This window comes from Mustela putorius, unplaced genomic scaffold (genome assembly GCF_011764305.1).
Source record: "Mustela putorius furo isolate JIRA1106 unplaced genomic scaffold, ASM1176430v1.1 tig00003853_pilon_pilon_pilon, whole genome shotgun sequence".
Classification (NCBI taxonomy): Eukaryota; Metazoa; Chordata; class Mammalia; order Carnivora; family Mustelidae; genus Mustela; species Mustela putorius.
In genome coordinates, this window is record NW_025422005.1 from 75,521,638 (window position 1) to 75,665,816 (window position 144,179).

The window sequence follows — 144,179 nt, forward strand, 5'->3', positions numbered from 1 at the left end:
AGTCAACAAATAAGTTTTGAACCTCAACTATGTGGGAAACGAAAAAAATATAAAGTGTCAAAAAAGAGAATATATAATTAACTGTTGAATATTAATAAAAATTGACACATTGCATATTTAGGATCAGGCGCACATATTAAATCACCTCAACCTCTCAACACACTATAAACTACTGTAATTATCCCCATTTACCTATGGAGACACTGAGGCTCAGAGAAGCTAAGCAACTTATCTAAGTTTTCACAGCTGTGGAAGCTAAAAAATGATTAATTACTGTAAGAGTTTTCAGAAAATAAAGTGTTAGAAACACTTCACGGAGCAAGGATTTGGATAGAGCATTTAAAGACCAATACAGTTGGGAGGGGAAGAGAAAGAGGAGAGAAGAAAAGTGAGAGAAATTAGAAGGGGGATGAAGATACTTACAAAATCAAGGAGGTGGTGAAGAGCTGTGAAGCCACTGAAGGCACATGCAAATTTGATGGCGGGGTTCCCTCAGAGTAACCCAACTGTAACATTTGGGAATTTTTTTGCCAAAAAAAAATTGGGTTTGTAAGAATTCAGTTCTATGGTATTTTTGTTTGTTTGTTTGTTTGTTTGTTGTTGTTGTTGTTTTTAATTTAAGCAATGCTAGTTAAAATCAAGATAAATCCAAATCCTTTTAGTTAAGGAATTACAATACTTCTGTGCAGCTGCTTGAGGTCCCAGAAAGATTGGAAGATGGACTCATCTGTGCTTCTCTTGAACCTCTAGCTTCACTCTATTTATCAGAAGCAGACAGGCAGGAATCTCCACTCAACTCTTGGCTTTTCAAAACCTTGACAGGAAGAGGGAAAAATCTCCACAAAAGTTGTTTTGCGAAGACCATGCTGACTCCCTCATTTTCCTCTGAAAATGTTGGCAGGGTGCACAGAAGTGCATCTCCCTCTCACATTTGAAATTTGTACCATGCCATTTGTCTTCAGAATGCTGAACAGATCTAATCATGCAGAAAGTTCTGCCTAACTTTGCTATCTCTAGTTTTCAGAAATATTTTGGAATTTCAGAGACTGGGCAGCAATCTATAAAGGCTGTCCTCACCATTCTAAGAAGCGGTCCTCCAAGATTTTGAAAATTCTGTTCCCCTTCAAGCATGCCAAAGTCCCCTAGTCTTCCCACCTCCATGCTCCTTGGGAGATTGGAGGGGATAAGGGACCAGTCTGATTTGAGGAAAAGCAAGCATTGTGATGCTATTGCTGGTCTAGACAGAGTCACAATGTGTCCATCTGGGGACTGTGGCAGTTGTGGTTGATCTGGTATTACTTACTACTCCTGATCATGAAAGATTAAAGCTTGCCCAAATAAAGAACTAATAACTTTTAATATATTGTTGCTTTTTTTTTCTCTCAATACAGACTTAAAGAGAAAACTCTCTTTTAGATTATTAAATTTATAGTCTTTCAGATTGTTAAAAGATTTTTCATGTTAGGAATTAAAGATAAATCAAAATCTTACACGGAAGATTTCAAGGTGGCTTAACTGGAGTGTCTCCCCACTCAAGTGGGCTACATAGTATCTCCTTTCTCTGTCCACATGGGCTGATGACAGACATAATTCACCCTTAGTGGTCCTGAGGTGTATTCCTCATAGAAAAATGAAGCATTATATCTGAGAAGATAATAATCTAGAGATAAAAATCAGAAAAAGTAAAAATCAATGTCGATTTCTTTTAAGCATTCTAAGGGGGAAAAATCACTTTTCCAGCAGTTTAAAATATTGTGATGTTATAAAGTAAAAAGGGAGTCATAAGAGTATAGGCTTTGGAGTCAGGTTGCCTGGATTCTGTTTTTGGCTCTGCCACTTACTAGCCGCTTGACCTTAGGCAAATGACATTACCCATCAGTGCCCCATCCTTTCCATCTGTGAAATGGGGACAGTGACAGTACCTATTTTATGGTATTGTTACATGGGTTGAGTGAAATAATACATGTGAAATGCTTAAATGGTGCCTGGCACTATAGAGTATTAAACAAAGCTTACTTTACACCCTATCTGTGGCATTCAGATCACTGCAGCACGTTATCAGACTACCACTTATGATTTCCAGACTGGGTTTCCAAACCAATTTCTAAAGTCCCTGCAAACATATTCTGATTGTTTCAAAGCAGCTGATCGGAAGCGTTGTTATAGAAAGCACAATTTTGACTTCTGGTTTAGCCAATGAACTCAACAGCTAATGTGAAATGACATCAGATCAGACTGTTCAAGAAAATCTGGACGTTTTCAGTCTCCTAAATAAGGCTATGGTTGTTTTTATGTTGTGGTAAAATGATCCTTCCTTTGGTAACGTGAAGCAATTTATCTTATCTGAACTCAAGTCTTTTTCTACATTGTTTTTGGAAGCAATCAGTGCAATTAACTTGGACGTTTCCCTGGCACCCCCTACCCCCACCCCGCCCTGTGCGCGCGCGCGCACACACGTCCATTCTTTACTATAAGATGGTACTTCCTTTTCATTGAGGATTAATTTTTCAATTTCTTTTGAAAAACGAGATCACATTTAAATAATTTCTAATCATTTTAATGAAATGTTATCATGCTGAGCAGAATTCCTGTGTCTTTCTTTGAAATTCCATGATCAGAGCACATCACTTCTAATAGCCCTCTACTGAAAGAACCTCAGAAACAAGGAGAGACAACCATAAATGCTACAACAGGCCTAGAGAGGCAGTCAGAGAAGAGAATAGTCACAAGACTGGGGATGATTTGGGGAGGGAGAACACCTGAGGATATAAACTTATTTTACCAATGTCCAATTCATAGGGGGAGGGAAAAGCCAGTTATTGTCAGAACTGTGGAGAATCTGAGACTTTATCCCTTGCAAGCTAAAAAAAAAGGCGGTGGGGGGGCACCACAGTTTCTTGGATGGTGATAGAAGACAGGAAACTCCTGGATCAGATGAAAGTTCATTACTCAGCAAAAGCAGAAGCCAGAGTATTAGCATTTTTGTGTCGGTTACTGGAGTCCCAATACAGTAATAGGTTGTGCTATAGGAGTATTAGTATTTTTGTGTTGGTTACTTGGGCCCCAACACAGTAATAGTTTGTGCTCTAGGAAAGGAACTATAAGCTTAGGGAATGTGAATGTTTTATAACAAGTGTGAGTATGCTTGCCTCTTCCTCTGAAGAGAAACATTATTATACTGGACAGTAGGTTTGATTGCCTTTTGTTCCAGAGGGAGACATTTTCTTTATCTTCTAAGACTATTCACTCTGTAAGTATCCCTGAATTTTACAGTCTGGAAGAAAGGGCCTTGCTTACAAGACGGGCAGTGCCTTTTTAATAAGATGTGTGAAAATACTAGAAACCAATGGAGAACTGTCTTCCAAGACATTAATAGATAAACTATTCCACGCCATGTTATTTGTTATGCTCCACAAATAAGCGAAACCATATGATAATTGACTCTCTCTGCTTGACTTATTTCACTCAGCATAATCTCTTCCAGTCCTGTCCATGTTGCTACAAAAGTTGGGTATTCATCCTTTCTGATGGAGGCATAACACTCCATAGTGTATGGAGGACATGGGGAGATGGAGAGAACGGAGTTGAGGGAAATTGGAAGGGGAGGTGAACCATGAGAGACTATGGACTCTGAAAAACAATCTGAGGGCTTTGAAGGGGGTGAGGGGGTGGGGGGGTGGGAGGTTGGTGGAGCCAGGTGGTGGGTATTAAGGGGGGCATGTATTGCATGGAGCACTGGGTGTGGTGCAAAAACAATGAATACTGTTACGCTGAAAAGAAATTAAAAAAAAAAAAAAAAACTAGGTAAAACTAAAAAAAAAACAACTATTCCAAGCCAGCCCTTTAAGTACTAAGAATGTTTGTGTTTGTCTTATACCAGTTTCAGGTTTCTAAAAGGTGTCAAAGAACCCAGGGACTAATAAGAATATCTAAAGGCAAGGAAATATTCCTCAATGTAAAGGAGGAAGGCCACACTTACTGGTGAGAATGGGTGCTCTTTGTCCTATTAGAGATGAAAGGCACTCTATTTAGGGCTATTCGGAAGGAAAGTAGCTATAGAAAACATCTACCAGAGGGTAAGCATTCATTAAATGAATTAATATTGGTAAGCATTCATTAAATGAATTAATAGGGCTGATAATTTCCTGTGCTTTCCAAAGAAAAAAGGTCACACAAAGGTTCTGCAATCTTCAACTCTGGAATAACAGTTCAAATGTCCTATTCTGAGAGATTTTGTTCTTCCTGGAATGTTGGTAGTTGTGACAAAGGAAACAGCTCCATTACCAAATAAAGCTAGAGAAATGCTAGGGTCAGCAAAATTAAACTAGTATTTTTAATTCAGGACTACTCAAGAGTGCTAAGTGTGTTAACACACATTGTGAATCTCCAAAAGGGAGATAGTGTCTTCCAAGGGAATTTGACCATGGACCCCCTATTTCTCCAGAAGCTCAAAGGAGAGAGTTCTAAGGAGAACCGCTTGGAAATGCCTCAGCAGAGGAATGGCCCTAGCTCACTGGCCATGGATGGTGAGTGACAACAGTGCTTTGGGAAGATGTTGCCTGATGGCTCTGCCATGCTCCAGGCAGATTTCCTATGGATTAGAACAATGGGGGGCCTTCCCCTTTCCTTGATCAAATGTTGGTGATTATATCCATTACTGACCGAAATCTAGGGAGGATAAATATGTATCATCTTAAGATAGATCTGAAAAGTTTTGGCATTGAATAAGCCCTAAGAAATTACCTATTCCAACCTCTTCAGTGCAAATAAAAACACCAAGGATGCAAAGACATTAAGAGACCTGTCCCAAGTCCCAGAGTTAGTTAATGGCAGAACCATAGCTGGAATCTAGGTCTCATTAATCCCGATTTACGTTCTCTTCACTAATAGTGATAAAAATGACCATTAATGACCACTACCATTGACACTGAGAAGGAAAACCAGGCTTACTTAGTTTCTTTGTTTTGATTTTGTTTTCTTTTTTTCCCAGAGAGGTAAACAACATGGGTAAATTCAGGAAATTATTAAACAAACTCGGGAAAATGCATCATATATCAGTATGGGTGATGGCTTTAAAAAGAGATCATCTGGGTGTGGTTTTTAAGATTTTCTAAATATACAAAGCACCTTTCATATCGTTGTCCTTTTTTTTTTTAAGATTTTATTTATTTATTTATTTATTTATTTATTTATTTATTTTAGAGAGCGAAAGGGAGGGAGAGCCCATAAGTGCGGGGAGGAGCAAAGGGAGAGGGAGGGAGAGAATTTCAAGCAGACTCCAAAGTCAGCACAGAGCCCGACACAGCTTGATCTCACAACCCTGAGATCATGACCTGAGCCAAAATCAAGAGTGGAGTGATTAACTGAGTCACCCTGGGTGTCCCATGATAATTTTCCAAAGAGAGTCATGTTTATGTGAGTAACAAGAGCATCTTTAATTTCACTACCCTGGTAAGGTTTCTTGAGCCATCGATAGCCATGCCTCAGAGAGCAAGCAGCTTCTTAGTGAAAGGGAAGAAGCAATTCCTTAGGCTTGAAATTTGGTGCTTTGTCAGGGCTGATGTCACTGAAATTTGAAGCAAGTCAGTGTTAAACTGTGATCTGAGATGTTCTATGGTACATTCTATATGCATAATAAGATATGGAGGTAAAAGACTAGAAATGTGGAGTTCTGGGAAAATTGAGTTACCTCCCTTAGGAGGTATAGCTTAGTGTTTTGTTCGGTTTTAATAAATAAGGATGTTCCAAACCCCTTAAGGATGCTTCATTACCTTCAGAATAATTCACTGCATGGCTACAGATAGTCATTTCAGATTTAATTAATGAGTTCAGACATGTAAAGTTCTTTGAGCAGTGGCTGCACATGCTTCATAAATAGTAGCAGGAAGGTATTATTTAATTTAGAATTATAACAGTGAGATTCAGGTGTAAAAAATAAAAGCCACCATTGAGAATGTCAAACTCATTTTTTACTGTAAGCTTTTATCATATATGTATTACATGAAAGTTACTTACTTATCACTGGCCCATATTGATGAGGGAGCAGGAGGCTGACTGAGGACAGATCCTTCTCTCTCTCTCAGTGATTGGTTAAGTTCCTGGTTTGGAGGAAGGCTATGGCCAAATCTCCTTTTCGGGCTTCTCATTCTTATTGCCTTGTTAACTTTAATATGTTGCTTTGTTCCATGTTTCTCTACTTGGTGCCGAGACTCCATCGCTGCAATGACTTCACCACGACAGACGATCCTTATCACGCACGAGGATGTCTCTTCACTGTCAGCGCTGGATTCAGCTGCCTCCACCTTTCGTAACTCCCTTATACGTTCCTACACAGATCATTATTGACCCAAGCAGGTGGGGACAGCTCTACACCCCTATTCAGCAGGAAGAAGTTACAGAAGATGAGACCTTCCACCTTCAACCACCTTAAAGATTTAAGGGCCAAAATTGTTCAGGGGGTAATGATGATGGAGCAGGAGGCTGACTGAGGACAGAGCAAAAGCTGGCGCCTTGCACTCCCTCTCCACCTGCTCCCCTCCGTAATATGTGTAGCTTTCCTCAGGCACCCCTGACTGCCATAAAATGATAAATAGTCAACTTGCAGAGATCACAATCCTGCAGAACAGGAATCTCCCTTGCTCTACAGATGTTCTAGAGATCTACAAACAGGGAGGTTACTTTATCAATAGCACAAATTTCCAGAGGCAAATAACTCTCAGTTCCTGAAGCCCTAATGTCTCCCTCCCACCATAAACTGGAGGAGGCTGAGGTAGAAGGGAATGTAAATGATAGCAGGATCATAACACCCCACCAAGAATCTCCCTTCCCTTTACACTCCCCCAACGGCAAGGTATATAACCTGCCATCCCTCAAAACCCAGGGCAGCTGCATCTCCGCCTGCCCACGGCTTCTGTCTCCGTGCTCTAATAAACCACCTTTTTGCACCAGAGACGTCTTAAGAATTCTTTCTTTAGCCGTGGGCTCCGAACTTCACCCCACCAAACCTGACCTAGGTTCTGGGACTTCATCAATATGAATAATAATTGTAAGAATGAGTTTCTCTACCTGGTATATTTCATATTGCCTAAACTCAAAGTCATAGATGCTTTATGATCTTTCATTAAGAAGTTTATTTTCAGTCATGAAATGCTTTTCAGTTAGAGTAAGCTGAAAAAATCTCAAGAAGATACATTTGGGATGTGAGTAGGCTATTGGGAAAAGCACAAACTAATGCCGTTTCAAAAACTCCTTGAAAAGTACCTTATCAAATATACTTGATGTACTCAATTTTAAAATACTCATTTTCCATCTGATTGAGCAGTGGTTAAGCAGAACTCTGAAATTAGACTTGCCTGGGCCCAAATCCCAATTCTTCTACTCAGTGGTCATCTGACCTCTGATTAGTGACTTGCTTATAATGTGCCTCAGTTTCCCTCTCTGTCAGTAGGAGGAAATAACACTGCTTGGATAGCAAGGGTAAATAAATCAGAAAATACATATAAAGATAGTACCTAGCACACAGCATGTACCTATCAAGTGTTTATTATTATTATTTCCAAACTATATCACAGATTAGTGGGACTGACCTCTTCAATCTTCTGTGTCTGCGTGTGTTGGCCATGGGTAGGGGCTGGGGGAGTGATGGTAAATAAAACAAGACTGATTTTAGAAGAATTTGGCCCATAATTTTGTAGTATTTTATTTTTAAATCCTCAGCACCAACAGCCTCTCCTCTGGCACACATTCAACTGCCATTTTAGGGTCAAGACCACATTTGACCACATTACCTCTTGGGCAACTTCCTGCTCACACGACATTTTCTAGGGGATGTTTTATTCTCCTGGTCTTCGCATTTTTAATGGCACATAGTCAAGGATTTCAAAATTGTTGCTAAAGGTGGATTTTAACTGGCAACCATTAATTCAGAAACTGCTAATTGTTGCAACAGTGCTACAAGAGCTGAAACTTAAAACAATGATGCTTTCTGTTAGCTCAGGACTTCTCCACAGAAGCTCAGAACTGCTGGGAACAGATGTGCATAGAGTGGGTAGAGAATGCTGGGTTAAACCCTGCTGGTGGTTTTGGTTTAGAATTTAGATTTTACTTTCATTATTACTAGGCAGGATCAACTGACATCAAATATAAAACAAAACAAGCATAGCAGGTTGGTCTTCAAGAACAGGCCCAGCACTGAAAAAGCAAGGTTTAAGCACATGCATATACATAATACGTAATGTTAGTATAAATTCTATGAGCTAGAGGATTTCGCATTCTAGATCCTGATGTTTAATACAAATTACTGTATACTAAAAGTCAGAACCAGTAAAAAATTTCTGAAAATTTAAAAAATGCATTCTTTCAACATTTAATTCCAAGCTCTGTGCTAGGTGTTGACATAGAGATTGGGGGGGGAAAAAAGTACAGTAGTGAAACAAAAATGCAAAGAGATAAATAGTACCACATCATGGTAAGTGCTAGGGGAACACAAAGAACGGAGAATTACACTCGCCTGGAGCCTATAGAAGCTTCACAGACAAAGCAACTTTTGAAATATGCCTTCATGGAATGCTATAACCCAGCCTGCATTTTACTGTAGCTAAAAGCAAAACAATATAATTACCACTTCCGTACTCTTTCTAAGTCTCACCAGAACCTTAAAAAAAAAAGTAGGTACTGATGTTCGAATAGACAGATGGAGAAACTGGGGTTCAAAGATTAAGAAGGTTAGGGCCACATAGTAAGAGTGGACTGAGGACTTGAGCCCAGATCCATATTACCCCAAATCTGTTATCACTCCCCCACACTGCCCAGAAAGATCCACTTCAGCTCCCTACTGCCAACCAGTGCACGGTGAACTTGTAGCTGTGTGGAGTTTTGGTGTGGGAACTCACTTTTTTTTTTTTTTAATTTCTTTTCAGCGTAACAGAATTTATTGTTTTTGCACCACACCCAGTGCTCCATGCAATGCCTACCCTTCATAATACCCACCACCTGGCTCCCCCAACCTTCCACCCCCCACCCCTTCAAAACCCTCAGGTTGTTTTTCAGAGTCCATAGTCTCTCATGGTTCATCTCCCCCTCCAATTTCCCTCAACTCCCTTCTCCTCTCCATCTCCCCATGTCCTCCGTGTTATCTGTTATACTCTGCAAATAAGTGAAAGCATATGGTAATTGATTCTCTCTGCTTGACTTATTTCACTCAACATAATCTCTTCCAGTCCCGTCCATGTTGCTACAAAAGTTGGGTATTCATCCTTTCTGATGGAGGCATAATACTCCATAGTGTACATGGACCACATCTTCCTTTTTCTTTCTTTTTTTTTTTTAAGATTTTATTTATTTAATTGACAGAGATCACAAGTAGGCAGAGAGGCAGGCAGAGAGAGAGAAGGGGAAGCAGGCTCCCTGCTGAGCAGAGAGCCTGATGTGGGGCTCGACCCCAGGATACTGGGATCATGACCTGAGCTGAAGGCAGAGGCTTTAACCCACTGAGCCACCCAGGCACCCCTGGACCACATCTTTCTTATCCATTTGTCCGTTGAAGGACATCTTGGTTCTTTTCACAGTTTGGCGACCATGACCACTGCTGCTATAAACATTGGGGTACAGATGGCCCTCTTTTCACTACATCTGTATCTTTGGGGTAAATACCCAGTAGTGCAATGGCAGGGTCATAGGGAAGCTCTATTTTTGATTTCTTAAGGAATCTCCACACTGTTCTCCAAAGTGGCTGCACCAACTTGCATTCCCACCAACAGTGTAAGAGGGTTCCCCTTTCTCCACATCCTCTCCAACATTCGTTGTTTCCTGTCTTGCTAATTTTGGCCATTCTAACTGGTGTAAGGTGGTATCTCAATGTGGGAACTCACTCTTGAAAGCCCATTGAGAATGTCAAATTTTGATCTAAAAAATTGGGTGAGTGAAAGGGAAAGGTGGTGGGTCTATATACATAGTTCACCAAGGTATAGTGCCCTCTCCTTACTCTGAAAAGCAATCACATTTAGTTCGAAACTGTTTACTCTGACTCATGGGCTGCCAGATTCTGTCTCTCAAGCTCTGTGAATACCCTGAAGTCAGGGAATAAGCCTCATGCAGCAGTCCCCCCTTATCTGAAGTTTTTTCCCATGGTTTCAGATGCCCAGTCAACTGTGGTCCAGAAGGAGATGATCATTCCTCTGACAAAGTGTCAGAAGGCTAACATTACATCATAACGCTTATGTCACTCACATCATTTTATCTCATCACACAGGTATTTTATCGCCTCACATCATCACAAGAGGAAGAAGGGGGAGTACAATACAATATATTTTGAGAGAAAGGCCATATTTACAGAACTTTATTAAAGTATATTGTTATAATTGTTTTTATTTTATTACTGTTGACTTCTTACTATGTCTAATTAATAAATAAAACTTTATTATAGGTAGGTATGTACAGGCAAAAAAACAGCATCTATAAGGTTTGGTACTATCTGCAGATTCAGCCATCCACTGGTGTACTGGGTGCTTTTTTCCCACAGATCAGGGCCTCTGTGGTGCTTCTTTGAGACCCTCAGAGGTCAGCACTCACAGGAGTCAGCTGTGGATTCACCTGATGGTTTTCCAAGGGCTTGATATTGATTTAAGTTAGATTGACATGGGTGTACATGCTCTAAAATAAGAAGACATGATCTAAGCAGTATAACTGGTTTTCAGACTAATGCCTCTCAGACTTCAGAGTGCATGTGAATCTCATGATTACATGTAGCCCTACCCAATACACCCTATTTAAAAAGAAAGGAAGGAAGGAACGAAGGAAGGAAGAAAGGTCATGCCCAGACAAAAGTATTGCAATTAAACACGAGACGGAGGCAGGAGACTCAATTTTCAGGGTTCATATCCCATTTCCAAACCTTGTTGCCATTCCTCGTCCTTTTGCTTTCAGGTCTATGAAGAGTAGATTACGTCCATAACAGCTACCATTTATTGTTTACTTACAAAGCGCTTGGCATTGTCCTTGCTGCTTTAAGCATGTTATCTAATTCACATAGCATCCTAGAGTACTATCTTTATATTGCTGATGATGGGGGGAAAATAAAATTAGCAGTAACTCCCTTACAATTTACACAGGAAGAGTAAGGATTTATTCCTGATTCACCTGAGTCCAAAGTCTAGTCTAATAGTTGCTTGCCACTGGGTAATGAGGAAGCATTTCAGGGATGTGTAAACTTGAAGTCAGGATGGGATGGTACAGAAGGATGGAGATGCTCGGAAAGCGCTTGCAGAACAAAGCCCCTGACAGGAGGTTTGTGCCCTTAGTATTTGCCTCATTAGAGCGTTTAAATCCACGGGGGATGCGGTGGGGAGGGGGGCTACTTAAGAGCGGGAGCTACCTCAGATAGTATCTGGTAGCTTGCAAGGTGCTTGCAATTTTAGCACATTGCTGAAGCCAACCTCTCCCTTTCCCCAGGAACTCTCCACGAATTTTTCCTCCTGCTATCTAGGAGGAAAGCTCCACCCTAGATTTTCGGGAGGATCTACGGAAATTAGGGCTGGTGGTGTTAGAGTCGGAGGATTTAAGGTTGACTTCCACAACATACTGGATTGGAAAAAAGTGTGGTAGTTTGCCCAGCGAGCAGGGGGAGAAAAAAATCCAACAAAATAGAAAAGCAGTTGAAAGCTTAAGAGAACAATGTCTAGACAAATTGTTTTTTTCATTTTGACTTGGAACTAGAACTGGGGTTAAAGGAGGTGCCTGCTTTGTTAAGGCTTGCTTGTAAGCACCAGTCAACTAGTGAAAGACGATTAGGAATATCAGCCTTTTCCTGACTGCCAGGACAGAGCAGTAGGTTCATTTTCAGTACTCTTCGAATAACTAACATTGAGAAGCATCCCAGGAGACTTTATATAACCTAGTAATGTTGTCTGCACATTTTTCACTGGGAAGATTTTCCATAGGAATAGCTGTCAGCTTTCAGGAATATAGCTTGCTTTTTCATCCTGAAATTGGGTAGGAGACTGTGGAGAAGAAAATCATGCTTCAGCTCAATCAATAGGGAGAACCCCTCCCCCATACTCTTAATAACAGGTGGTTTTGATGAGGACGGTCAGCTCCTTTATGCACAGTTCACAATTGTAGGCGGAGCGTTCAATTTCAGCGCCTCTGAACCTGTTGCTGAGAGACGAGGGAGCCCGGCTCTTAGTGTCCGGGAACATGAGGTTTCCTGCTGGAGAGGAGATGGAGTGTCCGGAGAGATTGGTTTTAACCCTTCTCCTCCGTCTCCCTCAATGCCTTACCACCCCACCCCCGCCCCGCCTCATTTTTGTTTTCTTCTGGGGTCCTTCTGTTCTCCTGAGGAGCGGGAGATGAGGAGGAGGGATGATCTCCATCCGGACCCCAGTCCTGCAGGGGAGTTGCCAGAAGGGCTATTTTTAGTGGTAGCTGCTCCCCTCTAACACCCAGGGGAGGAGCTGCGGCAGTGGAGCGGCCGCAGAGCGCAGAGAAGGCTCGGTTTTCCGTGTCCTGTTAGGGATGGGGGAGGTATTAGGCGCAGCCGGTTCCCCAGGCAGAGGCAGCCAGGTGGCCGCCTCAGAGGCCCGGGCGGCCCCGCCGGGAAGCGCGGGAGGGTTCGTTTTCCACATCCAGGGGAAAGCGTCCGGCGGCCAGCGGCAGCCTCGCCGGCCAGTCCGGGCGCGGGGTGGTCTCCGCAGAGGAGGAAGTTCCCGGGCACGGCGGCCTGCGTCACAGCGGGGCTGGGACCGCGGGGCGGGCGGGCGGCGGCGGCGGCGGCGACCCCGGGGCCGGGCGCTGGGCGGCGCTGGCTGCCGCTGGCCCGGCTGCACGCGGGGCGGCGCTGGAGGCGGCTCCGTCCGCGGCCGGGGAGGCGGAGGGGAGGAGGGCTGCGGGGCTGGGGCGGTAGCTGCGTCCCGGCTCGGAGCCCGCGAAGAGGACGAGGAGGAAGGCGCCGCCGTGGCCGCGGCCGCAGTGCTCCGGGAGCCACACGCCATGAGCAGCGGCCCCGCCGACGACCCCGCTGTCGCTGGCCGCCGCTGAGCCGGACCGGGAGACAGCTCGCCGCTCCCCAGCACCCTCCCCGTAGGCACCCTCGCGCCCAGAGGTAAGGGCGGGGACGGCCGAGGGATGGAGAGGGGTGGCCCGCCGAGGACCGCTGGGCTGGGTCCGCTAGGTGCGCGGGAGCCACTGCTCTCCCCGCCTCGCTCGCGCCCTGCCTGCTCCCGCTCTCGGGCGGGCGGAAGGTGGTCGCCTGCCGGGTGTTTGGTCCTGGCAGCCACCCGCTATTGGGGCTTTGGGACCCGCCAGCCCCTACCCCACCCATCCCAAGCCAGCCCCAGCGTCGGGGCCGGGGACCCCAGCCTGGGGCGGAGCACGGCGCGGCAGCCGCAGGTTCTGCGGACTTGGTGGGGGTTGGGGGGGGGAACTGGGGGGTGGAGGACGAGGAGAAAAGGCGGCCACCGCCGGGGCGCTGGTCCTTCTTCCCTACCTGATAACCCGGTGAGACCCCACGGCCTCTCCCTCCTGGTCTGCTCTCCCTTTGTACCCCCGAACCCCTGAAGTTAGCACTTTCGGGGGGAGAGGAATTTGATGGTCTCCGACGGGAACCAGAGCGCCGTGCCTGCCCCTTTGCAGGACCCGAGGGGAGAGAGGGTTTAGCCGGGTCGGGATGGGCCCCAGAAGCCAGGTGTCTAGGCCGGCGGTTGAGACCAGGACTGCCGCCTTCAACCCAAAGCCAGGGTCGCTGGTCTTTCCCTTTCCAGCTGGTTCCAAGCAGCGAGGTGGCTGGGGATGGAGTTAGCAACTCCGGAACCTTGGGATGTGCTCCTGTAGACGCTAATTCCATTCTTTTCTCCCCAGCCAGTTCTTCCCTCCCCCACCCCACGCCTGCCGGTGTACATCAGATTACAGTTCCTTCAAAAGCTCGCACGGTACCTAGCTCTGAAAAACCACAGACACTTAGCCCACATCCCAGGACGGGTATTTCAGAGTGTGAAGATCAAACTTCACTTGGTTTCAAATTCTTTTTAAACATTTGAAACTCAGCAAACCCGTTAGGTAAACATTTGCAAGTCCCCATCCTCCTTAAAGTAAAAAATAAGAACCAGTCATATTTGTGGGAGTGCTGGCGTTGGGCAAAGGGAGGGTTGAGTGGTCCTATTTATTGTAGCTTTATGGGGGAGGAATAGATAAAAGAAATGGCAGTCTTATTTTATTCACATACTTCTTATAATGTAAGAAACGGAGGTTCGACCCATGGGCACATTTACAGAGAGGTATGGAGTGCTTACCTGAGGCATCTGTGAAGCTTCTTCATGGACAAGTCAATAAGATGCCATCTAGATGGGAAAGGAGGCAAAGTGATGGTAACCCCCTTGCTTGGGCCAACACTGCAAAATCGCTAGAACCAAGGAACTTTATATGTGTGTACGTTTTTAAATTTTTTAACGATTTGTGTAAACCCAAAATGTAGATTTAACTTCCCCAAATTTGCTCAGATTCATAAACCGTGTGTTGGGCGTGTGGATATAGATAACCCATTAGGTGTATACAGCTCTAATCTATGATATTTGTATTTCTTCTGAATTGCTTAATTAGGAAAGACCAGGGGTGTAATCCTGACTTACTTTACTTTGGAGTGATTAATTTAAATACAGTGTTGAGATCAGTTTGTTTGTTTGCTTTTGAGGGGCAGTTGGGGACCAGTTTTGCAAGGATGGCTCCTTTTCATGGTTCACATAATGGATTGACCACAGATGGTTCCTACCACTTCAACAGTGCTATCAGAGACAGCAAGCATGTTTAACAATTTTCTTAGTAATAAAATTATCAAAGTCTTTGTTAATGGTACTAATCTTTTATTTCTCAGATTGACTAAGCACTTTGTTTAATGGAATGCTTTTAGAAGAAAATGCTTTTAGTGAAAAAAAATATGAGGGAGTATAAAAGAATGAATAATTTTCCATTTATGTAAATTTTAACTTTTAAAAACAATACAAGGTTAGCAATTTTTAAAATGCCTGAGGTGTCTAATTTTTACCAAATTGCTGTTACGATTTTCCAATAGTCTGTAGTATTTTTAAGTTATAGTCACCAGGAACATTATAATAGAGCCCAAGTGTAAAACAAATGGGGTGGAAAGTTATACAAATTTTGCCAAGCATTGTGTTAATGATTTAATATGGTGGGTACATTGTTATTATATAGTCGAGCACTGTAGGTACCTAACATACATTACACTTAGATTCATAAAACAAATTCTTTTTTTTTTTTAAGATTTTATTTATTTATTTGACAGAGAGATCACAACTAGGCAGAGAGTGAGAGGGAAACAGGCTCCCTGCTGAGCAGAATGCCGATTCGAGGCTCCCATCCCAGGACCCTGGGATCATGACCTGAGCTGAAGGCAGAGGCTTTAACCCACTGAGCCACCCAGGTGCCCCCATAAAAAAAATCCTTAAAGTAGATGGTGCCATCAACTTTTTACAGAAGAAAGAGGGTCAAAGTTTGTGACTTACTCAAGACAAGATAGCTAGCTTAATGCCTGAATGAAGCCAAGCCTCTTTAGCCTTATTGATGTATTTTTTGTTTTCCAAAGCTGCCTATCTTTTTTTCTACAAAAATGTATTGTTAGCTTGCTGTAATGACTCTGTGAAGAAGCCGAGATTGAAGAAGTAGAATCACCTGTCCAGAGTTTTCCATGGAACTAGTATATAGCAGAATTCACATCTGGAATCAGGACCATCTATTTCCTAAACCCCTGTTATTGCCACTGATCTCCGTTAAATGACAGATTAAGAACTTAACCTAATGGACATTTCACTTTTTTTCATCAGCTGTTCTCAATCCACATGATAGCGACGGTCCATAGGCTCCAATACACTCGCAAGGTTTTATACTCATTCCCTGGAGTGCTGGCTGTATCTCCAGCCCGAGATCACTGATGAAAGCATATTTGCAACCAATGAGGGTGACATGACTATAAAGGTATCTTTGAATGGACTTCATTTCTCTTAAAATAAAAATCAGGCTGTGTTGGCATGGGGGAAAGAGCATGGTCTCAAGATGGGAAAAGTTGGTATCAGATTTTGGCTTTACTGTCCAGTAGGAGTGTAAACTAATTTCTGCCATGGAATTTTCCTGAGCCCATTTCCTGACATATAATGGAGTTAATAACACCTACTTAGTTGGAGTATTATCCGGACTAAATGTAACAATCCATATAAAGGACAGCTCCTGTCACCTACTAGGTGTTCTGTAAATGGTAGGGATTAGCACCCCTGTATCCCAGTACTGAAGGAAATTGCTGCTGGATTTTGCTCCATCTATATTTTACTTGCATATAGTGATTAGTCATTGTTATCAGTGATTCATTCTTCATATGGCTAGACAAAGGTCTAATCTGGTCTCTAGCATCTTTAACTTTTGAATCACATCCTTTTTTTGTAGTCCTGACTTACAAACATTTACTCACCTTACATAGTTTTTCATTTGCTCCACTCTACATTTTTTTTTTTTTAGAACTTTATTAGCCATACTTCAGTGAGTTGGAATTTGTAATTTTTGGCAAACACACTTTCCTGTTTTCTGTGTCTTCTGATTTCACAGCCTTGCTTATCACCACAGGCACCATGACAATCCCACTGTCTTCCCACCACATACCTCACCCCTGACCCCCCTGACCAGATCACTGCTAGCTAAAACTCTGCATGTCCTTCAAGGACCAGCCTAAATGCTACCTCCTTCCTGAGTGCACATACCTTCTATTTTAAATCCTTTCTCAGTTCACTTATAATTCAGATACCATATACTCCTAATAATTAAAAAATATATATATGTATATATTTTACTTTTTTAGTTATTTGACTGGATAATATTCTATGAAAGTCTGTACACTCTTTGAGGGCAAGGGCATTTTTCTGTTTCTTTATATTTCTTGCATAGTATAAAATACAAATAGTTTCTAATTTCTGAATGAAAGATGAGTCAGATATACTGAGGGAGAGCCTTATAGTAATTAGGAAAGGGGCCTAAATTATTTGTCGCTGTCACAAGATTATTAGTGACACCTTCCCCTTTGAGACTTGTTTGTTCCACCCTTTTCCACCAGTTTAATTGGTATTACGTTTACTGAAAGGCCCTTTTTTCTTTTTATTTTTCTTTAGTTCTTTCATTTTTTGTAAAGAGAAGGTGGGTGGGGCACAGAGAGAGAGGGAAGAGAGAATCCCAAGCAGGCTGTATGCCCAGTGCAGAGCCTGACCTCGGACTCAGTCTCACAACCCTGAGATCATGACCTGAGCTGAAATCAAGAGTCTGTGCTTAACTGACTGAGCAACTCAGACATCCCTGGAAGGCCATACTTCTTAAAGCCTTGGCCATTTGGGACCAGATAAGAGAGCTATGTTTCATTAATAAATGGCTCCTGTGGTAGTGTAGAAAACTCATTAACTTTGCAAGTACTGAGCCCATCAATAGTATTTGAGTAGTTTGGTATTTCCAGTGGTCCAGATGGATTTCTTTAATTTGGAATAGGATTTACCTGAGGGAAAGGAATACCTACCTTGAGAGAAGGTTGAGGTAATGAGCAAGGAGGATTTCAAACCCTTTTGGTTGGTAATAGGACTAACCATGGCACAGTGCAAAGACTGCAACCAGAAGTGACCTTCATGAGAGAATCAGCACAGGGAGAAGACGCAGACCATTTCCCACAAATATGAGAGGTGGGAAAAATGGAAGTGGTAACAGAAATGAAGCTTAACTACAACAGTAGATGACTGAGGCCTGCTAGATAAATGGTATTCCTGGAGTGTAGAAATAGGAAAGACACTGTGAGGCAAGATAGGCAGGAGAGGAGAGGAACTAGGGTGGCCTCAAACGCCCAGTACCTTAATATATTCTCATTTGCTGCCTGGGCTGGCCCAGAAAGACAAAAGGATAATCTCAGAGGTTTGCTTACAGTAGATAGTTTGGCAGAAACTTCTTGAAAGTTTCCTAATTATAAGGAATAGAGAATGACTGAACTCTTCAATAGAGAATCTGGGCTATCTGCTTAGAAGTGTAACACACTCACAAATTCTAGGAGTGAATTTAGGATGACTATGGTATTGGATGGGTATTCCTCTAAAATATGGTTCTATAGGGGCTCCTGGGTGGCTCAGTTGATTAGGCATCTGCCTTTGGCTCAGGTCATGATCCCAGGGTCCTGCATCAGGCTCTCTGCTCAGTGGGGAGTCTGCTTCTCCCTCTTCCTCTGCTCTTGTGCTCCTACTCATGCGCTTTTTCTCTCTCTCTCAAATGAATAAAAATTAAAAAATCTTTTAAAAAAATCAAATAAATAGAATAAAATAAAATATGGTTCTATAGTCTGTGATATATCAAATTGTGAATGGCAGCTGGTAGAAAAATGGTAATGTGGATTCAGAAAACGAATAGGATTTAGAAAAGGGGCAAGTGGCAAAATTCAGAAATCATTTTTAAGAAAGATGTCTCAAAGCTTAGGAAAGTAACTGAAGATGTTTCAGATGACAGAAGTATTTTGAGTCAAAGGAATCCAGAAATATATGTGGTTTGAAGAACTCTTCTAAGAACTGGGAAGAACCAGAGCTATTCTGTTGGAGAAGGGCCGGAAGGTAGAGCAAAGAGGAGCTATTTTGGCTAAGCCATAAAACTGCCTGAATGCTTGAAACACTAGGGAAAACATAATGGAGCTTGTAGAAAAGTGTTTCCAACGTTTTTTTTTTTTTTTTTTTTTCATTATTATTCTCCCTCCACGAGTTTTTTTTTTTTTTTTTAGATAAATTGTTCTATTGCAGATACGCTGTATATCTGTTCATAAACTGTGACCTTTTGGCAGGCTACAAACAATTATTTAAGATTTCTTTTTTTTAACCCCGCCTTTCAAAACTGATTTTTGACAGCAACTAGATTGCCCCCCAGTTGAGAACACATGGAGTGGCATGGTTCTATATTATGCCCGAAAATCATAAAAGGGCCAGAACTAAAGACATAAAGAAAAGTCAATATATGTATTTGTATGAATGTGTATGGTACCTTAATTCACAAATTCTGTGTATTAGATTGTTCTTTTCTTTTTTTGCCTTTATAAAGAGAAGCATACTCTATCAGCTCTTAAGCTGAAATATACTTGTAAAAAAATATAAGACTTCTAGTTGTCCCAGTTCTCCCTTGGCAAAATTATTAAATTTATAAAGTTATCTTCCAAAGCCCCCTCTACCTGCACTCTTTTCTTTCCTGGATAGGAAGCCCTTCCCAGACTTTAAATGCTCAATACCCTTTATTTACTTATGTTATGCTGGGAAGGCTCTGCTATTAACTATTCATTCTCGTAACTGGTCTATTATACATGAGCATAAATTAGTTTGTCTCTAATAGAGCATTTGTATTTTAAGTCATTTATTTATACTTACGAAATACTGCGTTCCCTCCCAAAGAGATTTCAGTTCGTATCAAGTAGATATTTGCAGGGGAGTGGGGCTGTGATGTCATTCTTTGCTTTTTCATGTTCTGTTCCTTACTCCAGTTCCCTAGGGCACATAAGGCTGCGCTTCTGGTGTCCGGTCTCAGAAACTGCAAGCCTTAGAAGAGCTTGGTTTTTTTGTATATTGACTTCTTTCAGCATTTGGAGCCCATCAGCCCTGGCACAGTCCCTTTCCTGCAAATAGCTCATCCTCGTCTCCTCCAGCTTTTGTTTTTACTGTATTGCTCTTTTTCCTTTCCTTCACTGTCAAATCTCCAGTAATTGTTTTTCAACATCTTTTCTTTATCACCTTTGGAGCTGCACTGAAACCTCCCTGAGGGCAGAGACTGTATCTGTCTTGTTCAGTTCTGTTCCCACAGCACCACCACGAGTCTGGACATAGCTGCTCAAGACAGTTGTGGGATAAATATTTACTGGTAGATGTTACAGTAACATTTCTAAGCTACCAGTTCCGAGTGTATCCTTCTCCCTTTCTGTTATTTTAAATTCTGATTAGGAAATTTGATAGTGTAACTAGAAGTTATCCTTCTTAATAGGGTCATGAAATATGTACAGGGAAATATTTCTATATGTGATTGGAAATTAGAGGCTAGCATTACATAAAATATATCTGAGACAAAAGTCACTAAATAAGCTAAATGACTAAAAACTCAGGAGTCCTGTGATTTCATTCTGTGTATTTGAAGAACTTATCAAACCAACAAAAATTATTAAACACTCTTTCTCAAATATTGTTGAGGTTTATGAAAATTAGGAAAAGGTTCAGGGGGTGCTCTCAGGGTCCTGGGATTGAGCACCGCATCAGGCTCCCTGCTTGGTAAGGAAACTGCTTCTCCTTCTCCCTCTGCTTTGTTCCCTACTCATGCTCTCTCTCTCTCTCTCAATCTCTCTCTGAAATAAATAAATAGTTGTGTTTTTTTTTAAAGGTTCAACTGCCTTTTTTTTTTTAAATGGGAAATATAACCAATAAATCCAACTTCCAGAAAAGTATTATAGAAGATTCTTAAGCTAATAACACCTTGATTTTTCTAAATAACTATGAAAATAGCTTCATTAGAAAAACACTCCCAGGCTAATTTGTATTATCTCCCTTGACATTAGCTCTAGGATAATGTTCTTATCAGCAAAGTTGGGAAATACTGTCCAGCACACACAACTTTCTAGTTTGTTTGAATATGTTCATTTCTGTATCACTAGTATTTAGAATAGTGCCTCACATGTAGCAAAGGATCAATAAATATTTGTTGAATGAGTAAATAATGAAATCCAAGATGGAGAAAGACTAACCATATGCCATGAGGGCAAAAGCAAATTTATTCCTAAGGAAATGGTACCGGATGACTAGTAGACTGAATAGACTGTTAGAAAAACTTTCTAGACAAATCATTTATTTATGAGCATACGTTAAAGTTCTATTCCAGTCTGACATATAAGAGAAAAGTTTTCTGGTAAGACAGTTTGAAAATTCATTCTTACTAAGGACATCTTATAAAAGTAATGGATGGTTAGACATCCTTATGAGACTAGATAAAGAATGTGGGTTGAAGGTTATTAGACTATGGAGTAACAGTTGGCAGTTAACTGGGTGGCTTGGTAGCTGGTTTCCAAGGACAAGCCTAGTCCCCATTTCACATTGTACAGAAGGCTAGCCTGTGCAGTAAGGATGAAAAAATTAAGACCTAAAGATGAGAAAGGGTAAAGTAAAAGTGTCTCTCCTTATAAACTTTGTGATTAGAAATTAGGATTTCAGGGGCACCTGGGTGGCTCAGTGGGTTAAAGCCTCTGCCTTCGGCTCAGGTCATGATCCCAGGGTCCTGGGATCAAGCCCCACATCAGGCTCTCCACTCCTTGGGGAGCCTGCTTTTTCCTCTCTCTGCCTGCCTCTCTGTCTACTTGTGGTCTCTGTCTGTCAAATAAATAAATAAAATCTTAAAAAAAAAAGAAAAGAAATTAGGATTTCATATACTAAGAAATCTACAAAGCAGCAGTTAATAATAATTGCCTCACTAATCTCTAACTGACCTGCAAGTATTTAAAATTTACCCCAAAATTTTAGAAGTAAATATGTTGACAGTCATTATTTCAGTCAATCCCTGTACATAAACATGCAGAAGATTTTACTTGTCCCAAGAGTGTATCCTAAAAATGTAATCACATTAATAACATTTTGTCTATTAGCTTTTTCCCCCCACATGAAAGCTTTCCCCATAATGTGATTACAATAAACAGAGCAGCCTACTATTGACCTAATTAAGGAATTAAGGAGCAAATCAATTAAAACTAATGATCTCCAGCATCTCTTTTACTTATGCATGCCATGTTCTGGATTGTAGGAGAGGGAGGAAACCTTTGATGCTACCTAGAGACTGTCTAGTGTATATCAGATATATTCTGAGTATAAAAAAATCTCCTGTCTTTATTGCTCCAAATTTGGAACATAATCTTAAGACAACATTGTAAAATGTTGTCAGAGAAAAATATAGATGTCCAATGATGAGATAAGGCCATTTTGTTGGTTGTTGCATTAACTACTAACAACTTAAATTACTAACCACTTAAATAAACCACTTAAACTACTAACCAATTAAATAAGTCTATTTTAAAAAGTCAGAATTCTAATTTCTCTAGAGGTCAGTAATCTCTAATTATTCTACTTGTTGACTTTCATATATTTACAATTTCGATTCCGAAAAACAGTATAAAAGCAAAAAAGCTGGGGCATCTGGGTGGCTCAGTCGGTTACACATCTGCCTTTGGCTCAGGTCGTCCTGGGATGTAGCCCCACATGAGGCTCCCTGCTCAGTGGGGAGCCTGCTCCTCCCTGCCCTCTGTTGTTCCCCCTGCTTGTGCTCTCTTGCTTTCTCTCTCTCTCAAATAAATAAAATTTATTTTAAAAAGCATGAAACCCAATTGCCTCTTTTGAAAGAATACATTGGGTTGGGTAAAGACAAAAATAACTTTTGCTACCTGGGTAGGATATGTAAGTAAATAATTTTACAGCCTCATATTGATAAAAGTCCATCTCAGAAGTTATTTTGAGTTATTTATTCTATTAAGTTATTTATTTTATTAGTTATTTATTTTATTAAGATACTTTAAAAAGTAATTTTGTCTCAGTATGTGTTATTTTTTGGATAAATCACATAAGCTAAGCTAAGCCATGGTGGATGACAGTATTTAAAATGTTAGACTTTACTTTTTAAGATCAAATTAATTTTATAGAGCATGTTATAAAATGATTATGACCTTCTTTGAGTGTTATAAAGAACAAATAATGTTTGTATTTATGATATGTAAATTTAAACTATCCCTTGATAGTATTTTGTCAAAGATTATTCATTCATTATCTAATTTTAATGTTAGTCCCAAGCTTTAAAATTAATTATCCTGAATTACAATTTACACTGCCATTTAAAAATAGTATAAGGGTATCTGGGTGGCTCAGTCAGTTAAGCATCCAATTCTTGATTTCAGCTCAGGTCATGATCTTGGGGTTGTGAGATCAAGCCCTAAGTGGGGCTCCATTCTCCGCCCAGAGTCTACTTGAGATTCTCTCTCTCTCTCCCTTTGCCCATCCCCCCATGTGTGTATAGGCTCTCTCTCTTTAAATAAAGAGATAGGGGTGCCTGGGTGGTGCCTGGGTGGCTCGGTGGGTGAAAGCCTCTGCCCTCAACTCAGGTCATAATCTCAGGGTCCTGGGATCAAGCCCCACATCGGGCTCTCTGCTTAGCAGGAAGCCTGCTTCCCTTCCTCTCTCTCTCTGCCTCTCTGCCTACTTGTGATCTCTGTCTGTCAAATAAATAGATAAAATCTTTAAAAATAAATAAATGATAGAGAAAATCTTTAAGAATAGTATGATTCCTATTCAGATTAAAAATCTATCAAATAACTATGACATTCCACAGTTTCACTTTACTGCAGCATTGCCTAAAATTTATAACCACCATTAAAAAAACATACTAGCTGTAATTCAATTTTGTTGAACATATCTACAAACACTTAAATTTTTAGTGTAAATAATGATCTGACCTATGATATAAATACAAGAAATTTAGTAACTTCCAATTAAATATGCATCTTATCAGAGAACAGATTAGTTATGCATAAGCTAAAATACATTTTAACCGCTTTACTGAGATATAATTTGCATACTATAACACTTAGTTTAAAGGATACAATTCATTGTCTGTTAGTATAATTATAGAATTCCTCACCATAATCTAATTTTACATTTTTGTCACCCCAAAAAGAAACCTGTACCCATTAGTTCTCTCTTCCCACCATGCCCCCCCACTCTCCCTCCACCCAAGCTCTAGGCAGCCACCAGTCTGTTTTCTGTATCTATAGATTTGCCTATTCCAGACATTTCATGTGAATGGTATCCTACAGTACATGGCCTTTTGTGACTGACTTCTTTCACTTGGCATACATTTGAGGTTTATCCATGTTGTGGTATGTATCAGTACTCCATGACTTTTTTTTGCCAAGTAATATTTTATTGTATGGATATACCATATTTTCTTTATCCATTTATCAGTTGATGAATGTTTAGGTTGTTATAATGAATAATGGTCTCATGAATGTTTGAATACAAGTTTTTGGGTGGACATATGTTTTCATTTCTCTGTTGGATAGAGTTACATAGAAACAGAATTGCTGGGTCAGGTATAACTTTGTGTTTCAAATTTTGAGGTGAGTTTGATGAAATGAGGTATAATTTTTGCATCATGTCCCAAACTAGAATAAAATCAGGGCTGAGATATTAAACTCATTAATTTTCATTAAAAAATAGTTTAACTTGTCCAAGTATTCATCTTTAGGAATATCCATTGAACTTTGAATTTTAGTATACTTCAACCACAGTTTGCAAAGTACTATTAAAGCACCGCTAAATCTCTTTAAATTTTGGATTAAAAATTCTGGTTAAGAACTATAGAAAAGGAGGCACCTATGTGGCTCAGCTGGTTGAGCATCCAGCTCTTGATTCCGGCTCAGATCATAGTCTCGTGGTCCTGGGATCAAGCCCCACATTGGGCTCGGTGCTCAGAAGAGAGTCTGCTTGGGATTCTCTCTCCCCTTCCCCCTGCTCATGTTCTCCATCTTTCTCTAAAATAAATAAAATCTTAGGAAATAAAAAAGAAATATAGAAAGCACTACTGAGGGCTAACTCTATAGCTATTTTTATATTTTTGGATCCCTGATCCTTAGGAACTGAGCACCTCCAGTTAATGCCAAACTTCTGTGCATTTTCCTCCTTTTTGTTGTACAGTGGAGGAGGGATATTTTTCATACCCCTTACTCTAGAAATAAGTGTTTATTTGCTTCTGCCTAGAAAATGTGAACCCCATTCATTTGAAAGTCTACTGTCTTGTTAGTTTCCCTCTGGAAAGGGGTAAAGTCACCTATAAAATTAAAATATCTCTTATTGGTTAACATTTTTTTCAGGTACTGCTCTTTTGCGTGGGATGGTGATAGAGGCTGTCTTGAAAGTTGGATCTGTTTCAGTCTATTTCACACTATTCTTTGAATTCACTGTCAGACCAAGACCTGGCAGAAATTTCCCTCAACCCTTTCTCCCCACACGCTTGTAAAATCACCTAGACAGATTTCCCTTTTCCCTTCTTTTCAAAGTGAATCTGTTTGTTTAAGGAAGTATTCTCCTAACACACAAGAGACAAACTCCTGCAACCACTTAACCTTCATTCTTAGAGGTGTCCTAAGCAAGTGGGAAGCTAAAGGTCTAGTAGGGGCCCAAGGGACTCACTCACCATAAAAACAGAAGACTATAAATAACCGCTTCCAAACACAGGCGAATGAACAGAAAACCTCTGAAAAAAATTCCTATGTACAATTTTCACTGTTAGACAGTTGCAAATATATACACATTCTGACTGCAAGCAAAACACAGAAAACTTAAGATTTCTATGAATGTTGTCAAAGGATAATTTTCAAAAAGTTGAATGTGACTCTTAATGTAGAATGAACATGATAAGGATTTATTCAAGCTCTTAATAAAGAATCCAGCTGGTTCAAAGAGCATTCAAGGAACTATCTGAAAAAAGAATGTTAGAATAACATTGCTAGGTGAGATAGAAGAACTAGGTAATGTCCTTCAGGGCCATGAAAAATAAACAATATTTGGGATTTTCTTTTATACTGGAAAAAAAAATCTACAAGTCTGGAATTTAGTCAGCAATATTTAGCAAGTCCAAGAAAGTTATATTTCTCTAAATCTTTGGGTGAGGCTGTCAAACAGATCTTTAGTGTTACATCAAAATGGTGTACTGCCTTCCCTTTGCCTCATTTCCAAGTTTTGGATACTTTTTTCTTAATAATGCATACTTTTGCTCACCCTAAATTTTCTTTTTAAGGGCTTTGACTGTTTCTTAGTAAAGTAACAGACATTTAGCCATGGAATGTGTCAAATACAAACACTGGCCATGGAAATCCTTAAAACATGGGACAGAAACTTTGGGTTCTACACTTGACTCCTTGGAAGTCCTTTATGTCTCTCAGATGTCAGTGTGCCTCTTTAACCTCGTTCTGGGAAGGAGTTCTATTTGAACTTCAACCCCATGTTCAACCACTTCGTAGGGCCTAGACTGCTCTCCAAGCTCTCAACTTGGATGGCAAGTCATCTAAGCCCAGTAGAATGAAAATCCATTCAGACGGCCAGTAGACTTGGGCATTTAAGTGCTCAAATTGCCATAAACCAGCAAAAACTCCAAGGCCCAGGAAGAGAAACACAAAGCATGTCAATAGCATGCATGTCATGAAGTCTCTTAATCCAGAGGCTACTCGCAGCTCTGCCTCTTCTGAGCTGAGTGAGTCTCCATTGAACCTTCAAGAACCATTACACTAGGCACTGGCAAACTGAGACCCATGTAGTTTGGGTCTGCAACCTGTTTTTTATCTGGCCCACTTGCTGAAATTGGTTTTTACATTTGTGAAGGGTTGTTTAAAAAAAATTTTTTTAAAGAATATGCAACATAGACTATATGTGACCTGTAAATCCTAAATATTTACTATCTCTCCCTTTTTAGAACAAGATACTTACCCCTGCACTTTAAAAAAAAAAATGACAACTTTGTTGTTAGTATGTATCAAAGTTCTATAACCAACTTCCTGTAAAAGAAAAGCTTTCTCATTGGCTAATTTAAAGACTTGCTCTTGATAGGGACATTTTGTGGGAAAACAGAATGGTTAGAAAAGCATTAGATTTGACATCAAAAGAAAATAATATTTGTTAAAGGGCATTAAACTTGGTTGACAGTTGGTCAACTGTGTGGGTGGTAACTAACTTCCCAGAACAAGTCTTAATGTCATTAAAGTTCATGAGAATCAGTTACTTGAGGTTGTATTGAGAGCACATTTCTTTCTGGGAAGAGGGTGCAACTTATATCATAGAAACAGATTACAAACAGTTTTTCTTTTACAAGGCAATGTATTGTGTATTTTAAAAGCATACACTGGGATGCAGTAAAAGAAAAGTAGACTCTAGGAACCTTTGATACCACACTAACTCTCACAGTTTAATTTAGGACTACACAAATAAATAGGAAGATGAAAAATTTGGGAGTCAGAAGACCATCACAAAGAGGATTAAAGCATTGAAAAACTGAATCTATGTGGAAAAAATGAAAGGAATTGGATGTTCCAGCTAAGATGAGGATGACAAGGAGAAATCTTACAATTACTTCCATGGGTATAAAGGGGACTCCAACTGAATATGAAGAGCAATTATACATCTCTTCCCAAAGGGGTTAAAAATTTAGGGCACGTGGGTGGCACAGTCAGTTAAGCATCTGTCTCTTGGTTTCAGCTTGAGTTATGATATCAGGTTGTGAGATTGAGCCCTACATTGAGCTCCGTGCTGAGCATGGAGTCTACTGGAGATTCTCTCTCCCATTCCTTCTGCATGTCTCACTCATGCTCTCTCTTTCTAAAACAAATAAATCTTAAAATAAAAAAAGAAAAGAGGTAAAAAAAAATTAACTTGCAGCATGAAGATGACATCAAGACATCATCCTTTATACAAATTTTCATAGAGCCTGGGTCTTTAAGACACTTTAAAATAGAGTAGAAGGGGCGCCTGGGTGGCTCAATGGGTTAAAGCCTCTGCCTTCCGCTCAGGTCATGGTCCCAGGGTCCTGGAATCGAGCCCCGCATGGGGCTCTCTGCTTGGCAGGGAGCCTGCTTCCCTTCCTCTCTCTCTCTCTCTCTGCCTGCCTCTCTGCCTACTTGTGATGTCTGTCTGTCAAGTGAATAAATAATAAAAAATCTTAAAAAAAAAAATAGAGTAGAGTTGGGGCTCTCTGCCATGGGTCAAATATGGTCTTGCCTGAAGGCTTAGTCAGATAACCCCTTGAATTCATGTATTTTTCATTTAAGACCATACTGGATACAAGTCATCAAGTCTGCTATCCTTTGAGGAGATTAAAACCAGCATTGTTCCTGAGGACTTACTCTGTGCTGGAGAGGGTAAGGTAAACAAATATATGAGTGGCAAAGGTAAGGGGTAGCACTACCACAGGGGACAAGGAAATATTTGCAAGTATTTTAAATATCTGGAAAGGGAACCAATGAAAAATATGGCTTAGAAGGCAAAGACCTGAATTCAGGGAGAGAGCCATCCTTGTCAGAAGAAAGAGCAATCCAGGCAGAGGGAATAGTGAATCTAAAGGTGGATCCTTGGCATGATGAGGAATAGTAAGAGGGTCAGGGTGAGGGAAGGGCACTGAGGGGGAGAATAGCTGTAATTGAGAGAGGATATTGTAAAAAGAAAAAAGAGAGAGAGAGGATATTGTAGGCTCATGGAGTGTCTTGCCCACTTTTTTTTTTTTTAAGAGTTTATTTTTAGGTAATCTCAACACTCATTGTGAGCCTCAAATTCACAACCCAGAGATCAAAAGTCAAATGCTCTACTGATTGAGGCAGCCAGGTACCCCCCTACCTTTTTTTTTTTTTTTAAGATTTTATGTATTTATTTGACACAGAGAGAGAGAGAGATCACAAGTAGGCAGAGAGAGAGGAAGGGAACCAGGCTCCCCGCCTAGCAGAGAGCCCGATGTGGGGCTCGATCCCAGGACCCCAGGATCATGACCCGAGCCGAAGGCAGAGGCCTTAACCCACTGAGCCACCCAGGTGCCCCACCCCCCTACCCTTTTTAAAAAATTTTATTTTTGTCCACTTCCAGTCTGAGTGAACTGAGGAGCTGTTAGAGGATTGCGAACAAATGAGGGGGAAAATCGAACTTAACTTTTCAAAAGATCATTCTGGCTGCAGTGTAGAGAAGCCCTTAGCCAATTTATTTTGGTCTTGGGGCCCTTCACTCTTAGAAAATTACTGAAGACCCCAAAAGAGCTTTGTGTGTCTTATATCTGTAGATATTTTACCATATTAGGAATTTAAAACTAAGTATTTATTTTAAAATGACAATAATGAAGCCACCACAAGTTAACACAGATAATGTATTTTAATGAAAATAACTGTATCTTCTTCCAAAAAAGAGATAACAACATCGTTTACATTTTTATAGTTTCATCAGGGTCTGTTCAGCCTGTTCACTGTCAGATGTCATGTAGCTTCTAGAAAACTCCACTGTATACTCAGGAGAAAATGAGAATAAAAAGGCAAATAATGTGTAGTATTCACCTTACTGGTCCCCTGAGAAGGCACCCTTTGAGAAAAAGAGGCAGAGAAGGGACCATACTACAAGAGGCAAGTATGGAAGCGGAGACTAGTTAGAAAGCTGTTGCAATAAACCACGAGAGATCCACTGGTGGCTTGGGTTGTAGCAGTCAATGTGGTGAGAAATAGTCCTGTTCTGGAGATAATGTAAAGGTTGACCCCCATAGGCTTTGTGGACAGAATGGACCTGGTTGTGAGAAAATAAAGTCAAAATTCCAGGTTTCAAACCAGAAGAACTGAAATGTGGAAGATTGTGGGAAGAGCAGATTTGGGGGTGAAATGAACTCTGATTTGGACTTAATAATTTTGAAGTACCTGTTAAAATCCAATTATAAATATCAAGTCTGCAGCTGGATATTTAAAGCTGGGATTTAGAAGGATTTTTTAAAATTGCCTTTAGATCCCTCAGTACTTTTTATTTATTTTTATTTATCTATCTATCTATTTATTTATTTATTTTTATTAACATATAATTTATTATTTGCCTCAGGGGTATCATCAGGCTTACACAGCACTCACCATAGCACATACCCTTCACAATGTCTATAACACAACCACCCTCTCCATATCCCCCTCCCACAGCAACCCTCAGTTCGTTTTGTGAGATTAAGAGTCTCTTCTGGTTTCTCTCCCTCCCGATCCCATCTTGTTTCATTTTTTCCTTCCCTACTCCCTAAACTCCCCATGTTGCCTCTCAAATTCCTCATATCAGGGAGATCTTAAGATAATTGTCTTTCTCTGATTGACTTATTTCGCTCAACATAATACCCTCTAGTTCCATCCACATTGTTGCAAATGGCAAGATGTTCTTTCTTTTGACGGCTACATAGTATTCCATTGTATATATACATCATCTCTTCTTTATCCATTCATCTGTTGATGGACATTTAGGTTCTTCCCATAGTGTGGCTATTGTGGACATTGCTGCTATAACCATTCAGGTGCACATGCCCCTTTGAATCCCTACATTTGTATCTTTAGGGTAAATACCCAGTAGTGCAATAGCTGGGTCATAGGGTAGCTTGCTTTTCAGCTTTTTGAGGAACCTCCATGCTGTTTTCCAGATTGGTTGCACCAACTTGCATTTCCACCAACAGTGGGTTTCCCTTTCTCTGCATCCTCGCCAGCATCTGTCATTTCCTAATTACCATTCTGACTGGCGTGAGGTGGTATCTCATTGTGGTTTTGATTTGTATTTCTTTGTTGCCGAGTGATTTGGAGCACTTTTTCATGTGTCTGTTGGCCATCTGGATGTTATCTTTGCAGAAATGTCTGTTCATGTCCTCTGCCCATTTCTTGATTGGATTATTTGTTCTTTGGGTGTTGAGTTTGATAAGGTCTTTATAGATTTTTGGATACTAGTGCTTTATCTGATATGTCATTTGCAAATATCTTCTCTCATTCTGTCAGTTGTCTTTTGGTTTTGTTGACTCTTCCCTTTGCTGTGCAAAAGCTTTTGATCTTGATGAAGTCCCAATAGTTCATTTTTGCCCTTGCTTCCCTTGCCTTTGGTGATGTTTCTAGGAAGAAGTTGCTGTGGATGAGGTCAAAGAGGTTGCTGGCTGTGTTCTCCTCAAGGATTATGATGGGTTCCTTTCTCACATTGAGGTCCTTCATCCATTTTGAGTCTATTTTTGTGTGTCATGTAAGGAAATGGTCCAGTTTCATTTTTCTGCATGTGCCTCTCTGATTTTCCCAACATCATTTGTTGAAGACTGTCTTTTTTCCATTGGACATTCTTTCCTGCATTGTCAAAGATTAGTTGACCGTAGCACTGAGGGTCCATTTCTGGGTTCTCTATTCTATTCCATTGATCTATGTGTATGTTTTTGCCCTCAGTACCTTTTAAAGAAAGAATGCATAAAAGTAAGTTCTGAGCCTTTCAGTGTCGAAAATCTATTATTTATTCTACTCTCAGACTTGAAAGTTAGTTTGGCTGGATATTGAACTCTAAATAACAATTACTTTCACTAAGAATTCTAAAGGTTTTCTTTTTTACCATTATCTTTTGGTATGTAGTATTGTCATTGAAAAGTATCATGCTGGTCTGGGTTTTGTTTCTTTGTGTGAATCTTCTAACTTCTCTCCCACAGAGGCTTTTAGGATTCACCTCTTTATCCCTGAGTTCTGAAACCTCATGATGGCACAGGTATTTATATCCATTCATTGTGCTGGACACGTTGGTCAGCCTTTTTTAATTTGAGTCTCATATCCTGCAGTTTGGGAAAATTTTGCAATGTTTCCCTGATAGGTTATGCATTCATTTTATCTTTTTACTCTATGAACTTTCTGTCTTTTGGCTGACAGATCTGGAATCTATATATCTATTTGTTCCTCCCCTTTGCCTTTTTATTTGACTTTAAGATGAATTTCCTCAGCATTATAATCTAACCCATATATTGACTTTTTTATTATCTTATTTTTAATTTCCAAGTTTTTTCTGATGTTTGTTTTATGAACACAATATCTTCTGCTAGTACCCTGAGAATATTAGTTATTAATTTAAATAAGGTCTGTTTGTGTGGTTCTCCTGCTTTTAGTTTTTCTGTGTATTCACTCACTCTTGATTATGTGTTTATATCTGAATTTCAGGTTGGAAGCATTCCCCAAATGGCTGGTAATCTATAATAGTGTTTTCACATTTAATAATGAAGTATAGAAAGCTGTTTAGGAGTATTGTGTGAATTGCAGAATTTATCTGCTGAAGAGCTTCCCAGCGGTTGCTGAGATGGTAAGCAGCCTTTTGGGGAAGGCTTCCACTTAGACAACATTGTTCCAGGATTACAACCTAGCATCTTATTGCCTTTCAAGGTCATGTCTACATCATCTTTATCCCACACACAACCCAGTAGTGTGTGTGTGTGTGTGTGTGTGTGTGTATTGTGTATTGTCCAGTGTATATTGACTGGACACATAGGGGTGAGACTCTTTTTATTGATGCGAAAATACCAGGCCTGTAGGACTTGTCTAATATAGTGTGGTCAGAGGTGGAGTTTGGTCTCGAAACTTGAACTTCCAGCCTATTGTTCTTTCTACAACTAATACTCTTCACACTTTCCATCAGAGCCTCCCACAGGATAGAAGAGATTTTCAGAAATCAGACTTTCAGAACTTTAAGCTTGTTTCAGAAATCTAGAGTAGAGCTAGAAGCATTCTGTTGAAGGACCAATTTTCATTTACTATCTTGTATTTTAATTTTAAAAAGCACATTTAACTACACCCTTCTTGGTTCCAATATAATAATTTCTTTTAATCCAAAATCTTTGAATAATATCAGTGTGCCTATAAAATCTGCCATGTGTATCCTGTGGCTTCTCATCCTCCCCATCTGGCGTGCATACACCTCCTCCACCGTGAGCACTGGCCAATGTGACTAGAGAGTTAGGATATTATTGCAAATACTCTTATAGTCTTTGCTTTCTCCATCCCTAACAGAGAAGGACATTCTTTCTTTCTCTCTCACACCAGTGGGAACATAATCCTCTGGATATATGATGTCAAGGTTCAGCCTCCTTGTCTTGACATTCTAGCATTGGTATCATGTATCCCTCACTGGTCTGATTGAAGATGATGAATACTAAGCCTTCATCCCAACTCACAAGTGGGGAGGAAGATACTTTGAGGGTATACTCCTTGCCTTGAAGGGCACAACTCAGAGTTGATTATATTTTTTTCTCTTTCTATTTCACTGGCCAGGACTAAGTCACATGGTCACCCCTGGAGGGCTGGCACATGTACTTACCTATTATCATGTAAAAAGGAGAGACTGGATGTTGGGAGACAATAAGTGATCTTCTCTCCCACCCTGATATGGCTGTCTTATAGCTGAAGGCACAAAAAGCATAGGCGCACACATTGTTGACCATCCCATAGGCCCCAGAAAGACAGCTATGTTGGTAGATGGCAGCAGTCAGAGGAACAGCCTTTCTGAAGTTGTGTGTTCTTCACAGAAGCAGGTCTACCCACCTGATGGTGTGCAGTAGGAAAGGATTTGTCCTTAGATCAACTGCTTGGTTAACCTTACCATCACTTTATCATTATCTTTAAGATTTCCTTCTACTCAAGAGTTTCCTAAAACTCCAGGTCATATTCTAGACATGCTTGGTGCTGAGTGAGTAAGCTCCAGGAGCCAATAAGCTGTGGCGGACCTGGCAGATTTGCACATCTGAGGCCTCTGGGTTTGCAGACACCTGGTTCAAGAATTGAGGCAGGGTGGCGTTTTCATGGGGTTTGTTTCAATATACCCATGCAACAAGGACAGGTAACACTTGGAATTGGGATGGTTGATTGGAGGAAACTGGCCCATCTTGAAAAAAATTCACAAACATTTTAAGAAGGACACCACAATTTTGGGGTACTTTTTGGATCCTCTCCATATGCAGTAAATATAGAGAAACATACAGTAAATAGGATTGTTGAGGACCCAAAATCTTCCCAAGAGAGAAGCCTAGCTCGTATTTTCTTAATTAAATAATGAGGTTGATAATTGTCATATTTACTGCCAGGCACTTTTCAAACTGTGCATAATTTAAAGATGTTGACACAGAGCTAAATTTTAAACCCAGGTCTTCTGGCTGTAAAATTTGCGTTGTAACCACTACATTAGGTTGAACAAAATGGTGAGTGGGGATGACTTTTTATTTTTGTAGATGAATGTGGCTGTTCATGACTAAACTTCGTGTTCTGGGAATGTCGATGTTCAGTGATGTAATATATACATACAAGGTAATAACAGGGGTGTTATTTATTAGTTTTATTGTGGGCATATAGTTGTTTGGGACTAAGGACTTTAGATCACCCTACACATAACAGCTGTAATCACTTCACAGAGAAGGAAATTTGCACAAACTACCTTTACATTTTATATTAAGATGCTCTGAAATTCATGCCAGTGTTCTAAGTAGGAGCACATCCTTTCTTTGTAGGTTCACCTAAGGATGGTCGTGGGCTCAGTAAGCAGTGGCCCCGGGGTTAGAAGAAGGATGCTGAATTTGATGAGAATGTGCCTCTGCAGAAATTTTCAGGGGATTTGTTCTGCCATAGAAGAGAAAAAAAAAATTAGACCCAAACTGGAGCCACACACAAAGGACCGTGTCACGTTAGAATATTTTATATACATACCCAAAAATGGTGTAAGGGAGGCGAGGTGTGTTCTCAGTGTCAAGCAGCAAACATATTTATAGAGAACCTCAGAATGTGAGTGTGTGACCTCGAGCATCTTTACACTGACTCAGCTGTATTGAGATTTTTTTTGTAATCGAAATACACCACTGTGCTTTTCAAAGCCCCCCTGTGCCGCATCCAAATACAAGCAGAATAGGTCCCTTATATGAAGAAACCACAAATCTTGAAAACAGTGGTGTTCCTTGATGTGCTTTGGCCACACTACTGTTTGGCTTAACTAACATTTCTGGTAATGGAATTGCTTAAGTCTCAAAATTAGTTTGCTTAGAATTTTTATGTTTCTGCCAGACCTCTTCCTGTTGATATATACAAACTGAATCAAAATTATTTGCATGACATCATAAGTAGTATAAGTATAGCATCTGAAAACAGCCTAAGGCTTTGATAGATTAATTAATCTATTTGGGTGTGTTTGCTTGGAAACCTGGAGCAAAGCCTGTTGTAAAAATATATTTGTTTTTAGAATATAATCTGAAAAAGAGAAAGTTTGTAACCTCCATAACATTTTAAAATAGTCATTCCTGGGAGCCTGGGTAGCTCAGTCAGTTAAGCAGCTGCCGTTGGCTCAGGTCATGATCCCTGGGGTCCTGGGATGGAGCCCCGGCATTGGGTTCCCTTCTCAGTGGGAAGTCTGCTTCTCCCTCTTCCTCTGCCCTGCTGCCTGCTTGTGCTCGCTCTCTCTTTTGCAAATAAATAAATAAAATCTTTTAAAAAATTAAAATAAAATAATCCTTCCCCATCTCTCAACATCTTGTACTCCAACTAAGACATTTATTTTTGTGGAAGTGGGGAAGGTAGAGAAACACAATATTTTAAAAATAGACCACTATGTCCTCACTTTAAAAAAGATTTTACCTAAGCACATCACTGTTTTTATATTAGAATCACCTCTGAACAGGATTGAAGAAATCTTCCTTGCCTTTTTTTAAAGATGTTATTTATTTATTTACTTACTTAGAGAGAACATGAGTGGGGTGAGGAGCAGGGGCAGAGGCAGAGGAAAGAGAGAATCTCAAGTAGACTCCACACTGAGTGTGGATCCTGAGGCAGGGCTCCATCTCAGGACTTTGAGACCATGACCTGAGCTGAAATCAAGAGTCAAATGCTTAACCAACTGAGCCACGCAGGCACCCCTTCATTGTCTTTCTAAAACTAAGCAATTGGTATAAAAACTGAACCTGTATCTTATTCTTCATTATCAAGTGATAAACTATGTTTATTAATAATATGGATGCTCAGTATGCTGAAAATGGACAGTTTTCTCACAGGAAAGTGGACTCTTCATACTCTTACTTAGCTATTGGATGAAGTAGATTCTACCCTTTAAATTCTTTACAGTTATTAAGTGTTTGACCAAGAGACTAAAGAGCTAAGAGATTTAATGCCAGAGCATTAGGAGCCACTGCCAATGGAAAAGCAAACAGAAATTTAAAAGAAAACATACATTAGTGTAATACACACACACAGAGTAGGTATTATTCCGTGAGTATAATACAAATTTAAAAGAAAGCATCTCCAATATGATAATGTAAACTAATAGGAAATTTTAAGTAGCACCACTCCCGTTTTTAAAGAAATTCTGTAGAGAAAACACCCTTTCTTGTTAACTGTTTCCTAAATTAAATCTCAAAGGAATTCAGTCTTCAATTCTATTGTTTCTATTATCTGTGGAATGTTAGGTTTAGTGACTGAGAACAGCTGCTATAAAAACAGATTCCCTCGCTGTAGTCAGGCTTCTCTGCTTACCATTGTGTACCTCTGGGCAGGACATTTAAACCTTCCACAGACTTGATCTCTTCTGTAAGCATGGGCTCACGGTAACTGGAGCCTGGGGATGTTTGGGGATGAAGTAATATGTTACATGCCAAGGTCCAGACCCTAACCAGGTACATAGCCAACCTTAGCTCACGTTGTGTTGAAAATGTGTTTTCCTTTATACGTGAAGAGATCTTTGCTAGGTAAGCTCAATACTCACTGTCATTCTAAAATAAAATGACTGTAAAATTAAAATGGATTGCAGTTCTAACATTGACAAGCATCGTCTGCATTTTGACAGTGTTCTGGAAGGGTAAATCATTGCTACCCGCATGGAGCTTCTTGTCTATGTCCGACCGTGACTGCTCAAACTAGGGCAGAGGCTCAGAGTGCCAATGTGAGCAATGCTCTGCCCTTGCAGAGCGTTTGGGGATGAAGTCCTATGTTACATGCCAAGGTCCAGACCCTGACTAGGTACACAGCCAACCACACGGAGTTCCCGTGTGGGAGGAGGGGCAATAGATGGTGTGTAAATAACCCAGGGAGGGGAGTGAAGGATGCACAGAGCAGGTAGGGGAAAGTGTTGATCCTGGGCTGCATATGAAAAGACTCAGCCACAGGCTTCCGAAATAGGACTCTGCCCTTATGGTTGAAGACCCTCCCAGACGTCCTCCAGCCGCATGCATTTCACATGGGAAGGGGGCCCGCAGGGAGAGCCTGTCTTGAAGTGCTGTTCTGGGGAAAGAGAGGGTGGGAGGTACACAGGAACTGAAGGCATGATTAACCTATTCCTTATAGCTATAAAATATACATGTATAGAGTGCTGCAGTCCTTCTAAATAAGTGAGTTCTGTTTTGATAGGCCCAGATGAAGCTCTGGTTTTTCCTTCAGATTTCATCTAATGTTTTATCACAGGAAGAGGAATTAAGGTGTTTGTAGGGAAATAGGTCTCAACCTCAGCTGCGTGCTAGAATCACCTGAGAAACCTCCTGCCCAGGGGCCACCCCAGCTCTTCTGACTTACTGGACCCAAGCATCAGTATTTTTAGAGCTTTCTAGCTCATCCCAGTGTGCAGCCAACAGTGAGGGCCACCCTGGGTAGCTCTACCGACCCTGGGTTTTGTTTTCCCCAAGATGTTCTAATAAGCTTGAGAAGACTGGCTCAGCCCAGATTCTGTCAACAGGTTTTCCAGTTGACAGTTCGTAATTTCCTATCAGGTCACGTGTTTTCCCTTTGGAAACACATGCCACTTTCTGCCATTTCGTAAGTGACGCTGGCTCCCAGGGAAAGATTTATCTTAGGCTCTGAGTGGAGCGGCAGGGGGCTTTTCTCAGCTGGCATTCTGCCTCCAAAGAGAGAGTCTTGCCTATTTTTTTCACATTTCCAAGGCATGACCAACTGACAGGTTTTGTTCTAGAGCCTTCTATTCAGTCATTTAATAACGGGTTCTTCCTGTCTACCTTAAACTTCTTACCTAGTGGTTTGAAGTCTGGTTTTGTACCCAAAGTTGAAGGATTTTGTATCTGGTACCTTAGTCTGTCCATGCACTTGAAGGTTCTTGACTCACCTGCTATATGTCTATATTCCTTTGTTTATCTCAGTGTACGTGACATTCCTGTATGGGTTCTGTTTCTACTGCCTTTTCTTTTAGCAAATATCTATTGAGTGACAAATAGAGCCAGACCCTCTCCTAAATGTTACAGACAAAAGAATGTCCAAAGCAGGCAAAAATTCCTGCCCTTGTGGGACTTACATTCAAGTGAGAGGGAACAGAAGAGGAATATATAGGTAAAATATGTGGTATGTTCAAGGTGCTAAATACTATAAAGAAAAATAAAGCAGGGCAGGAGGCACAGAGTGCTGGGGCTCGGGGTGGTCTGTGGTATGAAATTGGCTTTGCCATGTTATCCAAGCAAGAGCTGGTGAAGTCTTGGACCAGAGCATTGGTGACAGAGATGGTGAAAACTGGTTCGAATCTGTATATGTTTCAGTGAGGCCTTCAGAAAGCAAGGGATTGCAGCAGACAGATATCATGAAAGGGAGAATTCCAGGCCGAAGGTACTGCAAATGTCCTGAGGCAAGAGTGAACCTGGAATGTTTAAGAACCTGCAAGAAGGACCAGTGCCCTGGTACAAAGTGAGAGTGAAGGACAGGGCTAGGATACTGATATTGGAGGGGGGAGTGGTGTAGACTGCATGGGGTCCTATAGAATTTTGGGAAAGCTTATGGCTTTTTTTCTCTAAGTGAGATGAGCAGAGGAGATGTCTAGGAGAGTGTCTGGCCCAATATTTTAATACAATCATCTGGCTGCTCTGTTGAGACTTAATCTGCATGGGTCAGTGGTGGAAGCAGGGAGATCTGTTCTAATAGCAATAATCTAGTTGAGAGATAATGATGGCTTGAACCAGCATAACAGCAACAGAGATGAGTCAGAAACAGTTGGATCTGGATAGAATTTGTAGAATTTGTTGCTCTTAAGTAAGTGTCTGATGTTTTTCCACATTCCTCTTAAAAGAGTCTCAAACTCTAGTAACAGACCCAAATCATTGCAGTTATAGGAAAAGATTAACTTTCTGGCTCTTGAATACCCCCAATTCCGTATCCTGTTGTTTTTTTAAAGAGCAGCAGTATTGCTGATTTGTTCTACTTCCGATCCACATTCACTTCTCCGCTTCTTCTGCTCTCGGGCATTACTGCTCTGTTGCCGGCAGACTATATTGACATAAATAATCAGTGATCACTGTTGCATTGCTGTTGCCTAATAAACACCTGTTCTTCCTTTCTTGTGGCCTTTACCTGATTCCGTGGTAGGACCCTGGAAGGTGGCTTAGGCAGGCCATGGGAATAGAGGAAAGAACATAATCCTACTAATATTTTTATAAAGGAACCTCGGGTTCAGAATAAACCAGGCTGAGAACACCTCTCTTTCCACTCTCATCTGCCTTCTCCCCACTCCTTGAACAAGACCAAAAAAAAAAAAAAAAAAAAAAAAGTCTCCTTTTCAGCCTCTTCATAAATCTCTCCGGGGGCTTTGGATGCATTCTTTGCATCCCCTTTGCCTCTATGTGGAGTGCAGTTTGCATGAGAAATGCAGTGTGTTGTAAGCCATCTGGTGGTTCTCCTCCCCAAAACTAAGCGCACTTAATTCTAAATCCTGGTATTCCCAGAAATATATCTGTTACACATTTTTAACCACTGGGAGAATTTCATAATAAGTATATGTTTGTCTTTCATTCCACAACTATTTATTGAGTACTTTCTATGTGCCAGGCACTGTTTTGCACACTGAGCGATAGGAATAAACAAAATAAAGTTCCTGTTTCTTATACAACTGAGCTTATAACTCAGGAGACAGACAACACAAGTAAACAAGGGAGTGCATATGTAGGGCATCTGTCAAAGATAATGCTGTTGAGAGAAGTCACTTAGAATGAAAAAGGGAATGCTGGACTGGTGCGCTCCTAGTCCTAGCAAGTTAGTATTCATATTTTAAATAGGGTGACCAGAGAGGCACCTGGGTGGCTCAGCTGGTTAAGCGCATATCTCTTGATTTCAGCTCAGGTCATGATCTCAGGGTCATGGAATCGAGCCCCACATGCAGCTCTGTGTTCAGCAGGGAGTCTGCTTGAGATTCTCTCTCTGCCCATCCCACTTGCACTCACTTGTGCTCTCTGTCTCTCTTTCACTCTCTCAAATAAATCTTAAAATAAAATAAAATAGCATGACCAGAGAAGGCATCAGATAATACGACATTTGCACAGAAACCTAAGGAAATGAGAGTGACTCAGTCCCGCATCTGGTGGGAAAATGCTCCTTGCTACAGGAAGTCCTTAGACAGCTTTCCTCTCACTATGCACTTCCTAAGTGACTTCATCCTGCCCCATAGCTTTACCTACTTCCTGTAGGATGATGACTCCCACATTTGTATCTCCTGCCCAGATCTTCCTAGCTCCAGCCTACTGTATCCAGTTGTGAGTGGAGCCCCTGATAGGTGGCTCATACTTAACAGGTCTCTAACCAAGCTTATCACTCTGTCCCCAAACCCGCTCTTGCTGAGGCATCCCTCTCCTCTTAGCAGATGGCAATCCTATCCTTTCTCTTTTGCAAGTCAAAAATCTTGGTGTCATCTCCCTCTCTGAAACCCCACATCTCTTACATCAGGTTGATCAGAATTACTTATATTGGGGAAAACTGGAAAAGGTGGAAACTTGGAGAGCTGGGACAAAGCAAGTGAGATAAAGCAGAAAGCTTAGCAGTAATGGAAGGATCTGCAGGGCACTATTTGATGGTGTGAAGAAAACTGAAGCTAAGGGAATGTGCGCCCTGGAACTCAGTTGATGTGAAGCTATGTCATAAGCCAGATGTGTCCCTAAAAGAGCTACAACTTCAGAGTGGTCCACTATATTTGGATATATCTTAACATCAAAAATTAGCTGGCACAACTAAGGCTATAGCCCCAGGGATTGGAAGGAGACTTTAGGTACCCATGAGAGTATTCACATGAAATTCACCTTAAGTATTTTTTTTTTTTTTTTTTTTTTTTTTTTTTTTTTTTAAAGATTTTATTTATTTATTTGACAGAGATCACAAGTAGGCAGAGAGGCAGGCAGAGAGAGAGGGAGAAGCAGGCTTCCCACTGAGCAGAAAGCCTGATGCGGGGCTGGATCCCAGGACTCTGGGATCATGACCTGAGCCGAAGGCAGAGGCTCAACCTACTGAGCCACCCAGGTGCCCCACCTTAAGTATTTTTGTAAAGTTTATTTATTTGAGAGAGAGCCAGGGAGGGGAGATGTGGAAGGGGGGGTGAGAGAGACAGAGTCTTAAGCCAGCTCCACACTGAGTGGGGAACCCTACACTGGGCTCGATCTCATGACCCTGAGATCACGACCCTAAGCCCAAACCAAGAGTTGGACTTTCAACCGACTGCACCACCCAGTCACCCCCAACTGAAATATATTTCTATTCCCTGCCTCTGGAAACTTTGTGGACCTGTATGGGGAAGCCCAAAATGCAGAGTCATAATTTTAAAAAGACGGTGAACATTAGAACCATTTTGTAGAAAAACCAGTGCCCTTTGTGGGCATATCTGTACTAAAGCAAAACACTTTGCTGGGGCATCAGGGAAGGGAAATTCTGGTAATTTTCTAGGGGCAAGAGATGGTTAATAGTTAAGTGTGTTGGCCAAATTAATTTGAAAAAGAACAATGAAAAGGAAGTAAGTAGTCGCTGTCCTTCTATTTTAATTTGGTATACATTTCCCAGTATTCAAGTTTTCAGTACAGCAGGTTCTTGCTGTTTTGCTACTCTGAGTTCCTGGAAATCACATGGGGAATCCCCCAAAAAGATATTGGAACAGTATAAAATTTGAGCATGGCCTTCTCCAACCAAGGGTTTAGTATCAAATGAAAAATAGGTATAACCCAAAGTATAATATTAAGGACTCTCTGTTCCTCTGGTAAAATTCTGTTTTTCTAGCTATTTATGATAGAATAATAAGTCTCATACCAGTTCCTCCTTTCCAGAGAGAAGCTGAGCCCTTTATAACCTTTAAGAAGATCTTCCCTCAGATTGGGTTTATTTCTCAGTGCCAGAATTTAGACTAGAGTGAGCAAATTGCAAATATGATTGCCCTGAATTCAGTCCTCAGATAGCTAACTCCTCAAATAGGTGTTGTTGCCCATGGATGACAAGGCTGAATTTCCCGTAAAGGAAGTTGTTAGAGACTGAAATAATTTCTCTAATGAACTGCAATGAGCTTGGACATTGGAATTTGACAGACCCAAGTGGGAAGCTTTGCTATGCCATTAGCAGTCTTTGAAACTTTGGAGAAATTATTTAATCTCTCTTTGCACACTTCCTCTTCTGTAGAGCAAAGATAATACTACCTCATGGGTTTAATGTGGAAGCCCCACAGAAAGCGTGCTTAACGCCTGGCAGTTAGGAGACACAATAATATTAAATAGTCATTACTATTTTGCTTTTCCTTTTCCATCTAACAACAATGATTCAAAGTTTGTTTCTTCTGTTTTTTAAAGAATTGCTCTGGAGTGTGATACCCCAGGTTAGAACTGAAGGCTCCAAACACCAAGGAGCTCTTATTCTTGCTAGTAAACACCCTATCACACTTACCAAATTTGATTGCCAGCTTTATCGATAGTATTAGTAGCTGTCATATGTTGAGTGCTATAGTATTGCAATTAGTGTTTGCTACAGATCTCCCAGTAGTGAAGAAAGATTCTATCCTTTTCTCCATTTTAAAGAAGAAACAGATTAAGTAAAACCTGCTCATGGTCACCCATCTCACAAGCAGGCAGAACCAAGATTCACACTCAGGTGCTTTGACTTGCGTGCTGTGCCCCCCATCACTGTAATTCTAGAGGGATATGTTAAAACCCTTGTGCTACGTTAATAGTGACTGTCTATTCTTGCCTTCATCACTAGGGACATATCACCTCCCAAAATGCAGAGCTTGGGTTTGGAAAATGTAACCTATTCCTTATGTTTGTTTCTTTCTTTTGTCTTTTCCTAAAGCCAGCACCCTAGAAGGTGTGGAGGTGCCATGCCATTCGGGGAAAAAGGAGTGGGTTGGAAATAATACATAAAGCTGAACTTCTAAAGTCATTTAAGATCACACATTACTGAAGAAAGTCTCATCTGATCCCTGTAGACCCTTTGCCTTCCCCCCGTTTAATTCAGGGAGTTAAAAGAAAGGTACGGAATGTTTATTAGATTAGCTTAGTCCTTATTACTATGGTGCTACTCCCTTGGATATTCTCTTTCTTTAATCTGTTTACATGTTTTTTGCCTGTTGCCATGGTAAAGCTCATTCCATGAGTGAGAAACCTTAGTGCTAAAGAAGGTTTTCTTAATGTTAAATCTTGCATTTTCACTTCCACATTTTATCTTGGTGTTACTAGGGCAACCCAAATAATTTCATTTTCTCTTTGAAGTTGATGCCTTTAAAGCTGTTATCCCCTCATGCTGACTCATTCATGTTCTTACTTCTTTTCTAGCTTAATTCCCACTGCTACTTTCTTTACACAGATGTTTTCTGCTTTTCTGTAGCCACAATGGCTGAGGTAGTGTTGGTATAGGAGTTAAGTATATGGGGGAATTACAAATCCTACTGAGGATTTGAAAAGGGCTATGGATCTTCTCAGCAGAGGAAAAAATAAATGCCAGATTAAGAAATAATGGGTGAATAGACAATGGGGAAAAGATAGACTCTTCAATAAATGGTGTTGGGAAAACTGTACAGTTACCTGCAAAAGAATGAAACTGGACCACTACCTTATACCCCGCAAAAAAGTAAACTCAAAATGGATTAAAGACTTGAATGTAAGGCTAAAGCCATAAAACTCCTAGAAGAAACATAGGGGATATGTTCCTTGACATCAATCTTGGCAATGATTTTTTTTTTTATTTGACACCAAAAGTAAAAATAAACAAGTGGAGACTACGTCAAACTAAAAAACTTTTATGTGGGAAAGGAAACCATAGATGAAATGAAAAGACAACCTAGGGAATAGGAGAAAATACTTGCAAATCATATTTCTGATAAGGGGTTAATATCCAAAATATGTGAAGAACTCATATAATTCAATAGGTGGAAAAAAAAGCAGTTCTATTAAAAATGGGCAGAGGATCTGAATAGTTCTTTTTCCAAAGAAAACATACAAATGGGCAACAAGTATATGAAGAGTGCTCAACATCAGGGAAATGCATCAGGGAAATGCAAACCAAAACCACAATGAGATATCACCTCTTGTTATCTATCAACCACTTACTTGTTAGAATAGTTACATCAAAACAACAAGAAATAACAAGTGTTGGGAAGATGTAGAGAAAAGGGAACCCTTGTATACTATTGGTAGAAATGTAAATTAGTGTAGACATCAATGAAAACAGTATGAGAAAACAGTACGAAGTTCCAGAAAAAATTAAAATAGAACTACTGTATAATCCAGCAGTTCCACTTCTGGGAATTTATCTGAAAGAAACAAACAAACAAAAAAAACTAACTTGAAGAGATAGCAGTACCCCCCATGTGCATTGCAGCATTGTTTACAATAGTTAAAACATGGAAAGAACCTAAGCATCTATTGATGGGCCAGTGCATAAAGCAAATGTGGTGTGTGTATTTATGGACAGTAGAATATTATTCAGCCATAAAAAGAAGAAAATTCTGCCATTTATGAACATGCATGGACCTTGAGGGCATAATGTAATGTGAAATTAGGAAGACAGAGAAACACAAGTACTATGTGATCTCACTTAAATGAGAAATCTTAAAAAATAAAAAACAAAATTTGTAGAGACAGGTGGTTACCAGAGGCAAGGGTAGGCAAAATGGGAGAAGGGGATCAAAAGAAATGAACTTCCAGTTACAAAATAAGTAAGTCTTGAGGATGTAATGTACAGCATGGAAACTATAGTTAACAATACTGTATTATATATTTGAAACTTGCTAAAAGAATCCATCTTAAAAGTCCTCATCATAAGAGAAAAGTTTTAACTATAGGTGGCTGGTGTATATTAACTAAACTGACCTGAGTAATCATTTAACAATATATACACATATGTCAAATCATAGTGTATACCTACAGTAATACAGTATTATATGTCAATTATACCTTGATCTAAAAAAGACATGATGAGGTGTCTATGTGGCTGAGTCAGTTGAGTATCTGACTCTTGATTTCACTTGAGGTCATGATCTCGAGGCCCTGGGCTCAAGCCCTGCATCAAGGCTCCCCACTCAGCGGGGAATCTGCTTATCTCCCTCCCCCTCTACCCCTACTCTTATGCACACGTGCACGTGCTCTCTCCAAAATAAATAAATCTTTTTAAAAAGACATAAAAATATGGAACAAATATTATTTTTCATTATCCAAATTTATTTGGGTCTTGGGTTTTGAATAGCAAGTTGCAAGAGTTTGTATAGCAAGGGATTCATAAAAAAATCTGTCCCACTCTATTCTAAGTTCAAATTGTGAAACGTTAAGGCCTCTGTTCACTTCTGCTTTCGTTTTTCCTTCATACCAGGGCAATCTTCTGTTTGGCTTTATATCTCTGTCCTTCTGTGGCACACTATCCCTGCAGGAGTTAAATGGCTAGCTGGCGTGCATCTTTCCCAGTGCTGGTCTGGCTCATAAACCTTTTGAGTTTGAATTTATGCAAAAAACTGAGGAGCAAAGAGAAAAGTTTAACAGATCTGTGGCCCACTTCTTTGACTATAGCTTCTTATTTATCTTTTATCCCCAGTTCTTGACATACAGTAGTTGGATAACAAATGTTGAAAGAGGGAGAGGAGGAGGAAAGATGGAAGGGAGGGGGGAGAAAGTAAAGGAAGGAAGAGGAATATATTCAAAGGAATTAAGAAAAGGAGAAAATTTAAAAATAATAATAATAAACCACCTGTGTTCAGTCCCAGGAAGTTACTGAACAGCCCCTTCCTGGACGTGACTGATCTGCTGAGATTCCGAACAATGTTCACTGTTTGTGGTGAGCATTTTGTGAATTCAGTACCAAACGTGTCCTCCCCACCCAGAACTTTGGGGCATCTTTAGCCAATTAACAAGAGAGTGAAGGCACTATGTGGGGGATAATTCCAGAGATCCGGTGGAGGTTAGCTCATGTGTTTTAGAAGGAAGATCACCAACAAAGTACAAGCTGAAGCTGATAAGGTCTCCATACTTCTACAAAAAGGTTGCTTTGCATAAATTTTTAGAAAACTAGAAAAAGACTCTTGGTGAGTCTTGGTGCCTTTGGCATTTCCGTCTAAGAATGTGTAACTTGTTGCCCTCTTTGTCTCACAATCTGGACCAGCTTGGGCTACCCTATGTCTCCAGAGATAGAAAATATCAGATCTAACCTTATTCAAAGTACACAGAAATGAAAGAGTTATGGCAGAGTGATGGAGGGCAAAATGATACATCTTAAAGGGGAAAAAAAGAGTCATCATATTACAGACTTTTCATTTTGCCTGGAATGTTCTCCTGGTCCTGGCTTCCAGCTTTACCTAGATAACTATTCCTACCTCTGCTCCTATGCAGACATCACTTCTTGAGCCCCCAGTAGCTCAGGTATCTCATTATGTGTCAGTGTCCTAAACTTCTACTTCATCATACCTATCACAACTGTCAGTAGATGGTTGTCATTATTTACTGTCTCTCCACCATAATGTAAGGTTCATATGGACAAGCATTATGTCTGACTTACTCACTGGTATATCCACATGGGTGAGCTCAATACCTGGCAGTTTAAGCTACTCTAGGGCTTGTAGGAAGAAGGAATAAGGGGCACCTGGATGGCTCAGTCGGTTAAGTGTCCAACTCTTGATTTTGGCTCAGGTCATGATCGTGGGGTTCTGGGATCAATCCCTGCTTTGGGCTCCACTCTTAGCAGGGAGTCTATTTGAGATTCTCTCTCGCTTTCCCTCTGCCTGCTCCCCTTCCCTCTGCCCTGCACCAAAATTAAGTAAATCTTTGGGGTGGGGGGGAATGAATGAATAAAGCTGCCAGGTGCTGTGGTAGGTGCTAGGGATACAAAGCTCTTAAAGACACTGTGTCTATCCTTGAGAAACTATGCTCCTGAAGTCAGTATCTCCAAAGATAATTTATCCCTTTCTCAGCTTCCAGAGGGCAGAGAGCAAGGGTGAATCATGATGGTATGGCTTTCTCCACCTCATCTTCCCAAATCCAACTTCTTTCCCACAAGAATCCCAACATGGACTCTTTGTATCTAAGGACATGGAGTAGAAATGAACCGTCCTATCTTTCCATCAATATCTGGTTCTTTGTTAAGTGGATATTTATTTTGGTTTTGCCAGAACACTTTAAATTTATGTCTAGAGAGATATTTTTTTGGTCCTTAAAACATTAGTCTATTAACATGGGTCATCTGAAAATAGAATCAAACATTACAGAACAAATAAAAACAAATCCCCACAGTTGTTGTTCCGTAAACCTTGATTTTTCCCTTGGACCTGAGCCACTCAAAAGATCATCCACACATTCCTAAATCCCATTTTACTTCAGAACTTCCAGAGTCTCTTAGCTTTGAAACATTTGACTTTAAAAAGTTAGGGATTTGTTTGTTTGTTTCTTCCTTACTTTTTCCAACTAAATCTAAGGTTTTAGATAAATTCCTGTGACCTTTCTACACAATTTTACATTTTTCAGTATTTTGATTAATAAATAAAACCTCCCAATTTGGGATGCCTGGGTGGCTTAGTTAGTTATGCCTCTGCCTTCAGCTCAGGTCATGATCCCAGGGTCCTGGGATGGAGTCCCACAATGGGGTCCCTGCTCAATGGGTAGACTGCTTCTCCCTCTGCCTCTGCCTGCCACTCCCCTGTTTGTGCTCTCCCTCTCTCCAACAAATAAATAAAAATCTTAAAAAGAAAATCCTCCCAATTTAACAACTACTGAACTAGTTGTGCTCCTTTCAAGCCTCTCTAGCCTACTTTTTCATCCTACTGATGAAGTTGTGGATCAAAATAGCTTTAGATACCAAAAAGCACCATGCAAGTTGATAGATTACAGAGCTTCAGTATCTTGTTTTCTAGGTCTTTCAACCATTTAAAAATATATATATTTAGCAGAGTCCTCCATGTCTTTGAGATAGTTTTCTCAGGAAGGGACTCCACTGGCCCCAAGCCATCTTTCTTACTAATAATAGCAACTGCAAGTAAACAATTTCATAATATGATACAGTTTATCTATAAAGATGGCGCTACTTTGGGTCTTATTCCATGTTAACTGATGGGTTCTATGTTTTTTCCTCTATTTTCATTTTGCTGACAAAGTACTTCAATGAATAAGCCTGAGATTTCACTCTTAAATGGTCTTGTAGCTCTGTTTTAATTATTCATTTATTCGACAAATATATGTCAAGCACCTGTTACATGCCAAAAACCTGGGTAATGGGAACAGAATGGAGAGCAGCATTCATCCAAGAGCCACACAAATGAGTGGACTATGGGGTCTGTGACAGAGGGGCCACCTTGGGAGTCCAGGGTGCTGCCCAGCCTGCGGGCTGGGTTGGACCTTGCTGGGGAGATTAGGGATGTTTTGCCTGGGCAAGTGGTGGTAGAGCCAAGGTCTGCAGGCTGCATAGGAATCTGCAGAGCAAGGGGGTAGGGGGTGGGGATGGCAAGGACATTTATTTCAGTCCTAGGATGAACCACAAGGCCCTGCTACTATGGCTTCAATCTCCCTCATAGTGACTTTTCAAGAGCCACACAGATCACTTGACCTTTGCAGTCACGTCATGTGTATCACGTCCTTTCACTATTCCTTTTGGGGATGAGAGTAGTTTTTTTGTTTTTGTGGTTTTTTTAACACAAAAGAATCGATTATCTTCAGAAACAGATGTACTTTAACTAGTTGATTCATATCTTCCAAGTTTTTCTTTCATTTAGATTTTTGGCACATTCTAGGTCTGAGAGGCAAGGAGCCTTTGACCATATTCTCCTAGAACCTTCGTCCAAAGAAACTGTTAATTCCCAGCTTCTAGAACGCAAGCCTCTAGGAGTATCAGATATCATCATGTTAGAATTCATTTAGCTTTGCTGTGAGAAAATAAGAGAAGAGGGAACTCCTATAACATCTAACTCAGAGAAGATGGGCCATTAAATCAATATGTTAAATTTAGAGCCAAACCCAACAAATATTTTTCCTGTAGGCGAGAAGCCTTGCATTAAATATTTATTAGTTGGATGAACAAAAACTAATATTCTAGTTTTTAGGTGCATCCACATCCATTTTAATATTCTGACAGCCAAATATGGTGGTTGTTAATTTTCTTACAAAGAGTCCTGTCTTCCTGGGGCCTGGAGGACCTGGACTTCCTTTGATCAGGGATTTTACTGAGCACATCCAACAGGAAAGACAAACCAAGAGCTGATTTCTTGAAAACAACCTTTTTGAAAAGCTCCAAAGAGGATTATTTAGCAGTTAATGTTTTTCTGCTATTATCAAACCTTCAGTGTAGCTCCCTGTAAAGAGTTTAATAAAAAGGGCAATCAAAAGGTTATGCTATAAATCTATTAGTCTTCCAGTCTCTCACTTTAAATGCCAATCTCTGGTTTCCTGAGTAGTGTGACTTTGTTTCCTAGTTGTTATATTGAACATAGCTAGAATTTTTTAAATCTTACCAGACTTAAAAAACAAAACAAAACAAAACAAAAACAGCTTAGCGGGAAAGTTCTTAGTAATGAGTTACTTTAGCTGCCTGTCACATTTTCGGTTGACTCTGTTTTTTTAGGTATCAGTCTATCCATGGTTGTCAAAAGTATTTATAAAACATGGCAAACTGCCTACTGGAACAGATGAGACAACTACCCCCCCCCCCCAGACTCCTTAGGAATTCAACTTAAACAATGGAGTGTGGTAGGCCCTTGAGCTAACAATATGAAACCAAAGGCTTCAGACCATTTTAAACTCCAAAAATCTAAAAAATGAGTAAGAACTTTCAGTGTTGATGTTCTGAAGGACGGGGTCTCTGTGTCTCCCTACCCTCCTCTGCTGGCTGTCCTTCAGTCAGGAAGGAAGCAGACTCCCAGGTGGACTGACCTCTTGGCCAGGCTTGTTTTGTCTGCATTTTCTGGCCCACTCAGAATGCTCACCGTGCATCTGCCACTTAGGACTGCTATGTTTTCTTTGCTCAGGCAGGCAAAACTGGCGATTGTTTCTCTTTGTCCATTTTAGGAAGAGATAGTCTTCAAAGCAGTCATTACGCATCTATTCAAATGAACCCTAGACTTGGGTTTTAGAAGTCAAGACTGATAAGATGAACTGAAATCTCAATCATATTTAAATGATATCATGGGTTGGAAGGGAAACACACAATCTTTTCAAGGCTTTCGAATCCCCTTAGGGAAAGGGTGGAGGTGTGTGCATACACGGTGCCTCCTGCAAGACTGTTCCTGCTTTAAAGGAAAGAGAAACAGCAGGAAATGAAGAGGCGACCAGGAAGGCCAGTGGGATGTCTGAGAGCCAAAGCCATATTTTCTTGGAGAGAATTTCCATAAATTTCTATAATTTGCAATGACAGGGGAAGGCAGTAAGTAACATTTGATGATAATCCTTTATGATCACTTTTTAAGACTATTAGATCACAAGGTAGCCTCATTTTAGAAAAAATTTGTGAATTCACATTTACTGGACATGTACACCATAAACATTAAATAGTAACTAGTGTCATACAGATGGAACTGAAGCTCTTTGACGAAAATTCTAAAGAAAGCAAAGCTTTCTTTTAAGATCTCAGCAAGATTCAGAAGCGCATTGTTCCAAACCATTATTATCATAAACAAGACTGTTCCGTATGGATCTGTTTTCTGTCTCTTGTTTCTTAATAGAGCAATGTTCTGATAAGGGAGTTACAGAAGTTGGCCATTGGGTACACGCTGGACCTCAGAAGTCATTATTGATCCACAAATCCCCTTTAGCATTCATGACAGAACATTGTGCATTAAAATTTCAGTGATCCTTAACTTTGAAATTATAAATTATTCCTGACTCTTTTCTTCTTCTCGCTGTCTCCAGTAGTGCATGCTCTTTGAATAATCATTATTTACAGTGTGAAGCTATATGGTAATAGTCACTCTATACTTTATAACAGAGGATAATAACAGAAACAAGAGCTTGGTCCTTACTACAAAATGCTCCAATGGGTGTGCGTATCTGTGTGTGAGTGTGTGTGTATATGGAGGCCTACTTTGATTTAACAAATGTGAATCGAGGTCCATTCTAAGGCATTGTATTGTTTTCTAGAAGACACAGAGATAAACAAGATTTAAATCCTATCTTCAGCGAAATAAAAATAACCTTTTTAAATGCAACATTGGCATAGGAAACACTAATCAGTCACATTTACAAAGCAGACCAATTATAATTCCTGCTTTCATAGGAATTTCTTTAACACAGGGGTGAGGACAGGCACCTTGTCTTCTGTTTTGCTCACTTCCATTCCCCTAGCACCTACCTAGCTCAATACCTGACCTAGCTTACACTCTCCTGATTCTATAGCAAGTACATGAGCCCATGCTTGTGAGAAAAAAAGTTCAGCTGTGGATCATTATATATAAATTTTTAGTGGACTCAAAAGCTTCTGACTACAATAGAGATAACTGTGGAACCACCATGTAAAGTCAAGTCCTTGAGATGTAGGACCTGAAGAAGAATTATGAAAGGGATTTTTCTTTAAGTATGTGAAATGTATAATGAGGAAGAGGTTTATCTTTTTTTTAAGAAAGAGAACTGCTAAGTAGGAGTAATTTTTGCTTCCCACCACTACCACTCTCAGAAAAACAGGTGAAATTCAATTTGAATATTTTCCAAATGATGTGACTGGAACATTAATTTAACATATGGCATCATGAAAATATGCAAGGAGATAATAACAAGGATGTATCCATTGGCTTGCAACTTTCACTTGCCTCTCCTCACTCTGCCTTAGTCAAATTCTTGCTTTTGGGGACTGTAAGGCCAGGAGAGCTCAAGAATCATTTAAATGTACTAATAATAGCTTTTTAAAATTTCATACCATCAAATAGGGATATGAAAAGAAAAACTGAATGCAGAAGAAATTCTGCTTAAACTCTTTGTTTCTTAGGATATTTAAAACTCTTTACATTTGAATCATCTCAATGCAGTATTCACTAAGAGCTATAAAGGGTGAGATTTGGTTAGAAGTTATGGCTCACCACTGGCTGTGTTCCTTGGGCAAGTCACCTAATCTCTCCTGTCAAGTTCTTCACTCATAAAAGGAGAGTTCTTGACGAGTCATCTCTGAAGTGCCATTCGGGTTCTAAAATTTTATAACTCATTTATGGTTTTCTTTTAATGGCATATAGAACTGTAGAATTATGATCTTCTTTGGTGGATTTTTCTAGAGCTATTTTGTCATGTGTACCACAACTACAGAGTAAAACACAATCTAAAGTCATGTTCTCCCAAGAGATAAAGTTATCATTTTAAGAACTGGAAAATTTGGCATTTTATCCTGTTTTTTATCTCCATCGTTGCACTGCCAGAAGAAAAGCAGTTTGTTTTATTTTTGTAATTGATGTTTTGAGCATATCCTGATGACTTTGTTTGGATTTATGGAGCCTTTGGGTACAGCTGGAAAGAACCCCTAAATAAATCATGGTATCTCTGTGTTCTTCCTCACTTGCACTCCTTCTCCACACGAGCGTCAGGACACCAGCTGATGTTCTGGCCCTGCACTGGAATCCTCCTCCCATGACATTACTCAGAGACACGCTTTGCCTTTATAATGATCATTTCTAAAGCTAATGTCAACTGCACCCCTGTTCCTCATTAAAATGACTACATATCCACTAATTTATTCAGCAAATATTGAGTGTCTCCTGTATGTCAAGCATTATTTTCTGGGTAATTGGGATACATCAATGTACAAAATAGAATTGAAAAGTACCTACATTTCGTGAGTATAAGTTCATAAAACTTACATTCTTGCAGGAGACAGACAAAAAATTAAGGAACACAATATATTTTGGCAGATTGGATGTGTGATGTAAGAGACAAAGAACAGTCAGGGATGACCCCAAGGTTTTTAGCCTAAGCAACTGGAAAGAGAGTTCTATCAACTGAGATAAGAGAGTTACAAGAGAAACAAGACTTTTTGGAGTTCGGAGGAGGTAGGAATAAGGGGATAGAACTGGAGTGGCTTTGCATTTAATGTGTCTGGTGGATATCCACAGGGAGATGTCAAGTAGACAGTTGGGTCCATGACTCTGGATGAAGAGATAAATTTGTGTTTGGTATGGATCCTCTTTAAAGCAATGTGACTAGATGCAATCACCAGATGATGAATGACTTTGGGAAGAGAAGAGGACCAAAGACTGAGCACTGAGCACTCCAGAGTCAGAGGTCAGGAAGAAGAGGAGGAAACAGCAAAGGAGTTAAAGAATGGGCAACCAAGGAAAGAGGAGGAAAACCTAAAGGCTGTGGCATCCTGAGAGTGAAATAAAGAATGGTCAAATTATACCTTTCTGCTGATATCCTGATAGAGTGAATAGGAGAGGACTGAGAATTGGCCATTTGATTTAGTAACATAGATGAACGATGTATGTGGATTTCTTTTCTGTAGAATTCATATTCTATGTGCTTACATTCATTTTTAATACCTGTTTTCATTTGGAATTGGCTCTTGTTCCTTTGAGTGGTATATGGTTGTACTGTCTAAAGCTGATGCCACTTTCCAGCTGCCAGGAAAATGTGGAACAAAGCAAGTGCTGGCCGTACCTGCCAGTAGGCATTGAACAATGTTAGCAATCAGGCTTGAATCAAAGTAGAATAAGTTTCATATTCTTAAAGTTAAGGATTAATAGAGCAGAATTTGTTCTGTTTAATTAATTCTGGAGAAGATGATACGAAGATTCTCCTGAGAGGGAAGAAGACGGATTGTTCAGGAAGAGTCAAATAAATGAAAGATATAAGAAACTCTAGGTTTGCAACTAACCTTACCAATACTCTTTACCAAAGGATTATATGATACGATCTTTTGGAGAAGTAAATTTTGTAGAGCCATTAAAAGGACTTTTGGAAATAAATATTTTTAATAAGGAAATGCACTTGGATTTCTCCAAAGGGACATGGGGCAGATATTTAACATAATGTAAAAATTATATAATTTTAATTAAGACACCAGAATCTCATGACTGAATTGAAAGCTGTATTTCCAAAGACATTATTTAATTAGGTAAACTAAACTCTTACATAATATGTTGGAAATCCACGTTGGAAGAAATATAGAGATAATCATTTACATTTCTGAAATAGAAAAAAAATAAAAAGAAATAAAATTATGCTGATTGATGCTTAGGGGGAAAAAACCATTTAAACCCAAGCAGTTTATTTTCAGAAGTGACTCCTTCAGCTTGAAACACTAACTCTTGAAATGGTAACAAATCAATTGGAAGCTAAAATAATAATGAAAGAGAAATCAAGTGTAGTCCGGGTTACACATGTGTGTCATCAGAGATGCTGACATTCGTGAAAGAATAGAAAAAAATTTTTTTCAACCAGTGAGCATAAGGTCCATCTGTCCTGTTTTTAATTATTGGAGCTTTTTAATCAACTTCTTTTTTCCTACCCTTTTTTTGCATCAGAAATAATCCCAAGGATTATTGCTGTGCTGGATATCACCTTTGAGTGAGATTATGATATGTTAAAATTATAAAGTCTATGTGCATGTATGTATTATACATCTGTCTACATACATTCATATGTAGTATATATGTGCACACATGTATGTACATAAGCATGACCATATACATACACTTACCCAAAAGAGGTGAAGTGTGTTGGGGACTCGAACACTAAAAGGCTGTGACATTTTGACCAGCTATTTCTCTAATAACCCACCTTTTTAAAAAAATTATTTAAATTCAGTTAATTAACATACAGTATATTAGTTTCAGAGGTGAAGTCAGTGATGCACCATTTGCATATAACACCTGGTGCTTACTACATCACATGCCCTCCATAATGTCCATCACCCAGCCACCCCATCCCTCCCCCAATACCCCCCAGCAGCCCTCAGATTGTTTCCTGAGATTAAGAGTCTCTTATGGTTTGTCTCCCTCTCTGATCTCACCTTGTTTTATTTTTCCCTCCCTTACGCTATGCTCCTCTGTTTTGTTTCTTAAATTCCACATCTGAGTGAGATCCTGTGATAATTGTCTTTCTCTGATGGATTTATTTCGCTCAGCATAATACCCTCTAGTTCCATCCACGACTTTGCAAATGGCAAGATTTCTTTTTTTCTTTTTTTTTAAGATTTTATTTATTTATTTGACAGACAGAGATCACAAGTAGGCAGAGAGGCAGGCAGAGAGAGAGATAGGGAAGCAGGCTCGCCACCGGGCAGAGAGCCCAACGCAGGGCTTGATCCCAGGACCCTGGAATCATGACCCCAGCTGAAGGCAGAGGCTTTAACCCACTGAGGCATCCAGGCGCCTCTTTTTTTTTTTTTTTTTTTTTTAATTTTTGATGGCTGAGTAATATCCCGTTTTATACACACACACACACACACACACATACACACCCTGCATATTCTTTATCCATTCATCTGTTGTTGGAAGTCTGGGCTCTTTCCATAGTTTGACTATTTTGGACATTGCTGTTTATAAAAACTGGGATGCAGGTGCCCCTTCCGATCACTACATTTGTATCTTTGGGTAAACACCCAGTAGTGCAACTGCTGGGTCATAGGGTAGCTCTATTTTCAACTTTTTGAGGAACCTCCATGCTGTTTTCCAGAGTGGCTGCACCAGCTTGCATTCCCACCAACAGTGTAGGAGGGTTCCCCTTCTCTGCATCCTCACCAACACCTGTTGTTTCCTGACTTGTTAATTTTAGCCATTCTGACTAGTGTGAGGTGGAAACTCACTGTGGTTTTGATTTGTTTTTCCCTGATGCCGAGTGATGTGGAACATTTTTTCATGTGCTGTTGACCATGTGTTATATTTTCTTTCTAACGACCCATCTTAATTAGGCTGTGCCAGTATTAGGAGGCAGTGCATAATACTTAAGTTTCTTAGAATCCTTAGTTTGTCTAATCACCACTGGAAGTTTGAATTTCATTTCAGGCAGCAAATAGTATCAGTGACTTTTCTTGAAGTATTAGCCTCACTTTATTCATTTCGATAAATTATCTTCAGACATACTAAAGTCTGAAAAACCAATTATTTTATTCAAATAAAAGTGGCGTACTATGATAAAGTAGCTAATTCAGCTTTCAATTCAAATAAGGACTTTTCTTTGAGACAACCATCGTACTGTGGAATGCAGGAGAAATGCTTTATGTATTCTTCTCCATCATATAGTGCATTAATACAACATGTAGTCATGGGTTGTGAGTTATTAAAATAATTTTTATTAGGTCAATAAGGACATTAAATGAAACTGGTATTTTTTTCAAAGTTGTAAGTATATGACAATGAAGAATACAATCACCACAGTATAGTCTGAAATCTCTACCTTGATTCATGCTAAGGTGCCTTACCCACCATTGCTTTTGCACCACGAGTTAAAAGAGGCAAAAACGAAAACAAAAACAAAACTTAACATTAAATACTTTTGACTGTGTGGACTCCCTGAAGGGTTTAGGCCACTAAACCATGAACCACACTTCGAGAAGCTTTGAGGTAGAGGCTTACTGTTCTTTTCTCTATCTGCAGCCCTCATTAAAAAAGCAAACCCTGGGCACTCAAAATAAGCGAGTTTCTTTGAATCCTTGGCCAGGTTGCCTTCACAGGCGTTAGTCTCTTAATATGGAAAATAATGACAAGATAAGCCCAGGTCCCCCTAAGTATACAGGCACTTACTGTGAAGGAAACAACCAAAAAATCCGTCTGAGAACGTAGACCAGAGCACCAGTGCCGTCCTTGTTAGCGTTGCCACAGCGGCTAGATCGGCTCACCCCAGAACTGATTTGGAAGAGCACTGCTCCACGCACAAGCATCGGAATTCACGTATTCGACAATACTGGTTTAGGGCCTCCTCCTGTTTGCCAGGTACTGTGGTAAGTGATGGGAAAGAAAAATAAAATAAGACAGCAGCTTCTGAAGCAGAACTCAGAAGCTAAGATGAGTGAGAGCCTCTGTGACTGCCCCTGAAACCTTCAGGACTAGGAAACATTTGGGGCAGTGAGGTTGTAATGATTCACTGAGAAGCAAAGAGGTCATAAAGTGTCGGGATATCAAACTTTGGACTAGTCTGAAATGTCAAAGACTCGAGGAATCTGCAAAGTTCTTTATTTAGCTTGTGCGGCTTGCCGGCAACATATGTTTTGAGAACATACATGCTTGATTTATAGAATCTTCCTTCAAGAAGCTTGCAGTCTAGTGTTAGTAACAGAATGGAGTTAGGCAAGTTGGGTTTCGATAAAATGAGAAAATCCTTAAAAAAAAAAAAAAAGTCGAGGGGTGCCTGGGTGGCTCAGTGGGTTAAAGCCTCTGCCTTTAGCTCAGGTCATGATCCCAGGACCCTGGGAGCCCCACATCTGGCTCTCTGCTCAGCAGGGAGCCTGCTTCCCCCATCTCTCTCTGTCTGCCTCTCTGCCTACCTGTGATCTCTGTCTGTCAAATGAATAAATAAAATCTTAAAAAAAAAAAAAGTCAAATCAGATGCTACACAGATGTCAAGCTGGTAGGTCGTAGGTGAGAGTGGTACTGGGCAGTTGAAATTTTCAACCTTGTGTTAAGGCACAAATCCAAAAAGAAGATGTATCTCTGCTTAAGGAAGTCAGCTAAAGCAACAAGACAGAATGGGTAACATAGTTTCCAAAGATAAACCACCGATGAACTCCAAGAGGCTTGGCTTGACTTGGCTTGGGATTGTTTGCTGTATAGCTGTTAATTCAGTATTCAGGAAGGAAAGATCCAAAACACAAGCAAAGCTTGGGAAATTGGTTGCCAATGTAGCCTTGCCCTTGCCTTTAATGAGGACGGAGTAACAAGGACAGATGCAGAGAGCTAGATTATTGGTTTCAAAGGAGCCAAACAGGAGAGAAATGTTCTTTTTGTCTCTCATTGGCTACCCTTATTTGTTACCATAAGAAAAGAACATTCCTTCTCACAGTAGCAGGATGATAAACTTCGAGTCCCGGATCACGGTAAAGGCAGTGGGGCTGAGCCGTGAGAAAGTACAACACAGACTAGAAGAGGATGGGCGTCTTTCCCCTTCTCCCCCAGAGCCTCAGGTGCTCTTATTCTTTTATCTTCTGTTATTTCGCTAGAGATAGATATTTCTGGGAGCAACTGATTTCTCATAGGAGAAAATCAGGATGAATTTGAGGTTCATGGTGAAAGATGAGAATACAGAAAATAGAGAAAAGAAGTCAAAAGCACAGGGACAAAAATGGGAGGCAAGAAAAAATGAAGTCCTTTCCAAAGTATCCCCTCACCCTACAGCAACCACCACCAGGGAGATCTTCCCTCTTACATGACAAGGACCATGTGGCAAAGTGCTTAGCCTTCCCAGGGAGCAAGCGCTTTTCTTTTACAAGGAGAGATCAGTAAATAACACAAACCAGTGCTGAGATTGCACGTAAGAGTTTAATCAGCAACCCAGGATGGTAAGGTAAATAACAGAAACATTTCAAAGGTGGGGCTCTTTTCCCTCTAGCACCTTCCCTTTTTGTTTAGGGGGAGGGAGAGTCCAGGAAATAATGCTCTGCCCTGGCCATGGTCTCTCCGATCCACATGCAGCCAAAGGGAACCCACTTATGGGATAATAGTCACTAAAGGACTTGCCTTTTCCATGAGGAAACCACGCTACCGGTGGTTTGTTTGTTGGCTTAATAAAACACTCAGACGCCATCACAACTCCTGGACAGATGCAGACTGTTTCTCACGGTTGAAGTGGCATCTCCAAGGCTGTCAGTGCAGTGTGTTGCACGAAGATGAACTAACACACAACCTCTCCTTTCTCAGAACCATGATTCCGGTGACAGAGTTCCGGCAGTTCTCTGAGCAGCAGCCTGCCTTCCGGGTGCTGAAACCATGGTGGGACGTGTTTACCGACTACCTTTCGGTGGCTATGCTGATGATCGGTGTGTTCGGATGTACTCTCCAGGTAGGTGCCTAGACTTGGGTCCCAGCGGAAGCCAGAGCAAGACGCTCAGCTATCGAAACCTCTAAAAAACGCTGGCAGTGTGATTTTGAACCGTGTAAGTACTAGTTGCTCTTCTCTACCTGTGTATGGTATTTGTAGTCACAGCAGGAAGCCCAAAACACGTATTTACTGAATGTTCCTAATAAGGTAAATAGGGTACTTGTAAGATTTCACTGAGCCCAGATAGCCATTGCCTGTGGTCAAGTAATACTTGATGCCACTGACATCAAAGGGAATCCCTTATCTTTCAGCGTTGGCTTTACAGGAAAATATAGTATGTACAGCCACAGTGTCACTTATATTGCCTGAATGGAAGCTTTTTCTTTACCTCTTATACTAATTCCTGATAGGATTTTCTGAAAGAACTAGCATTTTGAGAAGATAAAATTATTTCACCTAATGTTTAATTATTTTCAAAATATGTATTTACTTACTTATTTTAGAGAGAAGAGAGAGAATGTGCACATCTGTGCATGTGTGGTCAGGGGAAGGAGAAAGGGAGAGGGAGAGAATCCCAAATAGGCTCCACGCTCAGTGCAGAGCCTGATGTGGGGCTCGATCTCATGGCCCTGAGATCATGATCTGAGCCAAAATCAAGGTAGATGCTTAACTGACTGAGCCACCCAGGCACCACCCCCCAGATTTATTTCTGAATTAAAATGTAACCCAATCAAAATTTATTCTGTGTAGATGCTGTATATTCGTATATTGAATCCAGATGCTTTTGCTTATGTTATGTGCCAGGCACTATACTTTAAGGAGATGCACACACACACATATACATGCACACACACAGTTAATGTCTCAGGTAAAACTAAATAAACCAGCAGTTCAGTGTTATACTATGGTAGAGGGATAAAAAGCAGTAAGGGATTACAGAGATGGGGCACTGGGCTTGGAGAAAAGAGAAAAGGGGATGATTATATTTAAACTTGGAAAACCAGGGAGCATGGATGGCTCAGTCAGGTAAGCATCTGCCTTCAGCTCAGGTCTTGATCCCAGAGTCCTGGGGTCGAGCCCCACATTGGGCTCGCTGCTCAGCAGGAAGTCTGCTTCTCCCTCTCTTTCCTGCTCTTTCTTGCTCACTCTCAAGTAAATGGATAAAATCTTTAAAAAAAAAAACCTTGGAGAATCAGCAGTAGTCAGGGGGAGGGAACTAGGGGTGGAAAAAGGTGCCAAGAAGGACAAAGAAAGTTCTAAGTCGTGGATGTGGGGAAGAACGTGATTTCTTTGGGAAATTGTCAGTAGGACTGACACCTGTTGGGTGTCAGGAGTGTGAGAGTTGAAGCTATCTATGCCTTGGAATCACCCAGGAGAATGTGGCAGGTGACATGATGTCAGAAGTATCAAAGCAAGAGTGAAGGAAAAAGGGGTGCCCCTGCTGGAGACTGAGAAGGGGCAGCCACACAGATACATGGAAACCAGGAGAGAGGAGGGGCTCAAAAGTCAGGAAGATCATGATGGTAGGCATACAGCTAACTCATGGACCAAGGAGAGAAAAGTGGCACATAGGTCATTCGAAATCATAGTTTGAGTGGTTGGAAAAGTGAATGGAAATTAAAGACTGTGGGGTAGATGTGACTTTCAAGTAGATTAGCTGAGAGGAAGATAAACTTGGAAGAAAGGAAAAGAACTAGAAATGGTGCAGAATAGAAATAAAGACCTTTTAAGTGTTGACTTTTAAGAGGTGTCTGGGTGGCTCAGTTGGTTAAGAAACCAACTCTTGATTTTGGCTCAGGTCATGATCTCAGGGTCATGAACTAAAGCCCTCATCAGGCTCTGTGCTAGGTGTGGAGCCTGCTTAGCATTCTTTCTCTCCCTTTCCTTCTGCCCCGCCCCCTCCTCCGCCAACCTCTTTTTTAAAAAAGTTGATTTCAATAATAGTTACCACATAGTGTTTCCCAAGTGTCAGGAGAGTTTCTGAATACTTCATACATATTTTAACTCATTTCATCCTCATGGCAACTGTAAGATGTAGGCACTATTATTATCCTCATTTCCAGTGAGATAACAAAGGCTCAGAGAGCTTAGGGAAACCTCCAAGGTAAATGGCAAAAACCCAGGCAGTTTAGCCCCAAAGTCTCTGCTTTTAATCTCTAAGCCCATGCTGCTTTTTATTTGTAGCCTGAAAACATTTTGCCCTTCCTCTGCCCCGTAAAAAGGATGTCAGTGAAAAACTAGAACTTGAGAGAAAGAACATATGTTCACTAGTAAATAAATGGTTGTTGAAAAAACCACGGTGTCCCAGGCACTGTCCTAGGTGCTCAGAATTACCAAGGCAGGAGGAAAAAGTAAAAGACAAATATCCCTGCCTTATGGAGTTTAAATTCTGTGGGAAAGCCAATAAGAAAAACCAGTTAGTGGATTATATGTTAGAATATTAGAAAATTATATTATATTATTTTATATTATATCATATCATATTATATCATATCATATTATATTATTATAATATTATATATTAGAAGGTAATAAGGACAGTGGAAAAGAAACGAGAGTATATGAGGATGGTCTTAGCAGGTGACATTAGGAGTTGCATTTCTCAAGCAGGAAGCCTTCATTGGGAAGGTGACGTCAGATAAAGGAACTGGAGGAAGTGAAGGAGGAAGCCGGGCCAATGTCCAGGGAGGAGCCTCCCCAGAAGAGGGAAGAGCAAAAACAAGAGACGCGTGGACAAAGTGTTCACAGATCCCTTCCCCTTCTCCAGGAGAATTTGACATTTGACTTTCTCAACTTTCTAGCTCTGTTTCCTTGGAGACCTGATGAAAGTAGAATGTTAGCCGTGTTACTAGGCAACGGTGCTGATGGTAGAAATGACTGCTGTTTGGTCAATTGCGGCTGGGCTGGAAGAATGACAGATGCCTGGGAGGAAGCCACACCATGGGACTTCTGTGACTTTGCGGACACCTATGACTGGGCAGGCACATCCCTTGATGCACGGAAAGGGTATCTATTGAGTTATAACAGGTTATCAGTCCCTTTGGAGCATAAGGCTTTTAAAACAGGGTAAAGGCAGACCCCCACCTCCAGCGGATCTCTTTTCCTTATGCCTGAGATGATCTGGGGAGGAGGGGCTTGCAGTGAGGTCCTGGGCAGGGTGTGAACCATACACAGATATGAAGGTTCTTCCAAAGGTAGGAAGCCTGATGTTGCTTTGCCGGCAAGCTGTGACTTTCATCCTGGATCTTGCTAGGTGATTCCACAGCCAGATGAGTGTTAGGCTCATCTTAGAGTCTGAATGTTGAGATGAACCTAGAAAGACCCCTGCTGACATTCCAGGCCTGAAGTAGGGGTGTCTGTGGAATGCTGAAGGAAGAGCCGTGAAGCCAGGGTCTAGAGCAGAGGGAGGGAGGGGCAGGGTAGAAGAATAAGGCCTGAGAGGCCCCAGCTGTGGTTCACGTAGGACCTTGTTGTCCCCTATGAAGGGTTAGGCCTTGCTCGGAGTGAGATGGGATATGTTTGGAGGTTCAAGCAGAAGGTTGTCAGATTCTGCCTTGTGTTTCAACAAGACCACTCTAGCTATTAAGAACGCAGTATAAGGGGCAAGGGTGGAAGCCAGGGGATTATTTAGAAGGCCAGAGCAGTAATTCAGGCAGGACAAGAATCTGATGGCTTGTACAAGGATTGAAGCTGTGGTTCTGGATACATTTTGAAGGATAAGCACTAAGATTTGATGGAAGATGGAATGTGATATATGAGAGAGAAAAAAAATCACGACTGTAAGGGCTGAGCCTCTGAGAAAAGTTTGTTTTTGAGCATAATGGATATCCGTCACTAGATATCCTCTAAGACCAAGGAGTTCAGCGTGGGTGAAGAAGGATAGTCCTCTTCACAAAGAAGGAGGTGATGGATTCTGGTCCAGGTGGCAGGATAGCCCTTGATTTGGGGAGAGGGGCTGTCTTCCACCCGATCTATGAGGAATGGACGGCTACAGATACGTTTTGTGGGGGGACAGTGAGAGAGAGGCTTAGGAAAATGAAAGTCTATGCCTCATGGCTTCTGTGAGGTAGAAAGTGACACATCTGCAGGGACCTGGTGAGGTCAGGGTGGTGACGGCATGTGGCAACAAGGAAGGCATGGAGTAGGGTCCTCCAGGAGAAGGGCAAATATTTCAAGTGGCCGGTTTGGGAAATTGAGAGGGAGGTGACATGGCCAGGAGGACTCCCATCTGTTTTACTTTATTACTATGTCACTGCGCCTGGCCCGGCCACAAGACCTACTTACAGAGTGCAGGAATCGTTTCTCTCATCTGTGTCCCCATGGCAGGATGAAATGCAGGAAAGAGAAATCACACAGAGGGTCTATAAAACTAGTAGTTTGGGGCACCTGGGTGGCTCAGTTGGTTAAGTGTCTGCCTTCGGTTCAGGTCATGATCCCACGGTCCTGGGATCCAGCCCCACATCGGGCCCCCTGCTCAGTGGGAAGCCTGCTTCTTTCTCTCCCACTCCCCCTGCTTGTGCTCTCTCAAAGAAATAAAATCTTAAAAAAAAAAAACTATTAGTTTACTTGGAACAACATGAAAACAAGAGCATGAACCCATGAAAATGTCTATAGTGAACATCATTTAAGAAGCGTGCCCATAGGGGCACCTGGGTGGCTTAGTTGTTAAGCATCTGCCTTCGGCTCAGGTCATGATCCCGGCATCCTGGGATCGAGCCCCACATCGGGCTCCCTGCTCGGCAGGAAGCCTGCTTCTCCCTCTCTGTGTCAAATAAATCTTCAAAAAAAAAAAAAAAAAAAAAAAAAGTGTGCCCATAGTGGGCTCAGAAGGGACAAGCGAAGAAGTTCAAGCGAGTTCAAGCATGACTTGGTCATCTCTTCCTGTGCCGCAATCACAGTCATCTCCTTGGAGCACAGCCCTGTCATGTCTCACTATTGTGCAGTGGCTCTTGGTGCTCCCTAAGGAGCACCCCACCCAGCACCACCACCACGCCTCAGAGAGTGACCTACCCTTGGCCCTTCCTTCACAGGCCTGTTTCTTCCTCGCAGCCTTCAAAAGAAAACAGACCTCAGTTAACTAGATCCAGGGAGTATAGTCTGAGATGTCAAGGCTCTAAACAATGGGAAGTGCCTCAAAGGAAGATTGCATCAGAATATGAAGGCTTCCAGGCTGCAGATTCAGACAGAGTAGACCATTCGATCCAACAAACATCCCTACATACCCACAATATGCCAAGCATGGTGTGGGGTGCTAGGCATCGGAAGAGAACTGCAGAACAGCCCCTGCCCTCAGTGCTCAGAATCTAGAGACCAGAGAATATCTATGTACTTCGGCTCTTTAGAGGGAAACTGTAGAGGTGGATTAGTCCCATTTTTCGGATGAGAATTTTCATCTGAAAGGTTAGGTAATCTGTCCCAAAGCCAAAAGGAATGCAGCGGACATTCAGATCTCCTGCTGATTCACCCCTGTGCACTTGCACAAATCACAGGGCCAAATACTACTTGTAAAACAGGATCTTCAGTATAAAAACAAGTACAAAACGACTAAAAGGGAAAATCGAAAGAAAGAATGAATTTCCCCGATTCCGTCTTAGATTTTCTAAAAGATTATTCACTGTACACCCGCCGTAAAAAAAAAAAGAATAACTTTCAATCTATAGTAAACATTGAAGAAACAAAAAAAATAAAATATGGTACAAATTACCTAAGAAAGTAAAAACATCCCATATAGCCGCATTACAAAAGAAAGTAATGTTCCTTAGGGGAAGAATTTGAGCTCTTATTTTAGTTCTCCTATAATCCTCTGAAATTGGCTTAATGACTGGTAATTTCATAAACAAAAGCTTCTCTGTGAAACTAAAATTCCTTTCCCAATTCCAAGGCAATAGTTTAAATACTTAAATAGGGGTGCTTGGGTGGCTCAGTCCTTGTCTGCTTTCTGCTCAGGTCATGATCCCGGGTTTCTGGGATCGAGCCCCGCATCAGGCTCCCTGCTCAGTGGGAAGCCTGCTAAGTGAGAATCCCTCTGCTACTCCCCCTGCTTGTTTCCTTTCTTGCTGTCTCTCTCTCTGTCAAATAAATAAATAAAATCTTAAAAAATAAATAAATACTTAAATAATCATTAAAATCATATCATAAAATAGGTTTTTATGCCTTGGGTTTCCCTTTGTAAAATGAAAATGTGATCTTTCTTTCTGATCTTATTTACAAAACAAGTTATTCCTATTGTTCAAACACATAACAAAGCTAATCTAAGGTAGGGTTACAAGAACACTCAGTGGTGATAAAACAGCAGTCTGATAGCTTTTTGACTTTTTGAAATGGCTTCTTCCAATAGCAAGTAAAACTTGATTGTTTATTCCTAAAATACTGTGTTCAGCGGTGCCTGGGTGGCTCAGTTGGTTGTGGGTCTGGCCCTTGGTTTCAGCTCAGGTCTTGATCTCAAGATCAGTCATGGGATCAAGCCGCACTCAGCTGGGAGCTCAGCATGGAATATGCTTGGGATTCTGTCTCTTCCTCTCCCAACCTGCCTCTTCCCTGTGCATGTATACTCTCTCTCTCTCATTAAAATAAATAAATAAAATCTTTTAAAAATACATTGTGTTCATAGAGGTTTAACACTTTGCATTCTGAGACTACTGGGGAAAGGAGGAAGTTGTTACCTATGAATCAGTTGTTATCAGTGTCCTTTTTTTTTTTTTTTTTTTTTTTTTTGCCCTGGTGTAAAGGGTTACAGTCAACATGCGGGTCTTACTCTTTGGACAAATATTTGTCCATTTCCAAGCAAGTAGCTATTTTCAAGACTGCCATGCAATAAGAGCACATATAAAAAGCATTCCTTAGATTACATCAGTGCACATTAGAAGCAAATGTAAACTCATTGTAAACCAGGAGACTGTACGTATCCTATTCCTGCACAGTCACACACCCTTGAGGACCAATCGTGTAAACACCCAACTTTGTGCTATAAACAACACTATTCAAGACTCAACACACTCAATAAAATGGAACAAATCCTGAAAGGTCAACACATTGCTTCCTGGAAAAATAAGATTGCTTTAGATCTCTGCTCCGTGACTCCAGGTTATCTTATTATGACCAAATCCAAAACAGCCCACAGGCAGGCTGTTACCAAATATAGAGTTAGTAGTTAGAAACCAGAAACAGGAACTGGACGAAACAAGCCCCCTGGAAGTCCAAAGGGACTGCATTGTGACTGTTACACAAGAAAGACATTTCCTGCTTTCTGAATTGGGAAAAAAAGCCAAGAGAATGATTTCAGTGACTTGAGAGCACCTACCAAAAACTCCTTGGGGATGTAATCCAATACTCGGGCTTAGTCTGGCCAGCAGGGTCACCCTGGAGAAGAGTTTGGGACATCAGAGTTTGTTGGTCAGAGTTGATCCCCACACCTTGATTTTTGGTGCTTATTGAAGGTAACTTCTGCTTCTCTGAGAGCCATCAGTGTAAGCTTCACAGCAAATGGCCTGCAGGTGAAGAGACTCACAGACGGTTCCCTGGAAAGTAGAGGTGAAAAAATGAGAGACTCCAGAACGATTCTGGAGGAGTTCATTTTGATCACATGCCCTGAATTCCAGCTTCTATCTCCTTCCCCCACCCTCTGCCCCATCCTGCCTGGATTTCTAGTAGATCTTTGTCTTTCATCAATTTTTTTTTTTAAGATTTTATTTATTTGACAGAGAGAGAGAGCACAAGTAGACAGAGAGGCAGGCCGAGAGAGCCAGGGAAGTAGGCTCCCTCCTGAGCAGAGAGCCCGACACAGGACTTGATCCCAGGACCCTGAGATCATGACCTGAGCCAAAGGCAGAGGCTTAACCCACTGAGCCACCCAGGCACCCCATGTCTTTCGTCAAATTTGAATTTAGAGATGGAGAGTCAGAAACTCCTACTTAGATTAACCTCATGTTTTAGGTGAGACTCAGAATTTTGATGAAAGAGCAGATGGCCCCAGTGGGGAGGCTGAAAATGAAGCCCTGATCTAAGATCTGTTTTATAAAGTTTCTGTGTACCCTCATATCACCATTCTACTTTAGGTCTTTGAGGGATGTAAAACAGAAATCATCTGATGATGAAAATAATTTTAAAGAGCAACCTTTCCCACCTCTCTAGGATGGTGGTAGGTGCTGTAAGGGAAACACTCTTTCAAAGTCCTTGTTGCATCTAAGTAACTAAGTTCGGACTTCCTTGTTAACGCTGGTTTATTCAAACTGATACTTTTGGTCTTCCCTAGAACTTAACTCTTGTCATCTATCACCTTGACAATTTAATGTGCAGTGAATTCCTGGCCATGAGAATAATATATGAGTGCCTTTCACCTCATCCTCTTGAGTTTAACATGGGCATGAATTTAAATGCTTTTCTTAGATCATCTGGTGCCGTCCAGTGCCAGTTAATGAATGAAGAACATTTCCTTTTATCTTACTAGTATGGATTGTTATGATCATGTTACCTATTGATGGTTTACTAATGCATCTTTTCCCTCAAATAACATAGCACTGATAGACTTTAGGGGTGTGTGTGTGTGTGTGTGTGTGCGCGCATGTGTGTGTGTTTCTATAAGAAGCAAATGAGATTTACCATATATTTAGTCTCTGTTGTTCATCCTGAGTTATAAGTCACCAAGACCTGTGTTTAAAGGCCTCTGTCAAGTAGGTTTGCTCTGATATGAAGGGCATGGTCTTGTGTTTCTAATCAGGGCACTGCACTTGGAGACCCTCTCTAGTCCTCTAATTCTATCAGCCAAATAGACCCACTAGTCCTCCTTTGTTTTCACTTGGTTTCTCTCGAAGTCCCCTCTTTCCCATTTCACTGAGGACACTGACAGCATCTGGGTCCTCTCATCCACACAGGGACTCTGAGGTAAACATTTGGCTAACACCGGGACTACATTTTAATTCTAAGGTTAGTAAATTTCTAGGTTATATCTGGAGTCTTCTGCTTAATATAAAGAGTGCTATTCTTTCTTCCTCCACTGTACTGTTTGTCTGTATAAACACTTGCATTTTTGTTATGTTTATAATTTCTGTTGTTTTGGAACACCTAGCCTTAGTATAGTTTAAAAAAAAATTAACCCAGTATTGTTTTGTGTTCATTTTTAAAAATATGTAATAAAACACTACCAACTAGAAGATACATACCAACGAGAAGATTTAACAAAAAATAGGATACCATTCAAAATAGCCACTATCACATGCAGAGGAATTAAGCTAGCCAAGAATGCACAGGAACTTCACAGAAAACTTTAAAATGTCTAGTGAATGACATATAAGACAATTCAATTTAATGGAGAAATATTATATGTCCTCAGATAGTACAGAATTGATATTGCAAAGAGTCCAGTCCCCACAAATTGTTTTATAAATTTAAAGCAATATTAATAAAATTCTAATTTGATTTTTTTTAGACACTTGATAAATTTATACCAACATTTATAAAACAAGTGCTCACTTAATAGTAGTGATGGGGAATAGAATGGCTTAAAGGAAGAAAAAGAAAGAAAGAGAGGAGGAATAGAGGAAGGAAGAGGCACTGTAGGAATGATAATTACTATGCACGGAGGAATATGGATAATTCAGCCCTCTATCCTTGAGCCTCCCCTCTCCCTGTCCCCCTCCACACACACCACCCCAACAATATGAACTAATTTATTTAATTATTCTTTATAGAGTCAAGTGCTCCATTTAAATCTTATCCTTTTTTTCAGTTATAAACTTCTAAATCTCTGTGCAAATATTTCCATTGTATTTTACAAGACTGGTGAGAGTCTTTGCACTGATACTTAAAGCTAAGGCTCTGTAGCTTTAAGTTCAAACATGTTAGCTTATGTTTTGGGATAATGATGTTAACTTTTACAATATAGGTGCTATATAGAGCACTTTACATTAACTGAAATTAAAATAAAAATTTAAAGGGGCCTGGGTGGCTAGTTGGGTGAGAGATGGCTTTTGGTTTCAGCTCAGGTCATGATTTCAGGGTCGTGGGATCAAGCCCTGCATCGGCCTCCGTGGTCAGTCAGCATGGAGTCTGCTCGGGATTCTCTCTCTTCTCTCCCTTGGCCCCTCCCCTGCTTGTGTGTGCTCTCTCAAATAAATAAATCTTTAGAAAATAAAAACTTAATTTAAAAAAAGAAGAAAATAAAATGTAGATGCTACATATTGGACTCAGAAATGCTTAATGCATGATGAGAAAATGTAGAGATACCTCCTTCTGGATCACTTTTGTGTATGACTATATTGGTTAGTCACTTAATTTTATATTTTTAGAAATTCTACACCATCAACCACAAGGCTTTTGTCTATTAAACAGACCATCAATTACATCATCATTTACCTTGTAAGAAGCCTCATGCTCACTGGAAATGCAAAACCTGAGTTGATTTTTATAATTTCCGCTACATCAAGTAAATTTAAAGAGAAAAGTAAAGTCTTTCCCCCAGATTTCAAACAGAAAATATGAACTCTCCCATAGATGGGTTTTTAGGTAAAACACATGGCTTTTCTGAACCTCGGTGTTATTAAATGAGCAGGATAGTCATTATCTTCATTTCACAATTTATTGTGAAAAAGTGGTGATAAAATAGAAATGTGTTATTTTTAGTCTCTTTAACTATATACTTCAAGTGCCTTCATCTGGTGCATTTCCTTATAGCCCAAAGTGTGATTAGCTGGGTTCTCTGCGAAGCAAATTGAGAAAGGTCTAAGATAAAGGCCAGATGCTCAATTCTTTTCTCTCCCAGAGCACCACACAGGAGCTTGGTAGACAAAGGACAGGACCAGTCAAAAGAACATTTGATGAAAGCCCAGCTCTGCCCCACCTAAAGTCACTATATCCATCTTTTGCTGAGTTAAGGCAGACCTCAGATAAGTCACAAGGCCTTCCTTTGCCTAAGCACTGAAGGCTATGTGATCTGGATGAAGAGGGGCTGAGGGGAGCTCAAAAAGCCTCAGTATCCTCTTTCCCTGCATTTAATGTCTGCCTGCCCAGAGCAAGAAAGGCAAGGAAGAGACTGAGGGGAGAAGGGAGGGTTAGGAGAGGGGAAGAGATTGCTGATTCACTGTAAAGCCAAGGGGAGAGCTTCTCTGGTCTACCTTCCCCAGGCACTCCTTGGATACGGTCTGCTTCCAAGAGAGAGGGGGCTCCAGACCCATCATATCACACCACCTTCAAGGAAGAAAAGAGACTTCAGAGTGGTGACCCCCAGGGGCACCTGGGTGGCTCAGTCATTAAGTGTCTGCCTTAGGTTCAGGTCATGGTCTCAGGGTCCTGGGATCCAGCCCTGCACCAGGTTCCCTGCTCAGCAGGAAGCCTGCTTCTCCCTCTGCCCCTGCTTGTGTTCCCTCTCTCGCCATGTTTCTCTGTCAAATAAATAAAATCTTTAAAAAAAAAAAAAAGTGGAGCACCTGGGTGGCTCAGTGGGTTAAAGCCTCTGCCTTCAGCCCAGGTCATGATCCCAGGGTCCTGGGATCGAGCCCCACATGAGGCTCTCTGCTCCACGGGGAACCTGCTTCTTCCTCTCTCTCTCTCCCCCTCTGCCTGCTTCTCTGCCTACCTGTGATTTCTCTCTCTCTGTCAAATAAATTAAATATTTTTAAACAATTTTAAAAAAATAAAAATTTAAAAAAAAGTGACTCCCAAGGGAAGCTCTAAAGAAAGAATCCAAATGAACTAATCTTAAGAGCATGCCCATCTTAAGAGCACCAAGCCTCCCTACTTTTACTTTAATGCTACTGTCACTACTAGCCCCATTTCTCCTAGAAAGTAGGGAGGAACAAAGAAGAATCTTGCATTCTTCCCAGAGGTCAACTATCTAGATAAGTCAGAAAAATATCAGTAACTGAAATTCACCCTGCAAAGTAAAAGATATATTTACCTGGAAGGTGTGGCATCTTTCTTATCCAAGTTAATGATATTTCTGGAGTCCAGATAGGTTAGCTTCCAAAAAGCATGATGATTTCCTACCATCCAACAAACCTAATGACTAAGAATTGTCATCTCTTGCTTTACCTGCTAGTCTTCCGTGACGTCATAACAAGGTATAGGAATTCTCTCATAAACGGTAACCTCTGTTCCTTCACATAAGATTGACCACAGCCTTGACATCATTCACTTGCTGAGTACTGTAGCAATTTTTCTTGGATTATTAGAGTAAATTTCTAAAATAAATGACCATTTTTTAAAAAAATCCCTCAGTATAATTTTTTTGTTTGTATGCTTGCATTGTTTAGAATTATGCATTTTTGTGCTGGTTTACAGCACTATTGTCTGGATAGCCCAGAGGATTTATGTTTCTCTTTGGACTCTTCCAATTTCTTTCATCTTAGTCCTGTTCACACATGTATCTGTGAACTACAGGGTGTCCAGGGTAAGTCAGTTGATTGCAGAACTAGGATTTCAGTTCCTGGAGATTGTTTCAAAAAGATCTTTTCCTTCATTATTTCAAGAGCATAACTATAAATATTTTAAATTCCACAGGCAACTGAAACAAACTCTATTGTGAACTATTTACTGTAGTTTCCTAATGTTTACCCATAGTTTCTTTTAAATCCTCTAAATTCTCTCATGTGGTTTTGACTTTGAAATGCTTTCCACTTAAATCTTAAATTGCCAAGAATCAAATAATTCACTAGTCCACTTGGCTTAGGGAAAAATGCCATGAAGCAAAAATGGTTTTGAATCTGATCCACTCCCTCATTTTTTAATTTTTTCCCCCTAATTCCTTTTGCATCCTGGTGCAGCCAACCTCAAATGGAGAAGAAAACACAATGTAGACACCACTAAGATACAGGAAATGAGAGCATCCTTGATGACCGGAAAGTCTCAGACTCACCAAAGGTTTAAAAAATTAATATTTGGGGCACTGGGTGGCTCAGTCGGTTAAGTGACCAACTCTGGATTTTGGCTCAGGGTCATGAGATCAAGCTCTGCGTTGGGGCTCTGCGCTGGGCACAGAGTCTGCTTAGGATTCTCGCTCTCCTTCTCCCCGTCCCCCACCACACTCACAAAATCGTACCCGTGCTCTCTCTAAAAATAGTCAATTAAAATAACACTTATAATGTGTAGTCGTCCTCACCCTTGAAAAGTCAGTGTATTTACAGTGGTAGGAGAATCCCCTTTATTAAGGGAAGTATCAAACGTAGATGTGATTCTAAGGCAGATGTGATGGTTTCTTTCTGACTGAGGAATAAATGGATGTTGCTTTCCAATTCTGGCCCCCTCTTCATGTATCTTAAATGAGTAACCACTCAGCTCCAGCTTTAGGAATCACAAGGCAGACATCATTTGGCAATTTGGAAGATGTGTGAAATGAATTGTTTCATCTCAGAGGAAGGTAGCTCGAACACATAAATTTCCAGATGTTCACTGGCATCCGATTTTATAAGTGTGCGTGCTTACCATTGTGGTTTGTTTCCCTTTGGTGGGAAAATGTGTTTGCTTATTCACCTTTTATTTATTGCATACCTAATTTGTACCAGGCAGTGTTAGTTAAAAGGATGGAGTCAATGTTTAGAGAGCTTGCTGGTCTAGGAGGTAAAATGATGAACAATCATCCTGCTTCCTTATCTGCTATGATAGGGGGCAACCAGGGCTTGAAAGACAGTTCAGGTTTTGTTTTTCTTGTTAAGATTTTATTTGAAAGAGAGCGTGGATGAACAAACTAGCAGTGGGAGGGACAGAGGGAGAGGCAGAAGCAGACTCCTGACGGAGCAGGGAGCCCGACTACTGGGGGGCTCAATCCCAGAACCCTGGGATCATGACCTGAGCTGAAGGCAGCTGCCTAACCATTTAACCAACTGAGCCACCCAGGCTCCCTCTTCCTGTTCTGTTTAACTATATGTCCTTATTCTATATGGTAATAACTCCAGAAACTTTAACTTTTTCAGTGTTTAATTCTTCTCCCAGACTAATGGCATTCAAGTCCCTCGAGCACAGAAATTTCTGATAATACAGGACTGAGAAGAAGTGCTTGATGCCTGGGTTTTAGTCAGTACAGATGAACCCTATAGCAAGTGAACTATTGCTATACCTTACTACTGAGAGAACTCATGAATTCAAAAATACACATTTTAATCAATTCCTCTCTCCATTCCCTTGAATTTGGCTTTGAGCACATTGACTCTGCACATCAGAAGTGCCAAGGTATGACTTTTTTTCCTTCTTCTCCTTTTCCCGTTGCTGTCGAGGAAATGAGCCACCAACAAAAAGACATTTTACTCAGCCTTTGTGTTTGTTAATAAACACCTTAAAATTGGGCAGTTTGCTTAAGACTGGTGTTTTCTTCTCTCTCTTCCTTGTTGCTCTCTGGCTATAGGTAGACTTCCTCCGTACAGTGTCTTATTACCTGTCCATCACATAAGATTTAAGCGCCATCCTTAAAGAGAAGGCAGATGCAATGCACACGGCACACAGTGAACCGCACACCTCGCAGTTATGTGTTCCCATTTCCCCTGGAGACAGGTGCTGGTTTGTGCTGGTGAGAGGGATGCCGGGTGTGATGCTTGGAGATGTCTGTGTCTGTGCTTCGCGGTGACTGCCCCCAAATGTACACACAAATGTACACACACCAGCCTTGGAGAGTAGGAAGACATATGAATCAGACATTTGCTGAGAATGAACCCATTTTGGTGTTCACCACCCTAAAACCACCTTTCCTACTTTTTCAGTTCCTTCTCTTTCTCACCAAGATGTGTTTGTGTCTAAAATATTTCCACCGGTTAGCCCTGAAGTGAAATCTGCATTTTCAGAGTGAATCCTGTCACTGATGGAGGCAAATATTGTCTCTTGAGAATAGGTGCTTTCTTTATCTTCTAGCACCTTGTTTCTGGGAGAGTTAAATTTGTACATTAACTGATAACTTGGAGACATGAATGTTAACTTCCTTCCCTTGTATCTCTCCCTTCTCCCGGGAGAATTGAGTCTGCCTCAGAGAGAAAGAGCCACACTCCATCTTTCCCTTCTTTTCTCTGGCTCTTCCCATGCAACTCTTTGTTCCTGCCTCTGGACCCACGAGGTTCTGACCTTAACCCTCCCATAACCTATCCAAGTCCAGTAGCTTCAAGGTCCAAGTGAAGGTGCTCCAACCCCATGAAGCCTACCCCCTCACTCCAAGCCTGAGTGCTCATTGTACTTACCATACCATTCACTTGGTGTATACATGCCTCGTTTGCACCCCTGTGTGACTTTTCATGTGACTCTATGTCTCTCCAATAGAGCCGAAGTGCTTTTAGAAGAGTAAACCTTGGTTATGCCTCCTTGATTTTGCTATGATGCTTAACATAGAGTGGATATTCAAGAAGTTCTAGCTGAGGGGCGCCCCTGGGTGGCTCAGTAGGTTAAGCCTCTACCTTCGGCTCAGGTCATGATCCCAGGGTCCTGGGGATCAAGCCCCGCATTGGGCTCTCTGCTCAGCGGGGAGCCTACTTCCTCCCCTCTCTCTCTGCCTACTTGTGATCTCTGTCAAGTAAATAAATAAAATCTTTTAAAAAAAAAAAAAGAAGAAGAAGAAGAAGTTCTAGCTGATAAAGCTGAAACTACTCTATCCTTAATATCTCTGAACAAGTCCTGGGAAAGAGGTCTTTAGGATCTGTTTCTTGCTAGGTCATTGTTGGTTTAGGAGAGGGGTTTTTGTTGTTGTTGTTGTTGTTGTTGTTTTTAATGTCAGATTGGGGGCAAATCTAGATGATTAGCTGTGGGATAGAACCCTTTGGAATCAGCTGTATTTGAATCTATGGGGTGGGAAAAGGACAGGGTTTATCACTTTCATACTGGCCCATCTGCCTTTTTGTGGCTATCATCTACCTGATTGTAACTAGACCATAACCAAATTATCTGCGTGGCTCAGTCAGTTAAGCATCTGCCTTTGGCTCTGGTCCAAGTCCCGCCTCAGGCTCCTTGCTCAGCAGGGAGCCTACTTCTCCTGCTGCCTGCTGCTCTCTTGCTCTATCTCTCACTCTGACAAGTAAATAAAATCCTAAAAAAAATAAATAAATAAACCACTACCTCTTTAAAGAATCAACCCCAATCTAAAGAATATGCCTGGATCACAACTTAGCATGTTGAAATGACACCTGCCGTTTTATCATACGCAGCAAAGAAGTTCTCACTTCTTTTAGTGGTAATATAGTCATAACTGTGACTTAAAGTCTAGATGAGGGAAATAATCTTGGGGTTCTAATGTACAGAAAAAGAGTAATGGACTTAATTGTTAAGGTTGTAGGACAATACGTACTCTCGTGCTGTTGTTGGGAGACGCATAAAGAAATTCAGCCTTTGTGTGATAGAGAGAGGGATTCGGCATGACAGGTGTACCTTGTCTGGCACTGCCCAAGTAATGCTGATTCTTCATAGTCTTGAGACTAAATTTTCATATTACAACACACACACACACACGCATGCACATACACACACACAGATTTTTCTTCTGGAAAAGATCCTAGAGCAAGTGTTGTACTTGAAAAACGCTTGCTTTGTTCAATGTAGGTAGCCACGATAAAGTGTAAGAGGAGATTTTTTTTAAATGCCTACATGGACTTGAAAACAAGAGAGCATTTCTGTGGAGCAGGAACGGACTACTGAGTGGGGCTGAGCTGAAGTGACTGCCGGGCTGTGAGCCAAGGACAGGCAGTAGCAGCCAGGGGTTGCGCTCCCGCCAGCAAGGGGAGCTAAAAATGCACGAAACAAGATAAGAGACCAGAGCCTGGTTACTGTTTGAAGCCAAAGGCCCCCACTCCCCAAAAGGAAGCTGAAAAGAATGACAAGTAACCGGGTGGTGGACTATTGCTTCTGAGGAAACCGAGCCTCCCAACCAGGAGCAGAGCCAGCCTGCCTGCTATTTCCCAACCGGATCTGTGAGACCCTGACGTGGGAGCAGAACAACCAGAACGCCATGGTGGGTTGGGGGGCTGGGGGTTGGTGCAGGAAACCACAAAAGAGCACACAGGAGATGGTGGGAGACAATCTCCACCTCAGAACCAGCCTCCCACTGAGGGCACAGGAAGAAAACTACTCTCAGAGAAGGCTCTCAGCAAAATCAGCCGTCGGTCCATTGATTTACTTGAGACCAAACTACATTTTGAACCAAATAATGAAGTTCAAGTAAATATACTTACAGTGGTCAGAGAGATAAAAATATACCATTAAAAATTTGGGGAGCTGTGATGGAAGAGCAAATGGATAGAAAACATAGAAATAAAAAAAAGTCACTGAATTTAAAAATATGAAAAATAAGACTATGAATTCGGTAAGATTCTGGTGTTTACCCAGATTAAAATTAAATTAAAAAGCACCCACACCCATAGGTGATCCCTGAGAGGCTCTAACATCCATCTAATAGGAATGATGGGGGGAAAAAATGGAAGAAATGATAGAGCAAGTGTGTAAGCAATATTTAAGGGAATTTTGGTGAAGTTTTCCAGAACTGAAGAAAGTTGAGTCCTGAGCTACAGATATTGAGCAGGATTAATCCTTGTATATTCAAAATTAAAGTGAAATTGTAGAGGATCTGGGATTAAAGGCAAGATCTTAAAAGCTACCGTAGAGAAAGCTAGATTGCCCACTAAAGAACAAACTCGATCAGACAGCAGGCTTCCCAGCAGTGAAAATAAAGGCCAGAAGAAGATGGACTAGTGTTCTAAAGTGTAGAAAGGAAACTGCTGTCAAGAGAGAATTTTTTAGAATGAAAGCAATAGACACACATTCAGATACACAGGGCATATGAACTTTCAGTCCACAGACCCTTATTAAAATAATTATTAAGGAATTTACTTAGAGAAGATGCAGGAACGAAGAAAACTGATGAGCTCATGATTTCATAAACCTACAAATAAACCTCAACCAACTATAGGTCGTTTTTTTTTTTAATGTGTGTTTCAAGAAAAAACTGAAACAAAGCCCAAGAGCACAATGGGGTAGTTCACTGGGTAGTTCAAACATGCTTGGGGACAGGGTTGCAATACTGAGAACTTAAAATATGTTTTTAAGAAATTTTAGGTAGCTTCTTCCTAGAAATGCAGTCTACACCTTACTAACCAGGTGGGGCAGGATAGGAACTAGCTAGTGGTATGATCAGTGCAGCAGAAGGCAGGAAGAAGGAAAGGGATATATAAAAATAAAAAAAAAATACAGAAATAAGTCCAAATACTAGTAAATATCCAAATATGAGTGAACAAAATAATATAATGAGTTAAATTCACTATAAAAAGGGCGATTGGTTTGGATTTTTCTTTTTTTAAGATCCATAAGAGAGACACCTAAAAAATAAAACAAAATCACAGGCAGGTGCAAAGTCTGAAAGAACAATTTTTTTTTTTAAAGCTGGTGGGGTATTGTTAATATTACATCTCATTTAACCCTGCCATCTTCAAGAATGTACTCTTTATCAAAACAAGGTCTACATCTGAGTTTTTTTTTTTTTAAAGATTTATTTATTTTGACAGAGAGAAATCACAAGTAGACAGAGAGGCAGCCAGAGAGAGAGAGAGAGGGAAGCAAGCTCCCTGCTGAGCAGAGAGCCCGATGCGGGACTCGATCCCAGGACCCTGAAATCATGACCCGAGCCGAAGGCAGCGGCTTAATCCACTGAGCCACCCAGGCGCCCCTACATCTGAGTTTTAAAACATGCATAAAAGTTGTAACCACTGCTACAAACAGGATACAGATCTCAATCGCCAAGACATTCTGGTGCCAAAACTTTGCTGAGAACCTCTGGTGACTGCCCATCGTTCTCTGGCCTGTTTTGTAGAATTCCATATAAAGTGAGACGATGTGTCATTTTTTGACATTGACATTGGTTTCAGTAGAAAAATTACCTAAATGCATCATTGAAATGTCATCTTTGAAAAGTTTTTAGTAAATTAATCCCCACACTAGGAATTCTTTGGTCCTCAAAATGAAATAGAGCCCTGTGTACCAACGCATTAGGGTCTTCAGGACATAAAAGCTCAAGGTGGAGGAACAGTTCATATAGTGAGATTCCATGCATTTATATGTCATAGATATGCAAATGCACAGATAGAGATCTGGAAGAGCGTCCACCAGACTCACCAGACTTTCTAAGGAATGGCACAAAGGTAGGAAAGGAGGAAAGAAGGACTCTACCATCTGTGTTAAAAAAAAAAAAAAAAAAAAAAGATTTATGATAGCAAATAATAAAAATATTTAGGCATAACATTAAGTGTCCTCAATCTATGTAAGGAAAGCTATAGAACACTCTTGGAAGTCTTAAAATTGAATGGGAACCAATGGAAACACACCGTGGAGAAGAGAATCAATGCCATAAAGATGTTAGTTCTTCCTAAACTAATTTATAAGTAATTTAATTCCAATAAAAATACCACCAAGGTGGTTTTTTCCCCCCTTCTGGGTCTAGGCAAGTTGATTATAAAGTTCATTGTGAAAGACGAGCAGGGGGTTGAGCAGTTATCACACTGATTGCTGATTAGTTGTCTTTCTCGCGTGCTGGACCTTGAAGACTTTATTGCTCTTGGTAACCCTAACATACTATCTGACATAGAGCGGAGAGGCCAAAATGCTTGCCTTCTCCGGAGGGCATGCGCAGAACGACTCCACTCTCCTGTTCTGCCCCTCCCATCAATGTCCTCTCTATCTCGGGAGTGTTAAGAGATTAGCTGGCACTTACTTCTGTTGCTCTGTCTTTGTTATTTCAAGCAGCTTCTCTGAAGCTAAGTGGTTTGGTTTTGTTCTGTTTTGTTTTAACCTCTGCTCTTTGGTGTCTCATTCATGCAAATGTGATACTTCTTTGTTACCGCAGGTGGGTTCTGCTTTTCACCGCACTGCGCACTGCGGTTTCTGGAAATTGTCTAAATTAAGCAGATCTTGTTTTTACATTATCATAGTGGTTGTTATAATTCTAACAAAGTACTGAGACTCAAATAACTGTCATCAAAGCTGCCTCAAACAATCTAAGATGGAGGCATGATCACTAATGTTTTAAAATAGTGACAGCTACCACCCAAAGGCTTGACCGTGTGAGGCATTTCAATAGGTGATGTAGTACGCCCATATTCCGCTTAAAAATTCATCTCTTTGCTGGTATAAATTTGATAATTATGATCTGAATATTTTATTTCTTTTCCTAGATCTGAGCAGCATTTCAAGCATGGTTTGGAAGGGCCGTTTTCCTTTTTTAAGGCAGCTTGAATTTTTGCTCTCTCTCGAAAACACATCAAGTTTCATTTTTCCCCCCTAAACGCAGCTGTTATGTTATCTCAAAATAATTTACAAATGAGAATTTATGAGTCCAAATTCTACTGAGCCTATTTCTGCAAACCCTGAAACCCTTGGGTTCCTTTTTCAGAAGCATTACCTGGATATTAGCACAGTGATGGAAGAATTTTACCTGTATATTTTTATCCCTTTCGTTGTAAGGCCTTGAAAGAGCATTTTATACATGTTTGCCACCTAGGCATTAGCTGCTCCTTATGATCTAGACCGTGATGGATCCAGCCCCCGGACCCATGACCCTCTCCAAGTTCTACAGACTCCTGGAAGGATTTGGTTCTCTTGGTCCTCCTTCCTGCTGCCATGGAAACAGTTTAGATCATAGATTTTTACCATCGCAGGCAAATTCTCCCTGTCTGTACGGATTTAACCCAAGCATGAAAGTTTGTTCCTTTTTGTTGTGATTTTTATAAAATTAACTCACAAAAGCTCTGTGTGTGTGTGCATGTGTGTGTCTGTGTCTGTGTAGCAGATTTTACCAAAGTTTTGGTCAAGACTGAAATGTATTTATAGCTCAAAATAGAAATAATGAGTATGCACTCCAGCCTCCCACCATGTTGCCTGACCCATTTTCTTTGATTCCAGCCCCTCTCTGCTCTGCTGACTCACCTCCTCCCACCTCCAAGCCTGTTCAACCCAATATAGTGTAGGGTTGGCTCTCTTTGTTGCCATGGTGCATCTGACCTTTGCTCTCAGTGACTCACCTTCTTCTGGATACCTCCCTTCCCAGTTCCCAAACCAACTCAGGTATTTTCCTCAACACAGATGATTCTTATTCAAGAATTATTCTTATATTTGCCTTTAGGATAATAACTTTCTCACCTTGCTGTATTTTTGGATTGGATTCTCTGGTTTATCCTACTTTTCCATTTTTTTTCTCTCCCCCCAACCCCATTCTCCTTGCCCCTCCATCTCCCTTCACAAACACACATTGTAGCTACTGGTCTCAAGCCCTTTTCCTCCAAAGGCATTCTGAGGGTTTCCTCTGGATGAAAATGGTGGAATTCCTCTGCCTTGTGATGTGTGTGTGTATGATCTGATGAGGAGCGAGGGGTGTGGGGGGCGTGGATTTGTCCCTGCCCACCCCCCAGATGCTCTCCCTCAGTCCTGCACCAGCAGCCTAGAACCCTGAGGATCCATGTTGCTGCCTTTCCGTAAGGTTTGTTCGGTGCTCTAATCTTTAAAGGACTGATAAATGTACAGAGAAGTGAGGTATATAGGTTTAATTAACAAATTTCTCCAAAAAGCAGAAAAGAGGAAACAAAGAATTTCAAGTTCTTGCAAGATACTCTTTTTTACAAAGATACCACAAAGCACCCTGTGCCATTTGTTGTTGGGGTTGCGGCTGCTGTTTTAGGAAGCCTGGCTGCCTTACTTTTGTCTGTCTTTCCCTCTTATACCGTGCCTTCGAAAACACAGATCCTTCACCCAGTTCTCAATGCTACCATGTTCAGAAATACTGTGTCTCTTCAACATGGAGGAGGCAACTTCCTTCCACCATCCCGTGGCCATTTTACTGTTTAAATCCTCACGCTGAACCCGCGTTGTTCCTTCTTGTAGTCCTGGATTAGGCAACCTACTGTCACATTTTGGGGGAGTTCTACTCTGAGCTGCGTCTCTGCTGGAGGCTTCCGATGAGATGTTCTCTCAACTGCAGGAGCAGCTCTTGTCCTGAATTCCAGCATTTTTTTCTACCCTGTGCTCACTTCAGAACAGTTAGCAGCTGCTGGAAAGCAGATCACTGTCCTTCCCCTCCTGCAATTGAAGAAGGCACATTTTAAAAATTGTCTTCATAAAGACTGAAAAAGAAATCTGGCATCAGAAGACTGAGAGGAACTTGGGGAGGTCAGCTCGGTCTCCCTCCCCTGCTCTGGGCTGTTCTCTGTGAAGCCCTCGCAGCAGAAGCTCGGTGAGATGAGAAGACGTGTGGAGGCGTCGAAGAACACTAGGCTGTAAACAGAAGACGGGTTTAAATTCCTGCTATGTGAACTTGGACAACTTACTGACATTCTCTGAACCTTAGCTGGTTTTTTCTTCTGTAGAATGGTGAGAATATGACCTGCCTCCCTCCTTAGCATGGCAGATGCTAGCCAATCGGGTGCCTTTATGCAGAATAGTAAAAAGTAGCCCCACCGTGTAACCATAGATAGCCCCAAGAGGATGGGGCTTCCATCCCACTGAGGGGAGCCCAGCAGGAGCCCAGCCCACCCTTGTCTGTCCCATTTGCTTAGCTCCCTGGTGCAATGCCTATCCTGAAACCCTGTGCAAGCAATCTCCACAGGTCTATCATCTTCCTCCATTAGGAATAGCCTGGGGAAGTGCTGGGCAAGGGGCCAGGAACGGGGTCTGCCTGGCTGCTTGGCAGGGAGTTAGCACTTTAAGAAGGTGCCTGCCTTTTTACCTTCTGATCTCGCTTCCACAAACCAAGTCTTCCGTGTTTTTCTCACAACTAACAAGGCCATATGAATACAGTAGCTCGAAGGTGTCACTCTTGGGGAAAGTGCTCAGGGAAACACTCCCTTTCCCTGCTCATCTCTCACCGTTACCTTCTGCTTACTACACAGACTGTAGGAGCATTAAATGAGACCAGGAGCAGGAATGCATTCAGAACATGACCCCAAAGGCCGAATTGCTTGTCTCTCTTCTACAGTCCTTAAGGGTAGTCTGCCATTTGTCTAGACGTCCTCCTGCTATTTTCTGTTCCAGGGGTTTCCAAGGTAGAGTACTTCAGCCCCCAGAAATGCAAAGGGTGTGCATTGAGATGTGAGATAAAAATGGAAACTCTATTCAGGCACACCTCATTTTATCACACTTCGCAGATACTGTGTTTTTCACAAATGGAAGAGTTGTGGCAACCCTGTGTCGAGCAGGTCTGTTGGCCCCATTTTTCCAACAGCATTTACTCGCTTCCTGTCTCAGTGTCACATTTTGGTAATTCTTCCAATGTTTTAAACTTCTTCATTATTCTATTTGCTCTGATGATCCATGACCAGTGATTATAAATTGCTGAAAGCTCAGATGGTGGTGGACATTTTTTTTTTAAAGATTTTATTTATTTATTTGACAGAGAGAGATCACAAGTAGGCAGAGAGGCAGGCAGAGAGAGAGGAGGAAGCAGGCTTCCTGCTGAGCAGAGAGCCCGATGTGGGACTCGATCCCAGGACCCTGAGATCATGACCTGAGCCGAAGGCAGCGGCTTAACCCACTGAGCCACCCAGGCACCCCGGACATTTTTTTAACATGACACCTCTTTGCCCTCTTAAGAGACTATAGTAGGGGTGCCTGGGTGGCTTAGCAGGTTAAAGGCTCTGCCTCCAGCTTGGGTCATGATCCCAGGGTTCTGGGATCGAGCCCCGCATCAAGCTCTCTGCTCAGCATGGAGCCTGCTTCCCCTCCCTTCTCTCTCTGCCTGCTTCTCTGCCTACTTGTGATCTCTGTTTGTCAAATAAATAAATAAAATCTTTTAAAAAAAATAGACTATAGTATAGTGTAAATGTAATTCTTTCATGCCCTGGAAAACCAAAAAATTCATTTGACTCACTGTGTTGCAGTATTTGCTTTATTGTGGTAGTCTGGAACTGAACCTGCAGGATCTTCAAGGTATACCTGTATTTATTTTAAGCTTCAAAGGATTAAGGTTTTGTAATATTTCACATATGGCTCAACAGTGCTTTGTGGATATAATTATGAATAGACATACATATACTGAGTGGGCACGCACAATTTTTTCTCTGACAAGTGATAAAAATGCTTGAAGACCGGGGCACCTGGGTGGCTCAGTGGTTAATCCTCTGCCTTTGGCTCAGGTCATGGTCTCAGGGTCCTGGGATGGAGCCCCAAGTTGGGCTCTCTGCTCAGCAGGGAGCCTGCTTCCCCCTCTCTCTCTGCCTGCCTCTCTGCCTACTTGTGATCTCTCTATTAAATTTTTTTTTTTTTTTTTTTTTTTTTTTTTTTTTACAAAAATGCTTGAAGACCACTGTTCAGTTTGCATACCTCTGTGGCCACCAGATTCTAGAAATGCAGTCACATGTGTGATTTCTTCCTTACATCTCCTGACTGACATAGTAAATAATTGCTTCCCACTTTATCTTCTTGGACAAAGCTTTTGTAACTCTTGTAGTGAGACTTCTTCTCTTCCCCTTAACCTCATTCTTTCATTTTTATTTGCATAAGATCTTGAAGAAGTAAGCTCTTTTCCTGTAACATAATTTGCACATGCTGATTTATTATAAAGGCAAATTGGCATCTTTTTGGGTTAAATTTAGAAATGTGGTACAATAAAATAAAAATGTGGGCTCTGGGTCCAGGTGGCCTGAGTACGACGACAGTTGCAAGTGACTTAACTTCTCTGTGCCTTGGTCTCCTCAGTGGTGAGACTGTTCCTCCCAGTTGATTCAAACAGTATTTTGCCTCCTGCTCCCTCATCTGCAAGAAGATGCCCTCTCTCTTACCCAAATCACAATGGTAGGAGACTCCTGGACATTCTCAGGGCTTACTGGTTTTGTTTTGTTCCCCCCCCCCCCAAAATTATGATATTGGTAGTCAGATTAAAGTTTTCAATGTAATGTCTTGTGTGAAAAGCCAGCAAGTTTAAACCTAATTGTTTTACTATGGAGTGCTTCTTATTCTTTCATACCTCTCTTCAGAGAGATGAAATGGTCTTTATAAAAGCTTAGTGAATTATGAAGACCATTTGCATCCATCTATGCATGCAATCCAGGATATGGGTAGAAAGTAAAGGGGAGAGGATCAAGACAGGAATTTCTTCCACATTTCCTCCTGCCAATCCTGTTAATTCCAATACACAACCCCATCTAATCCGGGGAGCCATCCAGTCTGATAAGGGGATATAATTCCCACACCAATGACTGATTCTCCCAGGCTCCAGGAAGAGAAGAAATGCAAAATTTTTAAACACACAAATGTTCTCTAAATACTTTGTTGTAAGTTCTTCTGTGGCCTAAGAAAACCACTGTGTTGTATGTCATAACTTAGACTTGACGAGCAAAGTCAAATAATTCATTTTCCCGGCACGTGGGCAGGGAATGAAATCCTGGTGCCGGAATCGAACATTGTATTCTCCAGGCAAAGGAAATGGACGTTTATTGGATGTTATTGCTGCTGTCTTCACACTAATGACATTATCAGAGCTCTTTGAATAATATAATTTGAAAATATTACTTGTGTGTTTCAGGTCATGCAAGACAAGATCATCTGCCTTCCGAAAAGGGTCCAGCCTTCTCAGGATCACTCTTCCGTGTCTAATGTCTCTCAGGCAGTTGCCAGCACCACCCCGCTGCCTCCCCCTAAGCCGTCGCCTACCAGCCCCGCCACCGTGGAGATGAAAGGACTCAAGACAGACCTGGACCTCCAGCAGTACAGTTTTATAAACCAGATGTGTTACGAGCGAGCCCTCCACTGGTATGCCAAGTATTTTCCTTACCTAGTCCTCATCCATACCCTGGTCTTCATGCTCTGCAGCAACTTTTGGTTCAAGTTCCCCGGCTCCAGCTCCAAAATAGAGCATTTCATCTCTATCCTGGGGAAGTGTTTTGACTCCCCTTGGACCACGCGGGCTTTATCAGAAGTGTCTGGGGAGGATTCAGAGGAAAAGGACAACAGGAAGAACAACATGAGCAGGTCCAACACCATCCAGTCTGGTCCGGAAGGCAGCTTGGTCAACTCTCAGTCATTAAAGTCCATCCCTGAGAAGTTCGTGGTTGACAAGTCCACAGCGGGGGCCCTGGATAAGAAGGAAGGTGAGCAAGCGAAGGCCTTGTTTGAGAAGGTGAAGAAGTTCAGGCTGCATGTCGAAGAAGGCGATATACTCTATGCCATGTATGTTCGCCAGACAGTGCTGAAGGTCATAAAATTCCTCATCATCATCGCGTACAACAGCGCCCTGGTTTCCAAAGTTCAGTTTACCGTGGACTGCAATGTTGACATTCAGGACATGACCGGATATAAAAATTTTTCTTGTAATCACACCATGGCCCACTTGTTCTCAAAATTGTCCTTTTGCTACTTGTGTTTTGTAAGCATCTACGGACTGACGTGCCTTTACACCTTATACTGGCTGTTCTACCGTTCTCTACGGGAATACTCTTTCGAGTATGTCCGCCAGGAGACCGGCATTGACGACATTCCAGATGTGAAAAATGACTTTGCTTTCATGCTTCATATGATAGACCAGTATGACCCGCTGTATTCCAAGAGATTTGCCGTGTTCCTGTCTGAAGTGAGCGAGAACAAATTAAAGCAGCTGAACCTAAATAACGAGTGGACTCCCGATAAATTGAGGCAGAAGCTGCAGATGAATGCCCATAACCGGCTGGAACTCCCTCTCATCATGCTCTCTGGCCTTCCGGACACTGTCTTTGAGATCACAGAGCTGCAGTCTCTAAAACTTGAAATCATCAAGAATGTGATGATCCCAGCCACCATCGCGCAGCTCGACAATCTCCAGGAGCTCTCACTCCACCAGTGCTCAGTCAAAATCCACAGTGCAGCACTCTCCTTCCTGAAGGAGAACCTCAAGGTCCTGAGCGTCAAGTTTGATGACATGAGGGAGTTGCCCCCCTGGATGTACGGGCTCCGGAATCTGGAAGAGCTCTATCTGGTCGGCTCTCTAAGTCATGATATCTCCAAAAACGTCACCCTTGAGTCTCTGCGGGATCTCAAAAGCCTTAAAATTCTCTCTATCAAAAGCAACGTTTCCAAGATCCCGCAGGCCGTGGTGGACGTGGCCAGCCATCTCCAGAAGATGTGCATCCATAACGACGGCAGCAAGCTGGTGATGCTCAACAACTTGAAGAAGATGACCAACCTGACGGAGCTGGAGCTGGTCCACTGTGACCTGGAGCGCATTCCCCATGCCGTGTTCAGTCTGCTCAGCCTCCAGGAACTGGACCTCAAAGAGAATAATCTGAAGTCCATAGAGGAAATCGTTAGCTTCCAGCACTTGAGAAAGCTGACGGTGCTCAAACTGTGGCACAACAGCATCACGTACATCCCGGAGCACATCAAGAAGCTCACCAGCCTGGAGCGCCTGGCCTTCAGTCACAACAAAATAGAGGTGCTGCCTTCCCACCTCTTCCTGTGTAACAAAATCCGGTATTTGGACTTGTCCTACAATGACATCCGGTTCATCCCGCCCGAAATCGGAGTTCTGCAGAGTTTACAGTACTTCTCCATCACGTGTAACAAAGTAGAGAGCCTTCCCGATGAACTCTACTTCTGCAAGAAACTGAAAACCCTGAAGATAGGGAAAAACAGCCTCTCGGTACTTTCACCGAAAATCGGGAATTTGTTATTTCTTTCCTACTTAGACGTTAAAGGCAATCACTTTGAAATCCTCCCTCCAGAACTGGGAGACTGCCGAGCCCTGAAGAGAGCTGGGTTGGTTGTGGAAGACGCTCTGTTTGAAACTCTGCCTTCGGACGTCCGGGAGCAAATGAAAGCGGAATAACTTCTTTTTCTTTAAAGCTTCACTGAACCGTGCTTCTACCAAATACAGTATAAATAATTAGGTAGTCTTAATGCCTTTCCTATTTTATTTTTTTTTTCTTTTTCACACAACACAAAATGTACACAGAGATTGAGTAAGGAGTCTGTATTTTTTAATAAAAATTTAATTGTATTTTTTCAATATTAATATTTTAAAGTTTTATTTGTCCTGGAACCTAATGTATCTATTATTGTTTTCTACTGACAGAAACAGGTGGTTCCATCTGGGGGTTTTTTTTGTGTGTTTCATTTCATTCTCGTGAAAGGGAGGGAATTTTAAGTTGCATGCTTTTTGGTCTTTTTTAAAAACATATTTTGCCAAGGTGATTATTTTGCTTGTTTACACCTGTCCAGGGTCCTTATATTTGTTTTCCTTGTGTGTGTACCAAGGAGTCTGTACTAGTCATCATCCTACTGACTGCATTCTGCACTGGCCAAGTCCTCCGTCCTACAGAAGACTCTCCTCTGGAGGGTAAATTCACAGAAGTGCATTGCCACAGACCATTGTTTTCAAAATTTCTCCTCATCTCCAGCAGAACCCCACTTGTGCTATTTCCTCTACTTGACGATCCATGTGATCGTTAGGCTGGGATTTTGTTACGTGAGTGAAGACAGTAATCTCTTCCATGCTGAGCTGATCTGAATTGGTCATTTCCCATCTTATAACTGATTTGCGTTCTCACCAACATTTTAAAAATATCGTTTAAAAACAAAGTACAGGGGCTCTCCTCCCCCCATCTCACCCCCGCCCTCCATCTGAATATTGCTATGTAGTACTGGTGAACCACCTTAGAGAAGCTAAATTTATTTTAATTAAAATAGGTAATTAAATTTAAAAATCAGAATCAGAAGCCTGGTTTTTTAGTAATGTAATAATCTTTGATATCTTGATATGTGGGTACATCAGATGGAAAAAATATTCCCGGCTGAAGCACTCTTTGATAGAGCTGGGGCCCTGTAGCCAGGTGTGCTGGTGGCCCCAGGTGGCCCCAGGTGGCCGGCCACCGCTTCCCATTCTGCCTGCTCCACCGAATAACCCACATCCCCATAAACTGAGCTCCCGTAACCCTGCCCATGCTGTGGATGCGAGTGTTGCAGACACAGGAACTCCTTCTGCTTTTTGGCTTAAAATAAGCATCTCATCTAAAATGGTCCTGTTACTTTTTTTTTTTTTTTTAAGGGTAAACAAATTGCTAAGTGGATGTCACCTAGAAAATAATTTTTGCTTGATGGTCAGCAGGGCTTTTCCTTATCTTTGTATTTAATCCAACCTAGTAGATGCATCTTGGGCAAAATCTGTTCCTGATTCTTCTGCTGTGTATAACAGGAAAATGAAAACACTTTTTGTGCCCTCAATCCAAGACTGGTATTGCTGATTGTGGGAATTTTGTTTTATGTAATAAATTCACACTTGACTGTTTTCAGAACTCTAGTCTCACCTAGGAGAGTTTTGTGACTTAACAATGAAAGGAACTAGGAAGATGATTTGGGGTTTCAAACTAACTGCTTTTAAATTTTACGCCTTGATCCCAGTGACTTCACACAGTGCTGCTCCGAGTCACGTATAGAACACAACTTCTAGGAACTACACAGCAGACACACGTACCTCAGTCGTGTTTGAGATGCAAAGAGTTGTTATGGAGGGAAGATTTGGGAAAGAGATGCTTTTCATTTGTTTAATAATGAAATCAAGAAGTCTAGGATGCTTTATGACTTCTGCTCTTGTCCAAGTATCAGAACAGTGATTTTGTATAACTTATTTCCCACCTAGAATTGAAATGATATGTTTAAAAGAGTACATGGCTGTATTTCTTATGGGAGAGAATATTTGATTCCAGAACATAGTTAGGATCCTGATTAGGAACAATGTGTTGTATTTACAAACACAGACCTCTTTGTTTTAAGCAAACAAACTAAAAAGACTTGGAAGATTCTCCATGACTGAGTATGACAAAACCACCCTCTTGAAAGGTAAGCTTAAATAACTACTGGTAAAACACTGGGTGCACTACTTTTCTGGATAAAATTTATAGTTGTTTTCTATATCACCCTTCAAAGGGGATCTATTCAGGTTAAAAATCAATCGTGCTGACGTCTTTATCTAGTGTTAATTCATAATCTCACATGGGCTTCACAACTGAAGTAAGGGACTAGTAAGTAGTTTTATCACTTGTAATAATTTGCTCCCAATTCTAAAAGACTCTGATTTGCTTGCTTAATGATGTCACAGGCTGACCCCTAACCTAAATTCTAAATAACAGTCCATAAATCAGTATTGTTCTGTGACTTTATGCTTTAATGAAGAAGGAAAATTCATAGATGTTTCTATTGGATTTTATAAAAACTCCAAAGTCTCAAACTTCATCTGGAGTCTCAGTTTTCTGACTCTGGCCCTTTTTAATGTCATGAGTTTTGGTTCACATTTATAAGCAAAAAGTATTCAATTGCATTTAGCCTTTAAATGGGAAACTCAGGTAAATGAACTGCTGACTTTTTTAAAGTCCTTTAATGCATCAACTCAGTGTAAAAGGGGTATTTACTAAATCCCTTTCTGTATTTTACAAGTGCTCTTGCTAAAAAGGAACAACTAGCTCTATTTCTCCAACCTCTATAGGATTCATGAGAAACTGCTTCTGTCAGTGGAAAAGCACCATAGGTGCTCACCACGCCTATGGCTGCTGGAAGCCCATGATGGACACGCTTTCTGGTCGGTTTTTATGGTTAAGCGCAGAACAGGTATCTGTCTGGTGAGGGTCTGCTTGAAGCAGAGCATAGAAGTATATCCCAGTGGAACTCCCCTAAGAAGATCACACCTCAGAAAACTAGTTATGTGATAGGTTCTTGTTTCGTTGTTTTTTGTTCTTTTAACACTCTTAACATAAGTGTTCTTGATACAGTGAAACAATTGTAGATTTTTCTTGTTCACCCAACAAGAAAAATGCCATTACATTTCCCCCGAAGCTGCTGTAAAAAGTTCCAACAACTTACATGGCATCCCGTTTGGCAGGAAGGCCTGGAAAGTCGCCTTCTAGGAGTATTTCATCCATTCAGAGGTGCCCCCCTATCTGCCTCTCAAGCCATCTTCTTAGAGAGGGTCTGAAACAAGCTAGCATCTTTCTCAGGCTACATGGGATGAGGAAGGTCCAAGTTCTTGCAATATGCTGTTTTATGATTTCTGATATTAAGAAAAAGAAGAGAGAGTCTTTATTTCTCGTCTTACTATCTCCCCCAAGAGGATTTTTGCTGTTGTTTATTTTTCCAAGTCTATCATTAAAAAAAAAAAAAAGTCCATTTTTAAGTAGTTTATTCTACTCTCTAATTTCCTACCAAATACCTGATCAATAGTAATGCTATACTTCAACAGTGGACATCCATGATCCATCGTGATGAAAATGGTCAGCAATACTTAGTAATGACTAGATAAGATAAATTTTCATATAATTATGATTTGTGTTCTCCCGTTAATTCTGAATGTGATAATGCTCGTCAATGCAGTTGACATTTTTGGTAGGATCTCAGTAACTCACAGTAAGGCCCCACGGTAACCTTAAGTTAGTAAAACAAGTAAACGAAACAGCACAGTTATGAGTGAGGGAATGCCTCAAGGGTCTGTAAGAGATTCTCATCCTTTCTTGTCAAATCAGACACATTGTAAGAAAACTTGGACAGTCTCGACCAGACCTGCCGTTGATTTTTCAGATTTTGGCCTCAGTGACATGCTTTGGATACAATTTCACGGCAGCCTTTCAAACGAGGTGTTCCCGCTCATTGCGTCTTCCCAGAGCCATGCAGGACAAAGGTAACATCCTGAGGTTCATTCTGGGGAGAGGGAAGAATATCCTGCCACCCCAGGGAATTTTTTCTTTATCAGAAGACTGTGAAAAGGGGTTCTTTGAACAACTTGTTGGCCATGTGAAGTAACAGTTCCTATGCATGGTTTTTAATGTAGTTGCCCTCTCCTGAATACAAGTCCCTCTCCAACCTGATTCTGCCTCTTGAATGAATATTTTTACTGGGTTGAAACGCAATGCCTTATGTGCTCCCCTCGTCAGTCTTCTGCCACTTGTTTTCTCCCACTGTGTTCAGACTGTGTCAAATGCTCTTAAAACCTCTAAGACTGTCCAGAAAATGCTTGAAAGTTGATTCATTGTAGTGCAAATTCCCAATAAAATGTCTTCATGTTATTTGGTTATGTAGTAGTCCACAGGAACAGAAAATAACTTAAATAAAGTCATTTTTGTAATTTAAAGTTGAGATTCGTCCCTTCTTGGATTACAGAAGTCATGTTTATCCTTTGCATTTCTCCCAGACGTTTGCATCTGCCCTTGCGAAGGCTCTCTGGGCTGCGCAGGAAACTAACCCACGTGCCTTCTTTCACTTCATGTCGAGCTAGTTTCTGCAACCGTGACTAATTATTTCCTCCCTTAATTCCGTGAACTGCCACATCTACCTCAGGTGCCCCTGGAGTTCCGTTTGAGTAATTAGCGCTCGAATATGTAGTCTGGAGGGCAATGGTGCTGCCTTTGCCAGATCCGATTATGCGATTGCTGACCCACGTGGCTTTCACCAAACACCGTTACCGTAATGACTGTGGTTACTTAAAGGAATCAGAATGGTTCTGCTCAGCTAGGAATCGTTTATGACACACACACTGGACTTACAGATGCCCTTTTTAAGAAAATCCCACATACTACTTATGCATAAGAAAATTGTGATTGGTGACTTCTGAAGCTAAATTGTCACTTACCGTATTTTTCTGTAGTCCTTTGTGACCCCACCGTTTTTACTGATTATCAACTGATAGCCCTTGGGAGAAAGTCTACAAGAGACAAGGAAGGATTCTAAGAGGGGCAAGAGGCCCTGCAAATGTGTGCATGAGAAACACACAGGTGGGCCCCTGGGTGACTCAGCGGGTAACGAGTCTGGCTTTGGCTCAGGTCCCGTGGGCTCCTTGCTCAGTGGGGAGCCTGCTTCTCCCTCTGCCTGCTGCTTCCCCTGCTGTGAGTGCTCTCTCTCTCTCTCTGACAAATAAAATCTTTTTTTTTTTTAAGTTTTTTTTTTTTTTTTAAAGAAGCGCAGGATTGTGTGGCAGCTGGAGAAATTTTGGAGACGTTAGCTGAGAGATGCAATAGAATGGAGACAGCTGATGATTTGTTGCAATTGCGATATGGAGAAGACTGTCTCCTGGTACCTTCCAATGTCCCATCTTCCAGCCCTTTCATTTATATACAATATTGAGATAAACACTGATGTTGAATGAATCAAGTCCATTGTTCAGGCTAGTGAGCTAGCAGCATTTCTGTTTGGGTCCAGAAGTACACAGGAGGGAAGTCACTAAAGACAATTTTAGACTCAGTGGGGGTACTCACATGGCCCCAGGCCTGCATATTTCAGAATGTAAGTTTGAATGTTATCCTCAGTACCCAGTAGGAAAAAAGTGAGAGGCTGTACTATTTTTGTATGTAAATCTTTGAATACAAGCTATATACTTAAGATTTCACATTTGAGCAAAGCAAGGTACAGACATTTATATGATACCATAGATTTTCCTAGTTTAAAGATTTTTCATAAAAGACACAGCATTAGGCAAAGACGTTATTACCAAATATAACTGGCCATTCTGATTATTTTGATTTAGGGAATCCTGTTAGAAAGTTTGCAAACAAGTAGAAAATGGGCTTTATTTTTTTTTACCTTTCAAGGAATTTATTTCAATTCAAGTTACATTTAGATATCACCATTTTAAAAAGTTTATTCACTTTTTAGTAATAGTTTCAACTAATATAGTTCTTGGGAACAGTGACACAAAAAAGGCAACATGTAACTCTTGTGTTTTATATCTCCTTTATAGTCAAAGAAAAAATAATAAACTTCCAGCAGTGATTTTAATATAAAAAGTTGTATTTCTTCTATATTAATTGCAAAGGTTCTTGGGATTCCTTTATGATTTCATATAGTCTTTGTGGAGTAATTGTGTTAAAAATCATACTCTAACATTTGGACAGCCTAACTCTATTAACTCATAGCCCTGGGGCTATGAGGGCCATCATCCCTGCTTCTGGGAAGCATTGTTGTCCTAGGGCTGCGGTAACTGCCATACGCCCGGTGGCTTCCACAAACAAATGTATTGTCTCACAGTGCTAGCTCAAGGTGTCCACAGGGCTGGTGGCATCCAAGGGCTGTAAGAAAAAAATCTGCTCCATGCCCCTCCTGTCTTTTGGTGGTTTGTCGGCAATCTCTGGGAATCCTTGACTGAAAGATGCGTCGTCACACAATCTCTGCCTTCATCTTCATTTGGCATCCTCCGTGTGTGTCCTCTGTGTTCAAACTACCCCCCCCACCCCAACTGTATTTATTTCTTTGTGAGAGAGAGCACGAGCAGAGGAGGAGGGGCTGATGGACAGGGAGAAACACTCCCCACTGAGCAGGGAGCCCCATGCTTGATCCCAGGACCCCAAAATCATGACCTGAGTCAAAGGCAGACACTTAACCAAAAACGAGCCACCCAGATGCCTTGAAAGTTCCCCCTTTTTATAAAAACTCCGTCATGTTGGATTAGGGCCCACCCTAATAATTTCCTCTTAATTTGATAATCTGCAGAGACCCTTTTTTCAAATAAGGCCACATTCACAGGTCCTGGGGGTTTAGGACTTAATCATTTTGAGAGTGTTGGAGAGCAAGAATTTGTGTCTTCTTCAAGATCCCTCTAGGTGGACTAAGAATCAAATTGATATGAGACAGATTAAGAGGAGAAAATTTTAAGAGCATACCTAGGGGAAATCCACACAGACTGGAAATTCTAAAAACATGAAAAAGGAGGTCTATATATCATCCTGAACTAAGGAGAAGGGGGTTGAGGTCTGGGACTTTGAAGGGAAGGAATGCAATTACAAAGTAATAAGAGAAAGATCACAGGAGCTCAGTGGGTTAAGCCTTTGCCTTCTGCTGGGGTCCTATCTCAGGGTCCTGGGATTGAGCCCTGCATCAGGCTCTTTGCATAGCAGGGAGCCTGCTTCCTCCTCTCTCTCTCTGCCTGCCTCTCTGCCTACTTATGTTCTCTGTCTGTCAAATAAATAAATAAAATCTTTAAAAAAATAAGAAGAAGAAGATCGGATATTTGGTAATTAGATGTTTGCCCAGCCATAGAGATAGGTCAGATAAAATTTATCTCTGCTAAAAACACTCATTCTGGGAGAGACCCCAATTTAGATTTTTCTATGTAGTTAAGTCCCATCTTGGGACAGCCTGTCTTTGACCACTGCAGGAGACACAATTCAATCCGTAACACTAGGCAAGAAGCTTCTCTTAATAAAACTATTACATTCCAGGTTTATTAGAAACAGGATTTGGGGCCCTTAAAGATTGGTTCATTCAGAGTTTTCAAATAGTGCTCCAAGAAGTTCTAATGCTCCAACAAAGTATCTCAGGAGGACTCAGAGACCAGATAGTGCTCCCGGTTTCATATCTATCCCAATTACTGTTGCCATGTAACAAACGACCCCAAAACTTTGTAGGTAAAAACGACTTACTTTCTCACACTCCCAGATTCTGTGAATATGGACTTTGGGGGCCATAGCAAAAACAACTTCTTTCTGCTCCACAGCGTCTGGGACCTCATCTGGGAAGACTCAATGGCTGGGAGCTAGAATCATCTGCAGAGCTAGAATCACTCCTACCTCTGGCTTTTGATTCTGGCTGTCGACCTGAACCTCAGCTGAGCTTCTCAATTCAGCCTGAGCTTCCACACAGCATGTCAGCTTCTCGGAAATCAGAGTTCTTATGTAAACCATTATGGCTCCTAAGAGACTATCCTAAAAAGCACAAAGGATGCCGTATCAACTTTTATGACCTCACTTTTGTGACCTCACTTCTACCATATTCTATCGTTTGAAACAGTTGTAAATCTGACCCCAGTTAGGGGCAGGGGAGAGGGGATACAGACCTCACCTTTCAGTGGGAGAGTGTCAATGTCACCTTGGAAGAATAGGGGGAACAAGAGATCCTGTGGTGGCCTCTGTGAAAATGACAGTGCCCCATCATCCACACCCGTCTCTTCAGTCAGAGGCAGCACCTCTCTCTGATGAATGTCCACTAGCAACTGTAGCTAGTAAATACAGGACCCACGGAAGCCACTAACACTAAGACATTTGACACAAATCCTTCAGCAAATCCAGTGACTATTCTAGAAAACCAGAAAATTGAGCCGACAAATATTCTCTTCACCACTTTCCTTTGTTTCTAATTTCTTTGGGCCAGATAGTAGAGCCTGGCAGAATTTGTTACGGAATAACTGTAAGAGAGGGATCATTTTGTTGTGTTGGATCGTATCTTCAAAATCATCAACTTTGGGGGCACCCGGCTGGCACAGTCGGCAGAACATGCAACTCTTGATCTGGGGGTCCTGAGTTGGCGCCCTGTTTGGGGATAGAGTTTACTAAAATAATGTACAGCTTGGAAAAAACAAATTTTTTTAAATCTTTAACCTTTTGACAGGGTTTAAGTGAGAGGTTCTTTCACAAATTTTATTTGACTGTCTTGTGTTTCTCCAGGGACAGCCAGAGTTTCCTGCAGGGCTCGGAGACCTATGTGGATACAGGGCGTGCACAGGCTGGGTCTATGACTTAGAGTAACTGGAGGAAAAGTCTCATCAGTGTCTGTACTGAAAGGTGGGGACAGCTGGAGCGGCCCATCAGCCGGCTCCCTCAGCTCAGGCTCTTCTCCAAGCCCCAGAGGTGGTCCAGTGCCCAGCTCCCTGCCCTCCCCCACCTCCCACAGGAGCAGGGCTCCGCAGTCACCCACCCCCTGCTTCTCTACAGCCTTCTCTATTAGATCCCGCCCTTTCAGCTCAGAAGGAAGATTTGGGGTTAGGAAAAGTTTTCTAGGAAACAATTACTCACAAGCAAAGAGACCAGAAAAGTCCCAGAGATGTTCTCCAGCAGACAGTTTAAACTAATGACTCGCAGCTGGGCAGTGTGCCCCGTGGGGGCCCATGGGAACCCAGTGTGTGTCATGCTGCCTCAGGATCGGTGTCCTCTCTCCGGCCTACTCATCTTCAAACCATTCACTGCGGGCTCCCCTCGCTCATGCTCACCCTTGCAAAATCCACCAGCATACTTAGTTCATTTGGACAAAACAAGTATTCAATGGCATGTCTTCCCTCATAAGGTCGCACCGCCGAGGTCAGCTGGAGTCTGAATGTTTCTTAAGATTTAGATGACATTGGCTATACCCCCATCCCAAGCCCTTTGGAAGTCCTGAGCGCTCCCCAAACCTTCACAAATTTTGGTGTGTGTATGGTTTCAGGCCACTGACTCTGAACCTCTGTTTCTATGGGATGTCTTCTATGCATCCCCTCACGGTTCCGTACGTTGGATCCCTCTTCGAGACTTGGAAGAGGGGTCTGCCCTGTTCCTTGATTTTCCCCCAACACACACGCATGCACGCACACCAAGCTTTGGTGCATCAGGGAGACTCTAGTGAAGGTTCGGGGAGAGAGCAGAGCATTCACAAGAGCCATGCAAGCCACTCTCCAGCCCATTTATTAGAGCCTTCACCGTGTCCATGACTCATTCCTCTGCCTCCCCACCCTCCCTCCCCACCCCTCCTCCATGCCTCCCCCCCCTTTCCCCAGCCCCTTTCTGGTCCTCTCACACTCAGCCCCAGCTCCAATGCCTCAGGCTTCTGTGGGCTTCTGTGGCCTTCTGCCACGGACCTCTTCACTCACCCCTTCCACCCCGGCCACTTATCAAAGAGTCTCTCAGCCCAATTCCGTAAGAGGAATGCTGGCGTCTGCCATTAGATTATGTTCTCAGCCTGTTTGCTACAAGCCCTTGCTCCAGGCTGTGCCCCTCGGATGGCTCCTCCCATCTTCTTCAAAATCCTCTGCCTCTCTCCCTCCCTCTGAATATCCCAACGCTCCAAGTTTCCCCCTCAGCCCTTTGTCCCCCTTGGTCCTCACAGGAGACGTTAGCGACCTCATGACTTCCAAGTTACGTCTGCTGCCTTTCCATAGCAACTCCCAGAGCTGCGCCCCTGGTCACCACAGCGCCCCGCCGCTCCCCTCCAGCTGCCTGCTGAGCATTTCCTCCTGTTCTGTTGTCTCAGGCTTGACGTGTCTGAGAGCAAACCTCATTTAAGCACGACTGTTGGCAACAGCCCCCTAGATGGCCTCCCCCACGAACTGCTCTTCCCTCCAGCCTCGCATTCTCCTCTTCTCTATTGCTTGACTGGTTTTCCAAAGTGTAATTCCGAACTCACTGTTCCTCTTCTCAAAACCTTCTCACTGTTTTGTTTTTTTTTTTTAATTTTATTTATTTATTTGACAGAGAGAGATCACAAGTAGGCAGAGAGGCAGAGAGAGAGGAGGAAGCAGGCTCCCTGCTGAGCAGAGAGCCCGATGTGGGGCTCGATTCCAGGACCCCGGGATCATGACCCGAGCCGAAGGCAGAGGCTTTAACCCACTGAGCCACCCAGGGGCCCCCTCACTGTGTTCTTAATAGAGTCGTAGACCTTAGCCTGTGTTTCAAGGCCCACCACAATTGAGGTCTGAACTGCATTTCCAACACAGGCCCTGGAATCCAAAGTTAATTCAGATCCTCACTATCCATTTACCTGATATATAACCTTGAGACCATTAATGTAAACTCTCTGGTCTCTGTTTATATGAAAGGCATCCCTATACTGCCCCTCCCAGGAAGGACGAAAATGTTATGTATCCCCATGCTGGGATTACCTCCAAGTCTGTCCCAACTAAACTACAGATCTATTTTCATAGTGGATCACCAGTCCTGGTTCCAATCAAGGTAGAGACAATCTGTGCTCTGGAAATTCTACCTGTATCCTGTATCCTCAGCCATAAGTCATAGCTGTTTTCAGGGTCTCTACAGTGTGACCCATGGATTGAGAGCAAGAGAGTGAAATGAAGTGACAATGTAATCACATATATAGTCTGCTCTGTCCCACAGCTGTTACTGGGCTGTGAGGAGACATGGGTGGAGTTAGGGAGGGATGACTTGTTCCCTTTTCTCCAGAAGTTCAAATGCTCACAGGTAGTTGGACATTCCAGGAGTAAAGACTACAGCCAAGAGCCTAGCTGCCTCATAACCTCTGAATTCAAACCAGAGTTGGCCTCTCATCTCTGTCACTGTCCAGATGCGTGTATTGGAGCAAATCCCTTAGCTCCTCGAGTCACGGTCTCCTCATCTGTAAAAGGGACAGCAGGAAGGAGACCCCCGCCTTAAGGGCTGTTGTGGTGGTTCCAAGTGTGATGCATACGATGTGTCTAGCTCAGTGCTTGCACTCAGGAGATTTGCAAGCATCACGGGGACTGTGAACAGAGCTCTGGGTAATGTAGGAAGTAGCCTATGGTATTGTCCATTTTCCTAAAGACAACATGTATTTAACGCCTAGATGTGCTGGACATTGTCTTAAAGGCAGTGAGCTTGTAGGTGTGCCCTCAAGGAGCTGGAGCATGGCAGGAGAGTCACAGGGAGGCAGTACCCGTGGGCAGGGTGATGAGTGGGGTAGCCAGTATGGAACCGCAGTACTCGGGAAACATGGGCTCCTTCTCCACCAAATGCGTTTTCACTGTTTTTGAGATGCTGAAGGATCAAAAATGAATATGATCCCTGTTTTTAAGCAGTTCTTGATATGATAAGAAAAGACAGCCAAGCATTCAGTAGCTAGAACCAATGATAAGAGCTCACATGACACAGGAGGTCAAGGGAGGGTGTGGCAGATTCCCCTGGAGACAGGAAGGGTTTCTGGAGGCAAACCTGAGCTGAGTCTGGATGCATGTGACCCCCCTCCCTGGCAGAAGTGAGAGCACTGTGGGGGAACTTTCTGTGTGGGTACAGAAGCCTGCAAGACCACAGAGTGTCAGGGAAGGATCGTGAGCCATTGCAGACATGGAAGGTGCGGATGGGAAGACGTGGAAGAACGGCTCACCGGCATCCTGTAGGAGCCACCCACGCCAGAGAGCGGCTGAGCTCATCCTTCGGGCAGTGGGAAATGGGAAAGAATTTAAGCCCATCCACAGTGACATCCAAAGCCTGGATAATCTTACAAAGTCTGCCTGAGAGCTTCCTCTCTGTTTTCCAAGCCTTGCAAAAAGAAAAAAAATCACCATCTGGTCCTGCAGAAAACCAAAAGCTGTGAGGGGAAGCCAAGCGTCGTCGGCAGACTGACAATGCCCAGAGCAAACTTGGCCGTGCATAATGAGACTCACAAACAAAGTGTTGCTTGAACTTGTCCTTGGCATTAGGACACATCAGGGAAACCACCCAGCAGACTCATTCTCCTCTGCCCTTGCCTCTTCCTCTTCTTTCACACCCTAGTTTCTTCCTTTGCTTTGCTGCCACTTTTTTTTTTTTTTTTTTTTTTTTAATAGCCCAGCTAATGGCGGGAAATTTGCCCTGTTTCGAGTCTGGAAAGTCATAAAGGAAACCACTCCATTCAACTGAACTCTAAGTGTACGTCTCAGGACCTAACTCTCCTCCTTCCTCTGCCCTGCCCCTCAAGGTACCAGGATGCTCGTGTGGAGGTGCCGTTGATCTTGGGGCACACAAGGATGTACACACTTTGTATCTCCCCAGGCCCTCTGAAGCCTGCTCCTGGGTGAGCCCAGGATGCCTGCTTGTCCTGCGGGCTTGATAGTCCAGCCCAGGAGAAGTGGAGGAAGGTGTGGCTCGGCTCAGCCAAGCGTCCCCATTTGACCTCTTGCTCTTTTTCTGACCCCAGAGGAAAGGTGGAGTTTTCCTGCCCACAGAACTTCATTTCCTTTTCCCGTCTTTACAACACTGCATTCCTGTCCTACCTCCTGGGGAGGCTGGGACTTGGTGTTTCGTGTGGAGAGGCCTCCACAGAATCCCTTTTTTCTCAAAACCAAGGGTTTTGATGGGCCACCAAGGAAAAGTACAAGTGGAAAAGCGACAGATGGCCCCCCTCCTCTGCTGGTACCATTTCTCAGTGTGTCTCTCACTCCCTTGCCTCCCCCAAGGTAAGGCTCAGTTCCTGGCAGGACCCCAGGGAACCTGCCATACCTCCCACTGCCACAGTGGGAGCATCTCTGTGACTTGCGTTCTCCCTGCCCAGACCCAGGGAGCGCCTCCCTCTTCCAACCATTTTCAGAGACCAAGGAAGCACGGCACTATTGAGTGTCAAGCTGCTCTGGCCATGGCTGTCCAGAGGGACCGGGTGGCACAACCCGGAAGTGGGGCAAATCATGCCCAGTGGGATTTACCTGAACCAAAGACAGGAGACCACAGATATACCGCAAATATACTCTTCCTCCTCCAACCAAACATCCCCAAATTCAGCTGTTGGGTATACCCTGCTAGAGCTGTCCCCAGTCAGCAAGAACCTGGCTGTGTTTTACCATGACCAACTCATGAACCACTATTTAGTTTCCCCCTTCTCTGCCTTGATTGTCTTTTCTCCTCATTTTTGTAAGCTTCCCACTGCACCTCCCAAAGAAGCATTAGCAGCTAAGTTTTGCCCCAGACTGTTTTCTAAGGAATCTACTACCAGCAACCCACTGACCTTAGAAAAAATGCTCTGGACCCATAAATTTGTTGCTTTGTTCCTGGGTTGGCCAGGCTGGTTTATATCCACCTCTGTCCAACATACTCTAAAACCCCAAAAGAAGGGCATTGCTTGTTTCTTCCTTGGAAAAGTTCAGATCTATAGATCTCTGGAAAACATTTAATCAGAAGGAGAGCCATCCAACCCAGCACTGTTATCAAGAGCGGGGGCAAGAGGGAGATGGAAATAATCTAAACTTCCAAAAAACAGAGAGTGATTTTTTTAAATGGGACATTTTTACAATGAAACACTGGATGGACATCGAAAATTATGTTACAAGCATATTTGTTGACATAAAAACTTACTCATGATGTCTCAATTGTAAAAATTCAAAGTACAGCATGATCTCGTGTTTGCAAGAAACAAAAGTACACATATCTATGATTTTTTTTTAAGTTGGGGGGGTTATTTGCCAAATGCAAACAGAAGTTGTCATTTGGTGGTAAGATTAAGAGTGGGTTATCCATTAGTCTTTAAATGTAACAGTATTTTTTATTTTTTTCCTCTAAGAAATATGTATTAATTGTGATTTTTTTTAATTTAAAAGGAAAAACGTATCTTGGGCCTATTGCTCAAAAATGCATATTCTGCCAGTAATATGCTATAACTTAGAAGAAAAATAAGATGAAGATCCTGGAGAGATTCCAGAAGACTAATGATAACAGATAAGTTTCCATAGTCTTTTATTTTTGGTGAAAATTATTAAGAGGATACGGTTTGTAGTTGTTCCAATGATACACATGTTTGAAGTATGAAGATATTATGTCTATATCTCTCACAAGAGAAAGGGTATAGTAGTGCCATTGTAACTATATTCTGTGAGACAGCTCGTAAAGTATACCCATGTATTTTATTACTTTATTATAGTTAATCATTATATTATTCTTTAAAATATGTGTTGCTCCTTGAACACCAATTTTGTATACTACTTGGTATCCTGCTTGGTATACATTTTACTTCTTGAGAATTTTATTAAAGGTTTATTTTTTTTATTTAGAAGTGAGAGAGCACACGCACCCAGTGGAAGGGCAGAGAGAAACTCAAGCAGACTCCTCGCTAAGGGAGCCCAACATGGGGCTTGATCCAGAATCCTAAGATCACACCCAGAGCTGAAACCAGGAGTTGAAGGCTTAACCACTGTGCCACCCAGGCGCTCCTAGCTCTTGAGAATTTTTTAAAAATAGGCCACTGCATTTGCACAAGGTGGGGCAAATGGTGGGCAGTCCATAATGTACACCAAGTTTTGTCCATTTTTCAGGAACTATGCTTGGTCCCGTGGAATCCAAAGTTGAAGATATGTACTCTTCCCTCACTGAGTTGGTAGGGGGCAAGAACCAGTGAAATGACATCCGTGGTTGGCCACAGAAGCCATGCTGTGGCCAGAGCTTTCTGTGCCACAGAAGAGCCTGCCATCCAGACCAGGGACATGCCTGGTCAGCAGACACTTTCCCAGATTAGGTGGCTTCTGAACTGTATGTTGAAGCATGTGTGGAAATCAGTCAAAGAAAAGGAGAAAGGCATTTCAAGCATAAGCTAGGAGAAGTAGAAGAGAGCAGACCCAGAGACTAGAAAATGAAATCTGGAGATCAGTGCTGTCCAGAACTATCTGCAGTGATGAAAAAGTTCTATATCTGTGCTGTCCAAAATGATAGCTACCAGCTACATGTGGTGATCAAGCTAGTGAAGAACTGAACTTTCCATTTTATTTCTTTTTTTAAATTTAAGTATAAATAGCCACATGCAACTACGGGCTACTGGTTTTTCTTTTTTTTCTTTTTTTTTTTTAACACCACTTTATTGAAGTACGATTTGAGGTGCTTTGATGTGGGATCTGGGAGTGATGGTCAAAAAAGGATTCTTGGGGCATTTTCGGTGCAAAAAATGTGGTTTCATTAAAGCATGGGAACATGGCCATGGGCAGAAAGACCCGCACTAGGGTTTTAAGGAGCTTTTGGTTTTATACTTTTAAGTTGGGGGTGTGGTAAGACACAAAGAAGTTTCCAAAAATGATTTCCATATGTTAAAGAAGACTTAGAGGATGCTGGAGGTCTGACTATTATCCAGCCAAGGTTGCTTTTTGCCTTTAGCAAAGTATTAACACTAAGACAGTTGGGAATTCCTGGAGAAATGTCATACGCAGTCTGTCTCAGGTATTTGTCAATGGGCTGCAAGTTGTAAGGAAATTTATTTTTGTCTACATCTCCTTTTGCCTTTATTCTCCATGTCATGACTGACATACAAAAAAACTGTGAAGAATCCACGTATTCAACTTGATGAGTTTGGAGATAAGTAGACACCTAGGAAATCATCACCTCCAAAGGTTTGCTCTTGCCCTCTTTATTTATTATTAGTGTGTGTGTGTGTGTGTGTGTGTGTGTGATTGTTATGCTCAAGTTTTTGTGTCCGAGAGACCACCAAGAAGCCAACACCGATGTAAACACGCGAGGGTTTATTCAACAAGCTTAAGCTTGGGCCCAAGTACACCCAACAGTGGAGTAGGGACTTGGACCCCAAACCAGATTACAGTCAGAGTTTCTAAAGGCAGACTAGGAGTGGACTCAGCAGTGGGTGAGGACAAAGTGGGTGTTCAGAAGGGCTATCAAGGTAAAGAAGGGACTGTCAGGATATTGGAGGCCTGGTTACTATCAAGCCAAGGCCATTTTTCCCTTTAATGAGGCACTAACATGAAGACATTTGGGACTTTCCTGGTGGGATGTCACATTTCTCCTATCAAGCATCCTTGTTAGTGAGATTTAGCATTGGGACATTTGTAAACCGAGGGAGACTCTTGTCTTGCAGGACTGTGATTTCTGCAAGTTAACTATTTGTTCACACATACTACCGAGGGGAGGGGACCAGGTGGAGAAGGGGGTGCAAGATTCCAGCCTTTGCCTTGTCAAGATGGCTGTACTTATGTCAGGGCCAGACTCGAGGTGGGTACAGCCTTGTTTTTCTTGGCCTCCACATGATAAGAACAGTTAAGGAAAGAGCTGCTCTGGCTACTATATTGAACAGCACAGCGGCAGGTGAGGTCCGCTGCTAGATACCCTTTTTTCTGGTAAGTTTCATTTTTATTCTAAAGGTGGAAAGGAGTCACTGCAAAATTTGAAAACAGAGTAATTACATGAGTTCGCTTAGAAAAAAAAAAGATCACTTGTAAATTAGGAAGTAAAGTAATGTGGCCAGTTTTAGCATGTGTTCATTTTCCATGACCTTCTTAGAGAAGGCGACAAAGGAAGCATGTAAAACAAACATTGCCATAAATTTCAACTTTGGAAATGGTTTGTGAAAAAAACCAATGAGCTACCTGCAAACCAATCAGTAAAAGATATTCCTCACAGAAGGATATTGTGTAGACGGTGTGAATGGATGATTCCCCAGAGCCTGCACACAAATGGCCAATTAAATGCATAAAACAAGGTTCACCTCAGTAGTATTCAAAGTCATTTCAATGAAAGTGAGATTCCCATCTTCAACAACCAAATTAGTGAAAGTTTTATTTTGAAGACCATATGTTGTTGAAGATGGAGAGGCACATTCTTAAATGTCTTTAAGAGAATAAGTGTATATATCCATACATTCTGGAGGCCAGTTTGGCAGTATTTTTAGCAAAAGACTTGAAAATGTTTAATCCCTGCCAGCCAGCTATTCTGTTTCTGGGAATTTGCCATAATGAAGTGATTCAGGATTCTTTTTTTTTTTAAATTTATATATATATATATATATATATATATATATATATATATATATATATTTAACATATAAGGTATTATTTGTCCCAGGGGTACAGGTCTGTGAATCATCAGGTTTACACACTTCACAGCATTCACCATAGCACATACCGTGCCCAATGTCCACAACCCCAGCACCCTCTCCATACTCCCTTCCCCCCAGCAACCTTCAATTTGTTTTGTGAGATTAAGAGTCTCTTATGGTTTGTCTCCCTCCCGATCCCACCTTGTTTCATTTTTCCCTTCCCTACCACCCAAAACCCCCATGTTGCCTCTCAAATTCATCATAACATGGAGATTATATGATAATCCAGTCAAGAAATGGGCAGAGGACATGAACAGACATTTCTGCAAAGAAGACATCCAGATGGCTAACAGACACATGAAAAAGTGCTCCACATCACTCACATCAGAGAAATACAAATCAAAACTTCGATGAGATACCACCTCACACCAGTCAGAATGGCTAAAATTAACAAATCAGGAAATGACAGATGCTGGCGAGGATGCGGAGAAAGGGAAACCCTCCTTCACTGTTGGTAGGAATGCAAGCTGGTGCAGCCATTCTGAAAAACAGCATGGAGTTTCTTCAAAAAGTTGAAAATAGAGCTACCTTACAACTGAGCAATTGCACTACTGGGTATTTACCCTAAAGATACAAATGTAGGGATGCAAAGGGGCATGTGCACCCGAATGTTTCTGTTTCTAGCAGCAATGTCCACAATAGCCAAACTATGGAAAGAACCTAGATTTCCATCAACAAATGAATGGATAAAGAAGAGGTGATACACACACACACACACACACACACACACACACAACAGAATACTATGCAGCCATCAAATGAAATGAAATCTTGCCTTTTGCAACTACATGGATGGAACTAGAGAGTATTATGCTGAGTGAAATAAGTCAATCAGCGAAAGACAATTATCACATAATCTCCATGTTATGATGAATTTGAGAGGCAACATGGGGGTTATAGGTCTATTCAGGTTTCCTATTTCTTCCTGGTTCAGTTTTGTCAGTCTCTAGGAATGCATCCATTTCTTCCAGATTGTCAAATTTGCTGGCATATAGTTGCTCATAATATGTTCTTATAGTTGTTTGTATTTCTTTAGTATTTGTTTTGATCTCTCCTCTTTCATTCATGTTTTTATTTTATTCGGGTCTTTTCTCTTTTCTTTTTGATAAGTCTGGCCAGGGGTTTATCAATCTTATTAATTCTTTCAAAGAACTAGCTCCTAGTTTTATTGAATTGTTCTACTGGGTTTTTTGTTTGTTTGTTTGTTTGTTTCTATTTCATTTATTTCTGCTCTGATCTTTATGATTTCTCTTCTCATGCTGGATTTCTCATTCTCATGCTGGCTTTTGTTGCTGTTCTTTCTCTAGCTCCTTTAGGTGTAGGGCTAGGTTGTGTACTTGAGACCTTTCTTGTTTCTTGAGAAAGGTTTGTATCGCTATATACTTTCCTCTCAAGATGGCCTTTGCTGTGTCCCACAGATTTTGAACAGTTGTGTTTTCATTATCATTTGTTTATATGAATTTTTTTAATTCTTCTTTAATTTCCTGTTTGACCCATTCATTCTTTAGTAGAATGTTCTTTAGCTTCCATGTATTTGAATTCTTTCCAACTTTTCTCTTGTGATTGTGTTCTAACTTCAGAGCATCATGGTCTGAAAATATGCAGGGAATGATCCCAATCTTTTGGTACTGGTTGAGACTTGATTTGTGACCCAGAATGTGATCTATTCTGGAGAATGTTCCATATGCACTTGAGAAGAATGTGTATTCTGTTGCTTTGGGATGGAATGTTCTGAATATATCTGTGATGTCCATCTGGCCCAGCATGTCATTTAAGGCCTTTATTTCCTTGTTGATCTTTTGCTTGGATGATCTGTCCATTTCAGTGAGGGGGTATTAAAGTCCCCTACTATTATTGTATTATTGTGAATGTGTTTCTTTCATTTTGTTATTAATTGGTTTATATAGTTGGCTTCTCCCATATTAGGGGCATAGATATTTAAGATTGTTAGATTTTCTTGTTAGATCTACTCATACCCTTTGAGTATGATATAGTGTCCTTATGCATCTCTTATTATAGTCTTTGGCTTAAAATCTAATTGATCTGATATAAGGATTGCCACCTCAGCTTTCTTTTGATGTCCATTCGCATGGTAAATTGTTTTCCGTCCCCTCACTTTAAATCTGGAGGTGTCTTTGGGTCTAAAATGAGTTTCTTGTAAACAGCGTATTGATGGGTTTTGGTTTTTTACCCATTCTGATACCCTGTGTCTTTTGATTGGGGCATTTAGCCCATTTACATTCAGGGTAACTATTGAAAGATATGAATTTAGTGCCATTGTATCGCCTATAAGGTGACTGTTACTGTATATTGTCTTTGTTCCTTTCTGTTCTACTACTTTAAGGCTCTCTCTTTGCTTAGAGGACCCCTTTCAATACTTCATGTAGGGCTGCTTTGGTATTTACAAATTCTTTTAGGTTACATTAGTCCTGGAAGATTTTCATCTCTCCTTCTATTTTCAATGACAGCCTAGGTAGATATAGTATTCTTGGCTGTATATTTTTCTCATTTAGTGCTCTGAATATATCATGCCAGGTCTTTCTGACCTGCCAGGTCTCTGTGGATAAACCTGCTGCCAATCTAATATTTTTACCATTGTATTTTACAGACTTCTTTGTCCCAAGCTGCTTTCAGGATTTTCTCTTTGTCACTAAGACTTAAAAATTTTATTGTTAGATGATGGGGTGTGGAGTTATTTTTACTAATTTTGAGGGGGGTTCTCTGTACACCCTGGATTTTGATGATTGTTCTCTTTGCCATATTAGGTAAATTCTCTACTATAATTCACTCCAATATACCTTTTGCCTCCCTTCCTCTTTCTTCTTCTTCTGGAATCCCAATTATTCTAATATTGTTTTATCTTATGGTATCACTTACCTCTTGTGTTCTCCCCTCATGGTCCAGTAGTTGTATGTCTCTCTTCCGCTCAGCTTCTTTATTCTCCATCATTTGGACTTATATATCACTAATTCTCTCTTCTGCCTCATTTATCCTAGCAGTACAAGCCTCCATTTTTTTATTGCACCTCATTAATAGCTTTTTTATTTCAGTTTGGTTAGATTTCAATTCTTTTATTTCTCCAGACAGTTTTCTCTAATATCTTCTGTGCCTTTTTCAAGCCCAACTAGCACCTTGAGAATCATCATTCTGAACTCTAGATCTGACATATTACTAGTGTCTGTATTGATTAGGTCCCTAGCCTTTGGTTCTGCCTCTTGTTCTTTTTTTTTGTGGTGAGTTTTTCCACCTTGTCATTTTATCCAGGTAAGAATACATGAACGAGAGAATAAAATCCTAAAAGGGTGGCAAAGACCCCAGTAAAAGGTACACTAACCAAATCAGAAGAGACCCCCAAATCAGGGGGAGAAGAAAGTGGGTAAAAATTTAAAAATTTTTTTTTAATTTTTAATAAAAAAAGCCGTGTGTGTGTGTGTATGTGTGTGTGTATACATATATATACATATATATATATATATATATATATGTATATATATATTTTTTGCACTGGTGAATAGAACAGAGCCACCCACTTGATTTGGGTGTATTTTGGTCTCTTAGAAGAAACTACCTCCCAAAATTTTAAAGGAAAAGAAAAAATATATATATATATATGTATATATGTATACACATATATATATGGTAAATGATGAAGGGGTGGAATATGACTGTAAAGATAAAAAAAATTTTTTTTAATTCTAAAAAAGGAATGTATAAGAGAAATTGGTTGGAAAAAGAAAGAAAAAGAAAGTGGAGAGAATTTGCTCAGGCTGGAGACTAGAACAAAGCCCTGTGCCAGATTTAGGGTATATTTGGATCAGAAGAAATTGTATCTCAAAATTTTTTAGAAAAGAAAACCCTATATGAATACAAAAAAATAAAGTTAAATATAATGAAGGATAAAATATGACTATAATAATGAAGGTTTAAAAAGATTTTTTTAGAGAAAGATATTGTTAAGATAAACTATTAAAAAAACATTAAAAAAGGAAAGAGGAAACGTTAAAAAAAATCAGAATAAGAAAAAAATAAAATTAAAAAACTTCAATTAACTTTGCAAGACTAAAGAATCATGAGGAGAAAGTCATGAATTCCATGCTTTGTTTTTCCTTCCTCTGGATTTCCACTGTTCTCCTTGGTCAGTGAGCTCAGTTTTGGCTGGTTGTTCTTGCTGATCTCCTGGGTGAGGGGCCTGTTGCAGTGATTCTCATATGTCTTTGCCTGTACCACCAATGCCAGGGGCCAGGCTAAGTAATCTGCTCAGGTTCGCTCTCGGGAGCTTTTGTTCCCTGAATGCTTTCCATAGAGCTCTGGAGGACTTGAATGAAAATGGCGGCCTCCCAATCTCCAGCCCAGAGGAGCTGAGAGCTGGGGGCCCCACTCATCAGTGTTTTCTAGGAGAAAAGCCATCAATCACTCCCATCTCCCTGGTCCCCGGCCTTGCTCCAAGAACACCGGGCCTGTGACTGAGTGTTTCTGTCTCTAGTGCACAGCCCCATTTGGAGTCTCCAAATCCAGCAGATTCCTGCCACACTGCTCTTCCTGCAGAGGAAGGTGGGCCTCCCTGGATCTGCCACTTGTGGGATCCCTGTTCAAAGAGCAGTGGTCTGACTATGCTGCAGACCACAGTTTAAGGTAACCCTGGGTTGAGAGCTCACTCCTTGGCTCCATCTCCATAGCCAGCTTCCCTGCTCTGACACCTGTGAGCTCTGCTACACTCAGACACCCCTGATCCTTCTGTGACCCTATGGGACCTAAGACCACACTGTTCCTGTGAGAGCTCCACCCCTGATTAGCCTCTAGAGAAATGTCCCTCAGTGGAGCAGACTTTTAAAAGTTCAAATTTTGTGCTCCATTACTCCAATGCTTGCCAGGAACCGGCCCCTCCCCCTACGGTCTATCTTCCCATCGCTTCAGATTCACTTCTCTGCAAGTCCTACCTTTCAGAAAGTGGCCAATTTTCTGTTTCTAGAATTGCTGCTCTTCTCTTCGATCTCCTATTGGGTTTGTAGGGGTTCAGAATGGTTTGATAACTAGCTGAACTTCTGCAACCTGATGTCGTCTAGTCTGCTACTCCTCTGCCATCTTGACTCTTTCCCCTGAGGCCTGATTAAGGATTCTTGAAAAGATTTATGCACAACTCTGTCCATGTCTAGGTTACATACAACAGTGGAAAAAATGACAACAATCTGAGGTTCTCAATAGATTAAATAAATTATGATACATCTAACAACTGAGAACCACACAGAATTAAATGTCCTGTTGCTTATGAATATTTAACTGCATGGGCAAAATGTGTGGGATATAATTTTGTGTGTGTGTGTGTGATATAATTTTTTAGTGAAAAAAAATCAAATCCCTATGAGAATGTAAGCTTTCAGTTTAATATTTAAAAATTGTGTGAATAGAAAAAATTACTGAAGGATATTTACCAAAATATTAATGGTATTTATCACTTAGGTGATTTTTACTTTCTTCTTTGTCTCTGTATTACTTTCTACAATGAAAATCTGTGACATTTAAAATAGAAAAGCACATTTTTTTAAATCAAGGTTTTTAATTATGTAGGTAGTGTTCAATTATAACAGAAATAATTTAAAGTATATAATTGCCACACTTCTGCTATACTAGATGAAATCATTAAAGTGGTGGTAGGCATTTGCCAGTCTAGACTTGTAGACAACAGAGCTTTTAAGGAGGCAAAGTGACTTTGGAGTCCTTTCCAGAAACTCTTTCCTGCTGTTGGGAGCAGCAGAAGTGCTTTAATTAATCAAGATAAAATGTTTCAACCAGAGATAATTATGTATATGAAGATGATTTTGCAGCCAGTTATGTGGATGGTTTGTATAAGTAGAAGAGGTCTTCCGCTTATTAGGTTCTTCCCAATATTTTAACCCTGATGTATCTGGAAAAGAAGAGGACAGTGGCAAGGGAAGCTTCCACCAGAGACTAAACAACCAGAAACTCCAGCTAATCAGAAATTCTTCTGCTTTTGACTTTTAGCGGGGAAGGAAAAATCTCCAGAAAGTGACCGTAAATTAAGAATTTCTCCTAAACAACTTTCAGGACATTTCTCAAGGCTTTGAAAATTTAGACTAGTCTCCAGGCGTTCTATATCAGTATTTGTCATATGATGAAAATAATTCCTAATGGTGAATCTGAAATTCCAGTAGGATTTTTATTAGCAACCGAAACAGATGAAATTATGTTCTGTATACTCTGCTTACTATACAGAAGGAGGAAAGGAAAAGATGGAAGCAGAGAAGGAGGGAAGGGAGGGAAGAAAGGAGAGAGAGAGGGAGGGAGGAGACTATATACACGGGCTGGGAATACTGGACCCCACCCAAGGTTTGCATGTCAGCATCCGAGATCCGGCTTCCAAGGGCCTGGCACATCTCTGTGTAGTCTGGCCAAATGTTTACTACCCAACTCGGCCTAGTAATTCCCTGAAGGGGTATGAGTCCTGCTGCCTCCCTTCTCCTCTAGCTCATCTTTGAGGCTCATAGATTTCTCCATGAGTAAGGGTGATGACTGTGCGTCAGAGGTGAACTTCATCACTGAGGGCTGGGTGAGAGGTGGGGGAGGTCTGGAAATGGCAGAGAGACCTAGTGGTTCTGTCTTTGGGAAAGGGATTGGGTTTTGGTATTTGTGTATTTATACTTTATCATAGGTCCCACACTTCTCCTTATTGTCTGGGTATATATTAATTTTCTTGTTTATGATATTTTCCCATGCCAGGGTTTGTTTATATTTTTTTCAATGTTAAATTAAATTGATTTGGGGGGCACCTGGGTGACGCAGTCAGACAGCATCTGACTCTAGATGTCAGCTCAGGTCTTGATCTCAGGGTCGTGAATTCAAGCCCTGTGTTGGGCTCCACACTGGCCGTGGAGCCTACTTAAAAATATATATATTTATTTATTTGGGGAGCACCTGAGTGGCTTAGTCGGTTAAGCATATGACTCTTGATTTCAGCTGAGGTCGTGACCTCAGGGTCACGAGGTCATGCCCCAAACTGGGCTCTGCGCTGGCATGGAGCCCACTTAAGATTCTCTCTCCTCCTTTCCCTCTCCCTCTGCTCCTCCATCCATCCCCTAAACACACTCACACACACTTTCTCTCTCTCTAAAAAAAAAAAAAAAAAAAAGCTGATAAGGTCGATGACGTGCGTTCTTTAAAAAATACATTGATTTGGGTAATTTTTCTTAAAAAAAAAAAAGCCATTTCATGACTTTCCCTCTCCTCCTCTCCTGTTAATCAAGCCTCATACCTTACTGTCACAGAGGAGACTTTCTCTGCTCCTGAAACTCCCTCGATGCTCTTCTGGTATTCCTTGATGAACCGTCTAAGCAACTCTACTCACACATTTCACTTCCAGTTGTATTTAGTGACAGGACTGATTTCTGTTTTGACATTTGGCAGCTTCATTAATTAGCAATGACTTCTTCATCTCCTCTGGTTCTGGCAGACACTTAGAGGAAGAAAAAACTATCTTCTATTTTTAAGTGACTTGGGTGGGTAATGGGGTTTGGGCCCAGAAGAAGAGATAGAGGTTAGTCAACGACAAACAATGACAACTAGGGTCCAAGAAGACTGTTCTGACGGGTTACTACTATGTGACCACACCTGTGAGGGGCAGAACAGGGTATTTTGTGTCTCAGTATGAAGGAAAAGGAGGACAGTGTGAGAGGCCTGAAAAGAAACAGATCTACTTACATCACTTTTAAGTGTATTTTAAACCTCTGTATTGGATAGATGGTGAGACAGAGGCAGTGTAAATGAATGAGCGATTTCACGGTTTTTTGTTGTTGTTGTTTTTTAAAAGATTTTATTTATTTATTTGACAGACAGAGATCACAAGTAGGCAGAGAGGCAGGCAGAGAGAGAAGAGGAAGCAGGCTCCCTGCTGAAGAGAGAGCCCAATGCAGGGCTCGATCCCAGGACCCTGGGATCAGGACCTGAGCTGAAGGCAGAGGCTTTAGGTACCCTTGAGCAATTTCACGTTTTTGAGAGCTCAATTTAGTAAGTCTAATCCCGCAGGAGAGGGGGGTGGGCAGCAGGACTCATCTGTTGCCCCCTCCCTTCTCCTGTAGCTATAATTAGATACCTTGGAGACTTCAAATGTACGGTTTATAATATTAATTTAAGCTCCTTGAAAGCCAAACTTGGCTGTATCCCAGGGCCTACTGCTTAGCATATAGTTGATGTTCAGTAATTATTTGTTGAATGGGATGGATGAGTTGACATGAATAATTTATGTGATCACTCCTACCTTTGATTGTTTCCATAGTTGCTCACCTATGACATTGTTTCCAAATCATGCTCTTCACCTCAGCCTTTGTCCGAGGAAATGACTAGTACCTTCTTGTGGATGAATAATTTAGCCTCTTAAGCAAGGCCGCCACCTGATGGAGCCGCCTCCTTCTCCGCAGCGCCCTCTGTCGGTAAAGGGAGGCAGGTGCGTTTCTGGCGCGGTTGTCCGAGCCCGTCCCCAGCCAAGCATCTCAGCCAGGCCAAGTGAGGGCGAGGCAGCTGCGGGTGCTCCAGCCCCAGATTCCTCTCCGAAGGTGAGAAAAAGCAAGCTCTGCAGGGAGAAAGGCAAACCTCCACGTGGAGGTTAAGGAGCTTCACCACCTCCCCAGTCTCTTAAACGAGGTGCATTCTAGTACAGTGTACCCTCTCGGCTCATTCCCAGACTCTAGCATGAGCTCATTCCCGGATAAGGGAAGCCCAAGTGTGACCTCATCTCCCGACTCCCAAATAAAGAAAGCTCATCAATTCAACTCCTTTTCCCTAAAAAGCCGAGCTCAAGCATGCATGACCTCCCCTCAAATCCAGCAGGATCAGGCATGACATCACTCCCACCCCCGTGCCTCTCTTCCATGCTCCTGGCAGCTGCTGGGTTTCCACCCTGACGGCTTCTTAGGAGTGGCTCTGCCCAGAGGTGTGGGCGTCTGACTGGACTCCGCTTCCTGCCAGCCACAGGGCAAGCCCACCCGTCTGAAGGGCAGCTCCCAGTCAGCCAGGACTCACATCACCGTGACTCAGTGTGCTGCAGCAGATGGGAATTTTACCCAAGGCTCAACATGAAATAAGGAGCTTTGAGACAAGTCTGGAAGGCAAGGGAAGCCAACCTAGGATGAGGAACTAAACGGTGAAGGGAAATCCAGGGCTGAGAAATTCCTAGAAAAGAAATCTCAAACTTGGCCTGGAGGAGAAAGTTGCTTGAGTTGACAGGACTACGAAGAGGGGATGGCCTCAGACCTATGGCTACTGGCAGGCCTGCCAGCACTCAGGAACCTGGCCATCTGTCTTGGTTCCCTGTGTGTCCTTCTGACTCCTTGGGCAGGCACCGGGTCTCCCATTTATGAGGGACCCCGGCCAGCAGCCCGCAGGACAGCCCAGGTATACATGGAGGCACTCAGCATCTAGTGAGTAATGTTATTTTAATCTGCAGCCCAGATTTCATTCCTAAGAAAGAAGCAAGACAGGTTATTTACAAGGTTATTTACAATTAACCTTGTAAATAAGAAGTCCAGCAGGATGTGGATAGTCAGGAGGTTGTGCATGTGGTGGGGGGAGCAGGCGATGTATGGGAACTCTGTGCTTTCTAAAGCTCAGTTTTGCTATGAACCTAAAACTGCTCTAAAAAATAAAATCCACCTTTTTTTTTTAAGATTTTTATTTATGTATTTGAGAGATTGAGACAGAGAGCACGCGCCAGGAGGAGAGGGAGAAGCAGGGAGCCCAGTGTGGGACAATCCCAGGATCCCAGGACTATAACCTGAGCAAAAGGCCAACACTTAACCGACTGAGCCACACAGGTGCCCCTAAAATCCACTTTTAAAAATTGGCTGTGGGGTGCCTGGGTGGCTCAGCGGGTTAAGCCTCTGCCTTCAGCTCAGGTCATGATCTCAGGGTCCTGGGATAGAGCCCTGCATTGCACTCCCTGCTCAGTGGGGAGCCTGCTTCCCCTCTCTCTCTGCCTGCTGCTCTGCATACGTGTGATTTCTCTCTCTGTCAAATAAATAAATAAAATCTTTTTAAAAAATTGGCTGTGATTTCTTTTTTAAGTCTATTCCATGACTGCAGAACCCTGCCTAGCTCATGCCGAGGTTGACCCTCACTCAAGAAGGAGACGGGGTCAGCAGGCCATCTAAGCCATTGTGATTATAGGAGCCATTAGAAATGTAATTTTTGGGGATCGAGCCCCGCATTGAGCCCCACATCGGGCTCTCTGCTTGGCAGGGAGTCTGCTTCCCCCTCTCTCTCTGCCTACTTGTGATCTCTGTCTGTCAAATAAATAAATAAATAAGAAATGTAACTTTTCCTCCAACTCACACCTTTGACATATCCCTAACCTTGCCATTACAATTCCTCGACTATGTATAATTGCTTTGCATTCTGTAGCTAGGAAAAAAGCCATAGCAAATATTTCTGGGAGAGATACACTCTAACATATGAATAGCTAAGAGACCTATTTTTGCAAAAAAAAAAAAAAGCTTTTCTAAACCTCAGTTTCTTCACCTGTAAAGTGAAGATAACAATATTACGTGTCCTACAGAGATGTCATATGCATCAGTCTTCAGGACATCTTCACCATCCACCCTGTTTAAAAGAGCTACACCCCGACCTCCAGGACCCTCACCAGTACTCCCTAGCACCCTTTCTCACTTTCTTTTTCTACAAAGCATTTATCATCTTCTCCATGTCCTATATTTTACTTTAAAAATTCTCTTTATCGGGGCACCTGGGTGGCTCAGTGGGTTAAGCCGCTGCCTTCGGCTCAGGTCATGATCTCGGAGTCCTGGGATCGAGTCCCGCGTCGGGCTCTCTGCTCAGCAGGGAGCCTGCTTCCTCCTCTCTCTCTCTGCCTGCCTCTCTGCCTGCTTGTGATCTCTCTCTGTCAAATAAATAAATTAAATATTTTAAAAAAAAATTCTCTTTATCTCCCTGAGGAATGTAAATTCCTTGAGGATAGGGATTTTTTGTCTGTTTTATTTTATATCCCCAGCATCTGGAGCATTTTCTAACATACTATAGTCCTCAGGAAATATTTATTGGATGAATGATTGCTGTAATGTGCTCAGCAAGATGCTCAGCAAAAGGATTATACATACCAAGTATGTGATACACATTGGTTATGATCTTTTGCATTATTCCATGCTGCAAGGTTCTAAGAGTAAAGGATGAAGAAGTTCTTGAGAGGAGAGGAAGGGACACAGACAAGAGGGAATTAGTGAGGACCCAGGGACACAGCAACGTGTGTGGCATTGTGTTGTTGCTGTGGGCTGGGCCTCCGGATGTGGGTGTGTGAATGGCTTCATGCCGGGGCCCCCTAAATAACTTGCATATCACCATTTAAGGATGGTTCATCGTGTCTCCATCAGATGATATGGGCACGTTAGCCAACTGGTACATCTCTTTTTGATTCTTAGAGCAGAATCTGGTGTGGGCCAATTGTACTTTCCATTGTCATTCTAATGACGAGCACTAAAAGCTTTCAGTATTTCATTTAATGCTTAAAAGAAAATATGAAAAATTGTCCAAAACCAACTCCAGTTAGCTGTCCCACAAGAGCACCCGCAGGAGGCTGTCGAGCTATAAAGAACCAAAGCAGGAGCTCAGAGGGGCACCAGAGCAAAAGGCTGGAATTGCCACAGGAGGCAGAACTGTGCTGTGATAGGCAGCAGGAAAAAAATCATCCTAAGTAGATAGTAAGCTATCAGGGCATCCTGATAAGTCATGTTTCTATTATATGAGCTCATAGCCCATATATAGCTTAAATCAATCAGTATTCTACCTTCCATCTTGATGGGAAGTTGATTTTTTTCAAAATGTACTTGCATTACCTCACTTCCTACAAAACACACACACACACACACCTTTGTATATCAAGCTCAGTTTTCTTATTGAAACTCTCTGCTGATCCTCAAAAGGGGAAGGAGAAATTGTTCAAAGTCTTCATACTTTGAAAGGACCAGTGTGAAATTGTTTGGTTTCTTAACCTCAGGTCCCACTTTTCTCACATGGAGGCCCAACCAAGCTCCACATAAGGAGGCCAGGAGCTGAACTAGTTGTGGGCTGTCTGTGAAGTCCAGTGGCTTTCCCAAGGGAGAAGAGAAGTATTGTGAGACAGCTATAGGCAAGTGATTCAAGGGGCAGGTTACACACCCAGTGCCTTTGTGTGAACTGTAAAAAGTTGCCTCCTCTAGGCCTGTAGATTGGAAAAATTTTCATTCTCAAGGCTGAAGCATCACTCCTGAAAGAAGCGGGGCTTTATTTCAGTCACTCCCCTTCCCTTGTTTGGACCTGTCTGTGTGGGACGGAAACTGCCTAACTGTACTTGGTGACTGACTATGTAAAAGGGGGTGTGGCAGGGGGAGACCTATGTGAAGAACAAATGCCTGACCCCTACCGTATACACCCCACAAATGAGACCTTTTTCCTTTGCAGCCAGAGTTTAGCCTTTTATTGGATCTTGTCTAGAAGATGCTAAACTCCTACTCTTTTTGATGCACACTGTCCGTAGCCACTAACCACCCCTGCCTGAGGCCTGTGATGATATCAATACTCAGACTAGTTGGAACTAGGAAGAATGTATTTCATGAGCTTAAAGGCTGAACAAGTAACTTTAAAAAATCCATTTCAAAAGGACAATATGGTGTTATGGAAAGACCATAGGATATGGAATCAGCTGACCTGGAACAGTGGCTTTATAAGTGTTAACTTGGTGAGGATGAACTACATTTCCCAGAATTTCTTTCCCTGCATGTTTCCCATTAGATTGTCTGTAGATGTTCTTGGGTGAGATTGGAAGGGGAGCAGAGAAGCAATAGCCTTTCATAGGTTACACATGTTGCCACTAATCTGTGGCTCATCTCACTGCCCCCCCCCTGCCAAAAGTGTCTTTTATTACTGGTCTTGCCTTCCCAGAACACTCTATTGTGAGAGCAATTGCTGGCCTACTTCTCCCACCCCATTTCAAACTTCCTAGTTAAAATTACTCTTGCATTTTTCTCTGACAGCTAACTACACCAACCCCAATCCTGTCAACTCGCCTCCACCCCCTCCCAGGTAAAATAGCAGTATTTTCTCAGGGTCTTTGAGAGATGGGGCTTTTACACAAAGAAAGGATGTAAATAGAGCTTGTAGACTCAGGACCAGCTGGTGGAGGAGGTATTGTGGGGTGGTTTCCTCCAAATCCCAACAGGATTGGCACCATATGCTCTATTTGGATTCACAGTCAAGGTGATTATTTATGACCTGACTAGCAGAGAATATAAATACCTTAAGGAAGACCTCCACTGTTTAAATTCCAGCCTGAAGGGCTTACTGGAATATGTGGTATTCAGACAAGGAGGCCTTTTCCACTCCCTCAGCTCTGCCTGTCCCCTCCACTTCCAATGGCCAAGCATACACACTTCCTAACATCACATTCTCCCTTTCATCCTGCTGTGTTACCACCCTGTCCTCCATCTATCTTGTCAAAATTGGACAAAGGGGTAGCTCTTACCCTTTGTGTGAATGGGATGGATTGACACAGAAAAGATGTTCTATCAAAATTCCAGACTGTCACAATGAACTAGTTTAGAGACAGTGTGATGCACTGCTTTGGCTTTCCAAAGTCAGTCTTGGGTGGAAAAAAATACTGAACCTTTGACTCATCCTCTGATGATGTGGGAAATTAAATGGGGGAAGAAAAGAAGAGAAAAAGGAAGGAAATAAATGTCTTCCTATTTGCCCCTAGGTATCTTGTTTCAGGGCAGCTCAAGAATCTTGGACTACAGTCAGCCGCAATCATCGGTGATTCCCCAAGTGAAGAGGCCAAACTCTGGCAAAAACAAAAAGCAGATTTGGACCACTGCATTCCTACCCTAATGGATGCTGAGAAATAGACTCTCTATAACCACCCACAAATTTCCTGGTACTGCTCCTGTCATTACCAAATTCTGGCTCCTTTAAAGTATCATATCTTGCCACTGCCAAAGAAAGCCAGTCTTTAAAAGAAACTAAATCCAAGGTCACTTACTTCCACATAAAGAGACTATTTCGTCAGCTGCCAAAATTCGTTTTTCTAATGTACTCTTACCCAATAACTTAAGCCTGGTGTGCTGGGCAGAGTCCAGCTTGGGTAATTCTGTTCTCCCAATCAAATTCCCCCAAGGAGTTTAAACTAGACATGACATTATTCTTCACTTCTTCAGCTATCCTATTATTAATCAAAATAATGCTTTTCATCCCCAAAGCATGATGGAGATATGAGGATAGAATTTCTTAGAATTTAATGAAGAGAGGTTCCATTATATAAATTTAGTAAAGTTCTTTGGAAGTTGAGTCTAGATTCATTTATTTAATGAATAGTTATTAAAGTATATGCCACGAGCTAGTCTCAACACTGTAGATCCAGCAGGACACAGAGAAGATTTTTGCCCTCAAAAGGAGCTACTAGTGAGAGGGGCAGAAATCAGACTATTTAAGTCATGATACAGAGTTTGGTATTATATGTGCAGTTGGAGAGGATTGGTGGAAGGATATGATCAGATTTTGGGGTTGTTTGGCCAATAGACAGAATATGTATGGTATGGGCCAGGGTCCTAGACTTTTGCTGCTTTCTGCTTGAATTGAATCATTCCAGAATCAACACAACTGCATCCATAATTTCCTCCCAACAAGCCTTCAAAGAGCATTGACTTTTGGTTAACTCAAAGGGCCAAGGAGGCCAAAGCCATGTTTGGTCACGTGGCCATCAGCATTGCACTGTTCCATGACAAATCCTACCCTTCTTCCTCCTAGATGGCTGTACTTCATAGGACACCAGACAAGAAGATAAATGAGGAAGAATTATCTCCAGAGCTCCAAGAGCTGCTTATGATCTGCTGAAGTTAGCTCAGTGGCAAAATCCAGGAGCAAAAGTATCTCTACATATACATGACTTATTGAATGGGGATGTTCTTGGAAGAGCATTACTATTGACAAAGAGTCACTAAAAACTTTCTATGTATTGTCCACCCTGTGAACAGTGACAAATATAAGAAAGTCCCAGAATCTGAAAATAAGGGGCACCTGGGGTGTGCAGACTGTTAAGCATTTGATTCTTGATTCGGGCTCAAGTCATGGTCTCAATGTCATGAGATCAAGCCCCGTGTCAGGCTCCAAGCTCAGGGGGAGTCTACTTCTCTCCCTCTCCCTCTACCCCTCCTTTCCACATTCTCTATCTTTCTCTTTCAAATAAATTAAAAAAAAAAAAAAAGAATCTGGGGAACCTGGGTGGCTCAGTGGGTTAAAGCCTCTGTCTTCAGCCCAGGTCATGATCTCAGGGTCCTGGGATCGAGCCCCGCATAGGGCTCCCTGCTCAGTGGGGAGCCTGCTTCCCCCTCTCTCTCTGCCTGCCTCTCTGCCTACTTGTGATCTCTGTCTGTCAAATCAATAAATAAATAAAACCTTTTAAAAAAGAATCTGAAAATAAAAGGGGGCATTACTGGTCATGAAGTCCAACCTCCCACCTAATGTAAGATGCTTCTATGCAGCACTGATAAGGAGCCCTCCTGTGTTCTGTATACCTCCCATGTCAGTTGGGGGCCAAATGAATAGCAATTTAATTGAAAATTGTTCTGTTAGCTAGGAAAGATCATCGACTTTGGTACCTATTGCCCAAAGTTGTGGTCTGAAGGATCAAAGGACAGATAAAGTCACATCTTAAAGAGGAGCCAAGGTTAAGACCCAGAAAAAGAGGACCAAATAAGTCTGTCAATCACAATAAGCAAGAGGGAGAATAAAGGGTACTGAGCCATACAGGACGATACCCAGGATGCTGATGAATGATGAATGTAGAGAAGGTAGATTGGAGGTAAGTAATTCTGAAGAAACTCCTATGGGTTTGTACAGGTTCTCATAATGGAATTTTTAATCCAGTTCTCACACAAATCTGTATGATTGCCCCAAGTACTTTTGGAGGGGCTGGAAAGGAACTTATATCCTGCTTCCTCTAAATGGTCACTGCCTCACATGGAAGCCATTGCTTCATTAGGAAGTTCCAGTGCTCAGAATATTCTCTGTATCCTTTTCCCTCTGGCCATAGGTCTGTTCTTGCATGACATACAGAGCAAATCTAATTCCTTTTCCTCATGACAATCCTTCAAATAATTAAAAAAGAGTTTTCCTGTCCCCTTTAAATATTTCCTCCTGTAGGCTACACATCCCTAGGTTTCTTTGACTCTTCTCAGATGGCATAATTTCATAGCCACCAAACTTTCAAATTGGAAAGGACTTCAGAAACTCAAGTCCAGATCTCCTTCTTTACCCGGGAGGAAGGGGAGGTTCAGAGGGTTGAAGTGCAGCTGGGTAGAGAGTGCATTCTGCCCAGCGTCACCTGGAAATGGCAGGTCCAGAACTTAAACCTGGATCTCTTCATTCCCAGTCCAGTGCTTTCCCCATATCTTTCAACAACCCTTCCTATCCCACTTCTGGATTCATTCCAGAATCTTAGAGTTCTTCTTTAAAGGTAGCTCCTGATCCAAAACCCACTTGCAAGAGTGTTACAACCAGACAAGAGAATAAGGCAATTGTTATCTACTTTATAGTAAACTCTATACACCCATTAAGGCTGCAATGATTATTTTAGGTTTCTTTGGCAGACCCTGATGATTCATATTACATATGTAACTAATTAAAACCATTTGTATGTTTCTCTTTAACTTGAAATATGTCAAGCTAGACACTTTTCACCTTGTACTAGAACAGTTCATTTTTAATTTAATTTAGGTATAGGACTTCATATTGAATCCTCCTAGATATCTCTTTGTTAGTTTAGATATTTTCTTTTACCTGGTTGAGGTATTTTTGAATGCTAGTTCTCCTATCAGACATATTAGCTAACTACCCACATTTTATGAAATTCATGGACTCAACAAGCACACTGCCGCAAAAACAGTTCTGGCCAAATATGCTATGTCCTCCCCTACTTTTCCCAGACTCTGTTATAATTGGGTTGGGGCCATGTGACTACCTCTGGCCAATAGATTGCGAACAAAGGTGATGTCACTCTGGGCCAAGTCATTAAAGAGCCAGTGTGATTCTTCTCTTCTCCTATTCACCTGATACAGAGATCTTACAGGTCAGGTGGTCTAGATGCCATAACTTCAGAGAGGTTTACATGAGCCCATGGCAATCCATTAAAGATAATTAACAGTATTCCATTAAAGTCTCTACCTCCAACTACCAATTCAATTTATTGCCCAAAGACATCATAAAAGACTGAACTAAATGCCTTGTTAAAATTCAAATATATGAAGTCTCAAGGAACATAGTAATCCATTGTAGGATTTTTTTTTCCATTGTAGGATTTTAACCATGGGTGCGATACACTCAGATCTGTATTTTAGAGATGCACTGGAGTAGGGTGTGATTGGAAGGAGCTAGAACGGGAAGGAGAGGCAGCTAAGAGGTTGACTTTGGAATGTCTGCAAGGGGAATGTGTTGACTGGGGCCAATGCGATCTTACTAGAACAAAGTTTTGTCAGTGACTTCATTTCCACTCTCACCGTTGCGAGGCTGGCACAGCAGAGAAATAACCGAGTCCACGGTCCTGAGCCTGGCTCCAGCCTGCTGCTCAGCTGGTCCTGCTCCATTCTCCTTCTCTCTTCCAGCCATTTGTACACTTTTCCATTTACTTCGATGCCTTGATGATTCCCTCTGATGCTGGGCTTTTGCACGAGTCCTTCCTTCTGTTTAGAATGCTTTCTTACCCTGTCCCCTTGTCCAGCCTAATTCCTCAAACTTCAAATTTCAGGTTTTTCAGGGAGGCTTCTGATCCCCGCTAAACTTAGATAGATCTCTTTGTTTAGACCATTTGCCCCACACCCTTCCCTTTTCAGAACATTCAGTACCCCTGAAGTCACCACTTCTTACAAGATCACCTGTTCTCTCCTTGAGACTAAAGGTTCCTTGAGGGCAAAGGCTATCTCTGTTAACACTGAGAATTAGACAGTGCTCAGTAGGAGTTCAAATAATATTTGTTGAATGAGATTAGCTAATCATTTGTTCTGGAAATGTGCCAGAAATCAATGCTAAACTAAACGGATTGCAAATTTTAAAATCTCTTCTTCTTATCCTCTGCCCTTCTCCAGATTCAGGGTGTTTCCTCTTCCCGGCAGGGCTCCTCAGGGATGACCAAGAGTGATTCTTTCAGGTTTCTGGGGTTGTTATTGCTTTGGTGCAGGGATCTACGAACTACAGCCCAGCCCAAATCTGGCTGGCTGCCTGCCTGTTTCATAAATAAAGTTTCATTAGAACCGAGGTACACTTGTTTGTTTCTAAATCACCAACGGCTGCTTTCACACTACAAAAGCAGAGTAGAGTAGTTGCAACCAAGACCATGTGGCCCACAAAACCTAAAATATCACCTTTCCAGAAAAAAATTTACCAACTGCTAGTCTAGTATAAATATTTTAAGTCATTGGAGACAGCTGGGTGATTTCTTCCTGTCATCTCATCTATATTTGGCTACTTTTCTTTTTTTCCCCCTACCCTCGATCTGCCTTTACAATTTGAAATTTATTCTTTCTATTAAAGAATGCATAAAAAAATAGACAGACACTACTGTCGTCTGCTGATATATCTTCTGCTCCATATAGTGTCTCTTCCACATTTGTCTTTTTATAATAAAAATCTTTTGTTAAAAACAAAAATCAATATTTCTTTCTTTAGTTACTCAATTCACATTTTATTTTCTTTTCCAGTTTTATCGAGGTATATTTGTGGGGTTTTTTCAAGATTTTATTTATGGGGGACCTGGGTGGCTCAATTGGTTAGGTGTCTGACTCTTGATTTTGGCTCAGGTCATGATCTCAGAGTTGTGAGAGCAAGCCCCACTTCAGGCTCTGTGCTCAGTGCAGAATATACTTCTCCCTCTCCCTCTGCTCCTCTTCCCACTCACGTGCTCTAACAAATATTTATTTATTTTTAAAGAGAGAGGGAATGGGTATGAATGGGGGGAGGGGCAATCGGAGGGGGGAAAAAATCTCAAGCAGACTCCATGCTGAGCCCAACACGGGGCTCAATCTCATGACTCCGAGATCATGACCTGAGCCAAAACCCAGAGTCACTCAACTGACTGGGCCCCCTGGGTGCCCCTTACTGAGTTATATTTGACTACAACCTTGTATAAGTTTAAGGTATACAACACAATAATTTCATGGATGTATATATTGCAAAATATATACATCAGTAAGCTCATTAACACCCATCACGTCTTCCACATTTGTTCACCTTGCTCTACAAATGTATAACAAAGCTCATTTTATTGCCCTTAGAATTTCTATAAGATGCATTTGACTCTGGGGCGCCTGGGTGGCTCAGGGGGTTAAGCCTCTGCCTTCAGCTCAGGTCATGATTCCAGGGTCCTGGGATCGAGCCCCACATCTGGCTCTCTGCTCAGTGCAGAGCCTGCTTCCTTCTCTCTCTCTCTGCCTGCCTCTCTGCCTACTTGTGATCTGTATTTGTCAAATAAATAAATAAAATCTTTAAAAAAAAATGCATTTCACTCTTAGCTTCCTTCTACAGGTTATAGTCTTTGTTGACTCTCTGTACTCCTTCCACCAACGGTTCTTCCACCACCAATGACTCTTTACAGTAAGAACTATCCAAAGAACTCTCTTTGCAGACACAATAATTCCTTCAGGATCACTTTCACTTGTGCTATCAGAATTTTATTTTTGAGAGTTTCTTATGGCTCAGGTTGGATCTTTCTATTATACCTGTGAGTTTTTCTTTTCCAGAAGCATGCACACACGAGCTTGAGTTAGGGAAGGGGCAGAGGAAGAGAGAGAGAAAGAGAATCCAAGCAGATTCCTCGATGAGCCAGATGCAGGGCTTGATCCCAGGTCCCAGAGATCATGACCTGGGCCAAAATCAAGAGTCAGAGGCTTAACCAACTGAGCCACCCAGGCCTTTCAAACTGAAGAGTTTTGAGAGCATGTCAGAAGCAGCTCTCAAATTTTGGACTCTTAAGAGAAGAGAATGGTTCCCCAACCAATTCTCCCACTTGGTCAGTGTTATGGGTTGAAATATGTTCCCCCAAGGGATATGTTGAAGCCTTAATCTCCAATACCTCAGAATTTAACTGTGTTTAGAAATAAGGTGTTTATAGAGGTAATCAAATTAAAAAGAGATCATAATCCAATAATAATGATATCTTTATCTCCAGCAAAGAGGAGAAATCCAGACACAGAGACAGACACACCATAAGAAGAATGCCCTTGAACATGGGAGCAGAGATGGGGTGAGCATCTGTAAGGCAATGAAGAGAAAAGAGTGGGAGCAAGCCCCCAGAAGCTAAGAGAGCGCATGGAACAGTCTTTCTACCGGGCTCCAGAAGGACCCAATCTTGTGGACACCTTGATCTTGGACTCCTAGCCTCTGGAACTGTGAGACAACATGTTTCTGTTGTGTAAGTCACCCAATTTGGTGATACTTGATTACAACGGCCCTAGCAAACGAGTGTAGGCCGAATTAGTCCACAAATGTGAGAGTTTGCCTGCTGATTCCTATGTGAACTCCACCTCATTTTCCTGGTTCTGCCTGCTCGAGTTCATCCCATTAGAGCCCATTGTTATCCCACTAAAGATTCTCAGACTTGAGACCTAACCTCCAGATGTGTTTGTTTCAATAACTATAAAATGGAACCTAGGAATCTAATTTTTATTAAGACCTAGAGGCAATTCTGAGGTATGAGAAGTAGGAAGGACATAATGGACTTCGTATAGTTTAGCCTCCTTCCTGGCCCCAGTGCCATAGCACATCTGAAAATGAATGGATCCTTAGAAGAGGATTCACTACTGCTGCTGACCTCGGCCAGGATCCAATGGCCCCAGTGACAGCCAGTGGGATCTTGTGCTGCCTGGTATTCTTCCTTGGGTGCCCACTCTCAGGACCAGGCCTAAGCTGGAGCCCTGCTCTTCCCTCATTCCCTTGGTATTATTCCCTTTCATAGGCCCTGAGAAGAGCCTGACCCTGGACCCCAGACTGGTGGCTAGGCCACGAAATTCTGAGGACAGATCTCCCAAATGACTGACTGCTCACTCTCCTGCTCCTTGTGCACCTCCTACCCTCAGTTTCCAATGACGCTCTGGTCATCTAAAGGGATTCTTATACCCAGCATGGGAAATATCCTCTGTAACCTGTACCTGACTTAGGAAGGACCCTTCCCTGCCCTCTAGACACTGGCTATGCCAACCTGACTGCATCTCCAGAAGCAAGTCCAACAACTCTTTGGGGGGCTCAATGGGCTAGATCTTGTACTATGCACAGCCCTTCTGGCTTCCATGTTAGGCTTATCATCAAGTGAGGGACACGAAAAGGTACATGAATGCACATTATCTATGAGTACAGGGTTCTAAGGACACTGAGGTGAGGCATCTGACCAGGGTCTGGAAAGTCTGGAGATAGGGAAAGCAGCTTGAAGACGTTCCCATTTAAAAGACCAAGTAGGGGCACCTGGGTGGTTCAGTGGATTAAAGCCTCTGCCTTCAGCTCAGGTCATGATCTCAGGGTCCTGGTATCAAGCCCTGCATCGGGCTCCCTGCTCAGCAGTGAGCCTGCTTCCCTCTCTCTCTCTCTCTCTCTCTCTCTCTGCCTGCCTCTCTGCCTACTTGTGATCTCTGTCTGTCAAATAATTAAATAAAGTCTTAAAAAAAAAAACCAAGTAAGTAAATAAAGAAATAACATTATTTATTATTAATAATAAATAAATACTGTATAATATGTCAATATTGTACAATATTGATTTATTGTATCAATATTGTATAAACAAATTATTGTAAAATACATCAGTATATACTACTAATATAACACATAATGCTACTATATAAGTATACAGTAACATATTATTAGCCTATATTAATATAATGTTAAGAATATAATATATTATCAATATATTATTTATTATAATTAATAATTATTAATGTTAATAAATTTGGGAGGAGGGAGAGATCTTCAGGCTGAAGAATCAGAGAGAGCATGGTGGTTCTGGTAAGGCAAGTACCTGGAGGGGTGGGCAGGAGGCAAGGGTTGCCCAGCCCCATCGTGTCCTGCAGGAGATTTTTCCCAGAAGAGAGGTCACTCATGTCAATCACATTTGAGAATATGTCCACTGTCCAGCAAAGCCTCCCAGCACCTGCATGAGGGGAAATTGGGTGGGTGAGCCTCAGCCCATTTGTCCCTCATTCAGTCTCTCTCTTCTTGTCTGCTCACTTCATCTTCCCAATTGAATTTCTCTTGCACATGACTCAACCAGCCTCACAAGCCACAAAATAATCTGTGACTATTGTAGGCTGCAGTCTTCTCAGACTTAAGTAGGCAACCTCTTCAACCCAATGTAGCTAACATCTTAGGAATCGAACCTTGGCCACAGCTCTGCACCACCCTTCCCCCATCCCTGACCATTCAGGACGGTCCCCACAGGGTGTCTGCAAGGAGCTTGATTCCTGCTTGGAATTAAATAACAAGAGTTTTTTAGCAATCTAGATTTGACACTCATCAATCAAGAACTTGAGACACTGGACATAAGACTGGGCGTGAAACACTCTCCCCCAGTCCTAGGTATTTGAACTTGCCTGTGATGCAAGTCTTCACCTGGACAGCTTGGGATAGACGCTCTCTTGAACTGCAGGTTATACCTTCCAATTTAAAGGACTATTAATCAGCACGACTTGGCAGCTAATACAGACAGCGAATGGTAAAAAGGAAAGGCAATCATTTCCTCACTAAACGAAAGGAGAGATATGAATCTGAGGAACACAATCTGGCACTGATTGAAAGTAAATTACCAGCTGATTAGATGGCTGTAAATACAGGGAGTGAAGCCTCAACGGGCAGCTGGATTGCACAAGGAAGGGGGAAATTAGAGAGGGCACGGGAGGTGCTGAGCACAGCCTGGGCTCGCCGAAGAATAGTGGCAGCTCTGTGCAGCCAAGATTATCGAAGCAGGAAGGGACCTGCAGGAAGTGTTCTGTAGCTGGATCCGGCGTGCAAGGGTAGCCCCCCACCTTCCACTCCAGTCTCCCAGCCCCACATCCCTAATGAGCCTGAAGACGGTTGTTTGTTATTGCAACACAGGAAGGATCGATGACTTCTGTTCAGTGAGGGAAACCTGTTTTAGGTTATGAAATTACCAATTACCAATAGAGGTAATTACCAATTACCTCTATGCAGCTCAGAAGCCTCTCACTTCCTACCATAAAAGCTACTCTCATAAAAACCACTCACATGCCTGCAGTCTACAGAGACGGAGTCCATGCAGATGTCAGTGAGAAATACCATCCCCCAAACAGCATCTGGGCCTGCCTCTGCAGGAGCAAGCACTGAAAGAAGGAAGCCCCATGAAGCGAGAGCTCTCTGCAATTAGTAGAAGGATCTTGTCACAAGGAAGGACGGAGTGGTATAACTAGGAAACTGGGGTTCTCCCGTGCATGCCAAAAAGGATCCCCTCTTCCTCTGGCAAATCGTGGGAGTGAGTCGGGCCAGCCTGGGGGGAGGTGTTTGGGGCAGAAATGGAGGGGGAGAAAGAGGATGGCTGTAATTTTTGCCTTGGTGTTAGAAGGGAGGTTTACTAAAGAGCAGGCAGTGGGTGCCTTAGTCCCATGAGAATCACTGTTTCCATAGCCCTGAGCCCTGCCCTACAAGCTTCTCTAATCCCTAAGCAAGGCAGCTGTGTACTCTCATTGTCCAAGGAGAGAATACAGAAAGAATATGCAGCTTCTGGGTGAGATCAGCAACACTCCACCCTCATTTTCTTTGGGTTCTAGCCCATAGGCCCTGGAGCTGCTCTCCCAGGAAGGAAGGACTGGGGCACAGGGGACCCGATGGCCACATCAGGTCCAGTTTGCATTTAGAAGGAACCATTCCAATGTCTCACGGCAGATGACTTAAGAGGATGGGTAAGTAATACAGAACAGAGAAAACTGGTGGGTGGGGGCGTTTGGGAAGGAGGTTTTTGAGCTTCCATAAAGTCATTTTTTTTTATTTGCCCCCCTCCCATCCACTGAAGACTTAACTCCGTAAAGTCATTTCTTTAGCCAGATCTGACTAAGGGCGTCACTAATTCTCTAAGATTAAGCATTTGAGCTGACAACACACTGGATGCGTCTTGAAGCTCATTTGGGTGTTACTGAGACAATTAACTATTTCGCTAACTGGATACAGTTCTCATTCCACATGGGAAGCTAGTCATTCTCCACACATCTTCCAATTACCTCTATGCAGCTCAGAATTAAAGGACTTCTTAGGGACGCCTGGGTGGCTCAGTTGGTTAAGCAGCTGCCTTCGGCTCAGGTCATGATCCCAGCGTCCTGGGATCGAGTCCCACGTCGGGCTCCTTGCTCCGCAGGGAGCCTGCTTCTCCCTCTGACTCTGCCTTCCACTCTGTCTGCCTGCGCTCGCTCTCGCTTGCTCTCTCTCTGACAAATAAATAAATAAAATCTTTAAAAAAAAAAAAAAAAAAAGGACTTCTTAAAGCATTGGGGGTGCACAAAACTGTCACTGACAACATTATGGTGGTCCACGGGCAAATTCTGGGGAAATAGTCCCTCTGCTCAACTGTGCCCTTGCCACTCTCTGGATGTGACACTGGTCACACAAGCCAGGATAACACAGATCACTAAAGGGACACACAGAGCTTACATGGGCCAAGGAAAAATTCAGAGATGCTTGGAACTAGTTTGGGGCCAGCTTTTAGGTGAGGACAGAAATGCAACTGGGTTTGCTTCATCTGGTATTAGCATGAATGTCAACATGCCAGATATCTGAGTCATTGACTAAAAATAAGAACAGATTGGAGAACTAAAGGGTGTGCCTGGGAGGAAGAGTAAAGCTGAAGAAAAGGATATAAGAACATGAGGAACTCTTGTTGACCACTGCTTCCCTAACAGACCAGGAATACGCAGAGCAGACACTTCAAAGGGTGAGGGGTTTTGCTTTTGTTTTAGTTTTTTTAAGATTTACTTATTTATTTTAGAGAGAGGATGAGCGGGGGGGTGGGGGCAAAGGGAGAGAGAGAGAAAAGCAGACTCCCTGTTGAGCGTGGAGCCCGACGAGGGGTTCATCGAGGGGCTCGATCTCACAATCTGGAGATCATGATCTGAACTGAAATCAAGAGTCAAACACGTAACTAACTGTACACCCCCCCACCCAGGTGCCTCTTGGAGTGTGAGGTTTTTTGTTTTGTTGTTTTAAGATTTTATTTATGTATTTGACAGAGAGAGATCACAAGCAGGCAAAGAGGCAGGCAGAGAGAGAGGAGGAAGCAGGCTCCCTGCTGAGCAGGGAGCCCGATGCCGGGCTCCTTCCCAGGACCCTGGGATCATGACCTGAGCCGAAGGCAAAGGCTTTAACCCACTGAGCCACCCAGGCGTCCGTGGAGTGTGAGTTTTAAAAGACCTTCGACACATCCATCCTATTTTGCACTACCACATCTTTACCCCGAGGCAGATCAGTTCCCACCGATGCTGGTAAAAGGTGTGTTTCCAGGAATCCCTCAAGTTCATTCAATCCTCCCTCTCTGGCAAAGTCGAGGTGAGGAGCGAGGCAATGAAGGAAACATTTGGTTCTCACAGTCTCAAGAAGTATAATCTCCTTCTCTTCCAGCCTCTCTGTTCTCTTTTCCTCAGAAAGCAGAGGAATCCCAAGAAGCTGCAGTGTGCCCAAAGGAGCCAAACGAAAGCATTGAGTCTATTTAGTTTCCAGGAGTCAAGGTTGGAACAGAATTTATTAGTGAACCTTGCACCAACTATAGCTGCCTGATTTTTCCACATAGTTTCTTCTCTGTAGCCAGAGAGTAAAAGTATATCCCGGGCAAGAAGCATTTAACAAAGTAAGACTTTTGAACAGCTTTCGTTAAATCTTGCTCTCCAAAAATTCTGCTGGAAAAAAAAAAATACAGTCCTTTCCCAAAACTGATCAGTATTCATGTAATTCCCATTGAAATCTGGGCAAGTTTCTTTGCTGGCCTTGACAAGTTTATACCAAAATTTATTTGAAAGGAAAAGGCCCTAGCATCGCCCAAATGATGTTGAAAAACAAGAATGAAGGGGGAGAAATCACTGTTCCCAACAGTAAGACCTCGTGTATAACTACAGTATCAGACAGCTTGGTACTGGTGGAGGGAAGAAGTACATAGATCAGTGGAACCAAATAAAGAACCCAGATCTAGAGCCACACAAATATGCTGCCAACTAATTTTGATAAAGGAATAAAAGCAATCAACAGAGAAGAAATAGCCTTTTCAAAAAATGGTGCTGGATATTTGGACCTAAACCTCACAAGTAATACAAAGATTAACTCGCCATGGATCATGGACTCATGTGTGGGCACAGAACCATAAAACTTGTAGAAAAGAACACAGCAGAGTATCTTTGAGACTCTAGGGATAGGCAGAGTTCTTAGACTTGACCTTAAAAGCAGGATCCATAATAGGAAAAATGTATAAATTGAACTGAACACTTTTGCTCTAGACACCTCTGCTCTATGACAGACTCTATAGAAGGATGACAAGGCAAATAACAAGCCAGGAGGAAAGAGGTACAGATCACACAACTGACAGGCCTTGTGTCTAGAATATACACAAAAAACTCCAGAAACTCAACATTTAGCATCTTTCATCACCATGTTTCACAGCATGTATTCTTTTTTTTTTTAATTTTTTAAAAGATTTATTTACTTATTTTAAGAGGGAGCAAGTAGGGGAGGACAGAGGGAGAGAGAGAATCCCAAGCAGACTCCCCCCAATGAGGGGCTCTATCTCACAACCCTGAGATCACGACCTGAGCTGAAATCAAGAATCAGGCAGTCAACGACTGAGCCGGACCACCTGACTTAGGATCTTGGGGGTGGGGAATGGGTTGGTAAAATACAAATTCCTGCCCCTGGCTCCAGAAATTCTGATTCCATAGATTGGAGTGGGGCCTGAGAAATCTGTCTTTGTTTGTTTGTTTGTTTGTTTGTTTGTTTTAGAAATCTACCTTTAAAAGAAACTACTCGGAGTGTCTGGCTAGCTCAGGCAGAGTTTACTTTTTAAAAAAAAAAAAGAAAAGAAAAGAAGAAGAAAGGAAGAAATCTACTAAAAATTGACAATGAATTAAAATTAAAACAAGCTCCTCAGGAGATTTTTTTAAATTATTATTATTGAAGTTTGAGAATTTGCACTCTTCAATCTAGTGAACTATGAAGGAAGAGTCACATCAGAAAGGAAATCAGGACTGCGCAACTTGTGCCCTGAAGGGACAAACAGAAACAGAGACTATTTAAAGACTAACAACAGGCACAATGGCTCAGTCTGTTAAGTGTCTGCCTTCAGCTCAGGTCATGATCTCAGGGTCCTAGGATCAAGCCCCACATTGGGCTCCCCGCTCTGTAGGAGTCTGTTTCTCTCTCTACCTGCTGCTCCCCCTTGCTTATGCTCTCTTTCGCTGTCAAATCAATAAATTTTTTTAAAAATCTTTAAAAAAAAAAAAAAAAGGACTAACACTAAACCAGATGTGTTGTGAAGAATTTCTAAGGAGCAACCACTCTCTAGATTTATTAGGATAAATGTAATGATGAAGTTGATGAAGTCCCAGAACCTAAGTCAGGTTCGGTGGGGTGAGGAGGTTCGGAGCCGACGACTAAAGAAAGAATTCTTAAGACGTCGTTGGTGCAAAAGGTGATTTATTAGAGCACGGGGACAGGGCCCGTGGGCAGGCAGAGATGCGGCTGCCCCGGGTTGTGAGGGGTGGTTGGTTATATACGCAGGAGTTGGGTAGGTGAGGACAAAGGGTTATTGGGGCAAAGAATACTATCAGGATATTGAAGGCTTAGTTACTATTAAGTAAAGACAATTGAGGGTCTCCTGGTGGAATGTTACATTCCTGCCATCAAACATCCTTGTTAATGAGATTTAGGTTTAGAAGAAATTTAACTTTATTTGCTTTTCCTTCTACCTCCGCCTCCTTCGGTTTTTATGGAGGGGAGGATGACATTTAGGCTTGAGAAACTGAGTTCTGTGTCTTTGGAATTTGGGCTATTGATAAGGTAACTTCTTTGTTTGTAAATCTCAAGGATATTTGCAAACCAAGGGAGACTCCTGTCTTGTAGGATTGTGATCTTAGCAAGTTAACTATTTATCATTTTATGGCAGTCAGGGGTGCCTGAGGAATGCTACACCTATGGAGGGGAGCGGATGAAGGGGGGGGGTGCAAGGCGCCAGCTCTTGCTTTGTCCTCAGCCAGCCTCCTGCTCCCTCATCAAAGTGCCCTCCCCCACACACTCAAGTATACAAGTATAAGGAGAACTTGTCATGTATGGAGAGATTTTTTTAAAAATTCTCTTCAGCCATCCTGCTTGAGGGGCCTGGTGTTCACAAAGGGCTTGTGAGAGCCCAGGAGAGACCCTGTTCTCTGAGACTAAAGCATGTACTTTATTTAGCAAGGTGGGGGACACTCATGCCCTGGTTGAACCAGTGTCTGGGCCTATGGGAAACCAGGAGCCAGGGACATCAGCTATGAGGAGTGAAGGCCTGCTTCAGGGTTCTCTAACGTCACTTTCTGTCACCACGTCTCCCACTCACTTGCACATACGTATATACACAGGTCTAGAGATTAAGGAGCAGCTTCTTCTCACCAGCCCACCAAATAGTTGAATACTCCGTGTTTCTGCCTTCACCATTTTGCCTCCAGCCCTTCACAGGTGGCCAAAGGAGAGACTAAGGACGAGACAACGCGACTCAGTGCAGGCCCAGGTGGAAGCCAGGCTCCTCAGAGCAGCTGGTCAGTAAGAGGACTGTCACAGCTTCTCTGAGAAATGTGCCAGAGGCCCCGCCTACAACGAGATCAAGAAAGCTGCCAAGGGAAGGTGAGGCAGGGAGCTGCCAACCCATCAAAAAGTGAAGTGGCCTTGAGGATGACCAAGACCAGCCCACAGAGCTGCCAGAACACACGGATCTGTGGCTAAGGGCAGGAATGACCCTTCAGCCTGATCCAGGCACCAGGCTCCCAAGAGGGCCTTTGCCCTCCAATGACGCTACTCAGTGGCTTTCCTGACCGCAGCACAACCCAGGTCCCTGCGTTTTCCAGTCTTTGCTCACTTGTGTCTTCTTGTATCTCTTCGCGGTCACACTTGATGGGAGCTCATTAGTGCTGAAGCCGACTCAGCTCATTTCCGTTCACCTCATTATTTGTTTGACTTCTGGGCTGAAGCCAAGAAACAGACATTAACATTCCCCCTGCGGAGCAGGCTTGGCCAGACCCCTGGAGGCACGCTTCCATGTGCCCCACTCTCCCAGGCATGCACACATATTCACACGTACCCCCCCCCCACACACACACAGGCGCTCACCCATGCGCGCGCACACTCTCTCTCTCTCTCTCTCTCTCTCTCTCTCTCTCGTTGCACATGGGCACACAGCTGCTCCAGCGCTGCAAGGTCTCTGCCTTCGGTGACTAGGTGCATTTAGGGGAACTTCAAACCTGGATTTCCTCCTCTTGCCCTCCCATTCCCCTGGCCGCCTGGACACCCACGCCTGTAATCTGTAATTCATCACTACGTCGTCGGCCTTGTTTCCAGCCATCGTCAATTTAGTGGGAGACCTTCCAACCTTCCGTCTCAATGAAAATCAACTGTTGTAAACCCAAGCTCCCAAGAGGTTCCAGGGACTAGCCTGACTTGGATTTTAAACAGTCCTGCCGCCCTCCCAGCCTGGGACTCAGGCTGAGCTCCAGACGAGGCGGGGAAGCCCTCTAGTGGCCAAGGCTGATGTGACAACAGGCGTTGAGGGCTCCCGGATGCCGAGGAACCAGTCCACTCTCGGGGAAGGAAACAGCAGTCCCTAAAATCTTTGCAACCGAAATACTCCCTCTCCATCACCCCCAGATCCTCCTAGTCACCAGGTCCTATCGATTTCCCTTCCGGACAGCTGTCCCGGTTGTCCGACCCTAGCTCTGCCTTATCATGCATGCGTAGTTGGGTTGCAGTGGACTCTTGCCTGGACCTCTGTGTCTGATCCATTATGGAACTCGCTGCCAAACTCCTCTCCCAGACACTCACTGTTGGTTTTCTACGTTCTCTGTTGAAGACTTCCAGACTTCCCTATCCTCTCTAGCAGTGGTCCTCAAAGGAAGTTGCCCTTCCTTGAGAGGCATCTCACTGTCTCAGGACAGGTTGGGCAGCACTTCCACACACGGTCTGGAGATCTTGATGCTCTTCGCCACGCCGAGCTCGTGTTTTATTGAGGTGTCGTTCCCGGCAGTGCCCTATTACTGAAAGGTAGAGAGCTGAGGAAAAGATAGAGAACCACAAGTCCTCGGGGCAAAAGTTCAAACATCTCAGCCCCCCACAGTCTGACCTCGGATGTCCTGTCTAGCTTTAGTGTTACAGTGTAATGTCAAGGTTAAGGACTAGAATCAGACGGTCTGGCTTAGAACTCCAGGTGTACAACACCTTAACGGTATGAAAGGTTCTAGATCCTCAGTTTCTTTACAGGTTGTTGAGATTTTAATGAGGTAGCCTGTGTATGAGACTTAACCCAGTCCTTGCCCCATGGTCAGTGCTCACTTAAGAACAGCTGTTGTTAGTACTCCTCTGTCTATAAGCCGACTGGTTTGCTCAGACACCAGGCATGTCCTTGCATTTTCCATCTCTGACTTCTGCTCTTGACGCTTTATTGGCCTGGAATGTGCCCTCCTTCCTCTCTAATGTCAAGACCTCACCTGTTCTGCTGAGCCCAGCTCAAATTTCTTCACCTGCTTAGGGAAGTGAGCTAATCCTGGACTTAGGGACCTCACACATTATCCCTTGTGAGAGGAAACAAATACTTTGTGATAGTGTCTCATATAAACTTATGCACGTGTGTGATGGGCAAATCTGTGGGATATTTTCTTGTTTGTGCAAGCATTCTAAAAAATTAGATAAGACCTTATAATGTGTATTTATGAGATACTGAAATGGTTATTCAAATTGTTTTAACATTTTTCTTCTCTGCATAACTAGATCATAAATGCCATGAGGATAAAAGCTCTATTTTGTGCTTATATTCTCCATAGAACATATCTTATGCGATATTTTCACTGTATTAGGGACTTAGTGCTCATTTACTTAAGAAGCGACTGCATTTTCTAGGATAGTAGTAACATACATCCTTGCCCTTTAAAGCTATTTCCATTCATTATCTTATGAGCTTTGATTATCTAACTTCTACACTATGCCTAAAAAAAAAAAAAAAAGCCTAGGCCTCTTTCATAGGGAATTTCTTATTGGAAGTCTTGCGGGCAAGTTGTGTTAGTTATATGTGTTACATCACAATAACACAGTCTCCAAATGGAAAAGTCTCGGTCAAAAAGGGTGGGAGAGGGTGGTAAATTTTTTAAAGTATGCTTATACTATGTTTATTTACAAATCATTTAGAATTTAACCTATAAATTATATTTTATATCCTAAAAACACTTTCACCGTAAATTTCAAAAATAATTAATATCCCACAATGAGATACCACTGCATTCCTATTAGAATGGCTAAAATATATGAAAAAAATCAAATTGACAATACCGAACATTGACAAAATACAGAGCACTGTGCTGGTTGGCTTGCCCAATGCTAGAGCTGCTTTAGAAAACAATTTGGTAGTTTCTTATAGAGTTAAACAAAGATGACTCATATGAACCAGAAAACACATGCCTAGGTTTTTACCCTAGAAATCTGCACACTTGTGCTCCCACAAAAAACTATACACTGATGCTTGTAGTCGATAAAGATAAAGAATGAATTAGTGGTTTCCAGGAATTGTGGGTGGGAGAGGGTTTGGCTACACAGGTGCAGCATAAGAGAATTTGAGGTGGGGGAAGGGATAAAAATTGTCTATTTCCTGATTGTGATAGGGGCTACACAAATCTATGCATGTTAAAAGGTCATAGAACTATCCACCCAAAAAAAGTAAAGTTTACTGTACATAAATATAACAGTAACACCGTATTTTTTTAAAGAACACTCAGAAGCTCAGGAAAAACTGAATGCTGTGAATGAATTCAGTATAAAGATATCAATTGCCTATTACGTCGAAGGCACTGGCTGGGGTAGGTGAAAGAGGAACCAGAGCCTAGCCATAAAGCAGTTTTAGGAGCGTTAGCTTTAAGATCTGCCAGAACTAAGCTTGAACTCCTGGTCTATCTCTTATGAAATGTGTGTTCTTATGGAGGTTGCCTAATGTCTTTGAGCTTTAGTTTATGAAGATAATAAAACACAGAATATAGACCCAGTAAGAGGCTGAAAAATGGTAACTATTATTACTACCACAGAATTGCTAATGCTAAAGCTGGTGATGTCAGCAAAAATGATGTCTCTGAGGCGCCTGGGCGGCTCAGTCGGTCAAGGTCCAGCTGTTGGCTTTGGCTCAGGTCATGATCTCAGGCTGGTGATGGAATGAGTCCTGTGTTGGGCTCTGGGCTCAGCGGGAGTCCGCTTCTCTCCTTCCTCCTCTCTGCCCTTCCCCATGCTTGTGTGTGTGTGTGTGTGCATGCGCACGCGCGCTCTCTCAAAACAATCAACCAATCTGTTTTTTAAAAAAATGATACCCAGAATCTAACCAGTCTTAGCCCTGCCACTGTCACTGCCGTGATCCAAAAGCCACCATTGCCTCCTGCGATATCTTACTAGCTGTTCTCCCTGCTCCCACCCTACAGACTGTTCCCAGCCCAACCACCACAGTGATCTCTTTAAAATGAAAGTCCGATTATGTCACTCATCTGCTCGAAACACAGTTGTGACTCCCCGTGTCACTCAGAGTAAAAGGAGAGTCCTCCCTGTGCCTTCAAAGCCCCGCATGCACTCACACCATTTGCCTCTCTTACAGTCTATTGCTTCCCCCACTCCCACCTCCTCCCCTTCTTCTTCCTCTTCTTCTCTTCCTCCTTCCCCTCCTCCCTCTCCTCCTCCTTCTTCTTCTCTTAAGATTTCTTTATTTGAGAAAGACAGGGAAAGAAAGCAAGCAGGGGTAGGGACAGAGGGAGAGAGAGAGAGAATCTTGAGCAGATTCCCCGTAGAGCACACAGAGCCAGAATGGGGGCTCGATCCCATGCCTCTGTGATCACGACATGAACAGAAACCGAGAGTCCTGGGCTCAACAGACTGAGCCACCCAGGCAGCCCCACGCTTCTTCTTCCCCACTGCCCTGTTACCCTGACATGAACACACACAGCCTCTATTATTAGCCATTGCACTGGTTGGAACAGTTTCCACGTGCCTGCATGGCTCTCTCCCTTACCTCCTTTTTGACTTTGTTCAAATATCACCTTCTAAGAAAGGGGGGGGGGAAAGTACTTATACTGCACCTGTCCTAACTACTGTCTTTAAAAGTTCAACCTCTCCCACTTTCCCCCAGCCCTAACGGTCCCCCTTGTCTTGCCCAACTTTTCCTTATCTGTATGTCTTATCACCTTCTATACAACAAAACCAAACATTGGCAGATAAATTGCTGGTGGGAGTGTAACTTGGTATAACCACTTTGGAAATCTTTTAAAGATTTCAAAATATTTAAGTCTTCCAATTTTAATTAAGGATTTAAAAGATCTTTAAATCTCTAAATGTAAAGAATATCTACTAAAGCTAAAAATGTCCTATGCTGCTTCTGCATGTAAATCCAACAGAAATGAATGCCAAAAGACACATATTAAGAATGTTAAAAGCAGTTTTATTCATAATACCTCTGAACTGGAAACAACCCAGACATCCACAGTAGAGTAGATAAATAAATCGTGATATTTTCAAGCAATGGAATAATACACAGCAATAAAAAATGAATGATGGTACTCTTAACAATATAAATGAATCACAGGTCTAATATTCAGCAAGAAATCAAAGAAAATATTGTATATGATTGATTTGATGTTCAAGAAAGGCAAAGACTTTAATGATAAAATCAAAATGGAGCTACTTACTTCCCTAATGGGGAGGTAATCTAATCTCTCTGAAAATAATGATAATAATATCCATCTTGCATGCTAACTGCAGGAAATGTATCTTTAACATCTAAGACCAGATCCTGGCACAGAGTATTGGCTAACTGAATGATAGTTTGTGTTCATGTTTGTTCTCCACTTGCAGTAGTTTAGTAATTGGCAAGTAAAATATAGTTCTAGGATACCTAACACAAAAGTTCCAGTATAAATAAATGTGTGTGTGTGTGTGTGTGTGTGCGCGCGTGCACGCATGTATATATCCCTCTTTAGTTGCCTCCCAACAGCCATTCCCCTTTTCTTCTTAATAATAGAATCTATATATATATATTTTTTTTTCAGAGAAGCCATATACCCAGCCCAGAAGATGAAGCATGACTAGCCAACCTGGACCTCCCATGCTTCTTTGCCAAATCCACTTTCCCAATTCCCCCTTATACCTAAGGATGCCCACGGGCCCAGTTTGGGCCAATGAGACCTAAAGAAGAATCCTGATGAGAAACATTTAGAAAAGATTCCTCCCCCTTGCTGAAAGGAAAGGCACACATTCTCTCACTGTCCCTGACCCCCATTTTCTGCCTTTGGATGAATGATGTATGGAGTTATGACAACTGCCTTTTGGCCATGGTAATCATAGAGAAAAAGGCAAATTGCCCCCACTTACCAGAATTAGCAAGTCACCTACCTTCAAAGTTTTTGTTCTGAGAATTATCTTTATTATTCAAGCTCTATTATTTTAGCCATTGTAGTTCAGTATTCTGTTACTTCCAGCTGAAATCATTCCCTTACAAAAAAAAAAAAAAAAAAAAGTGTGAAAAAAGAGAATGCTTACAACAATAATTAGGACATCTTACCATGCTCTCTGTAATTTGCCCAATGTCTGGGCACAACCCACCCCTTTCATGGTCCTTCCATGGTCTCCTCCTTGCCACTTTATGAAAATGCCTTCACTTTCGAAGGCAAACACCTTTCAATGGCATGTGAACACACTAATGAGGTCAGTAACTTTCCTTAGATGTTGAGGCTAAGGAATGAAACTTAAAACATGGGGAAATTCTATCTGATTGCTGAATTTGCTGGAGGGTAGCCAACTGCTAAATGCTGGTGGGAGCACATATTAACCTACATTTGCCCACAAGCACCCCAGTGCACCAATGCTGTAAATGTCAATGTACCGTGAAGAGGCTCATTCAGGACTCATTCCTGTGTGGCAGGGCAGATTTATCTTGAAGTCAGTGACATTCCATGGCCCTCGTGTGCCCACCCCTGTTTCAAGGCCCCATTTGGGATCCAAACAATGCGTTCACATGGTAATATGCCTTCGTAAAACTTGAAAGCATCAGATAAGACCTCTGCCTCTTTTTCTCTCCAACTCACCCTCTCTTGCACTTGCCCTTCCGTAGGGTGGTGTTACAGAGACCAGGGGTTGTTTGGGATTCAGCTAAGGGGAAGTTGAGTTGAAGAGCCACAGAGTTTAGGTTAAGAAGATTATATTTATGTGGTTTACTTTCACATCTAGTTAAGTTATTGCAAGCTATTCTGGTGCAGGAATGGCTCCTGGCATTATTCCCGCTGCCCGCTTTGGCAATGCCAGGGGTCATATTACAACATGAACATGACCTATTGCCCTGGGCATTGAAAGTATATGGGGATTGAAGAAGAACAAGCTTCCAAAATAATGAAGCAAGAAGCCAGTCTGTGAAAAATCTGCCAGTCTTCATATATGTAAAATTATAAGCAGAGGATTTGATTCTCACACATGCCCAGCCAAAACAAAAGATCTGTCCTGCCAGGAATATACTTTATAAGCACTGGGTGCAGTTATAAGCTCACAATATTCTTTTATGTAAATCACACAAAATAGAACCTACCAGAACTCCTGTGCTTGTGGGGCACAAAGCAACACGAGCTCTATAGTGAATATGTTTTGTTTAGTCATGTATTTTTAAAAATCCAATAAATTAGGGGCGCCTGGCTGGCTCAGTCGGTAGAGCATCCAACTCTTTATCTCAGGGTCAAGAATTCAACCCCCACATTGGGGTCGGAATCTACTTTTAAAAAATAAAAATTAAAGTTAAAATTTTTAAAATTAAAAAAATCCAATATATTGGATCACATTCTGAATAAGACAGCAGTTTTAAACAAAATGAGATAAAAAATTATCCATCAATGGAGCACAAAAAAAAAAAAACCCACTCTACATATTTATAAACAAAGCCACATATATAGTATTAAGAATAATGTGATTACATGCGGGACCTAGGTGGCACAGTCAGTTGTCATCCGACTCTTGGTTTTGGCTCAGGCCATGATCTTGGGGTGGTGGGATTGAGAGTTGCATGGGACTCCATCCTGAGCCCAGAGTCTGCTTGAGATTCTCTTTCCCTCTCCCTTTACCCCTCCCCTAGCTCTCTTTCTGTATCTCTGAAATGGATAGATAGATCATTTTAAAATGAAAAGAAAAGAATAGTGCACCTGGGTGGCTCAGTTGGGTAAGCATCTGCCTTTGGCTCAGGTCATGATCCTGGGGTCTTGGGATCGAGCCCCCCATCAGGCTCCCTGTCCAGTGGGTAGCCTGCTTCTCCCACTCCCTCTGCCACTCTCCCTGCTTGTGTGCTCTCTCTGGCTCTCTCTGTCAAATAAATAAAATCTTAAAAAAAAGAAGAAGAAGAAGGTGATTGCGTAATCAAGTAACCTAACGCAATGTAGGGTGTTGGGGTTTTTTTTTTATTCTATTTATGTATTTGACAGACAGAGATCACAAGTAGTCAGAGAGGCAGGCAGAGAGAAAGAGAGAGATGGGGAAGCAGGTTCCCTGCTAAGCACAGAGCCCGACGTGGGACTCGATCCCAGGACCCTGAGACCATTACCTGAGGTGAAGGCAGAGGCTTAACCCACTGAACCGCCAAGGCACCCAGTCTAGGGGTTTTTAAATGTTCTCTAATTACTCTGTTGTATGTCTTAATTTCACATATTTTTTATATTCATTCAGAATTGCTGATCATATCAAAATTCAAAAGAAACTATAGAGCTATGTATTTAAGACCATTCATTCACAGACAAATTATGTAATTGTTCTGGATTTTTTATGTTTGTGGTACAGCCAGCATCTTAAAATTTGTGATTTCTTGGGGCATCTGGGTGACTCAGTCATTAAGCATCTGCCTTTGGCTCAGGTCCTGATCCAGGGGTCCTGGTATCGAGCCCTGCTTGGGGTTCTCCGCTTGGTGGGAAGCCTGCTTCTCCCTCCCCCACTCCCTCTGCTTGTGTTTCCTTATTACTGTGTCTCCTTCTGTCAAATAAATAAATTAAGCTCTAAAAAACAATTTGTGAGGGGCGCCTGTGTGGCTCAGTGGATTAAGGCCTCTGTTTTCGGCTCAGGTCATGGTCACAGGGTACTGGGATAGAGCCACACATTGGGCTCTCTGCTCCTCAGGGAGCCTACTTCCTCTTCTCTCTCTGCCTGCCTCTCTGCCTACTTGTGAACTCTGTCAAATAAATAAATAAAATCTTTTAAAAAAGAAAGCAATTTGTGATTTGTTATAATTTTTTCTCATCCTAAGTAAATATTTGTTTTTATACCCAATATCGTCTGCCTAATTTTGCATTTATTTCCTTAAAAGTGTCCTCTTGAAGTGTGAAATGTACACAACCCCAAGCTGTTGCTCTTAGTCAAGCAACAGCAGCGATCAGTAAAGACCGCAGATGTCACTTATCAGTGTGGGGGTTTGTCAAGCTTTGAAAGGACAAGAACATTAAATGAGAAAACTTGAACTTACTTTATGGAACGCCCTACATAGAAGTTGTTAAGTGAATGTAACCTAATGTTAAATAGAACACTCTCTTCAATTTCTCCAGAGGGATTGATATTATAGCTCTCACCGACATACGAGACAGAGTGCCATTAAGAGGAATCTTAAAAAAGAAAAAAAAAAATCTGATGTTTAGCTTCAAAAATTCAGGACATTTATCTAGGGACTTCTTTTGCACTTCAAGAATAAAATAAGTTTTTGGAGAGTGAAAGATTCTGGTAGGAAGAACTCTTAAGGAAATTTGTGCTGAGACCTTCAATCCTGTCTTCCTATGAGGCTATGGGAAGAAGGAGGTGTGCCTGAACCAACCCTCCCCCCTAAAGCCTTGGCACGGCCACTTTGAGAGTCTGAGATGTGTGGCCTGGAGCTTGAGGAATGACGAGCTACCCCAGAAAATATGCAGGGCGGGAGAAATGCTGGTAAGCTGTGTTGAGGGGTTGGGAATCAAAGCAGGCGATTCCTTCGTCTGGAAAACTACCTTGTCGCTTCCTGTAGCAGGACACAAAGGTGCAGAGAATCTAGGACCTGCCCTCCTGAAGCTGTTTTAGGGTCTGCCAGAACACCATCTGCGGGAGACCGTGGGGTTCCAAGAGTGTGTGAGGAAGCCCTCAGAGAAGGTGGGGAGCAACCAGCTAACAAAGGGTCATCAACACATCCCCAGAGAATCCAGCAGGGGGATCCCCACAAGGATGCTGAAGAGAATATCAACTTCATTTATTTTTTTGAAGATTTTATTTATTTATTTGACAGAGAAAGAGAGAGCACAAGCAGGGGGAGCCTCTGGCAGAGGGAGAAGCCGGCTCCCTCCTGAGCAAGGAGGCTGTGAGACTCAGTCCCACGACCCTGGATCATGACCTGAGGTGAAGGCAGTTGCTTAACTGACTGAGTCACCCAGGTGCCCCAAGAATATCAACTTTAAACACAAGCCTAAATCAGCAGAAAGCCAAGCATTGGCAGATACAACAGAAGAAAGACTGTTTCCTGCCCCCATCTTTCCTTCTTGTCTCTGTGTTCCAGCCCTTGGGGTGAGCGCAATGAAGGAAGAACAGCAAAAAAAGAGAAATAAAGGGAAAATGTGGGCCACCAAGCCACTAGTGATGTAGTCTTTGTCAAATGGAGATTTGACATTAAATAATATTCAGAGTTTTAATTATTTCTGGGTCTGGGTATTCTCTTTTTTTTTTTTTTTAAGATTATTTATTTATTTACTTATGAAAGAGAGAGTGAGGGCGTGCGCGTGTGCATGGGGGGAGGAGCAGAGGAAGAGAGAGGGAGGATCTCAAGCAGATTCCACGCTGAGTGGGGAGCTGATGAGGGGCTCCATCTCCCCACCTGACCTGAAATCAAGAGTCCAGTGCTCGACTGACTGAGATACACAGGGGCTGCACCAGGGCTGGGTATTTTAATGGGAACCTTAGACTCTGTGACTTAAAATGATGACAGGAGTGCCGCCTGGGTGGCTCAGTTGGTTAAGTGGCTGCCTTCGGCTCAGGTCATGATCCCAGCGTCCTGGGATCAAGTTCCACATCGGGCTCCTTGCTCGGCAGGGAGCCTGCTTCTCCCTCTGCTTCTAGCCTGCCACTCTGTCTGCCTGTGCTTGCGCTCTGTATCTCTCTCTCTCTCTAACAAATAAATAAAAAAATCTTAAAAAAAAAAATGATGACAGGACTGACTGTATATGGCCTATGGGTGAATCGTATTTATCCAGGGCAGGGAAGAACTACCACAGAAAATAAACTTCATAGCATCAGTAAGAACAAAAGTAAAGCTGTTTTATCACATTCCACAAGTCAAATCTATTCAACACATTTACTACATTACCTTAAGAATAAAGGAAATAGAGAGCTATAGATAACCTAAAACTATAGTTTTGGCTTTGACTGAACATCATTTTCTAATCCTTTCTTCAGAGAGCTTTATTGAAATCCAAATATGGAAGTGACCAAATCCATGTCTCGATCTTGTTCTTAACCTGAATCACTTATTCAACAAATATCTAATGAGACTTGACAAGTTCAGCTTCCTAAAGCTACTTTCTGTCTTGCCACTCCCCTACTCAAGAACTTCCTATAACCCCCCATTCCTTACCGCCCTGATTTTCCAGGGGATGACACTCCCCTGGAGGAGAGAGGGATATCTGTAGGGTGGAGCCTGAATTCGCCCTTACCTCTTTCTCTTTTCATTCTGAGACATGCCTTCGGGGAGGGGAGGAGCCCCTTTACCCGCTCAAGCCCACTGGCCCGACTGCCCTAAAAGCCGGATGCATCAGAGGACTCATTTGATTTACTTTCAGCAGAGCTCCTATCCTTTGTCACACACTGAAATCACTTGGATAAAAAGGAAATAGAATTATATTTCATTTGGATTCAACTTGCATTTTCTTTTATTTATTTTTTTATTAAGCCGGGAATAGGATATTCTCTGTTGGCAGCAGTCCAGATAATCGTTTTAGCTCAGATGGCTTCTCTAATGCCACATCCTGGGGAAGAAAAGCTTATGGGGCTTTCATGACAGCCTTTTATCTCTAGGG

The 144,179-nt window shown here is 41.9% G+C and overlaps 1 protein-coding gene across 3 annotated transcripts; it reads left to right on the top strand.

Moving 5' to 3' along the window:
- Nucleotides 1–12,818: 12,818 nt before the first annotated feature.
- On the top strand, nucleotides 12,819–90,721 carry LRRC8C (leucine rich repeat containing 8 VRAC subunit C). Of its 3 annotated transcripts, none has more exons than XM_004752632.3 (3): nucleotides 12,819–13,096; nucleotides 58,590–58,731; nucleotides 84,161–90,721. In XM_004752632.3, the coding sequence occupies exons 2-3, from the start codon at nucleotides 58,594–58,596 to the stop codon at nucleotides 86,432–86,434; spliced, it is 2,412 nt and encodes an 803-aa protein (XP_004752689.1). In that variant the 5' UTR covers nucleotides 12,819–13,096; nucleotides 58,590–58,593; the 3' UTR covers nucleotides 86,435–90,721. The 3 variants fall into 3 exon arrangements, with proteins under 3 accessions (XP_004752689.1, XP_044920759.1, XP_044920760.1); XM_045064824.1 differs by lacking the exon at nucleotides 12,819–13,096 and adding an exon at nucleotides 27,881–27,970; XM_045064825.1 differs by lacking the exon at nucleotides 12,819–13,096 and having other exon boundaries at nucleotides 58,716–58,825.
- The last annotated feature ends 53,458 nt before the right edge of the window (nucleotides 90,722–144,179 follow it).

Coding starts and splice junctions, on each gene's coding strand:
- LRRC8C (XM_004752632.3), top strand. CDS start 58,594: ATGATTCCGGTGACAGAGTTCCGGCAGTTCTCTGAGCAGCAGCCTGCC. Junction 58,732..84,160: donor TGTTCGGATGTACTCTCCAG/GTAGGTGCCTAG, acceptor TGTGTGTTTCAG/GTCATGCAAGACAAGATCAT.